General features: G+C 42.6%; 6 protein-coding genes, 1 long non-coding RNA gene, 1 other non-coding gene and 1 pseudogene across 10 annotated transcripts; 4 read left to right on the top strand and 5 right to left on the bottom strand.

Annotated features, from left to right (window-relative positions):
• Window positions 1–7,224: 7,224 nt before the first annotated feature.
• On the top strand, window positions 7,225–31,382 carry LOC134208154 (serine protease snake-like). Its single transcript, XM_062684222.1, has 6 exons — window positions 7,225–7,349; window positions 7,408–7,448; window positions 7,520–7,629; window positions 7,695–8,052; window positions 31,013–31,193; window positions 31,261–31,382. Exons 1-6 carry the CDS (start codon window positions 7,301–7,303, stop codon window positions 31,278–31,280), a joined length of 759 nt encoding a protein of 252 aa, XP_062540206.1. The 5' UTR covers window positions 7,225–7,300; the 3' UTR covers window positions 31,281–31,382.
• Window positions 31,383–38,128: 6,746 nt separating this feature from the next.
• Window positions 38,129–39,978, bottom strand: LOC134208153 (serine protease Hayan-like). Its single transcript, XM_062684221.1, has 4 exons — window positions 39,639–39,978; window positions 39,052–39,581; window positions 38,786–38,975; window positions 38,129–38,723 (listed from the first exon to the last, which is right to left on the bottom strand). The coding sequence occupies exons 1-4, from the start codon at window positions 39,691–39,693 to the stop codon at window positions 38,704–38,706; spliced, it is 795 nt and encodes a 264-aa protein (XP_062540205.1). The 5' UTR covers window positions 39,694–39,978; the 3' UTR covers window positions 38,129–38,703.
• Window positions 39,979–40,659: 681 nt separating this feature from the next.
• LOC134222442 (ovochymase-2-like) lies at window positions 40,660–110,876 on the top strand. Of its 3 annotated transcripts, XM_062701598.1 has the most exons (7): window positions 40,660–40,863; window positions 40,938–42,141; window positions 97,546–97,673; window positions 97,748–97,863; window positions 97,929–98,223; window positions 98,281–98,799; window positions 110,505–110,876. In XM_062701598.1, exons 1-7 carry the CDS (start codon window positions 40,701–40,703, stop codon window positions 110,807–110,809), a joined length of 2,730 nt encoding a protein of 909 aa, XP_062557582.1. In that variant the 5' UTR covers window positions 40,660–40,700; the 3' UTR covers window positions 110,810–110,876. The 3 variants fall into 3 exon arrangements, with proteins under 3 accessions (XP_062557582.1, XP_062557577.1, XP_062557573.1); XM_062701593.1 differs by having other exon boundaries at window positions 97,929–98,799; XM_062701589.1 differs by lacking the exons at window positions 40,660–40,863; window positions 40,938–42,141 and adding exons at window positions 79,018–79,195; window positions 79,272–80,475 and having other exon boundaries at window positions 97,929–98,799.
• On the bottom strand, window positions 43,284–51,270 carry LOC134212888 (uncharacterized). The gene is made up of 4 exons (XM_062691169.1): window positions 50,743–51,270; window positions 49,595–50,683; window positions 45,461–48,115; window positions 43,284–45,115 (listed from the first exon to the last, which is right to left on the bottom strand). Exons 2-4 carry the CDS (start codon window positions 50,535–50,537, stop codon window positions 43,284–43,286), a joined length of 5,430 nt encoding a protein of 1,809 aa, XP_062547153.1. The 5' UTR covers window positions 50,538–50,683; window positions 50,743–51,270.
• Trnat-agu (transfer RNA threonine (anticodon AGU)) lies at window positions 54,032–54,107 on the top strand. Its single transcript has one exon. It is a non-coding gene; the product is annotated as a tRNA-Thr (tRNA).
• Window positions 65,537–66,481, top strand: LOC134212801 (uncharacterized; annotated as a pseudogene).
• Window positions 110,811–112,646, bottom strand: LOC134222459 (palmitoyltransferase ZDHHC16). Its single transcript, XM_062701606.1, has 6 exons — window positions 112,436–112,646; window positions 112,235–112,382; window positions 111,974–112,165; window positions 111,801–111,918; window positions 111,526–111,737; window positions 110,811–111,370 (listed from the first exon to the last, which is right to left on the bottom strand). Exons 1-6 carry the CDS (start codon window positions 112,480–112,482, stop codon window positions 110,936–110,938), a joined length of 1,152 nt encoding a protein of 383 aa, XP_062557590.1. The 5' UTR covers window positions 112,483–112,646; the 3' UTR covers window positions 110,811–110,935.
• A 3,871-nt stretch (window positions 112,647–116,517) lies between these two features.
• On the bottom strand, window positions 116,518–117,764 carry LOC134205995 (uncharacterized). The gene has a single exon (XM_062681687.1). The coding sequence runs from the start codon at window positions 117,682–117,684 to the stop codon at window positions 116,518–116,520; it is 1,167 nt and encodes a 388-aa protein (XP_062537671.1). The 5' UTR covers window positions 117,685–117,764.
• A 5,693-nt stretch (window positions 117,765–123,457) lies between these two features.
• On the bottom strand, window positions 123,458–143,125 carry LOC134222434 (uncharacterized). The gene is made up of 5 exons (XR_009982426.1): window positions 142,953–143,125; window positions 142,665–142,894; window positions 142,293–142,414; window positions 124,203–124,609; window positions 123,458–123,789 (listed from the first exon to the last, which is right to left on the bottom strand). It is a non-coding gene; the product is annotated as an uncharacterized LOC134222434 (long non-coding RNA).
• Between the last annotated feature and the right edge of the window lie 1,054 nt (window positions 143,126–144,179).

Genomic DNA, 144,179 nt, shown 5'->3' with positions numbered 1-144,179 from the left:
GACAGTTTTTGGCACGACGCCGCCGCCGACATTTTTGCATCGGCGCGCCGCCGTTTCAAATTTGGCACGCCGCTGATCTATAATTTTCCACGCCGATTCAAATTTTCAGTGGAAACTCCAAAGATTCAGTGCAATTTCCATATAATTTCCTGATAGATCTCTACAACATCACATTGAAACTCCAGAGAATTTTTCGTGAAGATACCAATTATATCCATGAGAATTCCATACTTGTTGAAATTTTCGTAAAAACTAAGCGTTAAAATTGCGAAGGAGTTCCCGTTGAAATTTTAAAAAATCTAACTGAAATTGAATTTTTTAATAGAAAAGAGTCATTCGGCAGAAAGCAACAAGGCTGAAAGTTGTTAGATCGTTTTGTTTTGTCGTCGTTTAACCGAAAAGACTATTTGGTAGAAGCCTTCCCGAGCAAACCGATAACTTTTTTTTAAATGTTGTGAAATCTTCGATTATGTTTACTTAATTTGATATCTTTTTGGTCGTTTTACGGGTAAAATAACAAAACGTAATAGCAGAAATATCTTACTGTGACATTCAATCATTAAATATTCCTACTGTCGATGAGAGAAAATCGAAAACTAATTTTGATATTGGTTTCCGATAAAGTACAAAATAAGTACACAGTTTGATGTCATATCATTCAATTTAGTAATCTAAAGCCTGTCCACGTTAAATTTCGGACACTTAGGTAATGTCCAATTGATTTGTAGTCATTTTATCAATTTCAGCGTGTTTAAAACATGCTGAAAGCAACACATAAAGCAGAAAGATTCATCTGTCATGTAAATTCTTCGTCTCAGTGGTTTGTGGAAATTTTCAAAAATCGCTTTAAAAGATGGGTGTCCAAAAATTAACTTGCACAGGCTTTACAGCAAAATGAGATCAAAATATGTAATCAATCATAATGATTTATACATATTTGAAAATGAATTATGACTCAATTTGATGTTAAAATCAAAATATGTTTTCTATATGACCTCATTATGTTTTCAGACATCGCTAGGATCTAGCCTAAAGTTATTTGGCCGAGAATGTCATTTGGTCGAACAGTTCCTTTGGCTAAAAAAATCGTGAATATGTCCTTCAGCCGAAATAGTCGTTTGGTGTGTGGTTCGGCTGAATTGGTCATTTTGAATATTTTCAAGACAATAACGGGATTTTTTTTTGATTTTCTCCTCAAAATTTTAACGATAGATTTCTAGTTTTTCCAGAATAGTTATTCGAAAATTATTTTAAGATTTTCCACGGAAACTACTTTCAAGTATCGAGAAATCTTTGGAATTACCAAGAGGAGCTCTTTAGATTTACAATGGAAAGTTGTTTGGGATTCACGTGATAATCTCTTCAGATTTTTCAAGAGAAGTTGTTCCAAATTTCTATAGGAAAATGTTTGGAATATCCATCAATGTTCCTATTGAGTTTCTGTTGAGTATTCTTTAAAATTCACACAGAAAATTGTGACTGGTAAAAGAGATGCTTTACGTTGACTTCCCCAATCTAGATTATATAAGACGGTTAGTTTTTTATCCTTTATTGGAGTGATTTTTTCGCAGGGAGAAGTTCATCACTAAACGGCTAGTTTGGCATAGCCAACTTTAAAACATCGAAAAAATGCTCGGAATTTTTGAGGATTTTTTTGGATTTCTTCAGAAACTTCTTTCTATTTTCGATTAGAAATTCTTGGTAAGTTCCATTGACCGAAAGCGACAGACGACCGAACTGGAAATTTGGCCAATAAGCCGTTTGTCCTACCAGGTGTCCGGCCGAAACGATCGTTGGCCAAAAATGCCATTTTGCAGAAATAGTCTTATGACAGAATGGGCTATTTGGCCAAAAAAGTCATCTGGTCCAACGGGTAATACAGCCAAATTTCAATTACTGATCCTCGTACTGAACGGGTAATATGGTCAGAAATGGCCATTTGTTTGGTGAAATGGTCTTTTTGTCTATTGACCATTGAACAAAATTCCGTGGCCTCTTTATTTTTAAGTCGACACCTTTAGGCCAAAAGACATCTAACCAGGTACCATTTAGAAAAACTAAACGTTTCACGGAAACTGTTATCAGGTCAAAACTGGTTCGACCGAAAATGTAGTCTGGCCGAAAGCATTGGCTGTGGCAATGGCAAAAGGAAAATTTTGGCAGACTTGTTGTTGTTTACCCTAACTATTTGGCTGAATTTGCCGTTTGGATGAAAAAGTCGTTCGACCGAATATAGATCATTTGACCCAAAATGTCGTTTGGTAAAAAATGTCATTCTGTAGAAAGAGCCATTTGTGTGTGTGTGTGTATCTTCAATCTAACCCCCACTGTCCGGCAGTGGTATTATGGAAGAAAGCTGTCTTTAATAAAGTCAGTTTTAGCCCGGGAGTTAGAAGGTGTTAGCTCTACTGCAGCTCCAGTAACCCATTTCAGACTGCCTTTTAACTCACGTCCAGTCCGAGGTCACTTTCACTTGCAATAAGCCCCGCCTGTTTATGCTACCATTATCAATTAGGTAATGGATCCATAAACAAACTTCCGGATTTTTAAATCCAGCGCGTATTTAGTTCTGGAATCATATAAAAACAAATTGAAACAATCTCACCAAATTGATCAAATTCCGTATAAATGAACTGAGGAAGAAAAGACCACAACTCCACGAAAAAATCACTACTCTTCCAGCGCTAATCCGAGCAATTCGTTAATGATCCATATTTTCCTGGTATTATTACACATTCAAACATATTTTCACCAAACACATCCGCGTATACAAACTACACAAATGATTTCGCGCGCTCTAATAAGAATACACTTGAGTAAATGTCACCAAACTCGTAAATCTCAATCTTCAGATAACTTAAACTTTTTTCTTCTAGTACCTACATATGCAAAAAATATACATCAGCCGAATCTATTTCTTGCGGAAACGAACAAAAACGTGACAGCAAATTTAAAAGCAACCATCCGCACGCATGGCTTGCTGCGATCGCGATGCCCCAATCTCACCTCCATTCTGTAGAAAGAGCCATTTGGCCCAAAAATGTACTCTCTGCAACCTTCTTTGAAAAGTGTTGTTCGGCTGAATTGATCATTTTGCCAAAAAGACGTTTATCCGAATATCAATTCGGCTTAATGGGATTTGTTTAGATGGCTTTTGGCTTAAAGGCCAGTATCAACTTAAAAAGTAGAGAGGTTTCGAAATTTCGTTCAAGGGTCGTTTGACAATTAGCCTTTTCAACGTAAATGTTATTAGGCCAAATGGATGGATATTTTGGATTAAATTACCCATTCAGTTATTGACATTTGGCCGTATAACCTGTTGGCCTAAACTTTATTTTCGGACAAATATTCCATTCTGCTAAACGATCATTTCGGCCAAATAGCATTTTTGGGTTGACCTGTTACGGCAAACGACTATTTGACATCGTTTTGAAGCTCACCCGCATAAATCCAAACGATAGCCGAACCATTATTGGAACGGTATACGTTCCAGGTGGAACCATAATGATAACGGTACTTAACCATAACCGTACTGTAGTCTGATAACGTTTTGATCATAGTGACTATGGTTTTCGTAGACGTAGACGTAGACGTAGACGTAGTATGAGCAACGGGTTGTTAAGAATGTTAACCGTAAGAGAAAACGATTTTCTTCATACATTTTTGGATGAAAGATTGTATCAGTACTATATTGATTATGGTTCGTAAACCGTAAACTTCATTTATTAAGGTTGAGATAATTGTTTTACCATAAATATGTATTGTTCGAAGAACTTAATGGTAATGGGTAACGATATCAACTATGTCTATGATATATTTGTAACTGTACGAAGAACGGTAAATTTGTATGCGGGCAACTGCAAAACTGATGTAACTATCGAAATGCTCTTAAAAGCATTGCAGTTAAATTACTTTCAGTTATCGAACGTCTAATGTACAAAGAATTTCCCATAGAAACCCAATAATTTTAGCACAATTTTTCGTGGAGACATTTTGAACAATCCTCCGCGGAAATTCTAGAAAAGTTTCCGTTAAACTTACGGACAATTTCTCGTGAACATTCCAGATATTTTTTCTTGAAAGTCTCCCGCGGAAATTTTCAGGAATTTACTGTTTTATTGTTGGCCATGCCAAGCCAGCCGTCTTTATTATTCTAGACTGAGAAAGCCAACGGTTAAACACCCATTCTACCAACCGCACTCTCCTACAATTATCGAGAATTTTCAGTGAAAATTTCGAAGAATACTTAACAGAAATTCAACAGGAACTTTTCGTAAATTTCTGAAGTTTTCCCTGTAGAAGTAAAGATTTTTTTTGCGTGAGAATTCTGAAGTTTCTCATGCAAATTGCGACGATTTTTCTGCTGAAATTTCAATCAATTTTATTTGGGAATTACAAAGACCTTCTTATGGTAATTCCAAAGATTGCTCGAAAATATTTTCCAAATTATAAAAAAACTTATAGATTTTTCTGGAAAAGTTCATTAGATTTCTCATGCGGAATTCAAAAGATTTTCCCTTTAATGTCTTGAAAATATCCCGGAAAAAAAATCTTAGAAAAACGTAATGGAAAAATCGCCACGCCGATTCACGCCGCCGCCGCCGCCGGCTAAAATGGCTTTCGGCGTGACGCCGAAAACGCCGCCGCCGCCGACCAAAATTTTGACAAACGCCGCCGCCGACGAATATCGGACCGGCGCACACCTCTAGTTGGGAATGAGAAGTGCAAAGTGAGGAAAAAGTAAGGCGGACGAAAAAAGAAGGAGGAAGAAGAAATAAGGAAAAAGATAGAAGAAGGAAGAAGAATGAAGGAATAAGGAAGAAGAAAGAAGAAGAGAAAAAAAGAAGATAACTAAAAAATACATATAACTGCAACATGTTTTCGTTTCAGTTAGCGAATACCACTCGATAACTGCAACGCATTGACGTCTATCCAAACGGTTGTCCGTCGACGTCAGATGCAATAGAAGTGTAATCGAGTTGCAGTTAAATTACTTTTTTTCGAGAAGTTCATCAGATTTTCAACCGAAATTCTAAAGATTCTTCCGTAAATGTCTTGAAAACATCCCGAAAAAAAGCAAAATAAAAACTTAAATAAACGTAGTTAAAAAAAATCGCCACGCCGATTCACGCCGCCGCCGCCGGTTAAAATGGCTTTCGGCGTGACGCCGGAAACGCCGCCGCCGCCGAGCAAAATTTTGACAAACGCCGCCGCCACCAAATTTCGGACCGGCGCACACCTCTAATCCTAAACCGACATTTCAAGACAAAATTTTCAAAACGACTTATATACTTTTGTAAACAAAGCTCGCTTAACTTTTCAAAAGGACCTAAGTAACATTTTTTTCATGAATTAATTTGAATAGCGCAATCAACAGAACAACATGAAAGCTATTGATTGCAACATTCAAATTAAATCATGAAAAAAATGTTACTTAGGTCCTTTTGAAAAGTTAAGCGAGAAAGATTCAAACGACGATTTGACGAATCTGATAGCTCTCCCACGCAAACCAACACCATCAATAGGTAGATGAAAGATTCCGCTACCTGTTGATGGTGTTGGTTTGCGTGGGAGAGCTATCAGATTCATAAAATCGTCGTTTGAATCTTTGTTTACAAAAGCAGATATGTCGTTTTGAAAATTTTGTCTTGATTTACACTAACCAAAGCGTCTATGTAATATTTTCAATCCGGCCAGCAGTGTTGTCCTACACTCAGTGCGAAAAAATCTGCTCTTTGATTTTACTCCATCTAAACGATTTTATAGTCTTAACTAAGTAAGTGTAACTAATAGAAGGATATTTGAATTTTCTAAATGTCATGTCAAACTGTCAAAAAAATGCACACCAGAGCAACAGGAGCGCGCGCGCTGAAAATATACTTCAGTGAAAACACTCCAGTGTATTTTCAGTGCACGCGCTTCTGAAGCTCTGGTGTGCATTTTTTCAATAGTTTGACATGACATTTAGAAAATTCAAATATCCCTCTATTAGTTACACTTACTTAGCTAAGATTATAAAATCGTTTAGATGGAGTAAAATCAAAGAGCAGATTTTTTTGCACTGAGTGTAGGACAACACTGCCGGCCAGATGGTGGACCTCAGCAGTTCGTGTCCTAAAAGGAGAGTTGAAGATCACCTTGAGGTACTTGTTTTGAACTCTTTGGAGTTTCAGATGATAAGTTTTTACGCAGCTTTCCCAAATCGGCATGCCGCATTCGAGCACGGGGAGGAGTAGACAGTAAGCTTATTTTTAGAGACAAGGAAGTCGACCTCATTGGCCTCATTGACTGTTGTCAAGCGGGACACGGGTCTTTTTATGCACAGAGAAAATGAAGCGGTGAGCCAAAAGGACCGTAACTTACATCATACTGATGTCCGTGTTGGGGATGCATGAATGGGATTGGTTGGTGTTGACATTTTACTGGGCTTGGAAAGCATTGAAATTTTCAATAGTTTAACGTTGATAATCAAATGCATCAATAAAATTGGCAAATTGGTGGAAATTTTACGAGTGGATTTATAAATAAATCTCAAAAATGCATCGAAAGATAAAAGCGCTATTAACGTTCGAGATGTTACATGATTTCGTGACGGTCCCCAAATTTAATTTTTTTTTTATTATAATACACTCTGTATTAGAGCCTTCGCCTTGGACGTAATTTACGTTAGAAGAAGAATATAATAGTAAAAGAATCAGCAAATAAAATATAGCAGATATTAGGTTTTGTTAGATCATACAAAAGCATTTAATGAGCTTCGAAGAGATTAACCAGTTAGGTGAACATTATGTAAAGAAATGTAGCAAATGGCACACATGATATTTATTTGCGGTTTATAACAAACGTTTTGTGACGCACTTTCATACAGGTAAAAATTTAGAATAGTGTGCTATGTAACCTTTATTTAAATGGAATCCCTAATTCCAAATGACGACCATTTGCTTTCCAAATAAATCCAGTCATAAAATAAAACCTGTTCACACTATCGTGCAAAATCTATTAACTTAGTCCAAACCCACCAAGCAAGGAATGAATCTGTGCAGCCATCGATAGCGAATAGCTTCAAAGCACGCCCATGCCAGTGCATCCCACCATGATGGGATATGTCCCACAGTCATCATCTTCGTTGAAGAGTGAGTAGAAAAAGATTCCAGACCGTGAACGATTCAAAACATCGAAAACAAGTTTTCCCAGAGAACTGATTCCAGACGCGATCACAGCTCCGATCCACAGTTCATTAGTCGCTGCAGACGCTAATAGTTCAGCATCCGCACTGTCCAGTCCAATCGTTAATTCAAAAATGAAGCTTTGGTTTTCGGTGATACTGTTGTTGCTTGTTGCAAAAATGGGTAATTCAAATAAAATATTTGGTATGGTGTTCAATTAGCTTTTTTTTCACTTAATCAGGAGCATGTCAGTCTATTCGAAGTGTCGAAAGTTCTCACGTGGTAAGAATATAAATCATTACATTTCAAGCGATGCTATCCCGAATACATTAATCAACTCACGCTGACCGTAGGTTCAAATCGGCCAACGGCAGCCCAGCGGAGACATGGCAATTATCTGCGGTGGTTCCTACTTGGGTGGGAATATGGTGGTGTTAGGAGCACACTGCGCCAACAAAAACGGGTAATCAATCACACCAATTTGATTCTTATTATTCAATAAGCAATAATCGTCAATTATCTCGCCAGACGACAACCCGATGTTGCACGATTCGGTACCACCGACATAGCTATCGCAAACATCACCATCCACTATCGCTACAAACCACAATTTGACTACCACAACATGGCCATTGCGGTGCTGGAACGGAACCCGCAACTCTATTCCAGGGCCATTAAACCGGCCTGTGTTCTGAAGGAACATCCCAGGATGAACACTCCGGTGCAGTTGATAGGGCCCATCGGGAAAAACCGGTTGGAACGGTTTGACCTGGTAGCTGTGGGTTCCGATAAGTGCCACGAATATTACAATCCCATCCGGAAGCTGCGCTTCGGAGTGTTGTTGTGCTGTTTCTGTGCACGTAATGCAAAGCTTGACCGATGTACGGTAAGTACATATGTATACACAAAAAAAAATTACACCTATGTAATAAAGGTTCCCCCAAACACACGCGACGCGATTCTATCGTTTGGCGATAGCGATTCTGTCGCCGTTGGTATGGAAGCGTAAATCAAACATTGCCTGCAGCGACCCAACGATAGAATCGCGGCGACTAGTTGTCGCCGTCGTGGCGATGAAATCGCTTAGGTCTGGGGGAGCCTTAATTAATTTGAACGAACGTATAAAGACCAAGGAATGTAATTGTCGCTGAAAAATGCAAAAAACATGCGACAAAAGAGAATAGCGATAACTCTTTGTTCTCATCTGCAGAGGATAAAGACAATGTTGCGTTCCGTTTTATTTGCAACAAACATGGAGAGGAAATTGTTGTGAACTTTTCAAACTGCGATAACCTGTATATTGCAGAAGTAAAACATAAATCTTGTGAACAGATGGTTAAATTTATGTCTAAACATTGATAACTGATACTTATTTAACCAAAAACAGCATCGAAAACCGACTAGTTCTCAAAATTCGCGGCAGGCGATCATTGTCCTATTCTGTTGCAGTTTGGGATAAACGCTTGTTGCGAGTTGAGTTTGTCCCAACATTTACAAGAGAGTACAATGTCGTTGACATTGGCAATGTTGTTATTTTACATTCCTTGATAAAGACGTTATAAATATGTTCGATACATGTACGCTGCAAGAGTTTCTAACAGACGCCTTTCTTGATTCAACCTGTTTGTGGCATCGTCGCGTCGTCCAACTCTCTCCTCCTGTCGACGCAATGCGCAGGCGTATTTCGCCGATGAAGAGGCGGTGATCACACGCGATATCGACACTATGATTTTTTCCGTACAGGGGTCGTTCAATAATGATGTCACAGGTTTAAGGGGGGAGGGGGTCTGAGACTTTGTGACAGTACATATACTAGGCATGAGCATGAGCATGAGCATGATTGACCGCCCACGGTTGCTACTCCGTTATTGCCAGGCCAGCTGTAATTACACAGAGAACCAACAGATGAAGTTTGGGACTAACATCATCTTCAATGTGTAAGAACTGGTGACCCAAAAATAAGCAATACCAGCGCCGGCCGTGTCCGAATGCAGGTCAATTAGGGAATAGGTAGGAAATTGTTGACGTGATACTCGCTTTGATAGAAGCCGACGAGTCATCTGCACTTCCACGAGAGATCACTGGGATGTTGGATATATGGGGTAGGGAGTGTGGCAGGGTTCGTTTTGGTAAACGGTATGCCGTGTATAGCGTGTAGTTTGATCGATGAAAACAATACGACAATACTAATTTTGATTTTTTTAGTTTTTTTAAGACCGCACAAAGCAGAACAAAATCTCGGTGATCGGCTGATCGTTCTGCTTACCGCACAAAGCAGAATAAAACTTTGATGACCGGCCGATCATTCTGCTTATTGAAGAAAACATGTCTGAACGCGATTTAAACTTTTACTTTCAAATTAATTTACACACACGCACGAAGCAGAACAAATTTTTTTTTCGGTTGTCGGCCGATCGTTCTGCTTACCGCACAAAGCAGAACCAAATTTCGATGACCGGCCGATCGTTCTGCTTACCGAAGCAAACACGTCTGGACGCGATCTCCGATCGTTCTACGTCCAATACAAAACACGAACAAATCTGCACTGTACTGATTGTTTCTGATCATGTTTAGGATCGAACTGTAGAATAACCAGAGGTGTTAATTTCACTCAAAATGAATTACTTATAGAAACTTGTAATAAAGTTACTAATATCTTTGGTATCTATTCGGTCATTGTTTTATAAAATGAGCTAAATAAATTTCATTACACAATAACAAGGAAAGAGGAAAATGTAGAAAAATATATAAAGCTCTTTTAGTGGAATGTATTCAACCGTCTAAGACGAATCAAGCACCCCCCATCCAACTCCACCAGCCAATCCCCGCCATCCCCGCAGACACGTATCTCGACCACAACTGTGCGGCCGTCCCCAGTGCCTCGCACAAGTCGAGTCAAGTACGAGACACCGAAGACGACCACACAGCTGCGGTCGAAACACGTATCTGCTAAGTCAACGAAAATTAACTGGTGGAATGAAACGGAGAGTACCCAACCCGTCCCAGACGGCTGAGGAAAATGTAGTTAAACAATACTTCGTACACTCCACTAAAGTACTCTATTGAGATAAACTCTACTAAAGTATTTATTACTTGATCTTAAGGCTGTTACAAATATTAAATATAAATTATGTCCTACTGGTCTTCAAAAGGTCAAGGAGGGTTTAAAAAAAAGTATTAAAATGAAAAAAAAAAAAGAAAATAAAATAAAACAACTCCTCGGATTTGTTAAAAATTGATTTGAATTTTTTCTTTTTTTTTGTTGTTTTCTCAAAATATTATTGTTGGGCAAAAGAATCCGCATTATTGTTTTTAAATATTTATATCGGCCTAATGTATAAATTTGATGCTTTTTCAAAGCTTAACATTCCAGTTTACAAATATTATTGTTTTAGGAAGAATATGAAATGAAGAAATAGGTAAAGATAGATGACATAGTTATGATTTCTGTTAAGATAGTTTCATTTGAACCAAAGATTTAAAGATAGAGTGTGATAGGAAATTAACGCGAAATCTAATGTTTCCAATCAGGAACATATTATTGGAAGAGATGATGTGATTGTAGAATCAAAATCTAGTTAGATCTAACTATACATTTATATTAGGAATAAGAAAAAAAATATACTTATCAAACTGCAATTTGATATTCCAAGGGCCATCGTCTGGCAGCTAGCAAGCAATCGTACAAAAGAATCGTCCAAATGTGCAAACAATAAATCGTCCAGACCATCGTACAAGGCTTGACATTACGAACTCGCCTGATTGTTCCGGGTCTACGGGAACTGCAGAGGCAGTACATACGACCATCTTCCACCATCCTATGTGTCCAACACCAAAAACGACTTTATAAAATCTCGAAATTCACATCCCTGTATGGCTCATAAACTATAGTACCACCAGCCGAAATCTTGCTTTTCCGCTGATGCCGAATGAGGGAATTTTTGACGCGTGAAAAAAATGCTACTGCATTGAACCGCAGCACACTACGATCCTCACTTTGTGACAGTACATATACTAGGTATACAAAAAAGCGTGACAGAGGGGGGCAGGGGGTTTAGAAATCCCAAAAAGTAGTGGACGTCATACTTGAATCGCCCCACATCAAGAAGGGTCCGTTTCCACTTTTGATGTTCCTCCAGTTTCCCCGAACGTTTAATGTCCCCAGGTCCTATTCCACCGTGTCCAGCGTGTTCGTGGCCTTCCACGAAGTCGCCGACCCCTATCTGGTTATCTGTTGAATATTGTTTTCGCTATTCTTTCTTCCGACATTCGCACTAAGTGACCAGCCTACTGAAGTCTGCCGAATTTTATACGATTCACAATATTTTCTTCTTTGTATACTTGATACAGCTCATGATTCATGGGTCTGCGCCACTCCACCATTTTCTAGTTTCCCTCAGAGTATTGTACGCAGCATTTTTCGCTCAAAAACCCCGAAAGCTCTCTGGTCCGCCTCTTTTAACGTCCATGATTCATGTCCATAAAGGGCCACTGGCAGAATCGGAGTTTTATATAGAGCAAATTACGTTTCCATCTGCATGTTGCGGGACCTAAGGTGGTTACGTAATCGGTAAAAGGCCCTATTCGCACCAGCAAAACGTCTTTTCACTTCATGGTAAACGTCATTGTCGCATATCACCAGCGTTCCAAGATAAACAAATTATTCAACATCTTCAAACACATCCCCATCAAGCACTGCCTTTGCACCAACACCACTAGGTCTTCCTTTATCTCCTGCAACCACGTACTTTGTCTTGGTAGAATTAATTGTTAAGTCTTTCCTCGCCGTCTCCCTCTTCAGTGGGACAAAAGCATCCACTACTGTTCTACAATCGATTCCAATGAGATCGATGTCGTCCGCAAAGCCATATGTGAGCATATGTGACCGTGTTATGATAGTGCCGTTCTTCTGCATGCCAGATATTCTAATAGCACCCTCGAGTGCAATGTTGAACAATAAATTGGAAAGTACATCACTCTGCTTCAATCCGTCTAAGGTCACACACGAGGTTGACACTTCGTCTGCAATCCGAATACACGTTGAGACAGTTGGTCTCAGTCCGTTAAACAGGATACGAGACAGTATTTTGTACGCCGAGTTCAGAAGGGTGATCCCTCTGTAATTGGCACACTCTTATCAGTGCCTTTTCTTATAGATTGGGCATATGAGGCCATCCAACCAGCTGTCAGGCAGTTCTTCATCCTCCCATATATTCTGGATAATGTGGTGGATCGATTGTTCCAGCTGCTCACTTCCGTGTTTGAGAAGCTCGACCGAGATCTCGTTCTTCCCAGCAGCTTTTCTGTTTTTCAGCTCGTTTAAAGCCTTCTTTACCTCGTCCAGCATTGGTGGTTCCACAGATTGACCGTCGCCGACTATGTCCATCCTGCTCCTCAATACAGCTTCATTTTCACCGTCCAACAAATCTTCGAAGTGCTCCTTACACCTGGCTGCCACCATAGTCTTGTCTGTGAGCAAATTCCGGTCACTGCACTAGGCGGGCACTGGCGCAGTCTTATGCCACGCGCCCTTTACAGTTGCGTAAAACCTCCACATATCGTGTCTTTCCATGTTCTCCTGCGCTTCACATCTCTTCGTGTTTCATGTTTTTTCTGCGATGAATTCGTTGTCCTTCTGCCCTTGCTACACTGTACCGCTCCCTTTTGGAACGGGTACGAGCCACTAGCATTCGACTCTTAGCAGCATTTTTCCCGTCCGTCACTCGCTGGCACTCCTCATCAAACCAACCATTTCGTTGGCGTCGCTATGCAATGCCTAACACTTCCTGCGCTGTTGTATTATCAGCTTCGTTGATATTTTTCCACGATCTGTTGACGTCGCCAGATCCGGTGGCATCTTCTATTCGCTCGTCCAGCTGGAACTGTTCAGCAACTCCTTCAACTGACAAGCGTTAGATATTGAAACGCGTCGTTCTGTTGTTTCCGAATCAAGCTCGGGCCTGAAAGATCTTGCATCTATAACATCCACGGAATCCCACTTCATAAGCGCAGAGTGTGTCTGTGCGCTTAGTAAGAAGCCAACTTCACGATGCTGGGGAGTGTGTTCGCCTCGTAAACCAGAGTATAGCAGAATTTGTCCCGACGGCATTCTGTGTTCTCCGGACTTCACTCAGTCCCAGGATCTCAAGCTTCATGCGGGGTGCCCCATCCCTAGCAGCACAATTTTGTTGTATTTGGTTGCAGTAACTCATCCCGAGTAACACACATGTTGTAAAGTAGTTATTGTAACTTATATGGAAACAAATTTGGTAACATTTGAGTTGCCGCAACCAAATCACTGTGAGTTGTGCTACCAGGGATCATGACTTAATGACATGAGTAACAAAAACTAATCTACAACATTTGTGTTTGTGGGTTAAATGTTATTATTACTATTAATATTTATTAAACTACGGCCGCAGTGGCCTGTGCAGTAAATGCAAGTCTTCTCCATTCAACTCGGTCCATGGCTGTATGTCGCCAACCACGTAGTCTTCGGAGGGTCCGCAAATATTCCACCTCGCCTTTTGTGTCCGTCGGATCTTTATGGAGAACCATTTCCACTGAGTTATTGTCCGACATTTTGGCCACGGCCTACCACAGTCTTCCTATTTTCGCGGTGTGAGCAATGGATGGCTCTCCCGACAGCTTGCACAAAACGTGATTCATTGGCCTCCTCCATGTACCGTCAGGGCAGCAGGGACTATGTCCAAGGGCTTGACGATCCCTCCCCAGGCCATCTGCGAGTTGTGGGGCTTGCCTAGGATGTGGTGGGGTTTGACAGTGGGCCCTGTTAAACCTCTATAAAAAGCTGCATGTATCCGCAAGTAGGCCCCACCAAAGCGACCGTGTGCCACTCAAAGCGCACAAGCCCAAGTCCTGGTGTTAGGTGGGACACTAAACAGCCCTGACACGACGGCCCTCCGACGAGACAGGAGGTTTGCGCAGGCCCAATAAGCCGCCTAGAAAACCAATCATTACGAACAATATAAGAGATAATGCGACTCGATATAATCGGCAAAGACCTAGGCGACGAATACAGGATCACGATTGGAAGCTTGGAACATAGAAATGCAAGTCGCTAGGTTTCGCAGGTTGCGACAGGATGATCTACGATGAATTACATCCCCGCAACTTCGACGTCGTGGCGCTGCAGGAGATTTGTTGGACAGGACAGAAAGTGTGGAAAAGCGGGCATCGAGCGGCTACCTTCTACCAAAGCTGTGGCACCACCAACGAGCTGGGAACCGGCTTCATAGTGCTGGGTAAGATGCGCCAACGCGTGATGGGGTGGCAGCCAATCAACGCAAGGATGTGCAAGCTGAGGATTAAAGGCCGTTTCTTCAACTATAGCATCATCAACGTGCACTGCCCACACGAAGGGAGACCCGACGACGAGAAAGAAGCGTTCTACGCACAGCTGGAGCAGACATACGATGGATGCCCACTGCGGGACGATAAAATCGTCATCGGTGACATGAACGCACAGGTAGGAAGGGGGGAAATGTATAGACCGGTCATCGGACCGGATAGTCTGCACACCGTATCGAATGACAACGGCCAACGATGCATAAACTTCGCAGCCTCCCGCGGAATGGTAGTCCGAAGCACCTTCTTTCCCTGAAAATTATCTACAAGGCCACATGGAGATCACCTAACCAAGAAACGGAAAACCAAATCGACCACGTTCTAATCGACGGTAAATTCTTCTCCGACATCACGAACGTCCGCACTTACCGCAGTGCGAATATTGAATCTGACCACTACCTCGTTGCAGTATGCCTGCGCTCAAAACTCTCGACGGTGTACAACACGCGTCGAAGTCGGACGCCGCGGCTTAACATTGGGCGGCTACAAGACGGTAGACTAGCCCAAGAATACGCGCAGCAGCTGGAAGTGGCACTTCCAACGGAAGAGCAGCTAGGCGCAGCGTCTCTTGAAGATGGCTGGAGAGATATTCGATCCGCCATTGGTAGCACCGCAACCGCTGCACTTGGCACGGTGCCCTCGGATCAGAGAAACGACTGGTATGACGGCGAATGTGAGCAGTTAGTGGAAGAGAAGAATGCAGCATGGGCGAGATTGCTGCAACACCGCACGAGGGCGAACGAAGCACGATATAAACAGGCGCGGAACAGACAAAACTCGATTTTCCGGAGGAAAAAGCGCCAGCAGGAAGATCGAGACCGTGAAGAAACGGAGCAACTGTACCGCGCTAATAACACACGAAAGTTCTATGAGAAGTTAAACCGTTCACGTAAGGGCCACGTGCCACAGCCTGATATGTGTAAGGACATAAACGGGAACCTTCTTACGAACGAGCGTGAGGTGATCCAAAGGTGGCGGCAGCACTACGAAGAACACCTGAATGGCGATGTAGCAGACGAAGATGGCGGTATGGTGATGGACCTGAGAGAACGCGCGCAGGACAGAATTCTACCGGCTCCGGATCTCCAGGAAATCCAGGAGGAGATTGGCCGGCTGAAAAACAACAAAGCCCCTGGGGTTGACCAACTACCAGGAGAGCTATTTAAACACGGTGGTGAGGCACTGGCTAGAGCGCTGCACTGGGTCATTACCAAGATTTGGGAGGAGGAAGTTTTGCCGCAGGAGTGGATGGAAGGTGTCGTGTGTCCCATCTACAAAAGGGCGATAAGCTGGATTGTAGCAACTACCGCGCAATCACATTGCTGAACGCCGTCTACAAGGTACTCTCCCAAATTTTATGCCGTCGACTAGCACCAACTGCAAGGGAGTTCGTGGGGCAGTACCAGGCGGGTTTTATGGGCGAACGCTCCACCACGGACCAGGTGTTCGCCATTCGCCAAGTACTGCAGAAATGCCGCGAATACAACGTGCCCACACATCATCTATTCATCGACTTCAAAGCCGCATATGATACAATCGATCGGGACCAGCTATGGCAGCTAATGCACGAACACGGTTTTCCGGATAAACTGACACGGTTGATCAAAGCGACGATGGATCGGGTGATGTGCGTAGTTCGAGTTTCAGGGGCATTCTCGAGTCCCTTCGAAACCCGCAGAGGGTTACGGCAAGGTGATGGTCTTTCGTGTTTGCTATTCAACATCGCTTTGGAAGGGTAATACGAAGAGCAGGGATTAACACGAGTGGTACAATTTTCAATAAGTCCGTCCAGCTATTTGGTTTCGCCGACGACATAGATATTATGGCACGTAACTTTGAGAAGATGGAGGAAGCCTACATCAGACTGAAGAGGGAAGCTAAGCGGATCGGACTAGTCATCAACACGTCGAAGACGAAGTACATGATAGGAAGAGGTTCAAGAGAAGACAATGTGAGCCACTTACCGCGAGTTTGCATCGGTGGTGACGAAATCGAGGTGGTAGAAGAATTTGTGTACTTGGGCTCACTGGTGACTGCCGAAAATGACACCAGCAGAGAAATTCGGAGACGCATAGTGGCTGGAAATCGTACGTACTTTGGACTCCGCAAGACGCTCCGATCGAATAGAGTTCGCCGCCGTACCAAACTGACAATCTACAAAACGCTAATTAGACCGGTAGTCCTCTACGGACACGAGACCTGGACGATGCTCGTGGAGGACCTACGCGCACTTGGAGTTTTCGAAAGGAAAGTGCTGCGTACCATCTATGGTGGGGTGCAGATGGCGGACGGTACGTGGAGGAGGCGAATGAACCACGAATTGCATCAGCTGTTGGGAGAACCATCCATCGTTCACACCGCGAAAATCGGACGACTGCGATGGGCCGGGCACGTAGCCAGAATGTCGGACAGTAACCCGGTGAAAATGGTTCTCGACAACGATCCGACGGGCACAAGAAGGCGAGGTGCGCAGCGGGCAAGGTGGATCGATCAGGTGGAAGATGACTTGCGGACCCTCCGTAGACTGCGTGGTTGGCGACGTGTAGCCATGGACCGAGCCGAATGGAGAAGACTCTTATATACCGCACAGGCCACTTCGGCCTTAGTCTGAATAAATAATAAAAATAATGTACCGTCTGAAATGGAAGCACCCCGCCTTAAATAGTACGCAACACTTTCCTCACGAAAATTCGTTGATACGTTGCATTGCTTCTCCACGAGCATTGTTAAGGTCTCGTATCCGTAGAGGACCACCCGATCTAACGAGCGTTTTGTAAATAGTCATTTTGGTATGGTAGCGAACTCTATTTATTCGGAGTGTTTTGCGCAGTCCAAAGTACGTACGATTTCCTGCAATGATGCACCTCTACTGGCATCGTTATCGGAGGTCACAAGTACATGCTCTAGTTTCCTGCAACATCGCCATTCAGGTGCTTTTCTTAGTGCTGCCACCACCTTTGAATCATCTCACGTTCGCCCATAAGAAGAATTTCGTTTATGTCCTTACACATTTGAGGCTGAACATGAACGCTTCAACTTCTTATAGAACTTCCGTGTGTCATTAGCGCGGTACAGTTCCTCCTTCACGGTCCCGATCTTCCTGCAGGCGCTTTTTCCTGCGGAAAATCAAGTTTTGTCTGTTCCGCGCCCGTTTGTATCGTGCCTCATTCGCTCTTGTGCGGTGTTGCAGCAATCTCGCCCTGCTGCATTTTTCTCCTCCACTAACTGCTCACATTCGACGTCATACCGGTCGCTTCTTTGATCCGGGGGCACCGCGCCAAGTGCAGCGGCTGCAGCGCTACCAATGGCGGATCGAATATCTCTCCAGTCATCTTTAAGAGAAACTGCGCCTAGCTGTAGTCTATCGTCTTGTAGCCGTCCAATGTTAAGCCACACGTCAACGTTTGACTTCGACGCGTGTTGTACACCGTCCAGAGTACTGAGCGCAGGCATACTGCAACGAGGTAGTGGTCGGATTCAATATTCGCACTGCGGTAGGTGGGAACGTTCTTGATGTCGGAGAAAAATTTACCGACGATTAGAGCGTGCTTGATTTGATTTTCTGATTCTTGGTTAGGTGATCTCCACTTGGCCTTGTGAATATTTTTGCGGAGGAAGAAAGTGCTTCGGACTACTATTCCGCGGGAGGCTGCAAAATGTGTGCATCGTAAGCCGTTGCCATTCGATACGATATGCAGACTGTCCCGATCACCGATCTGTCAATTTCCTCCCTTCCCAACTGAGCATTCATGTCGCCGATGATGATTTTGACGTCCTGCAGTGGGCTTCCATCGTATGCCTGCTCCAGCTGTGCATAAAACGCTTTTTTCTCATCTTTGTTGGGTCGCCCTTCGTGTGGGCAGTGCAAGTTGATGATGCTATAGTTGAAGAAACGACATTTTATCCTCAGATTTCAGCTCCTTGCGCTGATTGGCTGCCACCCAATCACGTGTTGGCGCATCTTTTCCAGCACTATTAAGCCGGTTATCAGCTCTTTTGTGGTGCCACTGATTTGGTTAAAGGTAGCCGCACGATGCCCGTTTTCCACACTATCTGTCATGACCAGCCTTTTTTTCTGTAGCGCCACGACGTAGAAGTAGCGAGGATGTAGCTCAAGCTTCCAATCGTGATCCTTTATTCGTCGCCTGTTGTTGCGAGTAAATCGGATTATGCTAAGAACCAATCGAATGATGCTAAATTGGCAGGCATGATAAAACTTCGACCAGCTATCAAAATATAGCAACTACTGCAAAACCTCTTTTTGCGCTCAAAACGGGGAAGCGTAAATGGAATCAGAGCGTAAAAAGAGGGAGCGTTATTTAGAATTTTGAGCGTAAAAAGAGGGAGCGCTATTTGGAGCTTGGAGCGTAGAAAAAGTTTGCAATCTTTTAGGTAAACAAAATTTGATAAGAAAATTATTTTGAAGTTTTTAGTGGAATGTTTTCACCTGTCATAAGACGAGTTGAGTCGAGTCAAGTACGAGACACTGAAGACGACCTTACTGTTGAGGTCGAAATACGTATCTGTCAAGATACAATTAAGTGGTGGAATTCAATGGGATTGTATAAACTCTTATGACAGGCAAAATTTGATATTTAACTCACTTTTAGTCTTAGGATGTGTCTTTTACCAATTTTGGTATTAGGGTCGTCCAAATTGTTTCCGTTATCATGGTCGTCCAATTGTTTGAATGCTGAGGCCTTAAGATGTTCTTGGTACGCCAAGAAATCAACAAGTCATGAGTGGTGCAGATCCTTGATAACGCACAGTAAGACGTTCATCATCGTTTTCAAGTATTTAAAGTTTTACAAGAACCTCCTGGAGCTTGGACCTGTGTTTTGTGATACATTGGATAGAACGCAACCATTGCATAGGTTCACGGCCATCCAAGAAAACCCTGGAATAGGCCTTAAGATCTACACGCGTAACCAGAAATCTTTCGCCTTGTTTCAAAAGTGGTACAACCCCTTTGTGGTACATAGAATAGATTGCGTCCATTGCATAGGTTCCTGGTCATCCAGGGAAACCCTGGAAAGGGCCTTAGAATCTACACGCGTAATCAAAAACCTTTCGGCTTATTTTGAAAGTAGTACAACCCCTTTGTGGTACATAGAATAGAACGCGTCCATTGCATAGGTTCATAGTCGTCCAAGAAACCCCTGGAAAAGGCCTTGAAATCTACACGCGTAACCAGAAATATTTCGCCTTGTTTCAAAAATGGTACAACCCCTTTGTAGTACATAGAATAGAATGCGTTCATTGCATAGGTTCAAGGTCATCCGAGAAAACCCTGGAATAGGCCTTAAGATTTACACACGCGTAACCAGAAATCTTTCGCCTTGTTTCAAAAGTGGTACAACCCCTTTGTGGTACATATAATAGAATGCGCCCATTGCATAGGGTCCTCGTCAAGGCTGGGGCAGGCGTAGGCACCGCGTCGGCAAGTCCCTCTGTGTGCTGGCGAATAGGCCCTATCGCAGAAAGGTCAATTTGGGGTGCACGCGGCATCATCATTCTTGATACCAGTCGTGCAGAGGGAAGCAGGCGCGAAGTCGACCCTGCCCACCTTCCGAGGACATAGGGCGTGGTAAGGCCACCTGGAAAGCCGGCAATGCGCTGGCACGACACCATGGTGTTCTTCTAAAAAGCGAGTCACGATGTTCGATGCTGCAAGGACACGCAGCTAACCTCGAGGGTGCGTTATGCACTGGCCCCCCTTTGAAGCATTACTTTCTGGTTGTACCGAAGGGACGATGGGCTTGGCGGCAATGGAAACGGTTTAGCTGGTCGGGGATGCAGTCCTGTCTGCCTCATTGGAGGTGGCCCCTAACCCAGCACTTCCTGGTCAACCCAGGATGTCTGTTGAGCAGATTCCCCCTCCATTGTTTAGGAAGAAAAAAAAAGAAAAAAAAATTGCATAGGTTCACGGTCATCCAAGAAAACCCTGGAATAAACCTTAAAACCTACACGCGTAACCAGAAATCTTTCGCCTTGTTTCAAAAATGGTACAACCCCTTTGTGGTACATGGAATAAAATGTGTTTATTACATAGGTTCACGGTCATCCGAAAAAACCCCGGAATACGCCTTAAGATCTACACGCGTAACCAGAAATCTTTCACATTGTTTCAAAAGTAGTACAACCCCTTTGTGGTACATAAAATAGAATGCGTCCATTGCATAGGTTCCTGGTCATCCAAGAAAATCCTGGAATAGGCCTTAAGATATACACGCGTAACCAGAAATCTTTCGCATTGTTTCAAAAGTGGTACAACCCCTTTGTGGTTCATAGAATATAATGCGTTCATTGCATAGGTTCATGGTCATTCAAAAAACCCTGGAATAGGCCTTAACATCCACACGCGTAACCAGTGCTCTTTCGGCTTGTTTCAAAAGTGCTACAACCCCCTTGTGGTACATAGAATTGAATGCGTTCATTGCATAGGTTCCTGGTCATCCAGGGAGACCCTGGAAAGGGCCTTAGGATCTACACGCGTAATCAAAAATCTTTCGGCTTATTTTGAAAGTAGTACAACCCCTTTGTGGTACATAGAATAGAATGCATTCATTGCATAGCTGCATGGTCATCCAAAAAAAAATTTGGAATAGGCCTTAAGATCTACATGCGTAACTAGTGCTCGTTCGGCTTGTTCCAAAAGCGGTACAACCCTCTTGTGGTACATAGAACTGAATGCGTCCATTGCATAGGGTCATGGTCATCCAAGGAAACCCTGGAAAGGGCCTTAAGATCTACAAGCGTAATCAAAAATCTTTCAGCTTGTTTTGAAAGCGGTAGAACCCCTTTATGGAACATAGAATAGAATGCGTCCATTGCATAGGTTCATAGTTATCCAAGAAAACCCTGGAAAAAGGCCTTAAAATCTACACGCTTAACAAAAAATCTTTCGCCTTGTTTCAAAAGTGGTTCAAGCCCCTTTGTGGTACATAAAATAGATTGCGTCCATTGCATAGGTTCATGGTCATGCAAAAAAAACTCTGGAAAAGGCCTTAAGATCTACACGCGTAACCAGAAATCTTTCGGCTTGTTTCAAAAGTGGTACAACCCCTTTGTGGTCCATAGAATAAAATGTGTCCATGGCATATGCTAATGGCCATCCTAGAAATTTATTAAGTAATACTTCTAGGCTTCAGTGGTGGAAATACTCGCTTCACGAGTAAGAAAAGAGTGTAATTGGGCCTACCAAAAATGCCATACTCGCGCGAACCTACTGCCTGCTTTTTTCTGGCGCTTGCTTTGTTCGGGAGTACGGGCAGAGCAAAAACAAAAAGCCGGGCTGTATTTTGTTCGCGAGTAAAAACACGGTCGCGAGTTTCTGTGATTACTTCGAATACAATGGATAGATTTGACTTGACATAAACACAATAACAATAAACAATTGTGTTATAGCTCGAACATCAGTGAGAAATAAGTTCCGAGATAGTTTTGTGACTTTTAGCAAATAAACCCGAATGACTCGCGAAGCTTCACGAAGATTTTTCGGGGTTCGTTTTTTTGTTTTCTCTGCGAGTAGTAGGTAGGCAAGAAAAAGGCAAAACAAATGTTCGCGAGTCTTTTGCATTGCCTACTTCTTGTTTTGTGAGTCAGGTTCGCATATTTCCACCACTGCTAGGCTTACACCAATAACAAATTCACCCACGAGGAGGAAAAGGAAGGCAAATTACCTTTCTTGGATCTACTGGTTATCAAAGGAACAAATGCAACTTTAGACTTCGAAATCTACAGGAAGCCCACCAACACCATGAGAGTCATCCCATGACCCATACACATCAAATGATTCGTATCAGCAGAATCTGGCAACTTCTCATCACATGATCCACAGGATGCAGACGATCTCCATGAGCGAAGAAGCTACAACACATCATGGAAACAGCGAAGATCAACGGATACAAGGAAAGAACAATACAAACAATCATTAACAAAAGGCAGAGGAGCCAACGGAAAAACAAACTGACAACACTGACACCGATCGATGAACCGCTGAAGACGGTATCGGTCCCCTATGATCAACACATTACCCACCAGCTACGCCATCGACTGAGAAAATTCGGCATTGATTTAGTATTCTCCAGCAGAAGCAATCAACTGAAGACACTGTTGCGCTCCACAAAGGATAGGCAGGGGCTTATCAAATTAATTGTTTACAGTGTGATAAAGTATATGTAGGTCAAACAAAAAGATCGTTGGATGTAAGGTTTAAAGAACATATTGCCGAAGTAAGTAAGGCTAAGAGGGAAACTGATAAGGGATTAAATTATGAGTTTAGGTCTAAGGTAGCTGAACATGTAATAAGGTAAATTATTCAATTACGACATCAAACATTGAAATTTTAAGAAATGTCTCTTCTCCGTGGAAACTTGATGTTGCTGAGAGCTTGGAAATCTACCGACAGGTACAAACGCGGTTGTTGAATAAAGATCAAGGAAATGGTAGCTCCTTGCTCGTCAAGTTTATACCTAAGCATTAAGCGCAACAAGCGAGTAGAAGTAAGCACCGTAGTAAATGTAACTAACGTAACCTACGCAAAGTATAAATAGTGTAAGCTGCGATCATTTTCTTCAAGTCGAGTCAAGTACGAGACACTGAAGACGACCTTACTGTTGAGGTCGAAATACGTATCTGTCTACCTGTAACTCACGACAACAACAAGAACTGCATGAAATACGAGCATATACCTGGAAGGGGTCTCCCAACTTTTTTATTCTTCAATAACTGCCTCCATTACGGAGGTTAATCCACAGACCTTGACTCTATGAAATTCGTAGAAAACCTGGAGCCCACAACAACAAGAACTACTTGAAATATAAATATATACCAAGAAGGGGCTACACAACTCGTTTATTCCCAAAATAACTGTCTTCATTACGATGGTTGATCAACAGACCTTGATTATATGGAGTTCGTAGACTACCTGGCATCAATAACAACATCAAGAACTACAAGGAATACAAACATATACCTAGAAGGGGTCACACAACTTATTTATTTTCAAATAACTGCCTCCATTACGGAGGTTGATCAACAAACCGTGACTCTATGGAGTTCGTGAACTACCTGGTATCAATGACAACATCAAGATCTACTTGGAATACAAATATATACCTAGAAGGGGTCACGCAACTTGTTTATTCTTCAATAACTGCCTCCATTACGGAGATTGATCCCCAGACCTTGAGTCTGTGGAGTTCGTAGATGACCTTACTGTTGAGGTCGAAATACGTATCTGTCAAGGTACAATCAAGTGGTGGAATTAAATGGGATTGTCCAAACTCGTTTAATGACAAGTGAATACATTCCACTAAAAAGCTCAAAATAATTTTCTTAACCAATAACTAGTTGGTCTTTAACCTGATATAAATACGGTACATGGTCTTTGCAATATTAGCCCGTTTTTTTCCTTACGTTTCCGGCGTGAAGTTGTCTCGTTCCAATTTATTCACATTTTGCATTTCCAAGGAATAAACAGTTTCGTACGTGATATGAATGAAGTTTGTATACTACCTGGAATCCATGACAACAAGAACTACTTGGAATGCAAATATTTCAAAATGAGGTTACACACCTTGTTTATTCTTCAATAACTGCCTAAAGCTAATGACAACAACTTTAACTACTTGAAATGCACACATTCCAACAGACGGAGTTGCGCAACTTGTTATTTTTTTTTTTTTCAATTTGTGGTTTCATCATGGAGGGTAACCAGTAGATCTTGACTCTACGGAGATCGTAGATTACTTCGAACCCATGACAATAACAAGCAGTACATGGAATGCGAAAATATACAGTATTGACCCGATTTTGTCTACTCTGATTTTGTCGACCCCGCATTTTTGTCGTTTTTATTATTTTCCAATAATACCGCAAACTACAATGATTTTCGTGAAATAACGTTCACCGCCTGTGATTTATTATGGATTATTTCAGAGAACCTGTCAAGAATTTTGTAAGAAATTACGGGTTCCGTTCACGTATTTTGCCTTTCCAAGGCATAAACTGATTCGTATTAGCGAAACAAACAAAAAAAATTGTTCCAATTTTGTCACATTTTCTATTTCATCACCCCAGAATTCACTAGGAATGATAAAATCGGGATATTATTGTACCAAGAATGGGCCACAAAAAGTGTTCAATGCTCAATAACTGCGTCCATTACGGAGCAGAACACAACAAAAAGAATTACTTTAAAGACAAACATAGACCAAGAAGGGGACACACAACTTGTTTATTTTCAAATAACTGCCTCCATTAAGGAGGTTGATTCACCGATCTTGACTCTATGTTCGTAGACTACCTGGAACTCACGACAACAACAAGAACTACTTGAAATACAAACATATATAAGGAAGGGGTCACACAACTTGTTTATTCTTCAATAACTGCCTCCATTACTGAGGATGATCAACATACCATGACTCTATGGAGTACGTAGACTCCGTGAAACCAATGACAGCAACAAGAGCAACTTGGAATGCAAACATATAACAAGAAGGGGTCACACAACTTGTGCACTCTTTGGTAACTGTCTCTATTACGGAAGTTGATCCGTAGTATTTGACTCTATGGAGTTCGTAGACTACCTGTAACTCACGACAACAACAAGAACTGCATGAAATACGAGCATATACCTAGAAGGGGTCTCCCAACTTTTTTATTCTTCAATAACTGCCTCCATTACGGAGGTTAATCTACAGACCTTGACTCTATGAAACTCGTAGAAAACCTGGAGCCCACAACAACAAGAACTACTTGAAATATAAATATATACCAAGAAGGGGCTACACAACTCGTTTATTCCCAAAATAACTGTCTTCATTACGATGGTTGATCAACACACCTTGATTATATGGAGTTCGTAGACTACCTGGCATCAATAACAACATCAAGAACTACAAGGAATACAAACATATACCTAGAAGGGGTCACACAACTTATTTATTTATTTTGGAGGCAGTTACCATTACGGAGGTTGATCAACAAACCGTGACTCTATGGAGTTCGTGAACTACCTGGTATCAATGACAACATCAAGATCTACTTGGAATACAAATATATACCTAGAAGGGGTCACGCAACTTGTTTATTCTTCAATAACTGCCTCCATTACGAAGGTTGATCAACAGATCTTGACTGTGTGGAGTTCGTAGATCATGACAACAGCTAATACCACTTCGCATGCAAGCATAAATTCTGTTTCTAGAACATCCGCAGTACTTAGATCATCTAAAAACAACCTCCGAAACTAATCCAAATTTGTCTCATATAAATGCTTGAAACTTTTTTTACGCTCCTGTAGGGCGTAAAAAAAAGGAGCGTTATTTCGAATTTCGAGTATTTCGAGTCCCTCCAAGATAGGGCTTCCATTTTTCCCGGGAATCAACTTCCCGGGAAACGGGAAATGAAACAATAAATTCCCGGGATTTCCCGGGATCCCGGGAAATAAAAAAAACTCTCGAAGCTAATTCAAAATCGAAGTTTCAATTTTGTAGTAAAATAGGATTTTGAAAATATACATTAGACATGTAAGGTTCTGGATCGAGATCTAAGATCTACAGTGTCCTGATAAGCTCCGCTATATGCTACTTTTCTATATTTTTTTAATAACTTTATCAGGTTGTATCCGCATTTTTTTTTCCAGTTTTTGGACAACGACGGCTTCGAGAGATTCTCTTCTATTATCGCCAAACTATTCCTAACTTGAACTATTCTTATACTCGACGATTTTTTTTTGTGTATAGAATCTTCAGGTCAACTTTGAAGGGTAAACCATTTTTATTCATGCACGTCCACTTGAACACATTTTGTATTTAAAGCAGATGAATGAAATATTTGAAATGAGAATTCTTCCATTCGAAATAAAAAAAGAGCCTACAGGCGAGTGCTTGATTGTCGTACTTTAATGATCCTGACTATAACATTTTTTCAGTCAAACTATCCTTGTAATGCCGAACAGCACCTAAAAATGAAATGAAATGTTTCAGAAATATCTCAAAATACAAACGAGTCTTCGGAATATGAATTTGTTCAGGAATTGAATCAAAAGGATAAAAGGTCTTAAAGATTTTTGACAATAATAGGACAAACTTGCCAAAGCGGTCACTGCTATTGCCTGAATATCTGCGAACATTGGTAGCTCTGCTGTTTCACCGCAGACACTCAATTTTAATTCGACTTCACAACAGTTACCGACGTTTGAACCCACTAAATAAACGAACGATAGATACAAACTGGTTCTTTGCCTCGCCTCTCTTCAACACGTGTTGGAATACACCGTATGATTCTGTGGCATTTTCAGTTATAACTTAAATTCTTTAACTTCAAAAGTGAAATAAATAGTAAGATGATGCTTGTAAAAAAATGTAATTGATACCCCAAAATCCGATATCATCAAATTTAAAAAATAAGACAATTATTACAAAATATTTTAGTATGTTCATTTCCCGGGAAATTCGGGAAACTGATATATAAATCCCGGGAATCGGGAATCCCGGGAAATCGTTTCCGGGAATGGAAGCCCTACTCCAAGACACGTGGATTCTTTTTCGCAAATTTCATATCAATTTGTCCATTTCGAAACATATGCTGTGCATATGCACACCCAAGATATTTAACAAAAAAAAAATGGTTTTCGTACGGCCGAGTTGCCGAATAATATGCAATTAATTGTATTCGAATTTTGTTTAGTTGCCTCCTCAAAATATTGTTTTTTGGCGAAAAAATCCGAGGAGGAGAGACAAAATAGTTTTTAAATATCTGTAACGGCCTTATTTTCATTCATTTAAATGCATTGCAGCAGTTCATGGATACAAAAAAATGTTCGAGATTGAAAAAAAAGCTGGGGTCGATTGGTATATAACACCATGAGTCTCCGAGCCGTCTATCAAAAGTTCGGTTTTGGAGTGATCCTATAGCCCTTACGAATACTTAGTATACGAGAAAGGCAAAAAGTTGTCCTCGAATTTCAAAAACGACAAATATCCCCGGCAGGCACTATACGTTGCTTCTGGAGTCGAACAGCGTAAACTACTGGCAACACGGGGTTGGTCTAGCTATTCGAGAAGGCATACCGTTTGAGCGTGTACAAATCCAAACCACCCTGCAACTTATTGTCGTTGTTATTGTTATTGTTATTAAAGCCGCAATCCGATACCGGCGAAAATGTCTCCGATCCCTCCAACGTCTACAGCAAGGTGATCCGGGCCACCCCAAGGCGTTGGCTAAATTTCAGGAAGCGCGAGCAGCGGCACGAAAAGCGATCAGTAAGGCAAAGGAGCAGTCATGGGAAAATTTCGTGGCGAAAATATCACCCAGTAGTACAACAACCGAGCTGTGGCAGACGATGAATACTCTGCGTGGTAACCGGCAACAGCGCCCTGTAGTTCTCAAGCGAGCGGACGGATTCACGGACGACCCCAAAGAAGCAGCAGAAGAACTGGCGAAAGTATATTGCGAGAGATCGGCGACTTCTAGCTACCCTCCATCGTTCCAGATGGCGAAAGCTTCAACGGCCCATTGATCTTTCGCCCCACAATGATGATGTTTACAACACAGATATTCCCTTGAACGAATTTCTGTGGGCCCTCGACAAAGAGCGAAGTGCCTCAACAGGTCCAGATACGATCGGATACCCCCTGCTGCAACATCTTTCGCTATCCGTAAAACTGACGCTCCTCGAGGTGTTGAACAATATCTGGCGCAGTGTCGAGTTTCCCACTAGCTGGCGAAATTCCATCGTCGTCCCTATCCCGAAACCGAACTGTCACGATTCAGGATCAAATGCCTTCCGGCCAATCTCGCTCACCAGTTGTATGGCGAAGCTACTCGAGCGTATTATTAATCGGCGACTGATTACTGAACTCGAATCAAGTGGAAGGCCTGACAAGCGACATCACGCTTTTCGTGCAGAACGTGGCACCGATACGTACTTTGCCGAACTTGAAAGAGCGCTGCCTACTACCGACGAGCATTGCCTGATAGCATCTCTGGATATATCGAAAGCGTACGACACCACCTGGCGACACGGTATCTTGCTAACTCTAAAGTATTGGCGAATACGTGGTCGGATGCTGAATCTACTGCAAAGTTTCCTGTCGGAACGTACCTTCCAGGTGTCCATAGGAGCACATATGTCTCAAGAGTACCTTCTGGAGAACGGAGTACCTCAGGGTTCTGTCCTATCCGTGACGCTGTTTCTTATCGCGATGCAGCCCATTTTCCGCGTGCTGCCCGCTGGAGTCGAAATCCTTCTGTACGCAGATGACATCCTCTTGGTGGTGCGTAGAGCAAAAGGGGAAGGTTTACACCGCAGATTGCAGACCGCCGTCAAAGCTGTGGATAAATGGGCGAAGAGCGTGGGGTTCTCCATATCTGCGACCAATTCGCAGACGTTCTACTATAGTCCCAACGCACGCCGAGAGCCGTCGAAAGAGATCATCATCGATCGAACCCCTGTTCCGAAAACCAACCGTCCAAGGATCTTAGGTATCACTCTGGACCGAACGCTTACGTTTAAGCCGCACTGTAGAGTGGTGAAAACATCGTGCGACTCACGATTGCGAATCCTTCAAATGATCGGAGTAAAGCTTCCACGTGGCAACCGAGCAACCCTGCTGCAAGTAGGCTCGGCGAGGATTAGTTTGTATGGCACACGTGGTAAAATGAACACGTTAAGGACTTGCGTTGAATTCAATCATAAAACGAGGATAATTTGCTAGTTTTACAACTTAGTCCAACAATTTAACTCATTCTATTTGCACTGAACAAATTTAATAAATTAATAAAAACCAATTAAGATTACGAGAGCCTTTTGTAAAATTAGGTATATTTTTTGAAAAGCTCTTTATTATCAAAATAATGAAAAGGAAAAAAAAAGTTTTGGAATATCAGTTATTTTTAAATTAAATTTAGATATTCAAAGTTTTATCTTGGTTATTTGATATGGAGTAATTCTCGCTGAAACCGGGCCACTATTTGCACGAGGTTCTTAAAAATGCCTAAATTTATATTCTTTCGGAAGCTTTCGACGAGTATATAAAGGATCCGAGTTAAATTCTTCAGAAAGATGAACCCCTCGTTAGTTATACACGAAATCATTTTAATGGAGCCCTCGATTTTTGTCAATTCTTGACTCACCAAAACTGTCATAACTCCAAAATTTCTAAACCGATCATAGAGATCAGCACATCGTTGGAAAGAGGAAGAGTGTATCCTCAATTTGCAATAATAAAAATATAAGCAGCCATATTGAATTTGGCCGCCATCTTGAATTTCTTTTTAAAAACTATTTTTCCGCCAGGTTCGCAACCACCGATTTTGAATATTAATACATCGATGGGAAGCTTAGCTTATATTGTGTCTTGTGTCCGAAAATCTCAGGTGTATGTTTTTTCTATCAAAAGTTATGTACGATTTACCAAATTATATTTTGAAGGCCCATCTGACCAACGAACATTATTTTTATGGTTAATATGGTACTACGACGACAGTTCCTTGACATACACTATTCTAAGCCAAATATGTTTCAAAAATGAAAAGCATATCTACAACAGCATTTTATTTGAAGGGCTCAAAAGTTTTGAGCATAACTGAGCCGTATTCAAGTTATTGTATTAAATCATTCAAGAATTTTGGTATTGGTAATTCGTACATAACTTTTGATAGGAAAAACATACATCTGAGATTTTCGGACACAACACACAATATAAGCTAAGCTTTTCATCGATGTATTAATATTCTAAATCGGTGGTTGCAAACTGGCGGAAAAATAGTTTTCAAAAAGAAATCCAAGATGGGGGCCAAATTCAATATGGCTGCTTATATTTTATTATTATTGCAAATTGAGGATACATTCTTCCTCTTTCCAACGATATGCTGATCTCAATGATCGGTTTAGAAATGTTGGAGCTATGACAGTTTTGGTGAGTCAAGAATTGACAAAAATCGAGGGCTCCATTAAAATGATTTCGTGTATAACTAACGAGGGGTTCATCTTTCTGAAGAATTTAACTCGGATCCTTTATATACTTGCCGAAAGCTTTCAAAAGAATATAAATTTAGGCATTTTAAGAACCTCGTGCAAATAGTGGCCCGGTTTCAGCGAGAATTACTCTATGGTTTGTTTAACATGCCATGCGATAAATAACTCTTCCTATATGCAAACCAAAAATGTAACTATTTACCCCTGCAACATCTTCATAAACGTTGTCCTATTTGCCGCTGTAGTTTGAACCAATGTTATGATGAATTTATTAAGAATTGAAGCTTACGGAAAAATGGTCGGAAATTACATTTTTTGCATCTTATCACACACGCGTTAGTCGACCTCGAATGTAGAATTGTAGAAACTTGACCTCTTATATGAAATTACCATAGTTTTAATGTGATTATTTTGCCTCCAGGCTGTGGCTATTACTATTGAAATTGTTTTTAATTACGCCTACTGCATTCATTCATCTCCCATATAGGATCTACACAGCTCTCCACTGCAAATCATCTACCGTGGATCCGGCAAAGAGGTGCCCTACCTAGTGGGTCACAAGTCGATCGGAAAATCATGCGGGACCAACGCGCCAGCAATTTACACCCGCTACGGATCGTACTTCGAGTGGCTGGAAACCGTCACCGGAATGAATCTCGACGAAGCAGGTCGCTAAACGGGGATTTATTTGTTTTGCAAACTAATTTAATTGATTCTATCGCTTCTTTCTTGCAGAGTGTTTCGCACGCTACTGAGTGATGGCCTACAGCTGCCGTGACAGCGCCGCGTGTTGTTAGTCATTAGCACCATTTGGATGAAGTAATACGAATTGATATAATGAAATTGGGGAACACATCGCCTTGCACAGATTTAATCGAATATCACCACATCCGTTGGCATAAATTATAGGAAAAATGATTAAGACTATAAGTTCTGCACCGTGCACTGCTGACTAATCCGCACAGTCGTTTAAGTAGAACTTTAGCCAGAAATACCGCATGTCCCATCGTCAGTAAAAAACATCACTATAATACTTCTACATTACAGTCAATTAAACTATAATTGCTACATCAACAGATAGCTATTCTTGCGAGTCATAGAAAAATTACTTAACTGTATCTGAACAACGTTGATAGCCGAGTGCATCGCATCGAAATTTCCGATTTCATTAAACCTGTTCCAAATACCTTTCATGTGCATGCATATTTTTTTGTTTTTCCCCATTCTATGTTGTCCAATATCCGAACAAGTTTATCACTGATTCGTGAGAGAGAAAGCATTTCAACCTTTCGGTGACATTATTTGACCACACGTGTGACTTTTCCAAGCATGGAATAAAAGCGAAATAGGAATGAGTCGTAGTAAAAATTGGTAGTGCGTTCGTCCGTGGATCCCGCCTAGTACTGCCATACGAGCTCTCTCGCAATTGGTGCAAGTCGACGGCATAAAATTCGAAAAAGCACCTTGTAGGTGGCGTACGGCAATGTGATTTGACTATAGTTGCTTCATTTCAGCATATCCCCTTTTGGAACAAATGCCACCATCCAACCATTTCAGCTAGCCAGTGCAGACCTCCCCCTCCCCCCGCAAGTCAGTGTCTCATCACCATATTTAAGTAGCTTCCCTGGTAGTTGGTCAACTCCAGGACATTAATATTTTAGGACGACCAATCTTCTTCCTGGATTTGAGGATAACCGGAGCTGGACAACTTGGCGTGCACTCGTTGCCAGAACCGCCATACCGCCATTGATGTTCGTTTTTGAAGTAAAAAATGTAAGGTCGCACAGACTGAACACTTAACATCTAGTATTAGACAACGGACAGGACATTTACACAACACCCAGTGGACCAGTGGTTTCCGCTTCACGTAAAGTTTTCTGCTCACCGGGGCGGGAATGGAAACCATACTCCACAGCATATGCGTCTAGGTAAGTGACGCCGCTAATCGCACGGTCACGAAGCCGTGTTATAGTACAATAAAAGCAAAAAGTATACGCCGAGTGACAACGACCTGTCAGCAGATGTTTAAGTAGATACTAATCGGACCTTTTTGAGACAACACATTTATTTTTCTAAGTTACGTGAATTGATCAGTTCTTCATACCGGAGACAGCGTAGATAAAAGCAACATCGTTTCTGTGCAAGCGGTCCATCTTTGGCCCAGTGCTTACAAAGCGATATACGATGTTGAGGCTGATTCTTCCCAAGCTTCTTGTTTACGGAAGAACGATACTTTCAAACAAATCCGATTCGATCGAGTTTCTACTTGCTGCATAGTTTGTCTGAGGCGTATTGGCCTTGATAACCCTCGGAATCCGAGCTGACCTTGGACGATATGTTTCCGCCGACAAAAAACCCATTCCACGGTCCATAGAGACACTTCCAGGGCGATAGAAATATCTTTTTGCAACAATTGCTCGTGAGACAAATCACGAATAATAATAAGCTGCCACTTTGTCATGATGCAACCACAGAGATTCAGACGTCTCACTTAGAACAAGATGCAATCAAAATCATCGTAATGGAAACATTATCGCCCATTGCTAAATGCGCTGTGTGTGGACAAGTGGCAACTAGATGGCGGTAGTATGCAAACGTCAAACACATGCAAATTCAATGGAAGTGGAAACCTACAAAAAAATGAATTTACCGTTAAAAAGATGAACGATGGAAAAAGTGTTAAGTAAGACGTCTGATTCACTGTGGTGAAACTGTCAAGCTAATGCAATTGGCTTCTTTCACTCTCAGCCCATTATGATGTGAATTCTAGCTCAGGGAACATTCATAAATTACGTAACGCTTAGAGGGGAAGGGGGTTGCCTGAAGTGTGACGATATACAAAATTTTCAGACACTTCATACAAAAAGTGTGACATAGGGGGAGGGAGGGTTGAAAATTATCAATTTTTGCGTAACGTTATTAATGGATCTTCCCTTTCATGCATGCAAAGAAAACCAACCCGAGCAGCACACATGTTGGACAGAAGTTTCTGTGACTCATGTATGTATAATCAAACTCGGTCACATATAAGTTGCTGGGGGAAGAGTCGTTTGGCCGAAACCGATTCGACCGAATGCCACTAGGCTAAACAAACCATTAGGCCGAAACCCATATGGGCGCAAGGGTCATTTGGCCAAAAGGGTCTTATGGCCGAAAGGGTCGTTTGACCGAAAGGGTCATTAGGCCGAAAGGGTCGTTTGGCCGAAGGGGTCATTTGGCCGTAAGGGTCATTAGGCCGGAATGGCAATTTGGCCAAAAAGGTCATTTGGCCGAAAATATGGTTTGGCCGAAGGGGTCAATAGGCCGAAAAGGTTATTTGGCCGAAAGGGTCGTTTGGCCGAAAGGTTCATTTGGCCAAAAGGGTAATTAGACCGAAAGGGTCATTTGGCCGCATAGGTCATTTGGCCGAAAAGGTCATTTAGAGAATTGAGAAATTGGCCGGATGACCCTTTCGGCCAAATAACCCTTTTGGCCAAACGACCCTTTCGGTCTAATCATTTTTTCGGCAAAACGACCCTTTCGGCCTAACAACCCTTTCGGCCGAATGACCCTTTCGGCCAAACGACCTTTTCGGCCTAATGACCCTTTCGGCCAAATGACCCTTTCGGCCAAACGATCCTTTTGGCCAAATGACCCTTTCGGCCTAATGACCCCTTCGGCCAAACTAGAAATACTACAATAAGAGATCGGCGAAGACGCCATCTTGTTTCCAATCGAACTGTCAAAAGCGGTTCCAATTCGACTTGTTTACTTTTTGCATCCATAAGAAGCAAGCAAGAAGTGCAAGTGTTGCCAGTATTATTTTCACGATATCATGCATTTTCATACATTGCCATTTCGACAGTTTTTCACTCCGCCGGTCTCTGGTTATAGGGTGGCTAGGCCAAAGGACCTTTTCGGCCAAACGACCCTTCCGGCTAAAGGACCCTTTCGGCCAAATAACCCTTTCAGCCAAATGACATTTATGTGTATAAAGGCAGAATAGGCCTTCCCCAATTCGATCAAATACAGTTTAAGTGTTTGATCTTTTAGCCATTTAGCTTTTGTTATGATTTTGTTTTAATTATTCATAAGCAAAAAAAAAAGTTTGTCGTATGTCTAATTTAGCAAATTTGCCTTTAGGAGACATTATTTAGTTTGAAAATTTGATAACCTAACTGCTATATCTGGCGCTGAGAATCAAAGGGGCGTTACTGCATTGATCGATTTCATTTCGTCAATGTTTTCTTTTTATTATTGTAGCAAATTGCAGTAATGTTCCGAAGATTTAATGGTTAGGTGTGACAAAGGATGATTGCATCCTTCACCAGAAGCAACAATCAGGATTGTAGCTTTTAAAACAATCGAATTATTGATAGGCTGATTATACGCACTGTGTTTAACGGGACAGTCCCGTTGTTGGCCCTTATTTTGCTGTCCCGTCGTAATCTAAAATATCCTCCATTCAACCCGTTTTTTTTATTGATTTTTCCAAAGAGCTCCAAAATATTGTTCAAATATATTCAAACATAATGCAGGAATCTAAAACTCATGAAAAAAAGTGTTTGATGTTATGTTATTAGTGTTGCTAAAAGAATGCTATTTATACCGTTTTGTATTTTCCATTGATTGATGACATGGATCTTCATCGCGTTGATACAGATCTTCCAGCTGATGAGGTACTCTGTCAGGGCATCCAGGCCTCGTTGGAGTTTTGCCACAAACGCTCTTATCACTCTGCTTTTGAAGACGATGATGGAGGTGTCATCTGCAAACAGAGACAGAATGCCGCCTTCTGGAGGTTCTGGCATGTCAGAGGTGAACAGGTTGAACAGCAGGGGCCCGAGGATGCTTCCTTGGGGGACGCCTGTGATGATGTCATGCGCATCGGAACAAGCTCCGCTGATTACATGGAATGTCATCGCCGACAGGTAATTGTTGATGATTTTCAACAAGTAGCTGGGAAGATTGTAGCGTTTTAGTTTGTACATCATGCCATAGACTTCCGGATAGGGATGACTTTCGTTGACTTCCAGGACGATAGAAGTAGCTGAGCCGGAGACTTTGATTAAAGATCAGCGAAAGATGCTTGAAGAACGGAGCATTCATGTGTTTGAGCTTGAGATTCAGAATGCTGTCGAAGCCTGGGGCCTTAATGTTTTTCGATGATTCGATATAGGCAATCAATTCGTCAGCTGAGATCTCCAACTCCTCCGAGAAGTCGTTAGGAGTAAAATGGATGTTGTTAATATGCTCCCAGCGTGCCGTTGGGACGTGTATTCCACGGGCCTGTGCCAGCGAATCTTGGATAGCATACAGTTGCTCGTCGATTTCCTCCGGTGTGGGCGGCTGACGCTGGTAGTCCATGTTGTCATCGACCCCATCGACTCAATGGTAGATTCTGCGGGACTGCTGATGTCGATTAACCGAGGAGCCCACTGCCGTCACCACCGGAAAGTGATGTGAACTTCTGGTATACGACCACACCATTATATCGGCATCAGTTGCTCCGGGGTGTAGAGTGGAGCAGATTCTTTCGATGGGACATTTTCGTTCTCTAGCTGCCAACGGAATCCATGAGGAGGGAGCGGGGGCTATTCACTGGAGGATGAAGCCACCATGGCTGAATAGTTCGCCTCGTTGAGTGCAGGAGCACGGTTTTTCTTCGGCAGGGTCCTGGTGGAACCCTTCTTCCGGATTTCCAGGAACTTCGCTCGCTTTGGGCGGCCCTTTTTGGTGACCCGAAGTTTGTCGCGTTGCGCACTTAGGATCGGCCATTTCCATCTTGTCGCACTCGTCGGTCGGGTGGAGTTCGCCACACTTGTTGCAGCGCGGCTTCATGCGGCAGCTCCTGGTGTCGTGCCTGAAGTTGAAGCGTAACTGCGTATCATCGCGATGCACAGGCTTCCCAGTCAACGACGGTGTAATTCTTAATGCCGACCAGCTTCAGGTCCTTCCAGGTGGTGGAACCGTGCTCCAGATAAACCAGGTAAAGCTGGTCACGATATCTCCTCGCCTTGTCGTGACGAGCGATCTTGTGCACGGCCACTGGCAGTCCACGAAAACGTAAACACAACCAACGAACGAGAAAAAACACTTGGAAAAATGCGCAATCAAAAATCACGTCCGTACGCGCTGCTGTTTCAAAAGTGTTGGACAAATAGTGTTCGACGAAACATGGCACTTTTGAACAGCTAGTACCGTCGTTCGGGGTGACATTGGGCCTAGGGGGTAAGATTGGGCCAACAACGAAAAATGTTTCCACACCTAATATCTCAGAAACTGTTACAATTTTGATGAAAACTTCAAACGGTTAGAAATTATATTAAAATTCACGTCTAGGAAATCACTAAGAACTAATTGTGCTCGTACCATAATGCTTGGAATTTGAATGTAAAACTATTGATCGAATGAACCCGTATTAAAATAGTGTCAGTAATGCCCCACAAATCTATTACATAACTAGTTTTTAGATCGATGGATACTTGGTTATCATGTTACGATAATCTGTTGTTGTTTTATCGAATTTTATGGATATTTTATGTAGCGGTTCTGGTTTTTCGTAGCAACGAGCAATGCACGCTAAAAAGGGGTGAGATTGGGCCAAGCCTTTGGTCGGTTTTCCATACATAGTTGGTAAAAGCCGTAATGTAGGCAATTATTTACAATGAACGATTGAATCTAGGCATCGTCACCGTTGAACTTTATTTCATTTGGCCCAATGTCACCCCCTGTGAGGGGTGAGAATGGGCCAATTTTGAACAACATATAACATTGAAGAATTTCCCTTATTTATTATTTTTTCACCACACAGTGGTAAATTTATTATTCAAGCTTGTTCCAAACTAATAAACACTTGATTCCAATGTTATCTACTAGAGTTTTGTAACATTTACTTAGAACATACCACATTTTGGCCCAATGACACCCCTGTTGGCGGTACTGTAATTTCTCAATATTAAGGAGAGATGTCACGCGATGTTTACATATTTGCCCCTCTCATTCTCTAAGGAAACGCGAAGAATGAATGGCATGCTACAAAAATCTCAAAAAATATTTGTTCCGTGACACTGCATGGAAGTGTGCAATATCTGCTTTATTATTGTGTATATTACCACCTACTACTGGGTGAATAAAGGAAATATGATTAATTTATCGATCATTCATTGTTCTTTCCATATATCCATTAAAATAATTAAAAAAAAACAAAAATTTAAAACCAAGAACAAATAATTCCTTTCATGGGTGCCTTTCATGCAACATTAATCAAAGAGCCCACAATTTTTTTTATTTGGTTGTCTGAGAAGGCGCTTTTCTCGCTGTCTTATTACGTTATATACATGGCTTGAATATGGAAGTTGTTCAGTCCCCATGTCGAAGGAGATCAATGAATGCTTTAATCGTAGGAAAATGAGAGGAGTGGTGAGATCAACTTCCATCTGACCCAATTCCTTGAGCATCTCACGGATGCTTTCGAAAGTACCTGCACATTACTGCAGACCCGTACTTCCCCTCTGCGTGAAAGAAACACCGAAGCCCGACACGGTCGGTGAGATAAGGATAGTACACGAAGGGAATTGTGATCTATGAAAACTGCCTCAAGAATAAAAAAAAGACCAAAATATGTAGTTATAAAACCGTACTCAAATAGTGGTAATATTGCCTCTCTTGTATTGTACAGACACGGATTGTTGGGGATAAACCCTAGTACAAAGGTAAAACAAGATTATAACACAATTGCAACAGTGTCAGTTATTTAAAACAACAATAAAAACAATTAACCTATAATTATTTGGTTCGACTTTTTTTTCTAATAAAAGTATAAAAAAATTACCTCAGTCCATACGTTGCATAATAAGTTACAATGATTTTATATGATTAAATCTGGACGTAAATAAAATTTAACCCAACATAACTGAAGCAACATTTCAAAACCAATATGATTTGATTGGAGATTATAATTAGAGGCAACAATGGAACGTTTTCCTTCATTATATGGCTACTACCTACTAAATAATTGTCTAGAAAAGTTATGAAATTATACAAAATGTCTGATCTAGAGTCGCGCAACAATTATAATCACAAACCTCCACCAGGTTAATCATTTAATAGTACGATGAAAATTACAATAAATTAATTTTAATAGATCATTGATGTAAAATAGAAAAATAGGTGTCTTGACGATGATTAATCGATCATTTAATATTTTTCGAAGCAGGCTGAAATGATAAATAGCGAATAAATGTAAATTACATTCAAACTATGCAAAAGTAACACCCACCGTCATGATCGTAGAAGTCCATTCGAGCTAACGTGACAATCCAGGGAAGATGCCCATCCGAGCTCAGTCGGGTATAAATGCCTGGCACTTTCGAACCGCACGACTGACCGATCGTTTTCTGCCCGACCAAGAATGGAACCCGTTTTCCATTCCGCTCCAGGATGATCTGCATCGGGGAACCGAGCTCAGTCTAAAAAAAAAGTCAAATTGCATCATCATCAACAACCACTTGAATTTTACACTCGTTTAATCAAGTATGTACTCACTGCGCACTTGGCGACTTCAGCGTTCCGAGCGCACATACAGCATACTAATAATGCGCCGTACTTCAGTTTTTTTGTGGGACTGTAGTATTCGTGACACTTGTCCGAATCGACCAAATCCAGCTCCGTCTTGAGGTATGACCCTGTCGAATCTCTACCCATCAAGTGAACCCTGCCTTCCGGAATCGGAGGGGGTCTTGAGTATATGCAAGCGGGTTTGAATTTGGCAGACACGTTCTGAGGATCTTCTTTCAAGATAATGATCGCCATATTATGATAGTAGTATTCAGCCTGGTACCGGTAATGGATGGTCACGTTTTCCACGTGAAAATCCATTGGCGATCCCATCGCCGTTCCCAGCCGAACAACATCAGCAAGAGCACCATCGCGTTTCAGACAGCGTGCTCCGGTCAAGATGATGTTTTTCCCCAGGTACGATCCCGCGCAATCAAACTTGATGGTGCCACTGGGCTGAGTCCAACCAATCAAAGCCACGTGTGAGGTTTCATACGATTCGAAACTCTGGCCCTGCCCTGCATTAGATTACAACACTAGTAAAAACAACTCTCTCCGAAATGGAAGTAACTTACCGGACTGGATCATTAGGAAAATCCAAACAAAACCGAAACTCCGAATTAGAGCCATGCCGAGGTAAGTGTGTTGATCGCGCGACGGTTATCGATAAACTACCACGCGCAGGCAATTATCAACGATCTTTAAGGCGAAGCCACGCAGCTTCTTTGACGGTTCAATAACATAAACAAAACGCTCAGTGGAAGAGTGTCATCAAAGAATGTGCCGTACAGAAAGACGTAAGAACGGATCTTGGTCTACCTGTCTTACGGAGCGGGGCCGGTTTTCTGCCTCACGATAAACAAAGCGAGCGACTAACGCCGGAATAACGAGTCGGAGGGGTTTTTGCTTTATAGACAGAGAGGCTCGCATCCCGACCAGGCCTATCAATGAGCCGAGATAATTGTATCTTAATTGAAGCGACTCACGGAAATGGGCGAATTACTACCCGTTGGTTAGGGTGCACCAGAGAAGTGAATCAAAGCTGTCATGAAATGACTCGATCGGTTTTAAGCAAGCTGTGACGATAATGAAGTGATTTGGGGGAATATACTCCACGATGAATTCCTTTAAAAAGCTTCAATTGCAAGGGGCACCTTTGCTGAGGATGCCTTTTAACTTGTTCAATACAGCTGCGCGAAAAAATCATGGTCTCCCATGAGAATTGAGCAGAAACAAAGCATTTTATTATAGCTCATCGGTAAGGGCACTTTTATCAGGTTGCGATAAACTTGTTTTCGTGGCTTGTTATAATTGAAACAGTTCATTAAAAATTGAGAGCGAGTTGACCATCTGCATTACTTGGTTTACTATTGGTGTTGATATGGCTCTGATCACTGGATTATTATTGACAGCATTTCCAAATTTCAATTTTTCGCATCACCCTACCCTTGGCTCTGTGACAAGGGACAGAGGCGGGGCGTTACCAAACGCAGTGATTGGTTGAAGATGAGTCAGATTCCAGCAAAACTGGTTCTCTCTGTGTGTTCTTTTGCGCTCTCACATGTGCGACTTTTATAGTAACAGTCGGTAGGTAGAATCTAAAGAAATTTGTCTGACAACAAGCAGTTCTACTTACGATGCCCTCCTGTAAAGTGCACTGCGGTGGAAGTCCCATTATCGCGCTGATCATTTGCGTCCTGGTAATCGATCGCGCGCTCTGTCGATTGCAGCCAGCAGAGAATGTGTTTCCCACCGACGTTAATAAGGCGTTGCTGCCCAACGTGCGCCAGAGTTTGAATGGTACGCATTATTATTTGATTGTCGTCTTTAATTACCCCTATGGCATGTAAGTAAGTGTTCTAATCCGTTCTCAGATTGCCATCTCCGGTACCACAAATATGGTGACTACAATCTCATCTACCCGATCTTTGGGGTTCCCGTGCGGTTGGGTGAGTTTGCTCACATGGCTGCCATCGGTTGGACAGGGTCGGATGGCGCCATTGACTTCAGCTGTGGAGGATCGCTGATCACCGCTCGACACGTGCTCACCGGTGCCCACTGTGCCAGCCGCGATGGAGTTGCACCGGACGTTGTCCGTTTGGGTGTGATCCACATTAACCTCACTCTCGATGATCCCAAAAATGAGTTTGCGCAACAGTACAGAATCGAAACCTTCCAGCGACACCCACAACATAAATTTTCATCCTATTACTTCGACATTGCTATTATCACTTTGGTAGGGTCGGTTACGATCAATGATGTTGTGACGCCGGCTTGTCTCTGGAATCAACCGGAAGTTGATTTTCCACGCCTCGAAGCCGTTGGATTCGGTCAAACATCCTATGCGGGCGACAAAACTCCGGTCCTACTGAAAGTAAAACTGTCTCCAATCTCGAACGCGGAGTGTCGAAACTTTCACAACTCCAACATTCGGAAGCTTCGATTAGGAATAGTGGATGAACAGGTGTGCGCTCGTGACAATAAAATGGATACTTGTCTGGGCGATTCCGGCGGGCCACTTCAGATCAAGCTCATGTCCAACCATCGGACGACGCCATACGTGGTGGGAATCACCTCGTTTGGAGTATTCTGCGGTACAGCAGCCCCTTCCGTGTACACCAGGGTCTCTTCCTACATATCGTGGATCGAAACGGAAACTGGTGAATCTTTCGCAGCGGAAACATGTGCTGCTCGGTACATTCGAGATAGAGAAGCTGATGAGTCGATGGTGACGAATCGCGTAGGTGATCACGTGTTTATTGAACCTGAGAAGAGCTACATGGATATTGAAATAATGGTAAAGCATCGTGTCTATCTGGGGTACCCGCGTGGAAGCAAGATTCAGTGGAACTGTGGTGGTGTGTTGATAAACGAGGATTACGTGCTTACGGTGGCACACTGTGACAAATTTGTGTTCAATTCATCACCGACTCATGTTAAGGTTGGGGACTTGGATTTTCACAAAGATCATCCGGAGGCGCAAATCATTCGGATAGAGAAGTTCATCAAGCATCCTAACTATCAACAGGGATACCTGGAGAACGATATAGCACTGGTTAAACTGGCCACGGATGTCAAGTGAGTACATATTTATTTTATATTAATATTCGCAAAATGTATGGGAGTCAAAATAGAGCCAGAGCCAGTAAAGCCTTAGGAATTAAATACGTAACTCTTAAGTTTTATTTTTGTTTTTTTTTTTAATTTTATTCTATCCCATTTAAATCTAATTTGATTGTTTATTCGTATCTTGACGTATATTCTTACCTCATATGCATATTTTCAGTGATAGCCAGTAAAGCCTCAGATATTAAATACGTAACTCTTAAGTTTGCCAAGACATAAATAGGAGAATATGACTGAACTGGAATAACCCGTGTATCTCAGTGTGCGCTCTGAATTGACTTGGGGTTTTTTGTTTTAAAATATGTTTTGCTTCAAATGGGTTTGCCCCATCTTATGGCAGCTTATAACGTGGGCGTATATGTACACCGGTAAAAAAAAGTTACGACAATTAACAAACCCATTTTTTTTCGATAAAACCTTTATAAAAATCACTTTAAAAAACCCAAAACCCCAAAGATAAAGATAATAAGGATAAAAGGAATCTCAACCGATTCATTGGATGTGTTGAGAATCGGATGGTTTCGGGGCGGTTGAAAACACTTCTGTTTAGCAGTTCAACAGAAGCAGCTTAAAGCTGTAATTTATTATTAATAATTACTTCAGTGATAATATGCATATACATCTAGTACTTACATTCAATGTTTCACTACCCAATTGACGAAACCTCGACTCAAAACGCTTCTTATTTGTCTTGTTATTAACCTAACAAATGGGTGTGTTTTATTATTAATTTTAGGAACAAATTTAGGAATTCAATTTTAGAAATAAGTTTTAGCTAGCATCTATTTAGGTTTTATAGTAGAATAAGTTTTAAATAGTTTTAATAGGGATTTTCAATTTAGATTAACAAATTAGCTAACTCACGTGTCGGAATTTAACCCAGAATGGAGCCTAAGCGTATTCCTGCCTCAAAGCTTACGGAACTTCAGTGGACAGATTTCGGGTTTAAGGGATAATTATAGGATCTGGAGAACTTGACACTGAAGGGTGTCGACTGGATTCAACAGAATTAACTGCCCTGAGGTACATAAACGGAGTACTACCAATTTGGCCGACACAGACACTGCTCGTTAACGAATTCGGATTGTTTTCCTTCATTCTTCCCTTTCTTCTCGTTGACGTTCCTTCGCGATGACAGGTGCAGGGGAGCGTCCGGAATCTGCACTACCATTAGCAGTGTTGGAAGAATGGTGGTTTTCAACATCCCCCCTCCCGTGTAGATCCGGGGTTCCTTGATTCTGGTCATCGCGGACATCCAGTACAGCTAACTTCACCACTGGTCGTTTTAGTATCCCTCCTGCGGTTTTTACCACTGCACTTCGGACTTGGCCGTCCTTTCCTTTTGAGATTTCTATGACACGAGCTCGCTGCCATCCGTTCCGCTTGTTTTCGTCGACAACAACAACCACATCTCCGGGCTCCATGGGTTTCACGGGCTCGAACCACTTCGTCCGTCTTGATATTGTTGGGAGATACTCGCGGACCCAACGTCTCCAAAACACGTCCGCTAGATACTGCGACAACCTCCAACTGTCACGCAATATAGCTCCATCACACACCAGTGGACTCTTCGGTTGTAGTATACCACTCGTGCCGTATAGCAGAAAATGGTTCGGGGTTAACGCTTCTTGTTCGGCATCGTCCAGTGGAACGTACGTCAGTGGTCGTGAGTTGACGATCGCCTCCGCTTCCAGCACCACAGTTTCCAGGACCTCGTCGTTTGGATGATGAGCATGTTGTGCAATGTCTCCCATCGCGGCCTTTACCGAACGCACCATGCGCTCCCAACAACCGCCCATATGGGGGGCAGATGGGGGATTGAAATGCCAGCTCGTCCTCGCATTGGTGAACGTCACTGCACAACCTTCATGAATGGTTTTTAGCTGCTCCGTCAACAGGTTGTTAGCTCCTCGGAAACAGGTTCCATTGTCGGAGTAGAAGTCAGATGGAGATCCTCTGCGTGCACAAAATCTGCGAATTGCCATCACACAGGACTGCATGGAAAGACTGTGGACTATCTCCAGATGTACCGCCCGGGTAGTGAGACACGTAAACAGTGCTACCCACCGCTTTGCCAGACTGCGCCCCTGCTTCACAAGGATTGGACCGAAGTAGTCTATGCCGGTGTAGCTAAACGCTCGAATGTGGGGCGTCAATCGAACCTTCGGAAGCGGCGCCATCATCGGTGGTTTAGGTACAGCCTTTTGAACCTTGCAGTGCTGACAGTTTTTGGCGACACGTTGTATCAGGGAGCGCAACTTCGGAATACGAAACTGCTGACGAATCTCGTTGAACACCGTTTCACGGTTCTGATGCTTAAAGCGACGGTGATAACTATCGACGAGCAGCGCGGTTAGCTTGTTGTCTTTCGGTAATATAATAGGGTATTTTGTTGCTTCAATCCTGCTCCTCATTCTCACAACGCCATCATCGTCCATATACGGAGACTGCTTATACAGCGGACTACACTTCTCAATTCGCTTTGGCTGCTCCTTTGGGTTACTTTTGTTGAACTCCAACGTACGGTACTCATCGGGGAATGTTTCACACTGTACTTGCCGCCACAACATGGTCTCCGCCTGTTGCAGCTCGTCTCGGCTAAGCGGCCCAGGGTAGCCCCTCTTTCCAAAAATCTTCGCTGCTCGTAACACGTATGCGGTCGCTCGTAACACACGATTCCAGTTCGAAAATCTGTTCCCGTCAATCAAAGGTTGCGGCATTTTTCGATGGTGCTGAAATACGACTCGTACTTCCTCTTCTTTTGTCGACTGCTTAGCTGGTTGCTCGGGCCATTCGTTTTCCGACAAGGAAAGAAAATTAGGACCTGTGTACCAGCGGCTGTTCGGGTTGAAACTGGGTCCAATTCCCCACTTTGTTGCATCGTCAGCTACGTTCTGTTTTGACGGGATGTAATACCACTCGTCTACTGTGGAAACCCAAACAACCAGAAGTTCAGATTTTACTTAAATTTACTCTTAACCGAACTAATTGGTTCACTATGGTTCACATCAAGTTCCAAGCATCCTTAACGGAACTTTAAAGTTCACTTAAAGTTCCGTTACATACAAAAAATTACTTAAAATGAGAGCTGATTAAGCCAAAATAGCCCTTCTTATCCGAATTTCTGGTTGCTTGGGAATATTCAGAATCTCGCCGACACGGAAGCTCACGAAGGGGTGATAGCGTCGGCTATCCGATCTAATCCACGACAGTGATGTTCTTGAATCCGTCCAGACAAATCGCTTCTCTATTGTCAACTGCAATGCTGTACAGACATTCTCCATCAGTCGGCAGCCTATCAGGCCGGCCTGCAGTTCTAAGCGAGGGATGGAGAGCGGCTTTAGTGGGGCCACCTTCGTCTTTGCCGCAACGAGCACACATCGCACATTTCCTTCTTGGCGGATCCTAAGATACACAACACAGGCGTACGCCAATTCGCTTGCATCGACAAACACATGGAGTTGCAATCCGCTGTGCAGCTTACTACTTGTCGCACCGAAGAAACAACGAGGAACTTCAACTTCACCCAATCGCCTCAAGAGCTGCGTCCAATCCTTCCATAGTTCATGCAAGCCTGTTACAATCTTTTCATCCCAATCCGTACCAGATCTCCAAATGTGTTGCATAAGAATCTTGCCGTGTACTGTAAAATGTGCGATGAATCCATTTGGGTCGAACAGCGACATAACAAGCCTTAAGACTTGACGTTTCGTTGGCGTGTGTCCTTCCACTAGTAGCTTTGCGAGGTCATCCTTTATAATGCTATCGAAGGTGAACACGTCCGCAGCAGGTCTCCATATCATCCCTAGGATACGCTCGGTGTCTGCAATCTTGTCCAAGTTCATCGATTTGTCCTGTACGTTCTCGGTCTGGTTCAAACGTCGCAGAACCTCGGAGGAGTTTGACAAAAAGTTTCTGATATCGAATCCTCCTTGCGCGTGTACATATTTCACTTCTTGTACCAGTTGCACCGCTTCATCAACCGTATCTACGCTGTCTAAATAATCGTCAACGTAGTGGGCGTTGACGATCGCTGAAGCAGCTCTCGGGAACTGTGATGCAAAGTCCTTTGCATTCCTGTTCTTGATGTATTGTGCAGAGCACGGTGAGCAAGTCGCGCCAAACGTCGCTACATCCATGACGAAGATCTGAGGTTCCTGATCTAGCTGTTCCCGATAAACGAACCGCTGTGACTGTCTGTCCTGTTGGATAATCCGAACTTGGTGGAACATTTCTCGGATGTCTCCACACACAGCAACTGGTCTCTGACGGAAGCGCAGTAAGACCGCGAATAGGGACGTCAACATATCTGGTCCTTTTATTAACATGTCGTTCAACGAGACACCGTTCACTCGCGCTGCTGCATCCCAAATCAGCCGAACCTTCTCCGGCTTCTTCGGGTTCCTCACTATGCCGAGCGGAAGATACCACACACGATCCGGATTTGCCGATTCAGCTTCTTCTGGGGTTATTCGGTGCGCGTACCCTTTCAACTCGTAATCGGCTATCTGCTCATTTACTCGTTCTCGAAGTCCTGGTTCTTTGGCGAGCTGCCGTTCCAACGACTGCATCCTGCGCACAGCCAGTGGATAACTGTTTGGGAAAGACGGCTTATTGTATTTCCAGAGAAGCCCGGTTTCGAAACGGCCGTTAACCCTACGGGTTGTTGTCTCCAGAATTTTACGAGCTCGCTTGTCATCCTCTGACTCTAGGGGTATAGCTATTGCAGTTTCTTCAATGTTAAAGTATTGCTTCATAAGCTCGTGCAGCTCCCGGTTTCCGATCTTCTCCGAGTGAACGTGTAGCCGCGTAACAGCACTGGTATCGTTGGCCTGTTTACCGTACACGCACCATCCCAGTCGCGTCTTCGCTGCAATTGGTTCATTTGCTCTGCCTTCTCGCATCTTCAGGGTAGCGAGCAATTGTGCGTGTTCGATGCCGATGATAATTCTCGGCACTGCGTCAGCGTAGCTTCGCAACGGAAGGCCTCTTAGATGAGGATAGAGTTTTTGTAGCTCGGAAAACTGGAATGATTGGCTCTGTAACATCAATTTCTGCACCGTACGCACGTTGCTCAGCTGATATTGACTCTTAAGTCCGGTTCCCGAGATGGCCACCGAGATCCGTTGGGAACCTTTCTCCTCTCGAGAAATATTTCCGGTCCATGACAGCCAGAGAGATTCCTCGGGGCCGGAAATGTCCAACTCCTCTGCAAGTCCAGCTTCCATCAGTGTAGACTCACATCCATCATCCAGGAAGGCAAACGTCTCTATCTTCTTACCGTTTCCTTCGAGCGTCACGGGTAGAAAGCGAAACAGAGAAGATTTCGTCACAGAATGATGATTCTGGCGAGTGACTTTTTCGGTGGACTGACTATTGCCTGATTCCATCGCTGACCGTGAATGTAGTAACATGTGGTGGCGGAAACGACAACCGTCCAATCCACACTCCTTGCCCGAACGACAAGGCCACTTTCGATGTGGAATCAAACACGTTCTACAAAGTCCCTTTGAACGAATCGCCTTCCACCTGCCATCGAGGTCTAATGCCTTGAACTGAGGGCATCGTGCTACTTCATGACTGTCATCTGAACAATAAGCGCATAATCTCTTCGTAGGTTCCAGTTCCTTCGCCGGATTAAGTTTGCTTGCCACCGCTGCAGGTGATTTACCTCCATCTCTCTCCATGTGGACGTACATTTTCTGCTTCTCTCGTACTGTGTTGGCAGGCTTTGACTGATGTATCAAAGAATCTGAAGGGATTGTCACATCTGACGCTGTCTTCACCAACTCTGACATGAAGTCCCCGAATGTCGCCAGGTTGACAACCGGAATTGAGCGCTTGTACCAGGACCACTGCATTCGCATTTGTGGCGGAAGCTTCTCTACTAGTTCGTGCACTAACATTGGATTACACAAGTGCTCCGCTAGATTTGCCACGTACATATGGTCGACAAGGTTACGCACAGCCATCCCATAGGTAATGATTGACTGCAAGTTATCAGCTTTCGGTGAAGAAACAGCTCGCAACTTCTGTAACAAGGAGTGGATCAAGATTTCCGGTCTTTTTTTTTTTTTTTTTTTTTTTTTTTTACAAGGGAGAATGCATTTACACACTAACCCAGTACACGTGCATTGTAGTTGCCAAACTACCACACGGAAGTGTACTGGAGTGTCGGACTCGACCATACCGGTAATACCGACTAAACTCCCTTGGGCTCCACCATCGTTTCCCCCAGGAACTACTTCGCAGTACTACTTCTGGGGGGACGGCAGTACTAAGCGTACTCACTCATTATCGCTCACACAGGCACTCGTCCCACGCGAGACTGACTTGGGTGCTCGCTCCTGCCTCAGCACAACCAGATCACTCACTCCCTGCCGAAGCAGCTCACGCGCTACCCTACCGAAGTAGGTACACTCCACAACTTATTCTAACACTCCACTGCCATGCCTCGAGGTGTCGATAGCGGTATGTGGGGACTAATCAACGATACTACGCTACGACACTCTTACCTTAGCATGTGCAGTCCATACTCAGACTTCTGCTGCGCTTCGAGGTGGCCATAGCGGCGGCGACTCGCTATGACACTCCTGCCTCAGCACAAACAGATCACTCACTCCCTGCCGAAGCAGCTCACGCACTACCCTACCGAAGTAGGGACACTCCACATGCCAGTTGGCACTCCCTCCCTGGGCTGGTGCGTTTGAAGCGGCACACAGTCGCTTTGATAGAGTCCGCTTACGGGCACTTGTGGTTTTTTGGGAGGGATTTTAGCAGAGCCCACTGCTAAATCCCACCACGCCCTAGGCAGTTCTCCCTGACTCGCAGACAGCTGGGGAGGGGTCGTCAAGCCCTTGGACATCATGCTGTTCCTGCTGTCCCTGCTGCCCCCAAGATTTCCGGTCTTCCGTATAGCATCCGTAGTGTCTCCATCACGTGCGACACCGACTGGGGTAACAACAAACGACTTCTCACGGATTCGAGTGCATGCCCTTTCAGACAACGTTGTAATCTGGCGAGGTTCTCCACGTCTGTGTATCCGCACGCCGCTGTTGAGTTGTAAAATGAACTGGAAAATGTGCACCGATTTGCTGCGGAGCCGAACAATTCACATATGATGCTGCATTTACTGGATTCGAACTACCATCTATACGTGGGCTAACCTGGACTTGTCCATACACTGCTGTTGATGATACTGGCACCGATACATCAGCTCCTAGTGACACAGGCTGATGACGATTCCACAGACTAGGGCAAGGCACACCCGAATTCGGTAATGAATTTGTTGACACTACACTAGGCCGACAACCCAGCGATGGGGCTAATACACACCGCGACCCGGAAGGATTGACTGATATTATTGGTCCGAAAGACATACTTCCACACCCAGATGCAGATGTACATTGAATACTGGTAGGATGAGGTGGTGTAAACTGACTAGTACGGCTCTCAATAGAAAACGGAACCGTTTGTGTAGTGTTTCGCACAGAGGGAACATTTTTAGCAATATTAATGGAACTCAAAGGAGCTTCGAAAATCGTCGGAATGGCGGACGATTGAAGGATATTTGCCCCAGGGTAATACCCGCCCCACTTCACATACGAGGAATCTTTGACCGAATACTGTGGCACGTTTGTCAGAGGGACTGATGTATGAGGGGTAACTAAAGGTGTACTTATGGTTTTGTGTGGCGTGGATGTCGATTTAGGAACTTTGGAGATGCCCGCCGCAATGCTGTTGTGAAGAACGTCGACACCAGACTGCAACTCCGACGTCGGAAGACTTGCTGTTGTTACCGTTGGATCCATGGTCGATTGAACTGTGCCTCCAGATGGCTGTGGCTGCTCAGCTAACGGTACTATACCACCATGATTCGCTCCGAGCCACGACTGCACCTTCTTTCGGCCTGCGTTACTGCCGCTTCTAGTACTCCCATTTCCATCCTCCAGAGACTGTAACAACTCATGCTTCTGCCTCAATAGCTTAGCGTCCTCCTCTGCCCTCTTCATTTGGACTTCTTCCTCTTTTCGGCGAAGTTCGTCCTCTTTTTCGCGGTTTTTTAACATCAGCGCTTGTTCTTCCTCAAGCATCTTTAGGGCTAGCTCTGCTCGTTGCGCCCGTATGCTGCTTGATGTCCTCGATGTTTTCTGGGTACCGTTGCTTGCTACTTCCGTCGCTTCATCGTGTAAGCACTGCTCGCAGCGCCAGCTTTTGTTGGGATCCGCATTCTCCGCTGCAATACCAGCACAGTCGTTGTGAAGCCAGACATCACACATGTCACATCCTACCATCTCGCGCACCAAGCCACTGGTGTGGCATTTGCCGCAAGTTCGAGCAGACTCCATGATACCGCTTACTTCACGGAACTTTTCACTGCTTACTACGCAGTATAAGATTCACTCAATTGAATCTTTAAGTTTGTTGAGAATCGGACGGTTTCGGGGCGGTGGAAAACACTTCTGTTTAGCAGTTCAACAGAAGCAGCTTAAAGCTGTAATTTATTATTAATAATTACTTCAGTGATAATATGCATATACATCTAGTACTTACATTCAATGTTTCACTACCCAATTGACGAAACCTCGACTCAAAACGCTTCTTATTTGTCTTGTTATTAACCTAACAAATGGGTGTGTTTTATTATTAATTTTAGGAACAAATTTAGGAATTCAATTTTAGAAATAAGTTTTAGCTAGCATCTATTTAGGTTTTATAATAGAATAAGTTTTAGATAGTTTTAATAGGAATTTTCAATTTAGATTAACAAATTAGCTAACTCACGTGTCGGAATTTAACCCAGAATGGAGCCTAAGCGTATTCCTGCCTCAAACGGCTTGTAACGGAACTTCAGTGGACAGATTTCGGGTTTAAGGGATAATTATAGGATCTGGAGAACTTGACACTGAAGGGTGTCGACTGGATTCAACAGAATTAACTGCCCTGAGGTACATAAACGGAGTACTACCAATTTGGCCGACACAGACACTGCTCGTTAACGAATTCGGATTGTTTTCCTTCATTCTTCCCTTTCTTCTCGTTGACGTTCCTTCGCGATGACAGGTGCAGGGGAGCGTCCGGAATCTGCACTACCATTAGCAGTGTTGGAAGAATGGTGGTTTTCAACAGGATGGTTCTTAACTGATATTGACTTTCCAAAAAATTACAATAAAGAGTTATTAAAATATTTGAGTAGTCTTCAAGGAATGTTTTTTAGGATCACCAATATATGTCGATAGTATTCAAGGTACTTTATATCGATAGTACTCAAGAAATCAGGGGCCCTCCTTACCCTAGCAGTAAGATACACGGCTATAAAGCAAGACCATGCGGAGACTGGCTGGGTTCGATTCCCGGTTCCAGTCTAGGCAATTTTCGGTTTGGAAATTGTCTCAACTTCCCTGGGCATAAAAGTATGATCGTGTTGGCCTCATGATATACGAATGCAAAAATGTTCCAGTGTGAGATACAATGCCAATAATAATAAGAAGAAGACAAATGCTTACACATTCAATAAAACGGATGTAATGAAATTTTCATAAAGTGTCACAATAAGAATCATCGCAGAAATGTACCATGCGTCTCCATATGCTTTTATGCTTATATGCTACTGAGCAGTTTTTAAAATATCTACCTATCGTTTCCCCTGGGAGGGTCATTTATGAATGAAAAATACTCATGGGGCCATTCAGATATCGTAAAAACTTAGATTATCTTAATAACTTAGTATTTTAACGTATAGCAACATGCAATCATAAAACATCAAACATCAAAGTGACTTCAACGCCGTGGAAGCGAAATCACAAGCCTAAATGCGTTCATGTTTTGAAAGAGTTGAAACCAAAAATAGTGAACCATCAAAATTACATTTATGTTACAAAATCTGAACAAAAATCATAGTATCTTCGCAAATATTAACAATGTATCCATCACTATTTTGAGAGCCTATTCCGACTACAAACTTTATCAGGATAAATCTATGATAAGGAGAATCTTGATGTCAAAGTTGTCGTTTAACATTATCTATAACACCTGGAAGCATCATTAAGGGAAGAGGCCCCAAAACGCCCCCCCGATGCAAAACGCCTTTTGTGGTATCCCTCATATTTACCGTCATTAATATGTCCGTAACAAAACTAGATCTAAAATTATGTAGGATAGGCGAAGAAAGTTTCAAAATAGTGCATGGGAAGGTCGGAAAAACCGAAAATTTCCACATTTTGAAGAAACATCTAACATTTTGGCGAGGCAAAACGCCCTAGTGGCAATAACCTACAAAGTACTCGCGTCTCCACGGACTATCCATACTAGAATGCTGATTCACCGACGCGTGGTACTTTGTTCCCTAGGAGCCGCCAGCTGGAAGGCGTTTTGCCTCATGAGTTTTCCGGCAACAAAATATCACCACTTTTTTTTACAATGTTATGAAAACTCATTTGTGAATATGTACGTTATGCGGAAGATATTGATTTGGAAAATGTATTGGAGGTAACCACTTTCCCTTCGATGGGACTCGAACCCATGACCCTACAGTACGCTAGACTGGTGCTTTAACCTTTTGTCTGTGCTCTGGGGTCAATATGACCGATTCTCCTAATTTTTGGTAGTTTGGTAAAACTCGCCGAGATCTGTCTCCTAGGTGCAAATTCACTTCAAAAATCTTGAAAATATGCGCTACAGTGTACTTTTTTCAAAAAACTTACGTTGTCTGTGCTCTGTGGTCAAATTGACCCCAAATTGAAATTGCTATAACTTTTTTAATACTTGGCCAATTTTGGATTTTTGGGGCTGTTTCGAAAGATAATTTAATCATCTTTCAGGTCGTTACCAAAGATTGACTATAGGTGGGCGGTTACATCGCGGGGAGGGGTTTTCGTAAAAAGGGTACAAAAATAGTGATTTTTCATGCTTATTTTACTTATATCTGAAAATCCTACCCATTTTGAACTGCACCTTTTCAAAAAGGTTATGCAGGAAGGCGTGTGCTTTGATATGAGGCATTGATTAGTTTAGAGCTTGGTCGCTAGGTGGCGGTATATTTGAATTCATTACTTTAGACTACTCAAGTAATTCCGATATATGGAATTTTCCTCATTGTAAATATTCTTATCGCACAAATTTGAAATTCGTCTGGTGTGAATGGACTGTCATGTGACGAAATGAATAATTAGGAAATTTACAAATAGGCGGCGCTAGCGGACTTGCAATATTCTTGCATATATGAAATATTGCTTTAGCTTGAGATCCCTCATATCTACACTCAAGTTGTATTCGGCAACATTGTTCAGGATGTCTAGCACTACAAAGCGGTGCTCAATATAATGAGTACGTCTTCCAATTTTTGAATTTGTGCGATAAGAATATTTACACTGAGGAGAATTCTATATATCGGAATATCTTAAGTAGTCCAAAATAATGAATTCAAATATACCTCCACCTGGCGGCCGAGTTCTAAACTTATCAACGCCTCATGCCAGAGCACATGCCTTCCTGCATAACCTTTTTAAAAAAGGTGCAGTTCAAAATGGGTAGGATTTTCGGATATAAGTAAAATAATCATAAAAAATCACTGGTTTAATACCCGTGTTCACTAAAACCCCTCCCCGCAATGTACCCGCCCACCAATAGTTAATCTTTTGTAACGACCTGAAAGATGATTAAATTATCTTTCGAAACAGCCCCAAAAATCCAAAATTGGCCAAGCATTAAAAAAGTTATAGCAATTTCAATTTGGGGTCAATTTGACCCCAGAGCACAGACAACGTAAGTTTTTTTGAGCACAGACAGAAGGTTAACCAACTCAGCTACGAAGGACCTCCGTCGGCCTTCGCAACCTAGGAGGTCCTTCGTAGCTTAGTTGGTTAAAGCACCAGTCTAGTGTACTGTAGGGTCATGGGTTCGAGTCCCATCGAAGGGAAAGTGGTTACCTCCAATACATTTTCCAAATCGATATCTTCCGCATAACGTACATATTCACATATGAGTTTTCATAACATTGTAAATTAACGTCCAAGTCGGGTGGTTTAATCCCCGGAAATAGGCAATTACCTTTGATTGAACATCACCACTTTTTTGAAATGTGAATATTATCAATATGATTGAGATTTTTGACAATTTTTGAATGGTATCAACTAGCTATCTTGTTTAACTGACGCATAATGTAAAAATACCCATAAATAGCGTTACAAATAAGACAATAGAGCAGTGTTTGCTTAGCTAGGGCATATTGCCCCCCCTTCCCCTATTACTTTCATCACCTTTCAGCAAACTAAAAATGTTCAAATGTATGTAGGAATCATTTTTGCAAACTACCTCCTATTTAAATTTTTGTTTGTGTCTTCTTTACCATCATCGGATAAAAGTGGAAGAAAAGAAAATAAGATTACCTGATAACTTTCCCTTAAAACCAAAAATGCTTGTTTTTGATGAAATTTATTCATTTAACGATAATTCAAACTACGGACAAATTAGTTCAAATCTAGTGCTAGTGGTAGATAGATGTGGGTTACACAGGAAACTAACCGGGCGACTGATACTTTGAACCGCTCTGATTAAAGCAGAACTCGTCATCTCCTAACTCACATTCTAATTTTTGTCTCAAAAGTCGACTTACACCGGCGTATGTCCAATTAGTCCTTTAGGAAGTATTAATGCTTCGTAGTTTTTAGGATACACCGCTAACGAATCGTTCTTTAAGTTCTCTGTCAATTTCATCTCCCATCTCGTTTCCCAATAAGGCACAACTATTGGCCACGTAAGTATTTTGCACTGCAGCGGCTTCTCCCAACGTGACCACTTCTTGGATTGCTGTTTGCGTGACATGTTTCTGTGACAACAGCTTCAAAAATAGTGTTCCAAAAATATTTATAGTCCCGCTACCCCAATCAAACTCTTCCGACTCCGATAAAACTGCTGGCTCATTGTTGACGATGTCCGAGGGAGGATCAACGCATTCTTCGGATCCGTGATTCGGATCCAACGGTCTTCCGGCATGATCTCCAGAATTCTTTTGTTCACTATATTCTGCCTGTACATTCCCATTGCGATGGAAGTATATGTTATGAATGCGCATGCTGTTAACAGTGACGAAAGGTTTTTTCGTTCGGCATCCGAATGGACAAAAAGTTAGTTGTCCAGCATTTAAGTGCTTCGCCAAGTGTTGGGCCATCGTTTTCACGGTATTTTCTACGCGATCACACGACACAACAGAACACCGGAAAACGCGTTTGACCTTCGGACGTTCGCATATTGGTGCCGCTGACGCAAATGTTTTGACGTAGGACTTACGTCTCTCTTTACTATACCGGGTGTCATTTCAAAATATTCAAATCGACCGCGTTACGCTGTGTTGAAAGATTTTAAACGTTAATAGCGTTCGTCTCAGTGGACGAATTTCTGCGGTAAGCCCCTCAATCGACAGATTTCAAGTATGCCTTTCATGTCCATGCTTGATAAGACCCGAAAAACTTGTTTCAATAGGCATGAAACTGTTTTCAATGAAAAACATTGAGATTCAGAGACGAGTTCATACTATCCCATTTAAATCCAATTTGACTGTTTATTCGTATCTTGACGTATATTCTTACCTCATCTGCATATTTTCAGTGATAGCCAGTAAAGCCTCAGATATTAAATACGTAACTCTTAAGTTTGCCAAGACATAAATAGGAGAATATGACTGAACTGGAATAACCCGTGTATCTCAGTGTGCGCTCTGAATTGACTTGGGGTTTTTTGTTTTAAAATATGTTTTGCTTCAAATGGGTTTGCCCCATCTTATGGCAGTTCATATCTTTTGGCACAAATTTAGCTCCGTTAGCTCGGTACCACTGCAATACGTTACGAGCGTAGTTGCAAGACTACAGATCAAGCCAAAACAGTGTTGATACTTTGTATTTTATTATGAATAGCAAAATACGCTTCTTGAGACACTATTCGGTGTAAATCGTACTGTTGAATGCTCGGAAAGTAATGAAGGAAGCGCTTACTTCACCACATCCGCAAATCGCCTGGCTTTTTAGCAAATTTTAATAACTTTTTTGTTCGGTCATCCTCTTAGACTTGACAACGAAACGGTCATCCACTTAGACTTGACAACGAAATATTCATGCCCAGGGAGTTGACGGAAGTCAGCCTTGACGTAGTTTTCATCATTCATCACGATGCAAAAGGATTTGGCGAACAACTTCGTGTAAAGTTTCCGGGCGCGGGTTTTTGCAGTGGTGTTATGCTTTTCATTTCGGTTTGGGGCTTTTTGCATTTTGTAAACATGTAGCCCAGCACGTTTCATGGTGTTGTGCACGAAACCAACCGACACCTTGGACTTGATAGCAACATTTCGTTTGGAAACTTATTGGGTTATTCTACCACTCCAGGTCATTTTGTTATCCATTGGACCTTGAAGATTCTTGTTACACGAGATACAGTTGAATTTACAATCCTAAGCGTTTTGCTACGATCGGTGGGACGCCTCCGGATTTTGATTGTAGGTGCACACAAATTTTTCACTGGCAATTTCTTGTTCCGACGATATGATTGGAACCACTGTATGAATAACTGCAGATGTAAACAATACACTATGAATAAGATTTGCTCAAATGTTTAGGTTTCTTCCTCATACGGTTTAAAAGTTATACACAGAAAAAATAAAGAACCTAAAAAAAATGTTTAAAGAACTCAGCTTTGAGTACGAAGTTCAAAATTTTAGCTTAAAAGTAAGTAGTTTTCTCACTCCCTCTCATGAATGTTATTATAAACAAAGAGAGCTGCATCGACCCAACGTGTGCTGTTCCGTGGAAGAAGCCAAATTTGAGTTGTTTTCACCATAGTCTCGGGTGAGTGAAAATAACATAAATTTGAGTTGGTGAAACTTCATAGTGGGTGAAAATTCAACACGGGAGTAAAGGCAAAGTACTCACCGGATTTTTTCGCATTATACTTATTTTTGGCTTCTTCCACGCAAGGGCGGATTTGAGTGAAAGGAACCATAAAGTGAGTTGTTTCGCGGTTCCGTGTAGGAGATTTTCGGTGTGCCATTTTTAACGAATATACCCTTTATACGGGAGGCCCGTTCGTCGATTGTTTACATACAAAGAGTTCAGTTTGACTTTTGCTCTTTGTTCTATGATGTTTATCTGTTTTGTGCTCGATGCCTAAAAGGGTTATAGGCAGTGTTGCCACATATACAGATTTTTCTGTAATGATGCAGATTTTTGAGTCTTTTTTTGACCAAGAATCTGTAAATACAGATTACAGATTTTTCAGAAAACAACAGATTTTACAGATTTGGAACATTACAGCACAAAATTCACTTCTGACAAAAAAAATGCTCTACATTTCAAGTGGAAAATGTCTCATAGAACATCCCATGACAAAAAAGGCAGAATTCCCTAATGTATTCAATCCTAATATCCATAGGCCTACACGTTGCGGACCTTGGATTGCACTTGGAGTATCGAACTCGCCATCCCCGGAATCGCAATCCTACATTTTCTAAGCAAATTTATGCATTGGTTTTTCATTTATACCTTATTCATCAGCAGCTACAGAGCTCATTCCATAGCATAACAATCCTAAACCCAAGATATGAATCACCGAGCCGTTTGAATTTTTTTTTCAAAAACGATATTTAAAACCAATTTGTTTGAAAATCAATTACGTCAAACGTTGAAGAGGTTGTTTCTTCGTACAACTGAATTGATAAATATGTGAAAGTATGAACTTTCTTCGAGCACCATAACATAATTGAAGAAAAGATTGTTGCGTTTGTTTGAAATTGATAGAAATATGAATAAGGTTATGAATATAGAAAATAAACACATACAAGTTCAGGGATATTTTTGTGTTTTTGTCAAATTGTATCATACAGATTTCACATACAGATTTTTTAACCATAATACAGATGAAAAAGATTTTTTACTTCGGGGCTGTCCACAAACCACATAGACCGAAATTTCACATTTTCAAACCCCGTCCCGCCTAGTCCCTGAATCCGAATCTCAAAGCCAATTTAATTTCTGTGGAACTCGATTCCTCATAGAGGTGTGCGCTACCGCCGCCAACGCTTTTGCATACGCGCCATTGCCTCAAATCTGTAACGCATGTGAACTACAATTCTCCACGCCGGTTCAAATTTGAAGAAAAACGAACAATTTCAGAACTTCCGAAAATTTCGAGTTGAAATTCCGAGCATTCCAAGCCAACATTCCAGTAAGTTTTTCGTGGAAATTTTGTAGAATTTCCTGATTGATAACCTTTAAAGTTTCCCGATAATACTCCAAAGAACTTGCCCAAAAAATGTCAATGCTTTTCTCAAAAACTCCATGCAATATCTTGTTGAATAATCATCCGTTGAAATCCATAGAATTTCCTTCTAAAATCCAAAAGTTTTCCAGTTATTAGTAATTGGGTTTTTTATTTTGAAAAACATGTTGATGTTTTTATTCATTCGATAGAATACCTTTTTCTGATATACAACATATTTTTTTAAACTCTTAGACCCGAAATGTTATGTTTAAAATCCATTTTAAAAGATTTTGAAAATTTGACTGGTTGGTAGTTAGCTCAGAGGTTGGCCGGCTAAAAGTAAAATCAAGTTGGGGGTGTTATTAGGTTTTTCGAAATTGATTTAAAATTGTTCTCGTTCACCAAACTTCATAAAATTTTGGATTTAGGCTTAGTTTTTACAAAAGATTCAAGATAGGGGAACGGTTCGGCACTTCATCCCATAACTCCTATTTCCATCCCATCAAACACAAAGCAATGAAAAGAAACTCGGTTTGTCTCTCATTTTTGTGATTTTTTTTTCAGCAGTGACCACGCGTGTCAGCAAAAAGAAGCGACAAAATTAATGCTGTATATCTTTGTTTCGCGGTGAGATGAATATATGTTCAGTTAGATGGAAAACGGAACAGCTCCCCTATGTAATAATCTCAATCTTCAGGAAAATTTAAATTTGTTTTCCGAGATAATTTTAAGTTTAAACGAACATTTCGAAATATTTCCCGTGGTATTTTAGAATGGTTTCCAATGATATTTTTAAATTTTTGTTTCTAATTCGGAGCAATTTCCACATTCCAAAGAATTTTCCGAATAATTTGCGATATGAAGAATTTTCAGTTGAGATTTTTGGTGAATTTCTCGCAAAAATTTAGAATAAATTTTCGTGAAAATTATAAAGGCTTTCTTACAAAAATTGCAAATATTTTATTTGAAGAAACTCAAAGCGTTTTTGGTTGGAAATTCAAATAATTTCGCGTGGAAATTTTCAACAATTTCTATAGCAATGTCAAAGATTTTCCATCAATAATTCCAAAGAATTTGCATTAGAACTCCCGAATAAATTGCCATAAATTTTCTAATAATTTTCCATGGACATTCCGAAGAGTTTCGCTTATATGTCTAAAGAATTACCGAAATTAAGCAAAGTTTTCCTGGGACTTCCTAGAAAATCTCCAGTTGAAATTCTAAAAGGTTTTTCGCGAAAATTTCGGAGAATTCCCCTTACAAGTTTTAAAGAATGTCTTGTGGAAATTCAAATGACTTTTTCTTTGATATTCCAAAATTCTTCCTTTGTAAATTCCAAAGAATTTTCCGTTGAAGTATGACATAATTTCCCGTGAAAATTCTCAGAAAATGGCCTGTCGTTTCTATAGAAGTTCCTGTCGAAAATCAAAAGATATTTTAGTAGAATTTGCAATAAAATCCGAGTGTAAAATAAAGAAAATCGAAGGTTTTTTATAGAGAATTTTCCTGCTCAACATACAAGAATCTGCAGTTAAAATCCATGATAGTTTTAAGCCGTAGTTCAGCAAAAAAAAACATTATAAATCAAACAAGTGAACTTCCCACAAAGCGTGGGTCTACGTGGACTTTTGGTATACCCCCCGTCCCCCTTCGTAGACTAACGTAGACTTTTTCGAAACCCCTCCCCCCCTCTCAAGAGTCTACGTGGATTATGGACAGCCCCTTCCGAAATACAGATTGAAATGTGGCAACACTGGCTATAGGCCACACACAAAAGGCGACGCGAGACTGGACACAATACTTATGGTTCTTACAAACGAAAAAGGATTTTTTAATTTACCTTTTTGTCGACCGGTTTCGTGCTCGATGTTGCCCATCTACAGGACGTGGTCCAACCTCTCAAAGATGAGTGGGCTATAGGCCCTTGATCTATTTTCCCTAGATTGAGCTTCTTTTCAAAAATTCTCGAACATTTTACCACCTCATTAAGCTATCTTAGTGATAAATACGGTCCAACCACCTAAAGCAATTGCGGATCAATCACACTCACCCATATACTTTATTCTCAAGTATATCCTTTCTGCTGTAGTCCATAGTATCGAAGTATGTTTACACCAGTGATTCCGGCAGGAATGTTCCAGGGATTCCAATGAGAATCTTATGAATATCTTCCATCCTCTAGGAATTTCGACTTCCAGGATATTTCAGGAATTTTAACGGAAATGTTCCAGTGAATCCGACAGAAATGCTTCAGGGATTCCAATGCAAATCTTTTAGAGATTCCGAATGGAATCCTCCAGGAATTCCGACGAGAATATTCCAGGAATTCCGACGGGAATGTTCCAGGAGTTCCAACGAGATTGTTCCAGATAATCTGTCATAAATCCTCCAGGAATTCCAACGTGAATGTTCAGAGATTTCGTAGGCAATGTTTCAGAGATGTAGAAGCAAATAAAGGATTACGAAGCAATCTGTCGTAGAATTCCGAAGCAAATCGTCGGAGGGATTCTGATCGTCGAGGGATTTCGACGTAAATCATTCAGAGATTCCGAAGCAAAACGTCGAGAGACTCTGAAATAAATATTCAAGGGATTCTGAAGCAAATCTTCGAAGTATTCTGAAACAAATAGTCAATGAATTCCGAAGCAAATCTCCCAAAGTTTTCGAAACAAATCTTCGAACGACTCCGGAGGAAATCCGAAGCAAATTAACGAAAGATTTTGAAGAAAATCCTTCATGTATTATGAAGAGTATCCCCCACAGATTTCCAACGGTATCCCTTAACGATACCGAAAGGATTTAATGTGAATTCTTCTGGATTCCGATTGGAATACTTCGATGATTCTGATAGGAATTCTTTAGAGATTGCAATGAGAATTTTTCTAGGATGCTAATGGGATCAGTTGAAACTATCATGCTGCGAGTCAAGCAGAAGTCTGCTGGAAAACTGTCACTCTAGTCCGTGATGGTTGACCACCATATGTCTTTGACTGCTGGCATTTATCACGTTTGCTTTGATTGAGATTTTGGTGGCTCTACGTTGCTGTTTATATTGCTTACTTTGATGCTTTCAAATAAATTAGATATTGCCTTTTCATAATTAACAACAAGTGCAATTTCACTGCCACACAGGAATCTTTCTCAGAAATAAAAAAAAGCTCATTTGTCTTCCACTCATTTCATTATGATAGGCTAAATATGGAAGATAACGTTTTTGTCGTCAAACTTGTTCAGTAATTAATTATGCTATGTGTTGAAAATTGATATCACTGCTAACTAACTTTTCAAATCCTTGCTAATTTTTTTCTAGGGAGGACTAACCCAATTTTGGCAATTTGGTCATTTGAACCAAAAATGCCGTTTGGCTGAAATGTTGGTTTTGACTCTCTGCCAAACGACCATTTCTACAAAACGGCATTTTCTGCCAAATGATCTGGTCGGTCAAACTACCATTTCGTCCAAATGACATTTCGAGCCAAATAAACTGTTAGGGCAAACAGTGTTCGCAATAATAACCTCCGAGCAGGCACGCTGCCTTTCGGAGGCAATAAATCAAGTGTAGTTCGATTAAGCAGTAGTTTTTCTTCATTGCTGTCTGGAGACCATAAAAAATCACACAACGTAGGGTCGTCCCACCTCGGACGAAACATTGGAACAGCCTTTCGGCTGTTTGTTGCTTCCCGCCGTTGCTTCGGTCAAACCATTTTCGACCTAATACTGTTTCGGTCAAACGTTTAATTCAGCTTAATGAAATTTGGCTAGATGACTTTTTTATTTATTTATCATCAGACTAAGGCCGGAGTGGCCTGTGCTGCACATAAAAGACTTCTCCATTCAGCTCGGTTCATGGCTGAACTTCGCCAACCACGCAGTCTGCGGAGGCGCTGCCCGCTGTGCACCTCGCCTTCTTGTTCCCGTCGGATCGTTGTCGAGAACCATTTTCACCGGATTACTGTCCGACATTCTGGCTACGTGCCCGGCCCACCGCAGTCTTCCGATTTTCGCAGTGTGAACGATGGATGGTTCTCCCAACAGCTGATGCAACTCGTGGTTCATTCGCCTCCTCCACGTACCGTCCGCCATCTGCAACCCACCATAGATGGTACGCAACACTTTCCTTTCAAAAACTTCCAGTGCGCGTTGGTCCTCCACGAGCATCGTCCAGGTCTCGTGTCCGTAGAGAACTACCGGTCTTATAAGCGTTTTGTAGATGACTAGATGACTTTTGGCCTAGCCTAAAGTGACCAGATTTTTCTTGGTCTAATCCGGGAAATCTTATACACAGTGCTGTGATACTTTGTACGTAAAAGGAGCAAAAACAATCATTCATATCAATTTATGCGCTTATTTGATACAGAATATCCTCAATCATATAGCACTGTTGTATTACTAATGATTATTTTGTATTTTATTATTAACGACTACTCAGCCTGTAATTAGTGAAACGAATATCTTATTTACTCGACGTTTCGACCCGGGGATTATATCTTCATTTGGGGGAAAATACTGAAAATTATATAAAAACGACAGTATGTTGCCCCTAAAGAAGAACCAATCCCCGTGTCGAAATGTTGGGTAGATGAAATATTGGTTCCACTAATTAGAGGCTAATGAAAGATTCTTGGATAAGCGAAACATTTTTCACAATACAACAATATCTGTTCATTTCGGTCAAATACAATTCGGCTTGATGATTTTCAACTTAACGTATCATTCGGCCAAATGGCCTTCGTTTTTTTAAATAATTTTCCATTGAATTTCCGAAGAATTTCTTATGGACAAAAAATTCCCTGTAGAAATCCAAAGAAATTCCTTCAAAAATCTTTTTTTTTTCGTTGAAATACCAAACGGTTTCCCATAAACAAATTAAAAAATCACGTAAAGTTCTGAATAATTTTGGTTAAAGTTTCGTAATATTCACCATGGAAATTCCGAAGAACTTTCCATAGAATCCAATGAATTTCCTATAAAAATTTCGAACAATTTGCCGTTGAAATCCAATTTTTATGTAGATGTCCACATTTTGAACAATCTCCCGCTGAAAATTTGAAGAATTTCTTTGAAACTTGAAACAATTTCTAAAGTGCTTCCTTGGAAATTCCAAAGAATTCCCAAAACTTCATAGTAGTTGCCATGGAAAATCCGAAAATATTTTTCAAATGAATATCTTCGAGAAGCTCAGAGAATTTTCGAGACAAGTTCATCAGATTTTTACTTCTAATTTCAAAAGATTCTTCCGTTGAAGTCTTCAAGAAACGAACGTAAAAAATCTCCACGCCGATTCACGCTACCGCCGCCACCGACCAAAATACTGACAAACGCTGCCACCGCCGATTTTCGAACCGGCGCACACCTCTAATTACATATGTTACAAAATCTAAAAAAAAAATTACAGTATCTTTAAAAATATTGAGAATGTATCTAACACTATTTTGAGAGCCAATTCCGACTACAAGCTTCATCAGGATAAATCTATGATAAGGAGTATCTTGATGTCGAAGTTGACGCTTAACATTATATCAAGTTATACATCTCGTAATCTATAAAGACTACGCTGCGGTTTCTATGAAGCTTATTTTTACATTAGCCAGCAATGATGTGGAATAAACCTACGAGCATGTAAGAACATATTTGCTCAAGGCAAAGTATTGTTTATCTGCCCCCCACGCTGAACGGTAGAAGCATCCGCGCTTATGTTACTGATTTAAGTCCTTCCGAATCAACGGTTTCTAATAGCCTTGTTACGCAATTGCAACAATTATCTAGTGTCGTAGCCAAGCAAATCCGTCTTCAAGCGCGAAACACCGAAGGATAATTCGCATGTTCACGCCTCAAAAACATAACACTGAATGATCGTTTATTTTCACCGTTCGAATCATCTAGAATTCCTGTCAGCCTACTGAGATTGAATTTCAAATTTCTTCTCATTAGCTTCTTAGTATGCTGGCATTTCAAATGCCAACTACGATTGAATTTCAAATTCGTTATCATTTTCTATATTAATGTCATTTTTAAATTATTTTAATCATGAAATAAGAAATACGTTCCACTTTATCCATCAATGTAACCAACAAATGCAAATACATTTTTCAGACTCACTTTATTCCCCACATCTAGCATGGTTGAAGTGCTAAGCAAAAAAGTGGACAACATCTCTTCTGTACCGGTACAAAACACTGGTCCAATGCTTTCGATAACGATCACTGTACCAAGCCAAAACAGGACACTCGTCTGGCCAAGAATAAGCATTAAACGTCGTCGCGGTGATTTTGGCCAAGCAATACGACCATTCAGCGAATAAAGACACAAAGGCGATTGATTTTGATGATCTTTCCATTCCCTCAATCATACCTGCAGAGCCGACACCAACATTCTGGCTGCGATGATCAACGAGAAAGATATAGAGAAGATTGTTTCTCGTTGCTCAAACGTAAATGATGGAATGAAATTTATTCGACTCGAATGATGTCTTCTGAATGTATTACCAAAATGTACGTGGATTGAGGACGAAAATTGACAACCTGCTGCTGGTGGCATCCTACAGTAACTTCGACGCGATCATCATGACCGAGACACAACTGCACAACAGCTGTTTGGATCACGGTTCAATGTTTTCCGTTGTGATCGTAGCCCTGATCAGTGAATGAGCTGTGTGAGAAATGTTCGTCTGGTGATGCTGTTCTAGTTTGTGGAGATTATAACCAGCCACGCATAATTCTGTTATTGATACCATACTCTGTTATGAACTAGCCCAGCATAAGAGGTAAAATACCAAAGGAATAATACCATGGTTTTTTACCTCTTATGCAAGGCTACTTCATACCAATTTCTGTTAAGACTCGAGCGAGTACAAAGGAGATTGATACGTTCAGCGCTTAAATCTTTACCGTGGGGTAATCCTGAAAACTTGCCGCCCTATCCTGAACGATGTCGTTTTCTAGGTTTAGACACACTGGAAAATCGACGAAAAATACAGCAATCTTTGTTTGTTGCTAAACTATTGGCTGCGGAGACTGATGCCTCCGATCTTATATCTATGATGGAATTCCATTTACCGAATAGATCGCTGCACAGTCGACAATTGTCTTTCGCGCGTGACAGACGTTTCCCGCACAGTTGACGTAAATAACCAACAAAATTTCGTATACCTAGTGACGAAAACAAAGTGTAATTAGCGTAATATGTCGCACAGGAAGAACACCATTGTCGTGGATTTCAGTGTCCTCCCGAGACGCCCTCCTTTGGCCCAGGTAAAGCAGTTTCTTGAGGAATCTCTCAAGCTTAACATGGCTGATGTGAAAAGCATCCAACTGCACAACCTCAATGACTGTGTGTTTGTTGAGATGAACAGCGCAGGCGTAGCCGCACGACTACAAAAAGAACATCACCTCAAACACTCATTTCACCGTCTCGGCGTATTCTATCATATTCCGGTATACGTAGATGGTCCCACCACTACATTGAGGATTCATGATCTTCCTCCGAGAATGCCGAATGAAACCATATCGGATTGCCTAAAGCAATATGGTAAAGTTATCTCCGTACAGAACGAGACGTGGAAGAACTTTTTCCGGGAGTAGCAAATGGTGTAAGAGTGGTGCGAATGATGCTAGAGAAAGCAATACCATCTCGTATCGTTATCGATGACGAGCCCACGCTTGTAACTGGACAAAAACAAAACCAATCCCAAACGCGTCCTCCAGCAGCGACGGTTTCAACATCATCATCCAACAAACAACACAATAGCGACCCTCCGCCGATGCGAGCCGATGCAAGCGAAAGCGATGAGGACGACTATGAAGACGAAGAGAAAAACAACAACGACAGTGACGGTGATGGTGACGAACAAACTGATAACTTCATAGAGTCCGGTACTGGAGCCAGCGCGAAGAGGCGATTGTCTACTGCATCTGCAACAACAAGCGATAATCAAGAAGACAATATTCCCAAAAGATCGTGCAGTGATGTTATTGCTGATGCTGGTGATAGTGGAAAAAATTGTCATTCGGACTGGAAAGTATACAACACACGATCCAAGAAAAAATAATTAATTTTATTCAGAATGCATTGTATTTAATTGTTGTGAAATATTATCTCATGAGATGAACCAGCCGCGGGCTGAAAATCTCAAAAATAAAGATAAAAAAAAAAAAAAAAAAAAAGATCGCTGCGGAATACTACTTTGCTACAACCACGCTTCCATCGAACGGTGTTCGGATACAATGAACCGATCTCGGCATGTATTCGCACATTTACGGCCGCGAAGATATATTCAAGTTCAACGAACCAACCATACGTTTTGTAAATCGGGTTAAACGATTGTTAAACTAGTAGGTAATAAGTTGTTATTTCTATTAAGACTATTTGTCAGATAGACCATCTCAAATACAAATGTACATTATGTGGAAGATATTGATTTAAAAAAAGGGATTCCATCGAAGGAAAAGTGGTTACTTCCAATACATTTTTCAAATCAGTATCTTCCACATAATGTACATATTCATATATGAGTTTTCAGAACATTGTAAATAATTGTCCAAGTCAGGTGGTTTAATATCCGGAATATAGGCAATTAACTTTTATTGAACTGATAAAATTGCCTGATAACTTTTCCTTAAAACCACAAATGCTCGTTTTTGATGAAAATTTAGCATTTAACTATAATTCAAACTACGGACAAATTAGCTCAAATCTAGTGCTAGCGGTAGATAGATGTGGGTTTGGGTTACGCCGGAAACTAACCGGGCGTCTGATACTTTGAGCCACTCTGATTAAAGCAGAACTCGTCATCTCCTAACTCACATTATAGTTTGTGTCTCGAAAGTCGTCTTACACCGGTGTATGTCCAATTAGTCCAACGGTTTTAAAATTCCACCGCCCGAGCTACCGATTTTTGTATGTTTGAAACTTGCGATGGCTGGCTGTTGGAATAATATCTCAAGGCTTTCAATATATCCACGGAGTTTAAATTGATCAAGAGTTATGAATGATATTAATCGAAACGTAATTGGAAAACGCTCACTTCTACAAACATTGATGTTGATCTGCCTAAGGGAATAGTTCTGCGCCAAAGGAGCATGGCTTGAGAAAATCTTCAATCTGTATTTGTCGATAACACTCAATATTCTAATGAGACTTTTAAAAGACAGAATCACCGTCTTCGACCAGAGGTCGCACAGGCTGAACACTTAACATCTAGCATGACAGACAGTTTGACAGGTGATCTAGCTTGAGACAACGGACAGGGACAGGGAATGGAACTCACACTCCACAGCACATGCGTCTAGAGACGGTTGACGAGGAAATATAAATCACGAACGAATGGACCGATTTGCAAGATTTCCTCTTTTTTTGTTAAATATCTTAACTGTACATGTGTGTCTTAAGGTCACTCCTCACGGAATCCAAGTTTCAAAGTGCTCGCGTTTTCGGGGGCACCCCTCTCGATACGGAAGTAACGCACAACTGTCATTTTTATTATATCACGCATGCAAGCTAAATTAACAAAAATGACAGTTGTTTTTTTTCCAGTTTCGTTTTACCAAATAGGCGTGTATAACACTTTACGGAGCCACGTTTCTTTGAGATATGTACAATCGACATAATCTTATTATTAAATTAGTAAGAGAGGGAAATAAGCCAACGTACTCGTGGTGACTCGAGGTTAGGTTTACAATGTTTAAGGATGGACGGGGATTAGGATTAGGGAATCAGGGAATCATCATAATCAATGAATTTCAGCAGCTCATCCGGTCATTTGGCGTCGGGGACGATGTGGTGTGTCGTCGTGCTCGAAGAATGGTTCGAATGGGAGCATCTTCCGGACGGCCAGAGCTACGGCGCTCTACGGGACAGACAGACAGAGACAAAACAAAAAAAAAAACTTTGAAGAAAAGAAAAAAACAAAAGTATTAGACTTTTATGTCAGAGGAACAAAGAAAACTATAAATGGCTTGCATATAGACCACATCACGATCCCCCAAAACACCTCTTATCTCCTGGAAGGGTTGTTTACCTCGGGCCACTAGGGTATCCAATAATTGCTCTCTGGAGACGTCGTTTTCCGAGCAGAACCAAACTACGTGATCGATGTCATCATAACCGGCTCCGCACCTACATAAGTTGCTATCGACAAGGTTTATTCTGTACAGATGTGCATTTAGTGAATAGTGATTGACATAAGTCTCGACATCACGCGAATGAAGCCTCGACTTAAGTCCTCACCTCTGAACCACGCTCGCCCAGAAACTTTTGGAACTATAGAAAATAGCCACCGTCCAAGTTCGTTGTGTGTCCAATTTCTTTGCCAACTTTGAAGAGTACTCTGACGGACTAATGGGAAAAACTCGTTGCTCGAGAATTGTCTATCATAAACCTCTCCTTCCTGTGCGCCCACCTTTGCTAGCGAGTCTGCCTTCTCATTGCCGTAGATTGAGCAGTGAGAAGGGACCCAAACAAAGGTAATCTTGAATGATCTTTCGACCAAAACACGCATCTGCTCTCTTATGTTTGTAAGAAAGTAAGATGCGTGCTTAACAGGTTTCATCGACCGGAGTGCCTCGATAGAACTAAGACTATCCGAGAAGATGAAATAATGGTCTACGGGCTGATTGGAAATTATCCCCAAAGCGAAGTTAATTGCTGCCAGCTCAGCAACATAAACCGAACACGGTTTCTGAAGTTTTCGGAAGGTGGTTGAAGTTACATTGAAAACACCAAAGCCAATGGATCCGTTAATGCGAGAACCATCAGTGAAGTATCTGTTGTTGCAATTGACATGTTCATATTTTTCAGAAAAAATGGAGGGAATAGAAAGATTTAGAAGGTGATCTGGTATTCCTTGAATAGCATGTTTCATGGACAGATCGTATTCAATTGAGAAACTGTCATTGGTGAAGTCAACTCGAGGGGGAGTATAACATGGAAGACAAAGATCTGACGATATGTAGTTGAGATAAACTCTTAAGAATCTTGACCGATGAACCAGTTCAAGCATATTATCGAAGTTGTGTAAGACAAGTGTGTTACTTGTTCCACATTTGATTAGTATTCTTAATGAGAGCTCCCAGTAACGGTGCTTTAAAGGAGTGACTCCAGCAAGCACCTCCAGGCTCATGTTATGCGTTGAATGCATACAGCCAAGGGCAATACGCAAACAACGATATTGAATTCGTTCCAATTTGATAAGGTGGCAATCAGCTGCTGAGAGGAAGCAGAAGGAGCCGTACTCTAAAACAGAGGGAATAGTCGTTCTATAGAGTTTGATGAGGACTTCCGGGTGAGCACCCCACCATGTTCCGGAGATAGAACGTAGAAAATGGATCCTTTTCCGGCATTTCTCTATCAAATACTCAAAATGAAGTCTCCAGGTGCATTTAGAATCAAACCCGACCCCAAGGTATTTAGAAGATAAAGATTGGTTGATGTCATCATTCAACAGCTTTAGTTTCAGTTGAGCAGGGTACCGCTTCTTAGTAAACACAACCAACTGAGTTTTTTGCGGTGAAAACTCGATCCCCAAATGTCTGACCCAAACAGTCAGATTATCTAGGGTACTTTGCAATGGTCCTTGCAAGACAGCTGCACTTGGACCTCTTAGAGAGACCACGGCATCATCTGCAAGTTGTCTGAGCGTGCATTGTCCTTCCAAACAATTGTCAATATCTTTAACATAGAAATTATAAAGCAAGGGACTTAAACATGAACCTTGGGAAGACCCATGTAGCTATTTCTGGAAGTTGTCAGAGTGCCGAGTGTAAAATTCATTTGTTTTTCTGACAACAAATTGTACAAGAAATTATTCAAAATAACGGGCAATCCATTACTGTGCAGATTGTCTGACATGGAAACTGAATCAAAAGCGCCCTTAATATCCAAGAATACTGAAGCCAATTGCTCCTTGTGCGCAAAGGCCAGCTGTATATCTGAAGAGAGCAACGCTAGACAATCATTTGTTCCTTTACCTTTACGAAATCCAAACTGAGTATTTGAGAGTAATGCATTTTGTTCAACCCAATGGTCGATTCTTGAAAGGATCATTTTTTCCAATAATTTTCTCATGCATGAAAGCATGGCAATCGGTCGGTAGGAATTGTAATCAGACGCTGGTTTCCCAGGCTTTTGAATAGCTATTACTTTGACCTGTCGCCATTCTGGTGGTACGATGTTGTACTCCATGAAACAGTTGTACAGGTCAAGTAACCGTCTTTTTGCGATATCTGGGAGATTTTTAAGAAGATTGAATTTGATGTTATCGCATCCCGGAGCAGAGTTATTCGATGAAAGAAGAGACATAGATAGTTCCAGCATTGAGAATGGCCCATCCAAAGAACCGGGATCAGTGACTGATTCTCGAAATAGCGGTTCTGCTGGTACGGAATCTGGACAGACCTTTTTTGCGAAATTGAATATCCATCGGTTGGAGTATTCTTCACTCTCGTTGGTGGAAATGCGGTTCCGCATGTTGCGGGCCGTTTTCCAAAGTGTTGTCATTGAGGTTTCTCGCGATAGTCCCTCGATAAAACGTCGCCAGTAGCTACGTTTTTTAGCCTTGAGAAGATTTTTGAGCTTTCTTTCAAGCCTCAAATACTCTTCAAAAAGCTCGGACCTTCCGTGTTTGAAGGCATCAGATTTCTCAGAATACAACTTAGTACATTCATCATCCCATCCAGGAGTGGCTGGTCTTCTTATGACAGATGTACTTGGAACGCGTCGTTTCTGAGCTTCCAGTGCGCTTTTATGAATCAATTCGGTAAGGAATCGATACTCATCCAGTGGCGGAAGAATATCAGTTGATTCAATACCAATTTTTACCGCCGATGCAAATTTTTGCCAGTCAATGTTCTTCGTGAGATCGAAAGGAACATTAACTGGTTCAGATTCTTGATAGCCACTTTTAATGGTGGTGGCTATCGGCATATGGTCACTACCGTGGGGATCTTGGATAACCTTCCACGTGCAATCTAACGATAGTGAATTAGAACATAAAGACAGATCAATACGGCTTTGTTGACCATTTGGTCCTATTCGAGTTACTTCACCAGTGTTCAAAATATTCATATTGAAATCGTCACACAAATCATAGAAAATAGGCGCTCTATAATCGTCATACGTTTCGCCCCATCCAATACCATGTGCGTTCATATCACCCAATATCAATACTGGAGATGATAGGAGGGAGACTGCGCTCCAAAAATGTCGATGATTAATAGAGGCATTTGGAGGAATGTACACTGAAGCTATGCAAAGACCTTTATTCTTCACATTTACTTGGCATGCGACGTTTTCTAAGCCGGGAACAGTCGGAATGGGAATTCTGTAGAAGGAGTAGCAGCTTTTGATCCCCAAAAGAACGCCACCATAATGATCATCCCGATCTTGGCGAATAATGTTAAAATCGTGGAAGTTGATTTCATCTTCAGAAGAAAGCCATGTTTCACAGAGAGCAAATACATCACAATCGGAATTGCGAATCAAAAACTTGAACACGTCCAATTTATTTTTTAGACTATGACAGTTCCACTGCAGCACAGTGATTGTATCTTGTATGGCCGTATTATCCATCGAAAGATACAATTTCTGCAAGAAGGGGCCATGAAACAGTCAATTGCTTCAGATAACTTTCTACTGTTGGAATGAAGAGGTCAATGATTGGCCTCAATGAATCTGGAATATTGAAAAGATTCAAAAAGCGGTCCACGAGGTCCTTAAAGGATATCAATCCTCGCTTGGACGAGATTCTCTTTTCGGAAGTGCGAGTAGCATTTTCCTTTTCATTGATAATCCTAGCCGGATGTTTCTTAGGAACATCGGTTTTAGGCAATGGCGGGAATGTCTTAGAGCAGCAGGGATCTGCAGTGAAGACTGGTTGCTTCGGAATTTAAGTAATCCCCATTACCTTCAGATTTTGCCAAGCCTTTATGGATGACTTTTGTTTTCTTTCGGCGCGATCCTGGGAAGACGGTTGCTTCCTCTTTTCGGGCGCGTGTACCTCCGAAGAATCATCCATGTCGGCTGCGTCAGAGTCCGATTCATCAATGGAGATGGAATCATAATAGTCACTTACTTGAACGGCAGCTGAAAAGCAGTCTTTGCGGTGGCAGTGGCGGATGTGTCTTGCGCTTTAGCCATTTCCGCATAAGACTGCTTGGAGCGCTGTACCAACGGGCGCTTCACTTTTTGGGTGCGTCTTTTGTACACCGGGCAATCTTGCAAACCATGGGCAGGATCCAAACCACAATAAGCACATTTTGTGGCTTGTTGCTGGCAGGTATCCTCCCGATGTCTTTGGAAACATTTACCACAAAGTGGTTTGTTGTCACAAAACTCGGCAGTGTGACCTAATTGTTTGCAATTGGTACAATTAAATACCCTTGGTACAAACAAACGCACCGGAAACAACATATTCTCGATATCTATATATTTTGGGAGCATCGAACCGGCGAACGTCACCCGAAGCGAGCCTGACTTAGCATATACCTTTTTACCATCTACTGTGGTTGCTGAATGCAATTCCTTGCAGTCCAGGATATCCACGGTAGATTGCAGGGCATTCTTTAAGCGACCTTTCCCTGCAAGCACATCCTTGCAAGTTAAGCTCGCTGCGTTGATCACACCTTCTATTTCGACCTCCCGCGAGGGGACATAAACTAAATATTGAATGTTGTACGCCCTGTCGCCAGCAATTTCATTCGCCACCTGGTATGTAGGTGCGGTGATGCGTAGCTTGTTTCTGTTGATTTGATTGAATTTAAGCTTCGTAAAACGACGCGTCAAGTCTCGTTTGATGCCGAGAAAATCTAGGCTTTTCGCTTTCTGCCGAAAGTAAACAACCAAAGGGCCAGGCGAAGATGCCTGGTAAAACCGTGTGCGAACCTCTTTTGGTGGCTCACCACCTCCCATAGTCTCTGCTTCCATTCTCACCCCGAGAGGTGGAAGGACAATTCTGTCTTATACTAACTTAAAACTATTAGCAAATCAGAAAAAAAAAATAAGAAAAAAAAACTAATTCAATTGATTTCAATCAGTCCCGCTCCAAAAGGGAGAGCAATAAAACAAAATCTGCCACTTATCTGTGCTGCTGCTGTAGATAGCAGCAGAAACAATAGCCTGCTTTACTGGCGTCGCTAGAAGCAGCTACTTCGCTCGCCGACAGTGATCGCCTTGGATCCGTAGGTAGGCACTACACAATAGACTCGCACTACCGAACAACACCCGCGATGAGACACAGCACACACGTCTGGCTCGTTCGAACTATCGGCACGGAATGAAAATGACAGTTGTGCGCCGCCTCCGTATCGAGTGCTAATCTCAGAATCGAATGAAACTTGATGGGCATATAGGGCACTGCACGGACTACTTTGTCTCTTTCTCGCTGTAAAGAAATTAGAAAACAACAAGGCCAGTAAACGTCAAAATTTATGAGAAACGAAAGAGAAAGAGATGTTTCCGTGCAGTGCCCTATAGATATGGTATAGGCCTTTTCATGTGACACTGCCGAGACTGCACTTGTTAACAACCGCTGAACAGGCCTGCAAGTCCGAAGCTGTCACTTTCATAGAAGAACTGTCAATTGACGATGAAATCAGCTGTTTTTAAACGTCTCGTGAAAAGGCCCATTCCTAAACCACTCTGCATACTTAGTTTTTTCAAAAATTGTCAAGAGTAACATTTGATGAGGGCCTAATTTTTTTCCATGTATTTTTTTTAAATCGATGTATCTCTAAAATGACGATACCTACAAAAAAGTGTTGTATGGCGGACTGTCTTGAAACTCCCTGAAGTTTTTTGCAGAAATATCCAAAAAATAAAAAACCAATTTCTACACTGAAAAAAATAGTTTTAAAAATTTAAATGCTTTGAAAACGGGCAACATTGGAACCGAAACTGAAGTGATATTTAATTGTACCCAAAATCATAAGGGTAGTCATTGTTAGGTGAGCTTATCGTCGATCATTAGTTAGATGGAGCGTTCAGAGGTGACCGCGCAGTTGCATGCCCTTATCACCGCTTGTTGCTCCGACTTTCGGTTGTTAACAACAACCACCTCAGTCCCCATTCCACGGCCCAAGCGTTGAAGTCCCCCGCTATCACCACCGGCCTACGCCCCATCAAGTTAGCCGTCAAACAATCCAGCATACGACCGAACTGCTCGGTCAAACATCGAGGCGCATAGCAGCTGCAGAAGAAGATCCCGTTGACTTTGGCAATGACGAAGCCCTCGTGTGTCGAAGACACCAACTCTTGGACTCGGTATCTTCCCTTCCTTAAAAGCCGGGCACTTCGAACCCCCCATGGGGTGCTTGCTGTTCACAGCTTTGCTGGAACAAATCAAACAATTGGGAGGGTTCGTGCAGCATTGTGCCTTATGTCCCTTCAATCCGCAGCGTCGGCAGAGCTAGCTTCTGTCAGGGCCTTTGCAGTCCCATTGCTTGTGCCCCGGTTCCAGGCACTTGAAGCAAACTTCGGGATGCTCGTATATGCCCAAAGGGCACACCGATCATCCCACCTTGATGCTCCCTAACTTGACTACCTTGGAGGCATCCGCTGCAGATAGCCGAACCAATGCTACCTGTGTCTCTGTTGGACCTTTCCGTAGCCGAACGGCTGCGGTGGGCGTCTCCACTTCACACTGTCGCCGCAGTGCCGTGACGCGCTCTTCGACTTCTGTGATCTCGTCCAGGTCTTTAACCCTTAGATTCACCTCCGTCGTGAACGCCCTCACCTTGACTGTCTCGCCTAGGTCTTCCTTCGCCAACTTCTTGAAGGCGGCGCCCTTTTGCGAGACGCCCCGCTTCAGCTCGAAGATCATCACGTCCGTCCGGGTACGTCTTATTCGACGTACGTCGGCGCCGAGTTCACCGAGCTTGACGTCACTCCTCATCGCCTTCAAGACGTCCAAGTACTTAGCCTCGTCCGTCTTGATGACTAGGGCATCGCCCCTGGAGCGATTGGCGCCTACCCTAGACTTCTTGCTACCCTCATTCGCCTGGGCCTTCTTTTCGGCCCTTGACGTTTTCGGTTTCTTCTTGTTCTTGACCAGGGTCCAGGAAGCGTCATCTCCCTCTATTTTCCTGGTCTGGGGCGGCTGAGAGCTCTCAGCCTGCCGTAACCCCATACCACCGTCTTTCCTGGGTGGACGGACCTTTCCAGGTCCTTCCTCCCCCGGTTTTGGAGGTATCTGGCCGGGGTTCAGCTTCCCAGCCCCACTACCCTTGTTCGGGGTAGTAACCCTCCGCGTTTTGGAGCGGCCCTCAGGGAGCTCATCCCCTGAAGACTGTCTCCCCTGTGTTTGTGTCTGCTCCAATGGAACAGTCACCCCCGAATACTTGAGCCTCAGTCTCGTTAGACTTCGGCACCACCGTCTTCGCTGGCACGCCCTCGGTCGATTCGACCTTGCCTGAGCCCGCGAATCCTTGGGCCTCAGTCTGGGTAGACCACGACACCACGGATTTCACGGGTTCGCACTTGGCCGTCCCGACCGCCCTCTCCGGCTTGGCGTCCAACTTCGACTTTCGAAGTTTCAGCAAACTCCCCTTAAGGTCCTTACTGATATAATGCTTCGATGACGCAAAGTCGCCATCATCGACTCCAGCTGTTCCGTCGCCTCCTCGAAGCCCGAAAGCCCTTCGCCTTTGCGGTTCATCGCCCTTACAAGCCATGGGCAGTCAATAACCTCTACCTGCGTTTTTTAGCCGATATGAAGGTTAAGTGACTCACGCTGGCGCTGCGCACTGAGCTGCCGACTATTGCCTGTGGCCTCCTAGGCGGAGACCTGAACAACCCACTTCTTGCGAAGGGGTTGTCGCCTACACTACTATCACTAATTGAAGAATTGATTTGGTTTTCCATTTTGATCCCACGAGTTGCTCGGGAAAAGAGGTCCACTACGCCAGAGCCCAGCATGACGAGGTAAGAGACAATTACTGTGGAGGGTGCCCAGGTACCCCACAGGCTCCTAGTCCTAGCTTATTATTTCACCCCCCTGGCCATGCATCCCCTCAGCACGGCTTAACGCCTTGGGATTTGGGATTAGTGACGATGATCCCCTTGGTCGCAGCCCCTCACTCTAGCTGATGTCAGAAGGACAACAGTGCCCAGGCTGCACTTCCAGCTAAGCTGGCGGTCGATTGTCATCGGAAGACCCGTGGAAGCGTGAGATTGGAACTTGTGAGGGCCAGAGCTGTGTAGGTCGCTCCTTCCCAGATGTCAACTCACCATTTCGCAGCCCGATGTCTGTGTGTGTGTATGTGTGTACTCATTTTTCAGGCACTTATCCTCAACCGCAATTTGCTCGCAACAAGTTCCATTCGACGCGGAATCTTGTCCCATTGTTCCGTATTGAAAATTAGCCCAATTGGACTATGGGCTTTGGAGTTATGGCCAAAATATATTTTTTTACAAGAAAAATTCTCACTCACTTTTTAGGCACTTACTCTTAGCTGATTTACTCGCAACAAGTTTCATTCGACGCAAAATCATGTCCCATTATTTCCTATTAAAAATTGGCCGGATCGGATGGGCTCAGAAGTTATGGCCAAAATACTTTTTTTTTCATGCCAAAAGTGCGTAGAAATTACTCACTCGAAAAAAACGAGAAAGGCACCATCACCGCTAGGTGGATTAAACTGGGTTTTTGTAATGTAAATAGTAAATAATTTTGTTTTTCAAATGATTTCTGCTGCACTATGTAGTTGGATTCCTAAGCTTCTTCTTCTTCTTTTCCTTCTTCAATCTTCATCTTCATCTATAGCATAGCATAGCATAGCATATGTGATTGTACAAATCGTGGGTGGCTATACAATGCTCAATCGAGCAATCTACTGTATATTGACGCAAATTGGTACTTGGGATTAGTACCTTTTCCTTTACAGTAGCAGTTGTATACCTGGCCACGTCCTTACAATCACGGAAGGAAGGAAAGGAATGTTAGTTCAACATCTACTATTGAAGATGCAGGGAACCCATACTACCTTGATAGATGTCTCGGAAAGGAAAATTTGTGTTAGTGCAAATAATAGGGAGCTCTATTCGACAATATAGAGTGCTTGTCAATAACAGTATATGCTGAAAAATTATTAAAATATATTCATTAATTTACTTACGAACTGTCCAAAGCAGCACAAAATTACCCGGATCTTGCAAATGTTTCGCATCATATACAAATTTAATCCCACACTTATTCACAGAACGATAAAAACAGAACCACAAACGCGGATTTCACGAATGTTCAGCGTCCTACCTAAAAAAACGTCCAATCGCGCACCAAATGTTTACTCACTCGCTTCTTCTTCATCTTCATCTATGGCTCTAAATTCAATCCGGAACTTGGCCTGCTTTTCTACATAGTTTTTCATTGGCATTTCCTCAGTTATTAATTGAAAGCTTTTCTATGCCCTTCATTGCATGAGTGAGTATGCATCTTGTGTGGCAAGTACAATGGATACACTATGCCCATGCCTACGCTTTTGCTCTGAAAGCTTTGCTTATAAGCTTAAAAAACGCCACTCGGTTCGCAGGTAGCTAGTATGAAGAATGGCGAATAAGCAAATCTGTAGGTCAGTTGGATCGTAGTTTCGTAGTTTCATAGAAGTCCTCATCGGCTATATTTGATTTCTATATTCATAAATTTCCGATCCAATGGAAACAACGAACGTTCGCTAATTGAACGTTCTGCCGTTTTAGCACTTTTTAGCTAATTGGAGTGCTACAAAATTAAAAGGCAGGCATCCATAAAAAGTATTGTGAAAATCGTACGTTTCCTTTTTATGTTTGGCGGGATCGATAGATTTTGGCAAGTACACGTAGGTCAAAATACTCCAGTTGTACACCAGCTAGTTAGCGATAATTTGATTCATTGATATTTACGATAATTATGCTCAGGGAATCAATATTCGAGCAACGCCTAACAATATACTCTTTGTCATCAACAGAGTTTGTTACTGACAAACGTACCTAGCGACAAACCTTTATCAGAACCCGAACACAATATGACAAGAATCCTTTGCCTTGCATGCTCTGATATCTCCGAAAATACGCCGCTAATTTTGTAATCATTGTTCAATTCTCGAATATTTCCATAAAAGAAGAAACTATGATAGCATAAAACCGAAATTTTCACTATAAATAATGCAAAATAACGGGATGAAAAGTTAGCAACAAGATTGTCTTCTTTTTTGTTGCTGACAAAATTTTTCGGATCTTTGTCATTATTATCTCCGACAAAAACAAAGCTTTGTCGTTGGTTCTCTTTTGTCGCTTGTTTCGCAAGCGCATTCCAAAAAAATTGATTCCCTGATTATGCTACATCTTTATATTAAATGACCATCTGCATTATTCGATATTCGTGTTGATATGGTGATCAAATGGTCATTATTAGCAACATTTTCACAATTATATTTTTTGAATCACCCTACTATCGGCTCTGCGACAAGGAACAGAGGCGGCGTATACCAAATACAGCGATTGGTTGAAGATTGGTTTGATTCCTGCAAAACTAGTTCTCTTGTCTGTTCTTTTGCGCTCTCAAATGTGCTAATATTGATAGTAGCTGGATAGAATCTGAAGGAATTTATCTGACAACAAGCAGTTCTACTTACGATGCCGTCCTGTAAAGTTTACTGCGGTGGAAGTCCTATTATTGTGCTGATCATTTGCGGCCTGGTAACCGATCGCGCGCTCTGTCGATTGCAGCCAGCAGAGAATGTGTTTGCCACCGACGTGAATGAGGCGTTGCTGCCCAACGTGCGCCAGAGTTTGAATGGTACGCATTATTATTTTTGATTGTCGTTTTTAATTACCCTTCTGGCATGTAAGTAAGTATTCTAATCCATTCTCAGATTGCCATCTCCGGTACCACAAATATGGTGACTACTATTTGATCTACCCGATCTTTGGGGTTCCCGTGCGGTTGGGAGAGTTTGCTCACATGGCTACCATCGGTTGGACAGGGCAGGATGGCGCCATTGATTTCGGCTGTGGAGGTTCGTTGATCACCGCTCGACACGTGCTCACCGGTGCCCACTGTGCCAGCCGTGATGGAGTTGCACCGGACGTTGTCCGTTTGGGCGTGATCCACATCAATCTCACTCTCGATGATCCCAAAAATAAGTTTGCACAGCAGTACGAAATCGAAAACTTCCAGCGGCATCCGGAACATAAATTCTCATCCTATTACTTCGACATTGCTATTATCACTTTGGTGGGATCGGTTACCATCAATGATGTTGTGACGCCGGCTTGTCTCTGGAATCAACCGGAAGTCGATTTTCCACGCCTTGAAGCCGTTGGATTCGGGCAAACATCCTACGCGGGCAATAAAACTCCGGTCTTACTTAAAGTACAACTGTCTCCAATCTCGAACGCGGAGTGTCGAAACTTTCACAACTCCAACATTCGGAAGCTTCGTTTAGGAATAGTGGATGAACAGATCTGCGCTCGCGACAGTAAAATGGATACTTGTCTGGGCGATTCCGGCGGGCCACTTCAGATCAAGCTCATGTCCAACCATCGAACAACACCTTACGTTGTGGGAATCACCTCGTTTGGAGTATTCTGCGGCACCATAGCGCCTTCCGTGTACACCCGGGTCTCGTCCTACATATCGTGGATTGAAACGGAAACTGGAGAATCTTTCGCAGCGGAAACATGTGCTGCTCGGTACATTCAGTACAGAGAGGCTGACTTGTCGATGGTGGCGAGTCGCGTTGGTGATCACGAGTTTATTGAACCTGAGAAGAGCTACATGGATATTGAAATAATGGTGAAGCATCGTGTCTATCTGGGGTATACGCGTGGAAACAAGATTCTGTGGAATTGTGGTGGTGTGTTGATAAATGAGGATTACGTGCTTACGGTGGCACACTGTGACAAATTTCTGTTCAATTCATCACCGACTCATGTTAAGGTTGGGGACTTGGATTTTCACAACGATCATCCGAAGGCGCAAATCATTCGGATAGAGAAGTTCATAAAACATCCCAATTATCAACAGGGATACCTGGAGAACGATATAGCACTGGTTAAACTGGCCACGGATGTCAAGTGAGTACATAATTTGATTGGTTCTTGACTGTATGACTGAATTCTTCGAGACTGTCGTACCGTTCACTGTGTCTAATTTGAAGACAAATGTTCCATGATTTAACAGTAACATTCTGAAGCGGTAAGATGCGCGGCTATAAAGACTATGCTGAGATTGGCTGGGTTCGATTCCCGGTGCCGTCTAGGTAATTTTCGTCGGCTTGGAAATTGTCTCGACTTCCTTGGGCATAAAAGTATCATCGTGTTAGTTCTGTTAGTTATAACCTCCGATAGATATTTAGGTTCTTAGGTTATTTTATCATGTGAATATCACGGCTAAAACCGACAATATTGCAAAAAAAATATCTGATTCGTATGGAAATTTTGCATGTGCTGTTCACAACGCGCATTCTGAATGAATTCTGAATTCTGAATGAATGCGGCATTCATTTTCTTTGGCACTATATTTCGTTCAACAACTTTCGCTTAATTTAAAAAAAAAACCTCACACTTTTTTTTATTGCTGAAATCTAACAAAATCTTGCTGATTTTGTTTATGCTGTTAATCTAGCAATTTTTTCAGCAAAAAAAATATTGATCAACCAACAAAGTTGAATCTAAATAAATGACTGTTTGTTTGCTGAACCTTCAGCAATAAGGAATATCAAGTAGCTGATTTATCAGTAATGTATTTCCAGCAAAAAGATTTTTTATTCGTATATATAATTGGTAAGTAAGAATTCCACGAGGAATAAACACTGGTTGTTTTGTTAATGTGCATACATTCGCACATTTTAATTTTTTAACAAAGCAAATAAATTAATCACTTGTCATGAGACGAGTTTGTATAATCCCATTTAATTCCACCACTTAATTGTACCTTGACAGATACGTATTTCGACCTCAACAGTAAGGTCGTCTTCAGTGTCTAGTACTTGACTCGACTCAATAATAATTGGTGGAATTAAATGGAGGTTACTTAACTCGTCTTAGACGGTTGAATACATTCCACTAAAAAGAGCTTAAAATATTTTTCCTTTTAAATTATGTTTTTTTTTTTGAGTAGCAGCAGCAATGTTTAAATAATAATGTCGGGTAAACAAAAAACTCGTTGTGAAACTTTTCAGATTGAGTAGCCGTTCAATAAATATAATAATAACTAACAAATCCGGCGTTGAACATGAAAAAAACCTAAACCTTTTTTTGAAATAACTCTCGATCGAAATTACCGAAATTGCCGAATAGTTTGTTATAATACATGAGAGAGACATAATCGCCACTTAGGGGATGGTTAGGGTTTTTATCGTTTAGTCCCCCTTGTAACATTGAGGGCGCTCAATGTTCAGGGCGACTGGAAGCGATTGGCTCAGGATCGAGTTCAGTGGAGAAGGATACTCCATTCGGCGTAGGTTCATCGAAGAGCTGTAGCCCATCGAGTATCGAGTATCCCCCTTGTTACACGTTTCAGATGGAATATTCTAACTATTTAAATGATCGTTTAAATCGTTTAGGCAACTTGAGACCAGACAGCTAATTGAAATTATTTTTTTGCAATATAATTACTCTTAATACTTGATTTTACAGTTCTTGCATGAGTTATAAAACGGCCTACATTTCCATATCATTGAAATGGGTGCTTTAATGAATATTATGGAACTCAAATGGGTTGCATAAAATCCATTTTACCACTCATTTGTGTGCTATAATGGAAAACCAACATTAGAACAGTAGTTGCATGACCACATTTTGTTCAATTAGCTTGGGTGAGTGCTCAAAATAGTGTATCTTTTGTGTCACGTAATAAATGAAATAGTTAGATGGACAAGACATCAAAATTCTTCAAAGGCAGGTTTATCTATCGCTTCATGGTTTGTCGAGCATGCAATGTGGTACGATAACATGGAATCTGTTTGCCTTCTGCAGTAAATTAATTTTTTGGCAAGAATGACCATGTGGTACAGATTTATCATGTTAAAATTCATTTTTCGCCATTGCAAAAAATAGCGTGTGTAACTCGTAGCAGAACTTTATTTTTTCAAGCACTCGTAGTATTCATATAGAAACGTAGGGTATCCAATCATGGTTTGAACCAAATGGCAGGCATGAGATGAGCCGTCAGAACAAAGTTCATTTATTTCATTATAAAGACAGGTTACAACTGCGAGCTCTAGTTTATATGGAAGCATAGTTCATTATCTTTCTAAAAACATCCTAGGTTCACATATTTAAGATTAGTTTTATTGAAAAAACCTAATAATTACATTACTTTGGTTCATACCATGGTTTGAACTACACCGTTCATGGTTTGACCTAAATTCGTGCCATGGTTTGAAATACTGGCAGCAGCTCCTAAATATAATACTTATTACATGCATGAAACAATTTCATGGTGAAAATGGTTCTCGACAACGATCCGACGGGCACAAGAAGACGAGGTGCGCAGCGGGCAAGGTGGATCGATCAGGTGGAAGATGACTTGCGGACCCTCCGTTGAGCTAGAGCGACTGAAGCAACCTGATGTCGCCACTGCATACGCGCAGCATCTCGAGGCAGCGTTGCCGGAAGAGGGTGAGCTCGATGGGGCCCCTCTTGAGGACTGCTGGAATACAGTCAAAGCAGCCATTAACGACGCAGCGGAGAACAACGTCGGGTATATGGGTCGAAGTCGACGGAACGATTGGTTCGACGAAGAGTGCAGACAGATTCTGGAGGAGAAGAACGCAGCGCGGGCGGTCGCGCTGCAGCAAGGTACCCGGCAGAACGTGGAACGTTATAGACGGAAGCGGAGACAGCAGACCCGCCTTTTTCAGGAGAAGAAACGCCGCCTGGAAGAAGCGGAGTGCGAGGAGATGGAACAGCTGTGCCGTTCTCAAGATACACGCAGATTCTAACAGGGAAGGATAGGAGGGAGGGAAGTTAAGGATGCCATTCAACAGCTAAAGACCAATAAAGCAGCTGGTAAGGATGGTATCGGAGCTGAGCTCATCAAGATGGGCCCGGAAAAGCTGGCCACTTGCCTGCACAAACTGATAGTCGGAATCTGGGAAACCGAACAGCTACCGGAGGAGTGGAAGGAAGGGGTTATATGCCCCATCTACAAGAAAGGCGACAAACTGGAGTGTGAGAGCTTTCGAGCGATCACCATCCTTAATGCCGCCTACAAAGTGATATCCCAGATTATCTTCCGTCGTCTGTCACCATTAGTGAACGAGTTCGTGGGAAGTTATCAAGCCGGCTTCGTTGACGGCCGCTCGACAACGGACCAGATTTTTACTGTACGGCAAATCCTTCAAAAATGCCGTGAATACCAGGTCCCAACGCACCATCTGTTCGTTGATTTCAAGGCGACATACGACAGTATAGACCGCGTAGAGCTATGGAAAATTATGGACGAGAACAGCTTCCCTGGGAAGCTTACCAGACTAATCAAAGCAACGGTGGATGGTGTGCAAAACTGTGTGAAGATTTCGGGCGAACACTCCAGTTCGTTCGAATCGCGCCAGGGACTAAGACAAGGTGATGGACTTTCGTGCCTGATGTTCAACATTGTGCTAGAAGGTGTCATGCGGAGAGCCGGGTGTAACAGCCGGGGTACGATTTTCAACAGATCCAGTCAATTTATTTGCTTCGCGGATGACATGGACATTGTCGGCCGAACATTTGCAAAGGTGGCAGAACTGTACACCCGCCTGAAACGTGAAGCAACAAAAGTTGGACTGGTGGTGAATGCGTCAAAGACAAAGTACATGCTTGTGGGCGGAACCGAGCGCGACAGGGCCCGCCTGGGAAGCAGTGTTACGATAGACGGGGATACCTTCGAGGTGGTCGAGGAATTCGTCTACCTCGGATCCTTGCTAACGGCTGACAACAACGTTAGTCGTGAAATACGAAGGCGCATCATCTGTGGAAGTCGGACCTACTACGGGCTCCAGAAGAAACTGCGGTCGAAAAAGATTCGCCACCGCACCAAATGTGTCATGTACAAGACGCTTATAAGACCGGTTGTCCTCTACGGACATGAAACATGGACAATGCTCGAGGAGGACTTGCAAGCACTCGGAGTATTCAAGAGACGGGTGCTTAGGACCATCTTTGGCGGTGTGCAAGAAGACGGTGTGTGGCAGCGAAGAATGAACCATGAGCTCGCCCAACTCTACGGCGAACCCAGTATCCAGAAGGTAGCTAAAGCCGGAAGGGTACGATGGGCAGAACATGTTGCAAGAATGCCGGACAGCAACCCTGCAAAGATGGTGTTCGCTTCCGATCCGGCAGGTACGAGACGGCGTGGAGCGCAGCGAGCGAGATGGGCAGACCAGGTGCAAAACGACTTGGCGAGCGTGGGGCGTATCCGAGGATGGAGAGATGCGGCCTCGAACCGTGCATTGTGGCGCCAAATTGTTGATTCAGTGTTATCTGTTTAGATGTTAACTAAATAAATGAAATGGAAAATGCATGTTTGTCGTTAGTTGCAGATCGATTTCCAGTATTTCGGCCAAACGAACAGGATCTTCGGATGCACGTCGAGCAACATTTCCTGGTAAAAACGTAAAATAAGAAATTAAAATCCAACTCCTTCAATCACGATAAATACCTGTTGTGCTGGTGCCTCCAGATGGACGAGGATAGTCCAGCCGCAAATGCAGCTCCTTCAGAAAACGTTGTTGTATTTCTTTCTTACGATTTGCTACAATAGTTTTGTTCTTGTCTCCTCTAGCTTGATTAGATTTGATGGGCAGTTTGCAAGAAATGTGAGTGAGGACTTCAAGGAAACGTATCTACAAGTGAAGTACACTACATCCTTGATTCAGCATTTCTGGATTCGCATGGTAATTTCGGACTGCATTCAAATCGTTCATTTTTGAAGGCGGGCATCCACATATGTAGCATACAATACTGGATGTGAAGCGATGCTTTTCCATCCAACATCGTCAAGTAAAACTCAGAGTCAACGATTAGAATTTTTTCTCCAAATTTGTAATGAATTGGTTGCATGGTTGTTAGTTCATGTTCCATTTCGCTTTTGGTTTTTCGACTCATTTCTTTCGACTCTTTTTCAAATTTTATAGATTTTGGCCTGCAAAATCTTACTGATTGCGGCGTTGGGTTAACCAAGAGAACGGTATCATTCTCCGCAGTCAATCGCAGAGGAACCGTCGAAGTTATGAACAGTGACGATTCATGATGATCATCAGTTGAAGTGTAGCCTTGCTGAAATCGAGCTTGATCAGAGCTGCCATCGAATCCCCAAATGACAATCATCTTGGCGTTCACCTCTGCTGGAGACTCAAACATGTTTACATGATTGCCAATATACTCCTGTTGACTTCGAATAACTCTAGTGACAGTGTGATTCATCAAATCCTACAAGGGCACACTAGCTTCAACCTCATTTACCTGAATGTTATCCGGTCTGCATTGTTTTTTACAATCTCGCACTGGTAGAAAAGAATGACCATGCAACAGAGCTGCATTCCTGATTCTCGTGTACTGTTCTTTCGTCAACTCACAGTCCAAAAGAAGTGCCAAGGCCGCTTCTGAACTCATCATTTTTGGACCAACTATATCAGAATGAGAATTAAGGTCCCTGGATTTCAATTCTTCAACCACCTTCTTATCACCATTTCTAGCAGCAACATACTTTTCGATATCCAAAGCCAATTTCGTGTTATTCTCGAAACATTCTGCTGCTTTGCTTATCGTTCTCCGTTTTGATCTAAATCAGCGGTTCTCAACCTTTTTTGTTGAGAGGTACCTCTTCGAGCTTTTACATTCATTGAGGTACCCCCTATTTTTTTGCTGTAAAGCAAAAAAAGCATAACGTATAAATATGAAAAAAGGACCGAAATATTAACGCGATATATGGCACTCCAAAAAGTTGTGAAATTTTTGTTGTTCCGTGAAGTTTTCCAAAACAAATAAAGTTTATAAATACATACTCAGAGGACTTTTTGGAGCTTCCGAGCCTTTTGAAAATAGCCTCCGTGTGCCTTGAAACTTTGCTTCCGAGCCTTTTGAAAAGAGGCAACAGCAGAGCATTTTGCAGTCTCTTGGAGGATTTTGCCAAGTCTGTTGAAAGCAGGTTTTCGATCCTCTTGAAAGGAGGCTTTCGAGCTTCCGGGCTTCCGAGCCTCTTGAAAGGAGGCTTCCGAGCCTCTTGAAAGGAGGCTTCCGAGCCTCTTGAAAGGAGGCTTCCGAGCCTCTTGAAAGGAGGCTTCCGAGCCTCTTGAAAGGAGGCTTCCGAGCCTCTTGAAAGGAGGCTTCTGAGCCTCTTGAAAGGAGGCTTCCGAGCCTCTTGAAAGGAGGCGTCTGAGGCCTCTTGAAGGAGGCTTCTGAGGCCTCTTGAAAGGAGGCTTCTGAGCCTCTTGAAAGGAGGCTCTGAGGCCTCTTGAAAGGAGGCTTCTGAGCCTCTTGAAAGGAGGCTTCTGAGCCTCTTGAAAGGAGGCCTGAGCCTCTTGAAGGAGGCTTCTGAGCCTCTTGAAAGGAGACTTGAGGCCTCTTGAAAGGAGGCTTCTGAGCCTCTTGAAAGGAGGCTTCTGAGCCTCTTGAAAGGAGGCTTCTGAGCCTCTTGAAAGGAGGCTTCTGAGCCTCTTGAAAGGAGGCTTCTGAGGCCTCTTGAAAGGAGGCCTGAGCCTCTTGAAAGGAGGCTTCTGAGCCTCTTGAAGGAGGCTTCTGAGCCTCTTGAAAGGAGGCTGAGCCTCTTGAAAGGAGGCTTGAGCCTCTTGAAAGGAGGCTTGAGGCCTCTTGAAAGGAGGCTTCTGAGCCTCTTGAAAGGAGGCTTGAGCCTCTTGAAGGAGGCTTCTGAGCCTCTTGAAAGGAGGCTTCTGAGCCTCTTGAAAGGAGGCTCTGAGCCTCTTGAAGGAGGCTTCTGAGCCTCTTGAAAGGAGGCTTCTGAGCCTCTTGAAAGGAGGCCTGAGCCTCTTGAAAGGAGGCTTCTGAGCCTCTTGAAAGGAGGCTTCTGAGCCTCTTGAAAGGAGGCTTCTGAGCCTCTTGAAGGAGGCTCTGAGCCTCTTGAAAGGAGGCCTGAGCCTCTTGAAAGGAGGCCTGAGCCTCTTGAAAGGAGGCTTCCTGAGCCTCTTGAAAGGAGGCTTCTGAGCCTCTTGAAAGGAGGCCTGAGCCTCTTGAAAGGAGGCTTCTGAGCCTCTTGAAAGGAGGCTTGAGCCTCTTGAAGGAGGCTTCTGAGCCTCTTGAAGGAGGCCTGAGCCTCTTGAAAGGAGGCTTCCGGAGCCTCTTGAAGGAGGCTTCTGAGCCTCTTGAAAGGAGGCTTCTGAGCCTCTTGAAAGGAGGCTTCTGAGCCTCTTGAAGGAGGCTCTGAGCCTCTTGAAAGGAGGCTTCTGAGCCTCTTGAAAGGAGGCTTCTGAGCCTCTTGAAAGGAGGCTTCCTGAGCCTCTTGAAAGGAGGCTTCTGAGCCTCTTGAAAGGAGGCTTCCTGAGCCTCTTGAAAGGAGGCCTGAGCCTCTTGAAAGGAGGCCTCCGAGCATCTTGAGAGGAGGCTTCAGAGTCTCTTGAAAGGAGGCTTCTGAGCCTCTTGAAAGGAGGCTTCCGAGCCTCTTGAAAGGAGGCTTCCGAGCCTCTTGAAAGGAGGCTTCCGAGCCTCTTGAAAGGAGGCTTCCGAGCCTATTGAAAGGAGGCTTCCGAGCCTCTTGAAAGGAGGCTTCCGAGCCTCTTGAAAGGAGACTTCCAACCCTCTTGCAACGGAGCTATTTAGCTTTTCGGAAAAAGCCGTCATGCCTCTCAAATAAAGGCCTCCGAGCAATCTAGGTTCTAGATTTTAATCACTTTACGTTTTGTCCCACAGCATTTAATACACTGTGCTGTTTGTAGTGGCAAGATTTAATAGGTGCTGATTCACTGATCACCATGCATATTATGTGCAATATAAAGTTTTGGAATAAAAATTTTTACAATTATCGATAAGTGGTTATTGATATTGTAATACATCCGCCATTACGCATTATTGTCCGAGGTACCCCCTGAGGCGAGCGAAAGTACCCCCAGGGGTACATGTATCCTAGGTTGAGAACCGCTTATCTAAATGATTGATCTTCATAGCATAGTTTTCGACGACCTACCTTGCTTCCCCATGGTTTTTCGTCATCAGGGTTTTCTTCAGGGACCTTACTCACCACCGGGATTTCCAACGAAATTTTCAAATCAACGGATAACCAGCCTTTGTGATGCAACTGAAACTTTTTGAAGTCACGGTGACAGCATGCGGCATAAAACTTATGGAATTTACTTTTCAATCTACACAATGATTTCCGCAACATTAAATTATTTTTGTTATTTAGAACAACTCCAAATCTCTCTTCTATAAATCGGACACAATTAGCGATACTGTCTCGCGTTATTGGGTTTAAGGAAATATTAATCAAAGTGTTTTATTCAACGCCATTTTTAACCAGTGCTTTGCGCTAACCACTTCTTAAGGTGACTCGGGGAGGCATTAAACACCGTGTTATTTTTCCTATCTTTCGTCTCTTTCTAGCATTATCACCTCGCAAGTTTGGAGCGGCGTATTTCGGTTTTCAGTTGTTTGATGTAACAGTAAATATGTATCAGCATGTAGATTGCGAGTAAGCACGCGTCGGTGATACTTTTTCAAAATCATATTTGTTGTAGAAAAAAAAAATTAAGCATTCAATGATGAAATGATGACGATTTGATGATGGTTTGTGCTTCCCGTGTCACCTTAAACCAATTTTAAAACTGACGCGTCCTTCAAATGTTTGTATCCCCTGGCCTATGTTTTGAAGCGCTGATGGTTGACACATACCAGAACATGAATTCACCAGCTAACAGAGTGAAAGATACACATATTCGTTTTTTGCAAGCATGTAAACATATGCGGCTACGACGGCGTTGCATGAAAAAACCTATGATAAGCGATATTGCGACCAAGATTTTTTTATGTACAGGTTATCCGACTTGTCAATATCCCCAACTCAGCCATCTTGGATTTTTGTATGGAATCATGCTCATTTATTTACGTTTTGCACTGAAAATTTATGTTTTATGTCCCATCTACTGACGAAGTCGGATAACCTGTACATAAAAAAATCTTGATTGTGACTAGAGATAATTCAATGAAACAGAAACTATGTCTACCAGTAAACTGAATGAGACAGAACATTTTCACTTGTTGTGTTCACTAGTAATAGCAAGCAATAACGCCTTGCTTCTTCTTCTTCTTATTGGCATTACATCCCCACACTGGGACAGAGCCGCCTCGCAGCTTAGTGTTCATTAAGCACTTCCACAGTTTGAAACTTTCTTGAATCTACGAGGGTCAGATGGACCCTTGGCTAATCCCCTGGACACTGGTCTAGCCACGGTGTCCACTTGGGGTGGGCACTACAACCGCCTCTTTTGTGATAGTTGGATTTGTTCGGGTCGTTTATGTATTGTCGTGTTCCTGAAAGAGATTGATTAACTTCGGTAGACTAGCTTCCCTCGTGGCTTTTGGGCAGATGAAATACAATTTTTTTACAGAAAACAAGCAAATGGAATGTAATATTTTAAATCTTAACACTAGTCAACTTAGTTCAGACGAAGAGAACAATTTCATATTTTATTGTGGAAAACATATTTAAACTTTGGGTGTTTCACGGGAGCAAATTTTGAAGAAATTTATTTTAGCGTGTAACTAGAGCGTTGAATTATAATGTATACATGTATACTTGCGTTTTAATTTCTACCAATCTCTTTCTCTGTACAATAACTCGTTGCGGCCGATCGGTGAGCACATGGTGGTCGACATTCAGCAAACAGGGTTGATCATCAGCGACGGCGGCAGTGCAAGGGGCACTCTTAACAGCATGCGGGTTTCGGATCTTGTCTCCACTATACCGTGCCTTGGGGCACGTGGGGCTTGTCTTCATCAGCAAAAATCACTTTTCTTCATTCCAACTTTTTTGGCTAGGGAACCACTGGTAACACAAGGGCCGAAATATAGCGAATGGCCAACGTTCCGTAATGTCCAGGGAGTGGTACCGTATCGCGCGCGCACTTCTCACTATAGTCCAACACGAGCAAGGGACACCAAGGCTGACCGTAACAGTTTAATTTCAAACCACAATTTTGGTATGTCCAAACAGGCACACAATTTCAACGGTCAGCTCGGACCATTCTACTTCACTTCCCGGGTCTATTGTTTGCACCACACTTGCTCGGTTTTGTCTTAATACGGGACGTTAAAATGACCTAGCCGGCTTTAACTCGATCAGAAATATTCGTACTTCTATAAAAATCACTTTTGGTGTCCGTTTTATCTGACCGTTCGTGGTGCAGCGCGGCAGAGGTCTATCCCCAATCTAGCACTTTGTGATTTTAATTAAATGTGGCTGTTAACGTTTATAATCACTTCAGCACTCGATTTTTAGCTTTTTTGTCGTAATAATTTAACTACGAACTCGGAACTACGAATCACTATGATCGGATCGATTCGCGGGTGTTACCAATTTTACCATCACTCCTCTGGACAAGATGCAAAAACTAAGAGGCCGGGTCTATTGCTCCCGGGCCTTTTATATCCTACTCTAGCTGCCATAGTCATGCCCATCGCCATCAACTTCATTCTTCCTGTATCTTTTGCTGCGTTTCTCGTTGCGATATTTTTAGTACTGTTGGAGGGGTTTTGGTTGGTGTTTTGTTTTTATTTTAAATTTGAATTTAAATAAATTTAGTGGACTAGATTGCATGCAAAACCTTTACAAAATTAGACCTTAAGTGCTTGTTTTCCTTGTTTTTTTTGTATAATTTCATAAATATAGAAGAAAATATTCAATTGTAAATAGTGTAAATAAATAATTTAATTAATCTAGTGTAAATAAATCTTTAAATAAAGTATGTAAATAAATAATTTGATAAATAATGCGAATACATATTTTTCTCAACACCAACCAGGAAGTAGACAAACAATTAACACTAATATAACAAAATTGGACACAAGCGTCATCTTTTTCTATAATAATTGTTTGCATACACCCTATAACTACTATGTACAGAATAAACATCAATCAAACATATAAATATGGACCATAGAAATTTATTTCATACATAGACATTTAATAACAAATTAGTAAACAAACACATAAACATATATTTACAATTCTTTTTCTGGGGTCTGAACTAAATTGGCCCAAGAACCAAGCGGTTTTAATTATAACCCTAAAATGGCGGGTTACAAGTTATTAACTGCGAGGTTTCTAAGCCAGGTTACCATTTTTGCATTTGTATATCATGAGGCTAGCACGATGATACTTTCATGCCCAGGGAAGTCGAGACAATTTCCAATTTGAAAATTGCCTAGACCGGCACCGGGAATCGAACCCAGCCACCCTCAGCATGGTCTTGCTTTGTAGCCGCGCGTCTTACCGCACGGCTAAGGAGGGCCCTTGCTACAATACCTTTTATTATTATGAAAGATCGTATTCATAGTCAAAATCAAGAATACGTTATTTCATAATAATAAATACTATAGCAAGGGGTAATTCAACATACTTTTCAATCAATACATTATGGTTAGATTTGTAAGGCGTATCAATTATGTACAAATGCGCCATATCCAGCAGAGCCTAAAATAGTCCTCTTCATGAAGCAGCTTCGGTCCGAATTTTGACAAACATCGCATGAATATTCAAAACATAGAATGACATAGTCAGACGACTACTCCACCAACTCATTCATTCGACTGTCACTGAGTGTGATTACTATGTGCAGAAAAAAAATTTATTAGCATAGTTTATGTTGATGTTTACCGTTGAAAGTGCCTCGAAGATAAAAATCGGATTGAGTCCTGTGTGATAATTCACTTCACTCATTTAAAACGTGTTTAGATTTCAGATAATTTATCAATTTGTAAAATGTGCATAAATATTCAATGACTAATATTCAACTGAATATTGACTGTCCAGAGCCGACTTTAAATGTGTCTGGAAGTGAATCTAATATTTTTTGAAGATATAAACCCCTTTTTAAAGTTACTCTTAATTTAAAAACAAACTATATTTAGTGACTAAGTTAGACAAAGTATCATAAAAATAGATTTGCTTGGGGTTCTATAACGATGGCTTTTATTGGTTTAGTTTCAGATGAAAATACACTGAAAATAATTCCGACAAGAAAGAAGTGAGAAGTGCCATCATTATGAAATTCAATAGCGAATAAGAAGAAAACATTCCCCATCGAATGCAACTTGTTGTAGCAAAATCGATCAAAGGCCACCTTACACCTCGGGAATTTGGTCCGCGGATTTTTTCCCCTTGCATTTTGCATATGCGATGTTTTCGGGATTTGAGCACGGAAAATCAAAATCCCGGCCCCATTTAAAATGCACGGGGACCAAAATCCGGCGGAAAATTTTCCCGAGGTGTAAAGTAGCCTTAAGGTTTAGTACTAGAAAAATTGTCTAATGTTTCAATGTGCACACACACACGGACAGACAAACATTTGCTCAGTTTGTCGAGCTGAATCGATTGGTATATAACACTATAGGTCTACAAGCGCTCTATAAAAAGTACGTTTTGGCAGTGAAATGATAGCCTTTCAGGTACAACTTTGTTGTACGAGAAAGGCAAAACACAATGATAAAGTATAAAAAAATCAAAATTTCACGCAACGCTTTCTGCACCCTATTTACTTAATTCTTTTGGGAACCGCAAATCAACTCAATTTTGGGTTCATTTCATTTGAATCTGTCTTCACAGTAAAAAAAGCCAAATTTAAGTAAAATGCACAAAATCGGAGGGTACCAACTTTGCCCACCACAATCCACCACAAGGTTTTATCAATTCAAATTTATATTATTTTACTTTCGACATGAGCTTGAACCTCTAAGGGTTTGTTCACAAATTACGTAAGGCTAAATTTGGCAATTTTTTAACACCCTTCGTAACACTTTTTGTGTAAGTGGTTTCATTATTTGTATGAATCGTAATGCTCGGTGTGATCTCTCCCCTTATCCCCTCTCCCCGTTACGTAATTTGTAACCAATTCCTAATGGTTAAAGTCTTCTAACCGTGTAGTACCAAATCCACCGTTTTGTGGCTTATTTGGCTTCCATTCATATAACATTTCATTATCGCAGTGACTTCATTAGACATCTTTCGTGTTCTGCAATGAACGAACTCTACTCTTCATCTCAAACATAGCTAAGCGCAGTGTGATCTGCGTACGCTGCTCTGCGCACTCAGCGCTGCGCGCTTAACTGTGCTCTTATTTTATTTTATCAGCTGTGCGTGAATTTTTGGCTCCTTCTCACTTTTGCTTTCGCACACATTCGATGTGTGGAATAGCCGTGATCGTGCGTATCGTTTGAGTGGAAAAATATAACAGCGCGCACTCTCTCTCTTTCACTGAAAGTAAATGTGTGCTGTGCGCGAAATCTCTTGCTGTTGATACGCACTGGGGAGTGCCATCTGCCATCTCTGCCAGTAAGCAATCTTGCCCCCGGAAAACTCCCCCGTGCAAATCAAAAACAGTAGCCCTAGCTCGCTCGGGTTTTCTCCAACTGTGAGAAACCAGCACCAGTGGCTCCGTACCTTTTTGCCGAATCGAACCAGTGAGCAATCTTGCTCCCGAAAACTCCCCCGTGCAATTCAAAAACAGTAGCCCTGGCTCGCTCGGGTTTCCTCCAACTGTGAGAAACCAGCACCAGTGGCTCCGTATCATTGCGCATCAGTTTTTGAAAACGTAAACCTACCTGTAGTTTTCCTTTGCCTAGTAACTAATTTAACTGCAACTGCACTTATGTGTGATGGGTGACAGTAACAGCAATATTAAATTAAATGGAAGGAGAAAAAAATTCCACCTAGAAAAGGTGGCTCCTGGCAGGATCGCCATTTGTGAAATCCGTATTAAGGCTGCCTCACACCTCGGGAAAATTTTCCAGCGGATTTTGAGCCCCGTGTATTTTAAATGGGGCCGGGATTTTGATTTTCCGTGTCCAAATTCCGAAAACATCGCATATGCAAAAATGCATGGGGAAAAAATCCGCGAACCAAATTCCCGAGGTGTGAGGCTACCTTTAAGGTGATTATAGAATAAAGCCAGAAATCGGCCATTTTGTAAACCACGTGCTTTTCCAATAATTCTTTCAAGCGCACGAGATGAAAGATCCATAACGCGTACGGGGCTGAATTAAGGGTAGATCGTTTGCTTAGTTATGCTGAACAATCATAATTTGAGTTTCGGCACTGTACGAAACCTATTACGCCAGATTTGGGCTTTTGGAAATGTATGTAGATAAACGTGTGGTGAATTTGAAATTCACCACGGGCTTCATTCTATAATCACCTTAAGGCAGCCTCACACCTCGGGAATTTGGTCAACGGATTTTTTCCCCATGTGTTTTTACATATGCGATGTTTTCGGGATTTGGGCACGGAAAATCAAAATCCCGGCCCCATTTAAAATGCACGGGGACCAAAATCCGGCGGAAAATTTTCCCGAGGTGTAAAGGCCACCTTACACCTCGGGAAAATTTTCCGCCGGATTTTGGTCCCCGTGCATTTTAAATGGGGCCGGGATTTTGATTTTCCGTGCCCAAATCCCGAAAACATCGCATATGTAAAAATGCATGGGGAAAAAATCCGCGGACCAAATTCCCGAGGTGTGAGGCTGCCTTAAGGTAGCCTTTAAGCACGCACTGTCGCCCGGCAGTTCGAACACCAAAGAGGACGACTCTTTATCGTTCAAAGCAACGCCTGCTTTGATGCGATGTATCGAGGAGTGCATAATTACTATGCATTACGCATGTACGATAGGGTTATCAAGCAGCCTCTCACAGGGGGGCGTATCACATTGTTGCATCGTCGAGTCTGCCTCCGGAACTTGTACACTTTCTGGACGTTTGGTCACTACCGATGGAGATAGGCAGGCTTCTTCCTAACGCCTGAGTAGGCTTAATCATCGGACGGACAGTCGCGAGCACCAACACAGCAGGGTACGGATCGATGTTGCTCACCGCACATGAGTATTTGGGCTTACTCAACCGACGTTTCCTACGAACCGACACCAACTGTCTTTTAGGCACATTCCATATCATCCACTCAGCACTTGCCACTGCCACCCGACTTCTACTCGCGCACTCATCTTTATGTGCGTTCTCGGTTTTTGACCAGTAGCCCCGACTGCTTCAGCGACCTGCACTGTTTCACCCACACCGCATTTGAATGAGCCGTAACAAGAACTAAAGCGATTTTTTACCAAGATTTTGATGGTACCGTTTAGTACGGTAACAATACCTAGACGAAATTTTCTTTTTGGACTAATTTATCTTTGCTCGACTCAGTATTAACTCCCAGGTATTAACAATAAAGTCGTTCAGAATAATTTCCTATAAGACTTGAAATGCATTCTTTTGGCGGTTACATAGCTTTGGCGATTAACGTGCTAATCACCAATAACACCAAACATGCTAATCAAGGTTTGATGAACTTGTAAATTTTGTATGTTTATATTTCCACTAGTAGCACCAGTCAGTAGTATCAACCTGACCCAGTTGTTTATAGAGACAAAGCAACCTTTCGCATGGAATTTCTTAAGAGAGGAGTCTTTATTAGGTTCAACCACAGATAATAGTTCAATCAAAGTTAATTGCCTATTTCCGGGGATTAAACCACCCGACTTAGACGTTAATTTACAATGTTATGAAACTCATATGTGAATATGTACGTTATGTGGAAGATATTGATTTGGAAAATGTATTGGAGGTAACCACTTTCCCTTCGATGGGACTCGAACCCATACAGTACGGGACTCGACTCGACCCTATAGTACGCTAGACTGGTGCTTTAACCAACTAAGTTACGAAGGACCTCCGTCGGCCGACTATGCGTCCAATATGGGAATCTCGAGCTCGTTCAGTAGCCGCTAGGTTGCGAAGGCCGACGGAGGTCCTTCGTAGCTTAGTTGGTTAAAGCACCAGTCTAGCGTACTGTAAAGTCATGGGTTCGAGTCCCATCGAAGGGAAGTGGTTACCTGCAATACATTTTCCAAATCAATATCTTCCACATAAGGTACATATTCACATATGAGTTTCATAACACATGTAATAATTCTTTCGCTACAAATATTCTTATTTCTAGGCCGACGAGAGCCTTTAATACTTCATTTCAATGCAGTAAGATCTAGACCAACATTTGAAAATGGCGTAACAACCAAAGTTTATTCTTTCTGATTCTTAGTCTACATATATACTATACTGCCGCTAACCACAAGTCGAGCACATCTGTATATGGGACTTGCGGTTAGCGGCAGTATAGCTGTATATGTGGACGCAGAATCAGAGGGAATAAATTTTGGCTGATACGCCCTTTTTAAATGTTATTCTAGAGATAATGTGAAAACGAGAAGCTATGCCTATACTGCAGCAGTTGTTTCAAAAGCATAAGATTGCTAATATCGTTCCTGATCGCGTGACTGACATTTAGGTTACTTAGACCTGGCAGCCAAAGTACCGGTACTACAAGGTGTCAAAACGATGTTGGTGATGAAACCATATACATGCACTTCAACATGATGCCTAAGGTCACTCCTCACGGAATCCAGGTTTCAAAATGCTCGCGTTTTCAGGGGCACACAACTCGATACGGAAGTCGCGCACAACTGTCATTTTTATTATTTCACGCATGCTGCGACGCAGCTGAAATAATAAAAATGACAGGTGTGCGTTGCTTCCTTGTCGAATGGTGTGCCCTTGAAAACGCGAGTACTTTGAAGTTTGGATTCCATCAGGAGCGTCCTTAAATGATGCCAATTGTTGAAACTGAGCTCATTCAGGTTTATCTACAAGCAATTTTTGTACGCCATCGTCGTCATCGTCTGTTCTATCTTTGTGTTAATAGCAGAGCACCCATAAGAGACAAGTGTTCGTCCATTAGTGCGTTTCTAATTACACATTTTATGATTTTGGTTATCCTATACTTCACAACGCCTGGGGCGACTGTAATCTACTAAAAACGAGTTTGAAATAGGTTATCTAGTGAGGGTAATATTTAATATCTTAATTTGTGCGAGGTGTTTTTTTTTAACAACCTCTAATAAAATCATAGAATTCCATTAGGTTAACTGATATTATTTTTCTCATTTCCAGAATCGGTCCGGATGCCCTTCCTGCCTGTCTGGTAGACAACGACCTCACCATGCCTTTGTATGAAATGGCGGGACTCGGACCATACAATTTGAACAATTTTCTGCGCGACAACGAACCAATCTCCAACAGTATGTGCAGAGGACCCACTCCGTGTTAAACATCTATCAATTCTATTTTGCCCTTGAAAATATTATCATTGCAGACAATACCCTGGTGCTGACTAGAATGCGTGTCGATCCTACGACTTGCAAAGGAATCAATAGTCCCAATGTGATGTGCGCCCAGAATAACAAATTTCTTGTTCCAGGAACTTGTCGGGTGAGAAATTCCATAACAAATAGCTGAATTGAGTACCCACAAATATGTCCTTTGTCATCAAACAGGTAGAACACGGCGGTCCACTGGAGCGCGAAACGTGGCACTACGACCGGTACTACACGTACGTATTCGGCTTGACGGTCGCCGGGAAGGACTGCGGCTTCGGAAATGAAGCCTACTTTGTACGAACATCCGCCCATATCAAGTGGATCGAATCGATTGTTTTGGGAAAGAAACCGACCCCCATTCAGGGCCATCGAGTGCAGCGGCAAATTGTGTTCCCCAACGATGATGATGACAATTACTCCGGGTCGTACAATATGGTGGGGGTACCCTGTACGACGGCTCAAAATACTGCAGGTGTATGTCAGTATTACAGAAGCTGTCCGAATGTTAACACTTCTTCACTTTCTCTAGTGAAATTCTGCCGCCACGGAACAGATCCGGTCGTATGTTGTGGAAAGCCCGTTGGCCAGGAAAAGTACAGCATGAAAAAGTGCGTCACTTACTGGAAGCAGTACAAACGTAAAGAGGAGGAGGAATACGAGAGCATTCCTTCCGAGGGACGACCCATACAAGAGCGAGAATATCCACACGTGGCACTTATCGGCACCCAGCAGTATGGTCGTTATTCCTGGACTTGTACCGGCGCTTTGATTAGTGAGTTATACGTTCTTACCAGTGCCGATTGTGTAAAATCCGGTACACAAAACGTTGTCCGATTGGGAGCCGTTGGTGATGAAACGGGAACGCAAGAAATCGGTATTGAGCGTTTTATACCATATCCGAGATACAACCCCACGACTTCGACTGGAAATCTGGCATTGGTGAAGTTGGCATCGAAGGCAGCGTTCAGTGATCGCGTACTGCCGGCATGTTTGTGGCCAAATCATTCGACCGTTCCTTTGAAGTTGTACACTCTTGGAGTCGATGGAGGTAAGAAAAATCATAATCTCACCCTGAGAAACATTTTGCATCTTTTCGAGAAACCGAACTTACTAAAAACAAGTAATACTATGATCATACTATGGAAATAATCGACCATCGATAGAAAAGATGCCACCTCCGACGTCGTGTCGTCGTCGTCAGCTTCCCCGTACTTTCAATACCTTGTCTCTGTCACGTAAATACATCTCTCCCAAATGGTGTTGTTTGCACTCCAGACAAAGTTTGTGGATCAGCAAGATCATTCAACGGCAAGGCGAGTGAAGTATCAGGGCAGCAGAATTTTATATTGTTTCCCGTTCAGTTTTCAGATGGCGCGAAATCACTTTTCCTCATTAAATTACAGTAAAACAGTCATATCATATTAACTTAGTCAAACTTTGTTATTATAAGACTTCCTGGATTAGGTGGACAACGTCCAGGAAATCCGATTAACTCAAAAAGAATCTAAAATTCCGCAGTACGCTTCATAACAACAAATCATTGATGAATTAGTGAGAAAAACGGTTTATTTGGAGTTTGGTTGAGCACTTTGAAATTCATTAATTGCCTTGAAAACAAGCGCATGTAATCGAAGGTAGCTGCGATATGTGTTGTGGCGCGCGTGCAGTTATTTATGTTTCAGTGCGCGCGAAATCACGCATCGCAGGCACCTTTGATTGCATGCATATGTTTTCATGGCAATTAGTGAATTTCAAAGTGCTCAACCCAACTCCAAATAAATCAGCCAAAAACTGATTTAAAGTTTATTTAGTAATAGTAGAATTTTATGTCAAATTGTTCATGGGTATGTTAACTTCAGTTCCTGCAAATCTGGGCTCAATCGGGCTCTTCCATCCAATTTCCTGTACGAAATAGTAACAGAGGTGTATTTTCCCATATATTTCGGCTGAAACCCCCATATTAACTTCAAATCAATTGCGCCAGCTTATGCAATAACCGATCAGGCTAAAATTTTCAGAGAATGATTTCCTTACCTAAAGGCAAAATCCTGGAGGGTGCCCCGTAGAATCCGACGACTTTTTTTTCTCCCCATACTAGGCTGGGCCACTCTAATGCACACGTCCCCGATTTAAGATCAAGGTCAATGATGACGCGAGTCGTCTAACTATTAAGCCTGTTTGGAGGATAATCGAAACAAAGAGCCCCGTTTTCAGGGGCTCTTTCTGCTCGATGACTTCGTTCGTTGCCCGACGCTCCGATCGCCAACCATGCGCTTTGGCGATATCGCGTTTTGACCGTTCACACTGATGGTGTGATTAACGGGCCAGTGGTGGGCTCGGGATCAGAGTTTTGCTCGCTGCTTGACCATCCGAAGCGTTATAATCGTTCCTTATTATGGTAACTGATTGGATTCCTATGTAGGAGCGTTCACTGAGTAATTCCTCCGTTGTGAGTGTGTGATTTGCAAATTAGTAGATCGTTCGACTCGGCCACGTTGATTTGCAACAACTTTCACTTCTGCTGACTGATGGCGATGGTGATTTGACTACGATTGATAGTGGCTTTGTGCTGTGCGAATTTCCGCTTTTCTGCTGCTCTCGGTGGTTCTTGTACTTGTGTACCTGTCTGTACTAAACGAGGGGTCTTGGAACAACGGGGCCCTCCTTAGCCGTGCGGTAAGATGCGCGGCTACAAAGCAAGACCATGCTGAGGGTGGCTGGGTTCGATTCCCGGTGCCGGTCTAGACAATTTTCGGATTGGAAATTGTCTCGACTTCCCTGGGCATAAAAGTATCATCGTGTTAGCCTCATGATATACGAATGCAGAAATGGTAACTTGGCTTAGAAACGTCGCAGTTAATAACTGTGGAAGAGCTTAATGAACACTAAGCTGCGAGGTGGCAATGTCCCAGTGGGGGATGTAATGCCAATGAAGAGAAGAGAGGGTCTTGGAACACAAACGATTGTGTCACCACCTTACACTACATGTTATTACTGCTAGTTTGAATTTTTGTATTTTTGTGCTTACTTGGGAAAATTTTAATCCGTATGCTATCGACATCAACATACTAATTTCTAACTGTAACAACTTTTCTATTTTGCATGCTCTCCAATATTAAACTACTTATTTGACTAATAGACTAACGTATACTTATTTTGAACTTAAACTTAACAACTAACCAACGATACAAAATCACAAATAATAAAACCACAGAGAAACAGACTTTGAACAAAATGCAATCAAAATCACCGTCACGAAAGTATTATCGCCCAATGCTAAACACACTGTAGGCGGACAAGCGGCAACTAGGTGGCGGTAGTGAGTAACACGTCAAATACAAGCAAAACCGATGGAAGCGTCATTGATGGCCGATCCACCACCTACAAAAAATTGAATCCACCGTTATACAGATGGAGCATGTGAAGAGTGAGACGTCTATTTCTCTGTGATAAAACTATTCTCCGCACGATATTGCGGGCCGGTGGTGCCCGTTGGCCGATCGATGGTGCACTGACTCGGTCCAAACAATCCGAACAGTGTTGATGGTATCTACAGTGTTGATGGTCTGTACACGATGAAGCGGCCGTAGTGACTGTATAGACGAACCCAAGTAAAAATAAGAAGAAGACACACGACGGTGTTAACTTTGACAGTTCATACAGCACAGCATACGAAGATCATTTTAAAATGCTTATAATAAATTCTAGACAAAATGTAATTAAAATCTGATTTATGTATGATACGGAAAAAGTTACGAACGATAGATGTATTTTTGGAAAATGTGCAAAAAAAAATTGAGATAAGCTTCTAAATATGTAATTCAGAAATTTTTCCGTATCGTACATTAATCAGATTTTAATTCTAATTTGTCTAGAATTTATTATAAGCATTTTAAAATGATCTTCGTATGCTGTGCTGTAGGATCTGTCAAAGTTAACACCGTCGTGTGTCTTCTTCTTATTTTTACTTGGATTCGGCTATACTCTCCCTAGTATGGTGCAATCATATTCGGTGCAGATGTGTTGAGTTGCATGCAGAAATAACGTTCATTTCGATCGTTGTATGCGAATATCATTTGTAGCTTGACCGCAGCATATACGACGATGATGTACATGCAGGCCACAGAATTGAGGACAGATGAAGAACTTGTAGCAAACAGGTATGTTTACGATGTTTTTCAATGAAGAAGTTATCAATAATTTCGTACTCCCTAACATGTAATAAGGCTCATCGGAGGTCATCAGTGAGCCCAAATATGTACGCGAATTCTTCAACCACCACGATTTCGTCACCACCAATACAAACTCGTGGTGGGTGGCTTATGTTGTCCTCTCGTGAGCCTTTTCCTCTCATGTACATCGTATTTGACGAGTTGATGACTAGTCCAATCCATTTAGCTTCGCTTTTCAGTCTGATGTAAGCTTCCTCCATCTTCTCAAAGTTACGTGCCATTATATTAATGTCGTCGGCGAAACCAAATAACTGGACGGACTTTGTGAAAATCGTACCACTCGTGTCAATCCCTGTCCTTCGTATTACTACCTCCAGAGCGATGTTGAATAGCAGGCACGAAAGGCACCTGACGTACGGCGAACACCTGATCTGTGGTAGAGCGTTCACCCATAAATCCCGCCTGGTACTGCCCCACGAACTCTCTTGCAATTGGTGTTAGTCGGCTTAGTTAGTCAAATTTGGGAGAGTACCTTGTAGGCGGCGTTTAGCAATGTGATTACGTTACAATCCAACTTATCGCCCTTTTTGTAGATGGGACACACGACACCTTCCATCCACTCTTGCGGCAGAACCTCATCGTCCCAAAACTTGGTAATCACCCAGTGTAGCGCTCTAGCCAGTGCCTCACCACCGTGTTTAATCAGCCCTCCTGGTAGTTAGTCAACTCCAGGGGCTTTGTTGTTTTTCAGCCGACCGATCTCCTCCTGGATTTCCTGGAGATTCGGAGCCGGAAGTCGCATGTCCTGCGCGCGTACTCCCAGGTTTATTAACATGCCACCACCGTTGTCTGCCACATCTTCATTCAGGTGCTTTTCGTATAAGTGCTGCCTTTGGATCACTTTACGCTCCTTTGTAAGCAGGTTCCCGTTTATGTCGTTACACATATCGGGCTGTGGCACGTGACCCTTACGAGAACGGTTTAACTTCTCATACAACTTTCGTGCTTCATTAGCGCGGTACAGTTGCTCCGTCTGTTTACGGTCTCGATCTTCCTCCTGGCGTCTTTCCTCCAAAAAATCGAGTTTTGTCTGTTCCGCGCCCATTTGTATCGTGCCTCGTTCGCTGTCTTTTCTCTGATCTTGGGGCACCATGCCAAGTGCAGCGGTGGCGGTGCTCCCAATAGTGGATCGAATATCTCTACAGCCATTTTCAAGAGACGCTGCGCCTAGCTGCTCTTCCGTTGGGAGCGCCACTTCCAGCTGCTGCGCGTAGTCTTGTTGGCTAATCTACCGTGTAGCCACGTGTTGTACACTGTCGAGAGTTTTGAGTTCAGACATAATGCTACATAGTGGTCGTATTCAATATTCGCACTGCGGACGTTCGTGATGTCGGAGCCGTTTCTTGGATAGGTGATCTCCATATGGCCTTCCCAACAAACAATTTAAGCTGAATAAGCTAGTTTTCTAGCTGAGAAAGACTATTTTTGGTTGAATAAGCGCTCTAATAACTTCCAATGTTTGCTGGGTTGTGGATATTTTTGCGGGACTGCAATGTTTATGTTGATGGCCGTTATCATTCGATACGGTATGCAGACCAAGATTTTTTTATGTACAGGTTATCTGACTAGTGCAAAACGTAAACAAACGAGCATAAATTCCATACAAAAATCCAAGATGGCTGAGTTGGGGATATTGACAAGTCGGATAACCTGTACATAAAAAAATCTTGATGCAGACTATCCGGTCCGATTGCCGGTCTATACATTTCCCCCTTCCTACCTGTGCGTTCATGTCGCTGATGACGATTTTGACGTCTGACGCAGTGGGCATCCATCGTTTGTCTGCTCCAGCTGTAGAACGCTACTTTATCGTCAACGGGTCTCCCTTCGTATGGGCAGTGCACGTTGATGATGCTATAGTCAAAGATACGGCCTTTTATCCTCAGCTTGGATATCCTTGCGTTAATTGGTTGCCACCCAATCACGCGTTAGTGCATCTTGCCTAAAACTGTGAAGCCGGTTCCCAACTCGTTGGTGGTGCCACAGCTTTGGTAGAAGATAGCCGCTCGATGCCCACTTTTCCACATAATTCTTAGATGAACAGCTGGTTGCACGTGTAGACTCCAGGGAATTCAAACAGCTACTTAGTTCTTTGGGTTTCTAAGAGTGCCTTTTTATAGTCTAACTTTTGGATGACAATAATGCTCAAAATTAGTTTTACGTCACGTGCCATAAACAGAGGGACGTTAAACGAATCGACGTAAGATCTGCCGGAAGAAGAGAGTCGAGTGTACAATGAAGTTTACAGACCCCATTCGGTTTAGGGGCAGCAGGGCCTATGCCCAAGGTCTTTACGACCTCTCCCCACGGCCTATGCGATTTTGGGGGCCTGCCTAGGACATGGTGGGGCTTGGTAGCGGACTTGGCTAAACTTTTACAAAAAGCTACATGTGTCCGCAAGCAGGCCATATCAAAGCGACCGTGTGCCGCTCAAAACGCAAAAGAGCCCAGAGAGTCCAATTGACACATCAGAATCAATGCCAGTGAGATCCTGATTATGGCATTCTGGCCGCGTGCTAACAGACCTTGTCTGACAATCAATCTCTTAGTAGAGCCGGGTGACACTGATTCGAAACGGCGAGTGGGCTAATTCTTCCATCCCCTAAAACCGTGGCGGGCCTTGTAGCACGCTGTCCAATCCTGCCACCAAGCTTTGCCAGCTGGGTGGGAGTAGGCTCAGATGCCCTTTCCTGACTTGCGCTGATCTGGCTCTGAACACGTAAGTGTGAACCCTTGCATGCAGGGAGTCCATGCAAAGATACCGTCTCTTTTTTGTGGTACCGGTACTACGGTACTGAGAAAATTCAGTACCGGTAGTACCGGGAAAATACCGGTACTAGAGTATTTTTTATTGATGTCGGATATTTTTCTAAATTTTACACCTGTTCATTAGTCCTTTCTACCTTTAATTAAGAATGACTTAGACCTTCATTCGGTCATGTATCGTATTTGTAATTTGAAGAATTTGTTTTTAAATACCTGTAGTTTGGAAATAAAACTTCTCTAAAACTTCAAAATGAATCGAAAATTGGGAAACCAAAATGCACACAAGGTATATTATGTAAGATACTTGCGAATCAAAAATTACATTTAAATATGCTTCTATGTTTTCTTTATCAAAGAAACTTTCTGTCAAGGTTCTGCATATGTTTTGCTCTAAAGGCTCTAGATCTGGAAACGATTTCAAAGACATCAGATAAGATATACTAATATTTATTTTATAAATTAAAGTCTTAAAGCAATGCAATGATACAACATCCTGTGGCGCCATGTTCTGCACCGAGGCAAAATTTAAAATATTAAGTTCTCTTCTTCATTGCTCAATTGGAACACTGGGATTTGAACATATCTATTGCTCTTGCAAACAAAACATATTGTCCCTGTTAAACATTTTTTCCTTATTCCTTCAATTTTTCAATTTCGTTAAAATACTGATTTCTCAGTACATACGAGCTCGGTGGTCTAGTGGCTACCGCTGCTGCCTTATAAGCAGGTGGTCGTGGGTTCAATTCCAGGCTCGTCCCTTTCCTACTTTGTATTTCTATCTTAGTTCTTTCTGTGTTTCACGTTCTACCAAAACGATTCCTACTGTTATTGTAGATCCAGTTGAAACCCGAACTGACCTCTCGCGACAATCGCATTTTCTCCCATTTCCGAATGTCGCAACTGCTTTGCGAGTAGTGCGCATCTATGCCATAGCCGTGCGCCATCATGCGCACCACTCGCAATGCAGTTGCGACATTCGGAAATAGGAGAAAATGCGATTGTCGCTAGAGCTCAGTACGGTTTTCAACTGGATCTACAATATAACCTTCTACACAATCTCAAAACATTCCGTGGCACCTATGAGAGGTCGTAGAGTTCTCTGCATCTTTCTTAAGTAGGTGTCCAACTAACCATCTTCCTCTTCATCAGCATTCGCAAGAACGTGGCCAGGACAGATCTCGACTATTGGAGAGTGCAATGCTTCCATCAAAGAGATAGTGGTTAGTCCCAAATCAATATCTGAGGTAACGGATGAAAGTAATGCTACTCTCATACAATAGTCTTGGCTTGTACCACCTACGAATTTGTGCGAATTGCTCAATGCTAAGGCTAATGCTAATGCTAAGGCTAATGCTAATGCTAATACTGATTTCACAGTACCGTGAATACCGGTTCTCACTATAGACACTATAGGTGCCATAGACGAGCGCAGGAACGGTTGGGTCATTTCGATTAAGTTTGTTTTTCCACTTTTTCACAGTGTACCACGTGAATTTGACGTCACACGCTCCGTTGCTTGGATTGCAATCGTGACGTCATGCTCGTTTGGCTACACTAACTGACAGTTCGTTTGGCTACACTCGCCTTCGCCTCAGCTCGTCTATGGAACCTACAGTGTCTATAGTTCTCACAGGTGTTTAGTACCGGTATCCCCGATATTTTCGGTGACTTCTCGGTCCAAAAAGACGAAAGGCACCAACCAGGCGCAAGTCGCCGGGCCGCAAAAAGGTACCAGCCGGCCTGTGCCCTTGGCACAAGGGACCGAAAATCCCTGGCAGCTGGTCAGTAGCTGGGTGCTGCGGATAGACCCGCTTTTCTGCTCTCAAGCGAGTAGAGGGATATTTTGAAATCAATCCCATATATAAGCAAAATTGTTTTGCAGTAACATTTCCCGATCTTCAAATTTCTCTTTCCTTGCTACATGAGGGCGCGAGACTTGTTAGCTGGGGTGTAACAATTCCTGACAACGCCACAAGGGCTTTGCTCAATCCCCTAACTTCTGGTCAAGCCACGGAAGTCGTCTGTGGTGGGCTATACACCCGCTTCTTTTCCCATGGCTAAGACAAACTGTGTGCTGGGGTTGATAAATGAACAAACGTATCACTCTCGGTCTTTAATAATTTTTATTGTTCACTCTACTTACACTAAGTGTGTCGTGTGTGTGTGATGTGTTGCGTTGGCCGGCCGGCGTTCGAGGTTAGAAATCTCTGGGCCGATAGGACCGATAGGGTCGATGGACGGCCGGTTGCTCAACGCTCTAAGGCGGAGACTAAAACTCAATGGGTCCTAATCGAGGAAAATAAGGTAAACTGAGCAATCTCTGGCAAGTAGATGAGCACACTGTATTTTACCTGATTCCCAAGATAAACAGTTTGTCTAATACAGTAGCCGTTCGATAACTGCAAAATGTTTACTTTTCAGTTAACGAATGCCGTTCGATAACCTACTCCTGTAGGTTCTGGTGCCAGGAGTGATGCCGCTACGATGCGTGTCAACACATTCGCCAAATATACTCAAAGTTGTATGGTCAATTTACTCATACCTATAGATATATAGCACATGTTCCGGCAGTGATGGACGGGAACGCGTATGTACGGCGTTTATACATTGTTGCCATTTTTTATGGTCATATTTTATAATCATATGTGTTACGTGTAATCAATTGCCTATTTTAGGGCGTATAGTCATATATATCGAGCTTTTCAGGGATTTACACATTTAAAGAGTGTCACTCTTTTCGAACCAACATGTTCTTTACCCAATCCATCATACGCAATAAATGTATACTATATGGTAACGCGATTGAGCCAAGAGAGCTGTTTTCTGTAAAAATGACGATAATCTTTCGAACAATTTATATGAAGAGTTACGTCTGTTTGTCTGTGGCTTCAGTTTGATAACCATATCGATTCTATTCGCACCACCCAGGACAGTAGGGCAAAGGGGAAGTCGAACGCACCTCGACCTAAAAAAAATCTAAGGACAGAGGCGAGGCCCTGTTAGTGAAAACTGGTAAGGAAAAGTACGCTGAAGTCCTTAAATAGATGCGGGCTGCCGAAAAGCTTTCGACGCTGGGTCAGAACGTGCAAAACGTCAGACGCACCAAGACCTGTGAACTGATCTTGCTTCCTGAACGCGGAGCGCAGTCTTGTGGGACTATTTACAGTAAACGGGCCCAAGAGGTGTTAGGTGGCAATGCCGAGGTGAAGTCGTTGGAGGCAGAAGTGACCCTTCAGTGCAAGCACGACGTCGTCTCTGCCGTCAGAGACCAGTGCGGTACAGAGGTCGAGAAGACCTGGTCTGGCACAAGACATGGACTGGAGGTTGGATGAGGGTTACACCCATAGTGATCATCCAGCAATTCCCTTCAAGATCAACTATGGCGTGCAACATCTGCGAAACTGGCAGTAAGAGAACGTGTTTCAACAACCTATGCGAAAGAGCCAACGTGAATCCGCGGGGTGACGCCTACAGGATAGTGATGGTCCCCGGATAGTTTGACGAGGATTATCGAGGTAGTATTTCCGTCCTGAGCCACAAGCCCCTGCCCTCCTGCACCGCAAGGCAATAAAGGTGCGGCCGAAATGGTGATTCCGGTGACGAACGAAGAGTTACTCGCTGTGGCCAAATCCCTGGTAACGAACCAAGCTCCAGGGCCTGATGGAGTTTCGAACAACGCTCTCAAGGCAGCAATAATAGCGAATAATTCTGAAGCTAAAGTTCTCTCCTAGTGTTGAAGATCGTCGGCTTCGCCAATGATGAAGCCTTGGAGTCAATTCTCCAGCACGGTGGTGGATTGGATGAGCGCTAGAGGCCTGTAGCTCAACATAAGACGGAGGTGGTTATCGTCAACAACCGCAAGTCGGTTCAACATGCAGTGATTCATGTGGGTGCAGTCGCGATCGCATCAAAGCGAAGTTTAAAGCTCCTTGGGGCTGTAGTAGACGACAAGCTGACCTTCGCCAGCCATGTCGGCTATGCGTGTAAGAGGGATTCTACTGCTGTTGCTGTATTATCGAGGATGATGTCCAACAGTTCCAAGGTGTATGTCAATAGACATAGGCTACTGGGAGGCGTTGCCGTATCCATTCTTAGGTACGGCGGCCCGTCCTGGGCCAGAGCTCTGGGGGTAACCAGTTACCTGCAGAAGCAGGAGAGCGCGGTACGTGTTTCAGAGTGATATTTGCCTACCGTACGATATCCAGAGGATGTGCCAAGCGATGGAGAAGTGGAACGCATTTTCGATTGCAACCACTCAGATTGCTTGCAGCTTGCAGAGAATCTGGCGCGCCGAGCAGCAGTCGACAAGCATGACTAACTTGTGATTAATTAGTTAGAGCGAAAACAGGCTGTGCGCGGGGTTGTGAATGAGAGGTTTGCACATGTCGAGGTAAGACTGTCGCAACCGTAGTCGGCACCACGAGGCATGGCAGAAGAGTTAGCTCATAGGTGTAGTAGAGTGAGCAACCAAATCAGCCTTGCATGGTATGTCAGAAGTGAGAACCTAAGTAAGTCCCACATGGCGTGTCAGAGCGTGTGTCAGGAGGAGTGGCAGGATGTGGTGGAGTGAGCACCCAAATAAGTCTCAAATTAGTGTGCTAGTTTGTCGAGCAGAGTCGTTTGGTATATACCACTATGCTGTCGTGAATCGCATATTTGTCCCATATGAAAAGGAAACCCAGCAAAGATGGGACAGATATGCGATTCACGGCAGTATGGGTCTCCGAACCGTTTTTGGAGTGATCATATAGCCTTTCCTCAAAAACCAATGTCATGGGATTTGAGAACCCCTGATTACCGAAACCCAAAAATCATAAACAAACCAGAGGCCACAACGAACGATCAATGCACTCGAAAAGTGCAAGTAAACGAAATTACAACCATATGCGACAAACGGCTCATCACTAGTCGTTTGCTATCCGTTTCCCCTTGCTCCGCGTGAAGACCGAGCCCAAGCGCAGTTGAAACGAAAGGTTTTAAATTGCACAAGGCCAGAAAACGCACCCAAATTAACAAACTCAGTAATTAGCATTTTTCGAAGTCACTCCAGCTGTCTCATTCTGTCACACATAGTTATTAGAAAGAATCAATTGTAAAACATCTAGGGGGAATTTTCGTGATGAACTTTATAATTTAAAAAAATCACGTTAATAAAGATATAAAAAAAAATCTAGGGGGAATGACGGCTTTGGCAGGTTTTGTTCTGTTATTGTCAGGGGTTTTTTTTATGACTGATTATGCTCAAATTTGGCGTAAACATTCTTTTCATATCAAAGAATATTGTGCCCAAATTTCATAAAATTCGGTCGACATAAACACCCTGCCAATAATAGAACAACACCTGCCAAAGCCGTCTTTTCCCCTATATAAACCCTTGAATGAAAAATACAGAATGAATCTTTGACCGAAAGCTAACTCTTACAGTCATTCGGTCCGAACCGGAGATTACTTTCCGAAGCCCTCCCTAGTTCGGATACCGACTAGATTAAAGAAAGCCTTCTCCAGTTAAAGGACACGATGCCAACATTACACCAATCTGATAGATAAACAAAATTTAACAATATAGGTACGATCAGTATCTTTCGATAGAGCACCGACTCGAAGGACATGTTTCTCGCATTGTTTGTTGGTCATAATTATAAAAAAAAATGCAATGATTAGTTGAGCAAATTATTCAGGATTCTAATTAATGTTGGCTTAAGGTAATTTAAATTTAAATTAATATTAGTTTTTTTCCTTCATCCAATCTAACTAGCTCAAATCATTGTCCGTCCTCGAGTGGCCCGCTACAACCAGGACTGTCGAAAATTCTACAAGGTGACCAATCTCGTCGACGACGAACAGTTCTGCGCGGAGAACTACTACTTCACTAGCAATTCGTGCCAGGATAGGAGCGGCGATCCTCTGGAGGGAATCATTTCGACCGGCTCGATAAAAATCTCCATCATCGCAGGCATTTCCTCGTACAATGTGGGCTGCCCTTCCGCGTCCGAAACAATAACCGTCTACGCAAGGCTTTCGGCGTATAAAAATTGGATATTTTCCATTGTGGAGGCTTAGGTTCTGGCAAATGTTACTCACCTCTATTAATAATAAGAAATGCATAGCCTTTTGGGTGGTATGACTAGTCGATTGTAAACTGGAATTATTTGAATATCACGCAATATACCTAAATCTAGTAATAAGCTACGGCCATTCGTCGTCCTCGCCAATGGCTACGAAATCGTTGACCGTAAGCCAGATGAGACCATTTCCTTCTGCTTTATGACCCGATGGAAGCAAAATATGACGCCACCAGGTTCGCTTTCGCACCAATCCCAGGAAAAGTCTCCAGTTCCTCCGGGGGCCAAAGTCGTACGGATTTTGGTAGGTTTTTCCTAGCGCAGAGAGCCGCTTCGTTTCGGACTTATTGATGTGCGCTTCAATACTGGTTTCTCCCCGCGTAATCAGGGTACTGTGCCACGAGGTGAGAGCCCCCAGGGCAAATAAGGTAGCAACGTTGATGAGGGCCATGAATATAATTGCTCGGTGCTTTGCTGCATTACTGCTGTACTCCTGGGGAACGGGAAGATCGTGTTCTGCGGGAGCAAGCCCATCGTCCACGTAATCGTTCATTTCGGTCTGAAATAGCGTTATTAAAAGCGGTGGTAAAAGGTGATAAAAGCGATAAAATAAAAAGAAACATGAAATGGAAATGCTAACACTAAACATTTAGCAGGAAAGAAAGAAAGAATGACATTGAGAAAAGAAAAACTAGCGTCTTTTTAAATACAAACCACTGGAATAATATGCCCAGATAAATTAAATCGAACCGGATGGCCATGTAATGGTTCTATTTCGTTCCATCCCTCTCCATCTCCCACGATCAGCACGTTGTACCCAAGCTCAAAACCAAACACAATTATAAACAACACCCCTACCGTCGTGTAGAGCATGTAAAGGAAAAAGTACCGATGGTTTGCATATCCAACGCAATTGTTGAGCCAAGCTGAAACAAAAGAAATCGCGATTAAACTTTGTTCAATCCGAAATCCATAACCAAAACACTCACGACAGTGGTGGTCCATCTTCAGGACACATCTGTTGCAAACCGAACAGTGATGCGTCCGAGGGGGCTTCGGGGCAATACATTTCTTGCAGATACTCACAGCCTCTATAATCAGTTCCTTCTAAATTCGAAAATATTAATTATGAAATAGTCCTTACCAAAAAATCGATACTTACCTCCGGTGGACTTCCAGGTGAGGTAGCAGCCGCTTTGTAGAAATTGTACGACACATTCACTAGCAGCCAGTTTCCCACCAGAAGCAGGAAGTATGTCGTGCTTGGACTTTTGTTCCACCAGTAGGGCAGTCCAATCCAGTAGCAAATAATGACCACCGCCGCCGTTAGGCAAACCACGGCAAACACGAAAAACTGCAAATGCAACGATGCTTCAGTTAGTTGTACTTCGGAATGCGAAACGATTGCTCGATTGTTACGAACCGGTCCAAGGAGATGGGTAAAGTTATCCACAAACCAGAAGATTGGTTCCAGACAGACGTCGGTCGCGTACGACTGACTCATGTGGTGATTGTACGATAGAGAGCGGATGCATCTGACCAAATAGTGATACCGGAAACGGACACAGTTTCTAAAATAGAACTTTGTAGTGTCAATTTTTCCATGAAAGAAAATTAAACTTACGCCAATTTCTTTGGAAACTCCCGGAGACGCCACTGGATTCGGCTCATTATTTCTGCACTACGACTGGACTTTTTCACGTCTTCACTACCTGGACCATGAGCTTAACATTAACATTTGTATTTCGATGAGCAATGTACCAAATTAAGATTCATTTTCGTACTATTTGCACTAATGTACAAAACGGCAATCGCAACTACAGAAGAAAAGACTTCTTCTTCTTCTTCTTCTTCTGGAGCTATCTTTGACAGCTCTTTTTAAAGGGCAGAGTTACTGTGACTATAATGCCCTGTTGCTTTTTTGCGAGAGGTGTACAGCAGATGACCAGATGCTTTTGGTTTTCCGCACAAGTACAAGGCTCCCCCGTTCAATTCCACAACAACCGGCCCCCGCATCGAGGCCAGCGGATTTATTCTACAGTAAATGGGCAATTTAAATATCCATATTGATTTCTTTAAAAACTTACAAACATCTATCAAGGTATCAATGTTTTGCTATTAAACAGATCAATTAGATTTCGAAACCTGCAGTCGAACGAATATTTTGAACGAACTATTCCAAATCTCACACAATGCAACACAACATGCTCTCCATTCTCAGGTTCGTCACAGATTTCACATAATTCGCTATCTACTAATTTCATTTTAGCTCTCCAATACTTAGACCAATCGTGCCCTGTTATTAATCTATTCAATAGCCTTACGTTCTGATTACTCAAGCCTTTATCAAAATACCATGCCTCTTTATTAACTGTTTTTTGAAATTGATAAAATTGTTTCCCTTTCTCAATAGCATATTCTCGGTACCACTCGTTCGTATTTTCAATTGACTTGTTTTTGAATAAGCCAAAGGCGTCTGAAAGTAATATGCAATTAGGTATTGTTAAGGTACCAGAAATAGCAGTTCTTGCTAAACTATCCGCTGTTTCATTGCCTGTGATATTAGTGTGACTAGGAATCCATTGCAATGATACATTCCATTTTACTGCCTTGGCTATTATTTGATTGACTAGTTGGGGTGTCTTACTAGAGTACTGTCCAGAGTTTATTATTAAACAGGATGATTTTGAATCTGTATATATAACTGCGAAACTGATTTTCTCCTGATCTATTATAGAGAGTGCTTGGTCTATGGCTATTAGTTCTGCTGTTGTAATGCATGTTTCTAGTTCTAACTTATATGAATACCTACTATTGTTATATGCAACAAAAATGCCTATTCCACAAGATTTATCTATTTTGGATGCGTCTGTAAATACCTTGGGTCTATTTTTATATTTTCCATTAAAGAGACATAGAACGGCCTGTTTAAGTCTTACTGGATTAGTGTTACTCTTTGACGAATCTATTGTTTCTAATTGTGTACAAACATTTATCTTTGGTAAACTGATATCAATACAAGTTAATGGTGAAATAGATTCAAATATATGTTTTTCTTTAACAAAAAGTGACTCTAGGTATGTTAGTTTATCAAAATCGACATTATTATCTAAGGTTATTAGCTGTTTAGCAATTAAATTTTGGGAATTGACAGCTCTTGCTATTTCTCTACAAGTAATTAGCTCGTGTCTATGATCTAAAGTTTGTGTAGCGGCAACTGCAACCAGAGAATTAATAGGGGTAGTTTTGGTACAACCGGTTATTCTGCGCAAACATTGATTATTTATCGTACTCAGCATTTTTCTGTTGGTTTTGCCAGCGTTGTTAAATATGGAAGCTCCATATTCGATGACACTACGGAAAATTGCATTATAAATTGCAACCATTGTTTGAGGATGAGCACCTTGTTTCATCCCACTGATAACTTTAATCATATTTAACCTGTCTATTATTTTCAATTTTGTGTTTTTAATGTGTATTCCGAAGCTCATATATCTGTCTAAAGTAATTCCAAGATAAGGGTGCGATTTAACAGTTTCTATTTCTGTATTGTTGTATTTTAAGTGAAGAATGTTGTTACTATTTTGGAAAAGTATTGCTTTAGTTTTATGTGCATTTACACTGAAATTTAATTCGCCTAACTTTTGAAAAACTGTATCTATTACTTGTTGTGCTTTATTGTTTAATATTTCTAGGTTTTTGCTTTTATTACTGCCGCGAAGTCGTCTGCGTATTGGACTAGTACAACATCATTTTCTAAAACATTATGTAAGGAAGCCGTGTATAAATTAAATAAGGTTGGTGACAGTACGTCACCTTGTGGTAGCCATTAGAAACGAATCTTTCGATTACATGGTTCTTTAAATTAAATGCAATTTTCCTATTTCTCAAAAAGCTTACAATCCATGACGTAATCTCACCGGGTATACCAAAGTTGATAAGGATGTTTTCAAGTATATCTGTTTTCACCGCATTAAATGCATTGGATAAATCTATGAATACTACCGCAGTTAAGAAATTATCTCTTTTATTTTGTTTGATTGTGTTAACAAGAAAGTTTGAGCATGTAATGGTTGACATGTTTTTCGAAAGCCAAATGATGTGTCTGGGATTATTTGTTTGTTATCTAGAACTTTTGTAATTTAGTTAAAACAGCTGAATTGATAATTTTTGTTAAAACAGGTACTAAAGAAATCGGTCTTTTGCCTTCTATGTTTGACTGATCTTTACCGGGTTTTGGAATAGCTACAATTTTAATGGTTTTTAAAGTCATTGGGAGGTAACAATCCTTCCAGATATCATTCAAATGTTTAATTATTACAATTTTTGCCTCCGGTTGTAGTTGTCGCAACAGAGAATATGTAATTTTGTCTCCTCCTGCTGATGATTTTCTCTTTTTAGAATTAATTATATTATTGAAAATATCCAAATTAATTAAATTTTCTGAGATATGAAAGGTAGAGTCAACCATAAAAAACGGTTCATTCTTACCAAAATGTTTATCGAGGAAAATGTTAGCTAATGTCTTATCTTCTTGGATAATGCTATTAGAAGTGAAGCGTTTCTGTTTTCCTGTTAATCTTCCTATTTTCAACCATAGTTCACTAGAAGTCATTGTTGGATTAATTTCTTCTACGAAAGATTTAAAACTTTCGTTTTTGCATTCTTTTGAGTCTGTTAAATTTAGCCTGTGCTTTTTTGCAGATAATTAAGTTCTCCGTCGTGGATCTTCTATTGAATTTTGAACGAGCTTCGTTTTTTCTTCCCATGCCTGAGACAACTCTTTCGACCACCAGTGTTTCGGTTTGTATCTGTTATTAATTTTATTTTTTTTAAAAAATGTTTGCTACAATTTTTTGGAAATATTCATTGCTATTGCAGTTTTCTAAGTTTAAATTTTTTATTTCTTCATTTATTTTTTTGTGATTGAATATGATTTTACTGCTTTCTACTTTATTGTGATTGTAATTTGTTTCTATTATTAAATGGTGACTTCCAATTCCATATGTAAGAGTTTTCCATTCTAAATCAGAAAATAAGTTCGGAGTGCAAAGAGTGAGGTCTATTGCTGTAGATTTCCTATTGACTTGTATTGGTATAAAAGTTTTAGAATTGTCGTTCAGAAGAATTAAATTACTATCATTAATTAAATCCATAACAACTGATCCTTTCGTGTCAGTGAAATCGTTGCCCCAGGTATGATGATGAGCGTTAAAGTCTCCTGCAATTATTGTCCTACAATTTCGTGTTACTAAACTGAAAATTTTAGATAAATCTGACTCTAACTCTGATTTCAAAATTGAAGGTGCAATGTAAAGTGCGATCAAAATTACATCTAATGAGTAAACTTTAATAGCTACAGCTTGGGTAGCATTTGATAGTGCTGGTATATCAATTATCGTGTATCCAATATCTTGCTTAAGATAGATTGCACATCCACCGTACCCATCAAGTCTAGACTTTAAGAACTTGTTGTACCGAGAAATATCGTACTTACTCGTTTGTTCTAGTGATTCATTAGACCAAGTTTCAGATAAAAAGGCTGCTGAATAGTCTCCCACCGTTAAAACTCTCTGTAACTCATCCTTATTTTTTGAGAGACTCTGTATGTTACACTGCATAAACCTGAAATTAGCCATTTTTAAAAACAAAAATTGAAATACATTAAGTCATTCGAATACAGTTGTCAAGTGGTAACTGATCTGTTTATACTATGATACTATCTAGATTTAGAAATTTCTTAGAACATTCTTTAATTTTTTCCTGTAGTTCCTCCGTGACCCCGGTGCATTGAAGCAAAGCCGTGTAGAAGTTCGCGAGTTCGCCCCGGACGTTGCGATTAGCTGTTTCCAGTGCGTCAGCATTTGCTTTCTTGATGATGTGGTCCCATTTTTCCTTTTCGCTCACGGCGATAGGATTGTTCAGACCAGCTCCTTGTGATGTTGAATCCGCATTGCGATCTCTGATGTGCTGCTGTCGTTCATTGTCGAGTTTCATTTTTTTTGCTGCTACAGTTGATTCGTTAGCCGCTTTCTTGAGACTACCTGACGTTGCTTCATCCTGTTTGTTGTTGACGTTGTAGTTCCTCTGCTGGGATTGCTGGTTATTTCGGATGGAGTATTTTCCAGCGGTCATTTTCGCGAACGTGTTTGGTAGCGTTGGAAATTCTGAAATGTTAGCCAAGACATCGTACTTATTTTGCATTTCGATCGGAGCCACCAGCTCTCTAGCTTCCACGTATGTTAAGTTCTTCTTAGACATAATTGTTTTGATGCTTATCTCCCTCTGCCGCGCCGGGCATTTCGAATCCGTTGTTCGGTGATCCGATTTTCGACAATGTAAGCACTTCACCTCATTCACACACTGCTCTTCACTATCCTCGTGTATGCGCGAACATGTTCCACACCGCTTCCTTGATCTGCAGCTTTCCTCTCGGTGTCCAAAGCGATGACAATTATCGCAGAAAACAAACTTTCGAACGTATGGTTGAACTTTTACTGACGTTCCAAACACCTTCATTTTTTCCGGCAAATTGCTAGCTCTGAAAGTTACACTCACTCGATTTGAGGCAACCTTTCTCCCTTTCTCTCTGTCCCATCTGTTTAGCCTGTACAGATTCACAATTGGAAAAGCGCACTCATAATCCTGTTGGATGTCCTCCATTTCGATATCCGTCGGTATTCCACCAATCACTCCTGTGATACAGACGAGGTGTCGGGGAACATATGCCTTGTAGCCTTTTTCCGGAAGTGTAGCTTCGCCGACCAAAAGATTTGCTTTGACCCATGAGTTAAAAAACACAATAATTTTGTTTCGTCCGAGATACTTTAACTCCGTGATCTGGTTTCGGTACTTTTCGATTTTTCGCAACATTGATCCTACAGAAAATTTGTTGATGCGTTGCGTACTGTCGATTATTTCGATGAACACTCGGTACGGTGCTGCATCCCTAGACGTGTACAGACATGATTCACGTGGTTCTTCTTCCGCCATTTTGTTTCCGCCATTTCCGTTCATGCTTCTTTTATCTCTGTCTTTGTCCGGAGGCAAACCGCCTCCTCCACCTCCTTCCGCCATTTTCCCGTACGAAAAACGCTTTCTGGTTCCTTCTTTCACAACTTTAATTTCACAAATTCACGAATTCGGAAAACTTTTTAGAATTCACTCGGTCAGAAAAAACTGTTTCACAATCCGAAAAAAAACTAATAATTTTAGCGCTCGCACAACCGATCCGTACGCGATGGCGTTCACTGCTCGAATTGAGGAAAAGACTTCATTTTTGTTTATATCTGAGTTGTGACAGTTTCCAATTTGGATCAATCAAATACTACATATTGTTACTTAGCGTTATTAACGTTACTATTTATTCACACTGCAAGTTGTCAGGATGCCAGATTTGAAGACATTTGAATCTCTGTGAAGACCGAGGTGAAGACATTTATTTCATGAAGACATTTTGAAGATTTTTCAAAATATTTGAAGACTTACCTTCTTATTTAAAGATATTTATAAGCAAGCGAATAGAAAATAAAATTTGATTACTAACTTATAAATTTTGCGACTTTTAAATGCAGATAATATAAATCAAGACAAAATTTTCAAAACGACTTATCTGCTTTTGTAAACAAAGATTCAAACGACGATTTGACGAATCTTCCACGAGCTTTCCAGAGCTCTCCCACGCAAACCAACACCACCAATAGGTAGGTGAAGGTTTCCGCTACCTGTTGAAGGTGTTGGTTTACGTGAGACAGCTATCAGATTCGTCAAATCGTCGTTTGAATCTTTGTTCACAAAAGCAGATAAGTCGTTTTGAAAATTTTGTCTTGAAATATTATAAATATTATAAATACAAAAGTTATATTGTACGTTGAATTCAAGACTGGACCCAACGGTTCGAAATCACCGGTCCATCTAATCGACGTTGAAATTGTCGGTCGACGAAAGAGTGAGAGAGCAACACAGTTGCCGTTCAAATTGACATTCTTTATGCACTGCTCATATTGGCGTAACGAGTGCGGAAGATCCATGCACTATTCCTGCGTTTTCATTGATGTTTGTTTTGATTGATTCCTTTTGACAGCCAATCCACGTGGATTTGCTTTCGACTCCGATCTCGGCTTGGCATCGCGACAAGGCGAAGGATAAAGTCCTATGCTTCTGGAATCATAAATTATTGCTAGACAGTTAGGAAAATTTATTATTGCATTCGATTGAAGAAAAAAGTGATATAATGATTTTGAAATAGGTTTTACGACTGCATCGATCAAAGAATTATAAATTTATAATAATACAGCTCCATTCCAACCAAGAATCAGAATACTAAAATAGTATCGACATCATCCAAGCACATGGACATCCTCCCTAGCAAGGAACGGTAATTTGAAACAACACCAAGCAAAAATTCGTTGGAATCCATCCTTCGACTAAATCCACAATACATAATAAACTAATGTTTCGGGCTTAAAATTTCTAACGTAAAAACACGTTTACACTAGCCGATTGATAAGGTTGTTAATTGCAACACATTTTAGACGTCAAACCTAAATTTTTTTAGTTCACAACTAAAAATCCACACATATTTATTGGCAAAAATCCATAGATTTAACTTATGATGTATATCAGCGCACACATAACCATTCTCCACACGAACTACTAATAAAAATACCGTGGACCCCCGATAATTTGAACGGTACCTCATTCAAATTAACGGGGTTCATTTTTAATTTGAACTTCTGGTTACTCTATTTGCATCAGAAAAACTGGTTTCTGGCTGCTCTCTTGGCTGGTTTGTTTTGATTCTGCATTCCGTTTCACGATGTTCCATTTTTCTTTTCTCGATTCCACGTGTTAAATGACGTTTGAACCATTTCTAATTTGAACGATGTTCAAACGAACGGGGTTCAAATTAAAAAGTGTTCAGATTAAAAGCGGTCATATTACCGGGGGTCCAAGGTATATCCAAATAAACTTTATGTGTGGTCTCGAATTAGTAATTATTTAATTTATGTGTGGTTCTTTATCGATTATATTAGGGTGGGATTCGGGATTCGTCCAGCAATTCCCTCAGGGATTTTTCAGTTTGTTTCTTCCACGACTTTCTCCAGTAGTTCTTCCAGGAATTCCTCTCGAAGCTGCTGCAGGCATTCGTTCGGAATTTCCTCCAAGAATCCCTTCGGAAGTTTCTCCAGGAATTCCTCATGATGATGCTCCAAGAATGTTGCTGAAAGATTCTCCAATAATACCTCTGGAATTATACTCTGGAATTTCTCTGCTATTTCCTCCAGGAATTCTTTCGGAAATTCCTGCAGCAATACCTCAGGAAGTTCTTCCAAAAAGTTGTCCAGAAGATCCTTCGGAAGTTTCTTTAGAAATTTCTTCACTGCAAACTCTTTCAGTAATTGCTCAGGAAAACCCTCCAGGAATTCTTCAGGAAAATCCTTCAGAAAATCCCTCAGTAATTCCTCCGGAATTTCCATTAACATTTCACCTGGAAGTTCCTCCAGAAATTTATCTGGAAGTTCCTTCAGAAAATCTTTTAGATGTTCCAACAGCAATTCCTCCGGAAATTTCCTCAGGAGTTCCATAAGGAAGTCTCCGAAAAATTCATCAGGAATTTATCCTGAAGTTTCTCCAGAAATTTCTTCAGAAAATCTTGTGGAAGCTTCTTCAGGTATATATATTCCGAATCCCTACAGGCAATTCTTTAAAAATAAATTCAGAAGAATTCCACAAAGAAATTCAGTTAGAAAAATCCATTGGAATTAGGGTTACTGCTCCTGGACTTCATCTCATAGCTCCGATATTGGTCCTACGAAAAACAAAGCAACGAAAAGGTATTTGATTTGTTTATTATTTTTGTGATTTTTTTCAGCAGTGAGCATGCATGTTAGCAAAAAGAAGGGACGAAATTGGTGCCGTATTTCTTTGTTTCGCGATGAGATGAATATATGTACAGTGAGATTGAAAACGGAACAGTTCCCCTATATTTAAAGACTCATTAAAAAATCCAAGGGAAAGTGATTGACCTGAAAGTGAAGTGAAGTGAAGATTTAAAGAATATTCTTTTGAATTCTAACAATTTGAGTGTTCAAAAATGAACGATACATAAAACAAGGAGATGATTGAAATTATAAACCTATTGGCGATTAAAGGTAGCATGAAGAAGAAAAAGTCGAAGGATGATATTAGCAAAATATTGCACGGGGAAACTATCTGGTGATGGTTAAACTGCACCCAAAACTATCCGTCATCAACAATGTTCAGTACCGACGACCGCCGCGGTACGACCTAGAGCGACTGAAGCAACTTGATGTCGCCACTGCATACGCGCAGCATCTCGAGGCAGCGTTGCCGGAAGAGGGTGAGCTCGATGGGGCCCCTCTTGAGGACTGCTGGAATACAGTCAAAGCAGCCATTAACGACGCAGCGGAGAACAACGTCGGGTATATGGGTCGAAGTCGACGGAACGATTGGTTCGACGAAGAGTGCAGACAGATTCTGGAGGAGAAGGACGCAGCGCGGGCGGTCGCGCTGCAGCAAGGTACCCGGCAGAACGTGGAACGTTGTAGACGGAAGCGGAGACAGCAGACCCGCCTTTTTCAGGAGAAGAAACGCCGCCTGGAAGAAGCGGAGTGCGAGGAGATGGAACAGCTGTGCCGTTCTCAAGATACACGCAAGTTCTATCAGAAGCTCAACGCATCCCGCAAAGGCTTCGTGCCGCATGCCGAAATGTGCCGGGATAAGGATGGGAGCATCTTGACGGACGAACGTGTGGTGATCGAAAGGTGGAAGCAGCACTACGAGGAACATCTTGGAATATGTTGAGTGTTTGAATTCTCCAGAGGAAATCAACTAGACATAATACGGTTCGTTTGAAGGTAGACGTTCGATTGATTTTATTTTTCCATTATAAGTTTACAGGAAACCTACTGGAGACCATTGAAGTTTACACCTGCGCATGCGTAATGTATTCGGTATCCAATCGGTGATCTGAGAGAGAACAGGAGAGTAATGATTGGAAAGTCGGAGAAGGCATGTATCGGCCGGGCCTTAGCAACTGGCATGAAACGGTCGATCTGAAATATGATCATGGACGGCTTTATGCCTTAGTTACTGAAGCGAGGTTTATTTCGTTTGAAAATGATTTATTGCTAAATCAGAGGGGTGTTTGACTTTTATTGAGAATGGATAATGCTTTCTGGGATTTGTTGTCAAGTCAAGTCACAATCTGAATGGCGCTGAGAGTACAGGCAGTGAAAGTCAAGGCAGCGGAGGAGATGACTACGTCAGCTCAGCGGACGATGGAAGCCAACCAGCCCCCAACTTGAGGGAAGTTAAGGATGCCATTCAACAGCTAAAGACCAATAAAGCAGCTGGTAAGGATGGTATCGGAGCTGAGCTCATCAAGATGGGCCCGGAAAAGCTGGCCACTTGCCTGCACAAACTGATAGTCAGAATCTGGGGAACCGAACAGCTACCGGAGGAGTGGAAGGAAGGGGTTATATGCCCCATCTACAAGAAAGGCGACAAACTGGAGTGTGACAACTTTCGAGCGATCACCATCCTTAATGCCGCCTACAAAGTGATATCCCAGATCATCTTCCGTCGTCTGTCACCATTAGTGAACGAGTTCGTGGGAAGTTATCAAGCCGGCTTCGTTGACGGCCGCTCGACAACGGACCAGATCTTTACTGTACGGCAAATCCTTCGAAAATGCCGTGCATACCAGGTCCCAACGCACCATCTGTTTGTTGGTTTCAAGGCGGCATACGACAGTATAGACCGCGTAGAGCTATGGAAAATTATGGACGAGAACAGTTTCCCCGGGAAGCTTACCAGACTGATCAAAGCAACGGTGGATGGTGTGCAAAACTGTGTGAAGATTTCGGGTGAACACTCCAGTTCGTTCGAATCGCGCCGGGGACTAAGACAAGGTGATGGACTTTCGTGCCTGTTGTTCAACATTGCGCTAGAAGGTGTCATGCGGAGAGCCGGGTGTAACAGCCGGGGTACAATTTTCAACAGATCCAGTCAATTCATTTGCTTCGCGGATGACATGGACATTGTCGGCCGAACATTTGCAAAGGTGGCAGAACTGTACACCCGCCTGAAACGTGAAGCAACAAAAGTTGGACTGGTGGTGAATACGTCAAAGACAAAGTACACACACTTAACTCATTTCACCCTATTCGGTAAATTTTACCGAAATCTCAACAGCAGAACTGTTCGGTAATTTATTTTACAGATTTTTTGTATTTTTTTCCATTGCTCAACTGTCAAAATCACCGAAAATCAGTTAAATTATTTACCGAACAGTTTGTACCGAATTGTGTACCGGTAAAAATTGGTAAAAATTGTATCGAATTCGGCGATTTTTTTTAAAGTGTGCATCACAGCAAAAAAAGTTGTTGAATATTACATCGAAATCGCTGCAACCCACTGAATCCATCGATTATTGAATATTACACAGCACGATGTACTCGAGAGCTTGCTGTGTAATAAGCAGAAGCGATGTAATTTCTCCAGATGTAATAAATAAACGACGTAATCAAAGCGATGTAGATGAATGTGACGTAAAGCAGCCCGATGAGCATGGTAGTAAATGTAAATTCAGTTATTTTGATAACGTAATGTTCATGAGATGCTGTTTTCAGTTTTTAAATATTGATTTTTTTTATTATTCAAATTTTAATATACATATTTCAATTTTTTTCACAGGATTCGAAAAAAAAATTTATTTTATCTCAATCTATATAGGGTTATTTTAGTTATTTCATGATACTTTTCAGCAGATTAGTACTTTTAGCAGCTTTACTTTATTGTAAGCGTCCATCATGCACATAGCTGAATAAAGTTCCACCGCAGGTTTCAGTTCACATTTCACAGACAAGTTCCTATACACCGGCAGTCTAGTCTAGACAGGGTTTCTTCTGAGTAGCCGACACATAAATCGGTGATCTAGAAAGACATCAGATGCTGAAAAGAGATAAGAAAAAACGTTCAGATGGGCTGGTAAGGAGCGATGATACTTAATAATTTTCTTTTATACGATTGGATTCCCTCCTGAATCAAAGACGCATGCCAGAGGGTCTTTAAAGGTAGCGTCACACTTCGGGAATTTGGTCCGCGGATTTTTCCCCCATGCATTTTTACATACGCGATGTTTTTGGGATTTGGGCGCGGAAAATCAAAATCCCGGCCCCATTTCAAATGCACGGGGGGACCAAAATCCGGCGGAAAATTTTCCCCAAAGTATAAGGTGCCCTTTACTGTTTCAAATGTTGGTCTAAAAATACATGGGACCAAAATCCGCCGGACGATTTTCCCGATGTGTGAGGCTACTTCTATAGACTCTGAATTTAATAATAAATGATTGCCATTATGCTTACCCACGTTGACAGCTTAACTAGTATAAACTGTTGATCCATAATGATTTTAATTATCACAAAATTAACCTACTTCTTAGGCTATCTCTTCCTCATCTTCGATCTCGCGCTCTTCTTCCTTGCCCTCGCCATCGTCACCGAAATCTTCTTCACCACCGTCCTCTTTCGCTTCCGATTCCATTTCGATGTCCGGCAGCAGATTGTACTGGAGCAGATTTGACCACGAATCGTCCTTGATAAGTTCGGCAATGTCATCCTTGATCGTATCATTATTGTTGGTGAACCAATCGAAGAATGTTCGATACTCTAGGCCGCGTTTCCACCGGTTAGCCATCGCCTTCTTTGGATACATCTTGGTCAAGACGCGATCCCGTTTCTACGTGACGGCCGTGCTGGTCGAAGCAGGTAATCTGAAAGCGAACCCAAATGTTACTAAATTCCACGTATTTTAATTGAAATTAAAAACCAAAGTTAGACTCTGTTAAAAACTAGCACTATAATAACGTCGTTATATGTACATGTTTAGATTTGCTATTATAGTTTGAATTTAAAACTACAAATCCTAGTATCGCAAAAGGGCACCGCCTACAAGAAGTTGGCGTAGGAAGCCCTAGGCGAGACGGTCAAGGTGAGGGCACTCACGACGGAGATGAATCTAAGGGTTAAAGACCTGGACGAGATCATCGAAGTCGAAGAGCTCGTCACGGCACTGCGGCGAAAGTGTGAAGTGAAGACGCCCATCGCAGCCGTTCGGCTACGGAAAGGTCCGGCAGGGACACAAAGTATTCGGCTATCTGCAGCGGACACCTCCAAGGTAGTCAAGTTGGGGAGCGTCAAGGTGGGATGGTCGGTGTGCCCTGTGGCATGTACGAGCAACCCGAAGCGAGTCACGATGTTCGATGCTGCAAGGACACGCAGCTTACCTCGAGGGTGCGTTGTGCACTGCCCCCCCTTTGAAGCGATGGGCTTGGCGGCAATGGAAACGGTTTAGCGGGTCGGGGATGTAGTCCTGCCTCCTTCGTTTGCTGTTGGAGGTGGTCCCTAATCCCGCACTTCCTGGACAACCCAGGATGTCTGTTGAGCAGATTCCCCCTCCATTGCTTAGTAAGAAAAAAAAAACACGCACGCACACAAAATCTCAATTCGTCGAACTGAGTCGATCGGTATATAACACTTTGGGTCTCCGGGCCTTTTATAAAAAGCGAACATATAGCCTTTACGTATACGAGAAAGGCAAAACGTTTAGCTGGGCTGGTGAGGAGCGATGATATTTATACTTCGCTTTTATACGGATATACTGCTGGGATTCCTAATCTAAAAAAAATACGCATCCCTGCTAAATCCAAGAAGCATTCCCTTTTGAATCAAAGAAACATTACTCTTAGGAATCTCCGATGGATTCCTTCTAGAATTCCCAGGAGGATTTTATTAGTAATACCCGGAGAATTGCCTTCAGAATTCTCGTAGGAACTTCATAGATTCATGTCGAAATTCCTCGGGGATTCCGGAGTGAATTATTCGGAGAGAATTATTCACACGAAATTCGTGGAGGATCCCGGAGGGAATCCTTCGGAAAATTTGAAGGGAATCCTTTCTGGGAATTCTAGAAGGAATCCATCGGGGATACCGAAAAGTATCCTTCGGGATATTCGGAAAGAATCCCTTGGGATTTCTGGAAGGAAAACCTCGGTGATTCCAAAATGAATCGTTCGGTGATTCCAAAAGGAATCTTCTTGAAATTCCGAAGTGTATTCTTCGGGGATTGTGTAGGGATTCGCTTTAAAATTCCCAGAAGATTCTCCCTGGAATCCTCTATAGATTTTAAAAGAACTCTTTGAGGATCCCAAAGAAAATCTTCGGGGATTCCATAAGAAATCCTTCGACGATTCCTAAAGAACTCTTTCGGAATTCCGAAGGAACTTCTCTAAAGATTCCCGGATGAAATCCTTTGAAGATTCCGAAGAAACTGCTTCTGGAATTTGGAAAGAAATGCTTCGGATATGCCGAAGAAACTTCTTCGAAGATTCCAAAGGAGCTTCTTCGAGGATTCTAAAAGGAATCGTCTGGGTTTTCAAAAATCCTCCGGGGTTCCGAAGCAACTTTTTTAGGATTCCGAATCAACTTTTATTGGATTCCAAAGGAACTCTTTCAGGGATTCCGTAAAGACTCCATCGAGGATTCCAAAGGAACGCCTTCGAGGATTTCGGAAGAACACCTTCAGAATTCCGAATCAACTTCTTAGAATTTTGAATTTTGAAGAAACTCATTTGAAAACTTCAAATAAACTCCTGCGAAGATTTCGGAAGATTCCCTTCAAAATTTTGATGGAACGCTTTAGGGGGTTCTAAAGCAACTTCTTCGGGAATTCCGAGGAAGCTCCTTCAAGAATTCCAAAAGAACCCTCTCTGATAATTCCAAAAAGAATCCTCCGGTGTTTCCTATATGGAATTTAGTAGGAATTCACTGCGAACTTCCGAGGGATCCCCATTGCAATCTTCGGAGAAGGTACTCATTGGGGCCCTCCTTAGCCGTGCGGTAAGACGCTAGCAAGACGGTAAGCAAGACCATGCTGAGGGTGGCTGGGTTCGATTCCCGGTGCCGGTCTAAGCAATTTTCGGATTGGAAATTGTCTCGACTTCCCTGGGCATAAAAGTATCATCGTGCTAGCCTCATGATATACGAACGCAAAAATGGTAACCTGGCATAGAAACCTCGAGATTAATAACTGTAGAAGTGCTTAATGAACACTAAGCTGCGAGGCGACTGTGTCCCAGTGTTGGGATGCAATGTCAATAATAATAATAATAATAAGAAGAAGAAGAAGGAGAAGAAGGAACTCCTTAGAAGATTGCGAAGGAACTCCTTTAGGGATTCCGAAGAAACTGCTTTTGGAATTCCGATAGAACTTCTTCGGGGATTCCAAAGAAGCTCCTTTGGGTATTCCAAAAAAAAATTTCATCGGGATTCTCGGAGGAGTTCCTTGAAAGAGATTCTTTGGCATCCTTGAAGGAGTTCCTTCGAAATCCTTACAGAAATTCATTCGAAACTCTTGCCGGAGTTTCTTTGAAATCGTTATACGATTTCCATAAGTATCCCCGGTAGATTCCCTCTGGAATCCCTAGAGAAATTGCTTCAGCGACTTTTTTTTCTGAATCAAAGAAGCATTTCCGTCTGAAATAAAGACACCTGCTTACTTACTTACTTATGGATCCTGTACGCCTCCGGTGGGGCAAAGGGCCGTCTTGAAAGATCTCCATCCTGAGCGTTGCCCGGCTATCGCTTTAACCTGTTGCCAGGTTAGATTTCGGTCGACTTCTTTTATTTCTTTATTGAGGCTTCGCCGCCATGAGCCTTTGGGTCTGACTCTGCTGCGATGTCCCGCTGGGTTCCAGTCTAATGCTTGTTTACAGATTTCGTTTCCGCCCCTACGTAGAGTGTGGCCGACCCAGCCCCACTTCCGATCCCGAATTTCTGTTGCTATCGGCCTCTGGTGATTTCTACTCGCAAAGGCAGCCCTTGCTTTCTTGATCCGTGCGCCTATGTCGATCTTGGTACCGCCGTCTGACGCCATTTGGCTACCAAGATATTGGAAGCTTTCAACATTCTCCACTGGTTGCCCGGCTACTGTGAAACTGGAAGGAATCACCGTGTTTACATCCAACGTTTTGGTTTTGTTGACATTGATGACTAAACCTGCCGAGGAGGAGCACTCGGCAAGGTCGTTGAGCTTACTCTGCATATCAGAGCGCCGTTGCGCGAGGAGTGCAACGTCATCCGCCAATTCGAAGTCGTTTAGGTGCTGCATGATTATAGGCTGCCATAACAGCCCGCGGTTTGGTTCACGGTCAATCGCATCTACCAGAATCTCATCGATTACGATGAGGAACAGTAACGATGATAGAATACATCCTTGCCTCACACCAGCTATGACCCGGATAGGGTCGAACAAGACCCCATTGTGCAGCACTCTACACGAGAAGGCCTCGTACTGTGCCTCGATGAGGCCGATGATTTTCTCAGGAACTCCCTTGCGTCTCAGGGCGCCCCACATATTCTCGTGATTGAGACGGTCGAAAACTTTTTCGTAGTCAATGAATACCAAGTAAAGGGACTCTTGGAATTCGTTGACCTGCTCCAGAATGATACGGAGCGTGACAATATGGTCCACAAAGGATCTTCCGGCACGGAATCCGGCTTGCTGCCGTCGGAGAGTCGCATCGATCTTCTCCTGAATCCGGGCTAGGATAATTTTGCACAGAACTTTGAGAACGGTACACAGCAACATAATGCCTCGCCAGTTATTGCATACAGTCAGGTCACCCTTTTTGGGCACCTTCACTAAGATACCTTGCATCCAGTCGACCGGGAAAGTTGCGGTGTCCCAGATATTACGAAATAAACGATGCAGTAGTTGAGCGGATGTCATGGGGTCAGCTTTGAGCATCTCAGCTGATATGCAATCGACCCTTGGGGCTTTATTCGATTTCATGCTTTGGATGGCTGTTTGAATCTCTAGCAGTGATGGAGCTTCGGTATTGACGCGTGTTATACGTCGGATCCTAGGCAGATCATGCCGAGGTGGTGATGGCCTGGCTGGCACTTGAAAAAGTTGTTCGAAGTGCTCGAACCAGCGTTTCAGCTGGTCAGTTGGGTCGGTCAATAACTAATCATTCGCGTCTTTCACAGGCATCGTTGCTTTCATTTTCGCCCCGCTTAAGCGTCGTGAGATGTAGTAGAGGAGGCGAATGTCCCCGGTTGCGGCGGCTCTCTCTCCTTCGTCGGCCAGAGACTCTGCCCACGCTCGCTTGTCTCGTCGACATGAGCGTTTTATTTCCTTCTAAAGAGCCGCGTATAGTTGACGGGCTAAAACTTTGGCTCCTCTGGGTTTCGATCGCTCTATCGCGGCTTTGGCTTCTCTTCGCTCCTCTATCTTCCTCCAGGTCTCATCAGTGATCCATTGTTTTCTCTGGGTGCGTAGTTCGCCCAGATTGTTCTCGCTGGTGGCGATGAAGGCATTCTTGATAGCGGTCCATTGGTCTTCCACGCTGCCACCTTCCGGAATATCTGCAGCACGCGTCTCCAGTTCTTCAACGAAGGACCGTTTCACCGTGGCATCTTCCAGTCGGCGTTTGTTGAATCGTCGTTCAACTCTTTCCTCCTGCCGACGAATCCGCGCAATGCGCAGGCGTATTTCGCCGATGAGGAGGTGATGATCAGACGCAATATCGGCACTACGCTTATTCCGTACATCAAGAAGGCTCCGTTTCCATTTTCGGCTGATGCAGATGTGGTCGATTTGATTTTCTGTAAAGCCGTCACGGCTTGTTACCACAAAATTCACCATGTCGTTATTACCACAAAATTCTGCGAACAGCTCTCCGTTTTCGTTCATTTCTCCAAGACCATGGCGTCCCATAATGCGCTCATGGTTCGAGTTGTCGGATCCGATCTTCGCGTTGAAGTCGCCCAAACAGATCTTGATATCACCCTTCGGAATTCTATCTACGACGGCATTGAGTTGACTGTAGAAGTTCTCTTTGTCTTGCAGATCCGCAGGATCGGTTGGCGCATAACATTGGATTATAGTAAGGTTTCGGACCCGTGTTCTAAATCTGGCAACGATTATCCTTTCACTTATAGGTTCCCATTTCATAAGCGCAGAGTGTGCCTGAGCGCTTAGCAGGAAGCCAACTCCGCGATGCCGGGGAGCGTGTTCACCTCGTAAACCAGAGTATAGCAGAACTTGTCCCGACGGCATTCTGTATTCTCCAAAGTTTGGCCAACGGATTTCACTCAGTCCCAGGATCTCAAGCTTCATGCGGCGTGCATAATTGGCAAGTTGTGCCAATTTACCCTGCTGGGCTAGGGTTAAAACGTTCCATGTTCCTATTCGTGTCCGTTGTTTCGCGCTAAGAGTCGTCGCCGTAAAATCAGTCCGTATTCTTTCATTATCGGATTCTCGAACAAATTGATGTTTCGGGAACAGTAGGTTGTTGGCCTAAGGTTCCCTATCCACCGGGATGGGGCTGCCATCTTAGGTATAGCTTCCAGGGAATAGCATTTCATACTCAGCCGCTGGATACCAGAACAGACGCTGTTGGAGCCGCACCTCCTTGGTGGACAGACGCTCGATCAGTCGGGTCAAATTTGTTTAAAGTCCCACCCAACACCAGGACTAGGCTAGTGCGCTTCGAGCGGCACACGGTCGCTTTGATAGGGCCTGCTTGGGGACACATGCAGCTTTTTATAGAAGTTCAACAGAGCCCTGTCGAACCCCACCACATCCTAGGCAAACCCCACAGGACGCACCCTCTCACTCTAGCTGATGTCAGAAGGACAACAGTGCCCAGGCTGCACTACCAGCTAAGTACGCAACCCTTAGCTGGCGGTCAATTGTCATGGGAAGACCCGTGGAAGAGTGAGTATTGGAACTTGTGAGGACCAGAGCTATGTTAGGCGCCCCTTCCCGGATGTCAAATCACCATTTCGCAGCCCAAGACACCCGCCTCCCTTCTAAATCAAAGAAGCATTTCCCTCTGAATCAAAGAAACATTCCATCTGGAAAATTCCTCTTGGAGTCCACGGAAAGTTGCCTTCGGAAAAAAATATCCTTTTGGAATCCCGAAAGGAGTTCCGAAAGGATTTCCTTTGGAATCCCGATAGGATTCCCTTTGGAATCCCGAAAGGATTCCCTTTGGAATCCCGAAAGGATTCCCTTGGAATCCTGAAAGGATTCACTTTGGAATCCCGGCAAGGATTCCCTTCGAAATCGAAAGGATTCCTTGGGAATCCTGAAAGGATTCCCTTGGGAATCCTGAAAGGATTCCTTGGGAATCCTGAAAGGATTCCTTGGGAATCCTGAAAGGATTCCCTTGGGAATCCTGAAAGAATTCCTTTGGAATCCTGAAAGATTCCCTTTGGAATCGAAAGGATTCCTTTGGAATCGAAAGGATTCCTTTGGAATCGAAAGGATTCCCGAAAGGATTCCCTTTGAAATCCCGAAAGGATTCCCTTAGGAATCCCGAAAGGATTCTTTAGGAATCCCGAAAGGATTCTTTAGGAATCCCGAAAGAATTATCTTTGGAATCCCGAAAGGATTCCTTTTGAAATTCCGAAAGGATTCCCTTTGAATCCTGAAAGGATTCCTTTGGAATCGAAAGGATTCCCTTTGGAATCCTGTAAGGATTCCCTTTGAATCCTGGAAAGGATTCCCTTTGAATCCCGGAAAGGATTCCTTTGAATCGAAAGGATTCCTTGGAATCGAAAGGATTCCCTTGGAATCCTGGAAAGGATTCCCTTGAATCCTGAAAGGATTCCTTGGAATCCTGAAAGGATTCCTTGGAATCGAAAGGATTCCCTTGAATCCTGGAAAGGATTCCTTGGAATTGAAAGGATTCCTTGGAATCCTGAAAGGATTCCCCTTGAATCGAAAGGATTCCCTTGGAATCCTGGAAAGGATTCCCTTGGAATCGAAAGGATTCCCTTGGAATCGAAAGGATTCCCTTGAATCTGGAAAGGATTCCTTGGAATCGAAAGGATTCCTTGGAATCGAAAGGATTCCTTGGAATCGAAAGGATTCCTTGGAATCGAAAGGATTCCCTTGGAATCCTGAAAGGATTCCCTTGAATCGAAAGGATTCCCTTGAATCGAAAGGATTCCTTGAATCCTGAAAGGATTCCCTTGGAATCCTGAAAGGATTCCCTTGGAATCGAAAGGATTCCCTTGGAATCTGGAAAGGATTCCTTGGAATCCTGAAAGGATTCCCTTGGAATCGAAAGGATTCCCTTGAATCCTGGAAAGGATTCCCCTTTGAATCCTGGAAAGGATTCCTTGGAATCGAAAGGATTCCCTTGGAATCGAAAGGATTCCTTGGAATCCTGAAAGGATTCCCTTGAATCCCGAAAGGATTCCCTTGAATCCCGAAAGGATTCCCTTGAATCGAAAGGATTCCCTTGAATCCTGGAAAGGATTCCCTTGAATCGAAAGGATTCCTTGGAATCGAAAGGATTCCTTGGAATCCTGAAAGGATTCCCTTGGAATCGAAAGGATTCCTTGGAATCGAAAGGATTCCCTTGGAATCCTGGAAAGGATTCCTTGGAATCGAAAGGATTCCCTTGAATCGAAAGGATTCCCTTGAATCGAAAGGATTCCTTGGAATCGAAAGGATTCCCTTGGAATCCCGAAAGGATTCCCCTTGGAATCGAAAGGATTCCCTTGGAATCGAAAGGATTCCCTTGAATCGAAAGGATTCCCTTGAATCCTGAAAGGATTCCCTTGAATCGAAAGGATTCCCTTGGAATCGAAAGGATTCCTTGGAATCGGAAAGGATTCCTTGAATTCCCGGAAAGTTCCCTTGGAATCGAAAGGATTCCTTGGAATCGAAAGGATTCCTTGGAATCCCGAAAGGATTCCTTGGAATCGAAGGATTCCCTTGGAATCGAAAGTTTCCCTTGGAATCGAAAGGATTCCCTTGAATCGAAAGGATTCCTTGGAATCCCGAAAGGATTCCCCTTGGAATCCCGAAAGGATTCCCCTTGGAATCCCGAAAGGATTCCCCTTGGAATCCCGAAAGGATTCCCCTTGGAATCCCGAAAGGATTCCCCTTGGAATCCCGAAAGGATTCCCCTTGGAATCCCGAAAGGATTCCCCTTGGAATCCCGAAAGGATTCCCCTTGGAATCCCGAAAGGATTCCCCTTGGAATCCCGAAAGGATTCCCCTTGGAATCCCGAAAGGATTCCCCTTGGAATCCCGAAAGGATTCCCCTTGGAATCCCGAAAGGATTCCCCTTGGAATCCCGAAAGGATTCCCCTTGGAATCCCGAAAGGATTCCCCTTGGAATCGAAAGGATTCCCTTGGAATCGAAAGGATTCCCTTGGAATCGGAAAGGATTCCCCTTGAATCGAACAGGATAACCCTACCAATAAGACAACGGAGAATTTTTCTATCTCACGAAAATGTTCCTCCTTACCGAAGGAATCGAACCTACACTCTTGCGTTTGAGACAGTTGACATCGCTAACCTCACGGCCAAAGATCCACATATTCCAATTTCTATCTCAATCCAAACCGAATCCTTGGAATTCAAAAAACGAATTGTTTTGGTTTTTCTTAAACGTGAATCTTGGTAGGGAACCCAAATCAAATCTTTGACAGATACCGAACCCTGAGAAGCGTGCTTTTGGGATTCCAAACGAGATCCTTTTAAGTAGAATCCTTCTTGGATTCCGAACTAATCTTCAGGAGATACCGGATCGTCTTCGTTGAACCTTCTAGACCCAGGAATCCTTTTGGGATTCCATGAGCCTTTTGATTCCTTCGGATTCCAGCAATCCTTTCGATTCCAAGGGAATCCTTTCAGGATTCGATCCTTTCGGATTCCAAGGGAATCCTTTCGATTCGGAATCCTTCAGGATTCCAAGGAATCCTTTCGGATCCAAAGGGAATACTTTCGGATTCAAGGGAATCCTGTCCTTGAACCTTCGATTCCTTCCGGGATTCAAGGGAATCCTTTCGATTCAAGGGAATCCTTTCGGGATTCAAAGGGAATCCTTCAGGATCCCAAGGGAATCTTTCGATTCCAGGGAATCCTTTCCGGGATTCCCAAGGAATCGCTTCGATTCAAGGGAATCCTTTCCAGATTCAAGGGAATCCTTTCAGGATTCCAAGGAATCCTTTCGGGATTCAAAGGGGAATCCTTTCAGGATTCAAGGGAATCCTTCAAGGATCCCGGGAATCCTTCGATTCAAGGACTTCGGGATTCCAAGGAATCCTCGGGACCCAAGGAATCCTTCCAGAGTCCTGGAATCTCCAGGATTCAAGGAATCCTTTCGATTCGCGATCCTTTCCATGAAGATCAGGGATCCCAAGGAATCCTTTCAGGGACTCAAGGACCTGATTCCAAGGGTTCAGGATCGGGATCGATTCAGGAACTCGGGATTCAAGGACCTCGGGATTCAGGATCCGCGAATCTCGGGATTCCAAGGAACTTTCAGGGCGGGATCAGGGACTTCGATTCAGAGATCCTTTCGATTCAAGGAGTTCAATCCTGATTCCAAGGGATTCCTGGGATTCACTTGGAATCGATTTTCAGGATCGGGTTCAAGGATCTGGATTCAAGGAATCCTTTCGATTCTCCCTGAATCGAAAGGTTCCTTGGAATCCCGAAAAAGTTCCTTGAATCGAAAGGATCTCTTGAATCGAAAGGATTCGGGATGAAAGGATCCTTGAATCCCGAAAGTTCCTTGAATCGAAAGGATTCCTTGAATCTCTGGAAAGGATTCCTTGAATCCTGAAAGATTCCCTTGGAATCGAAAGGTTCCCTTGGAATCCTGAAGGATTCCCAGAAAGTTCCTTGGAATCCTGAAAGGATTCCTTGAATCGAAAGGATTCCCCTTGGAATCGAAAGGATTCCTTGGAATCGAAAGTTCACTCTTGGAATCCTGAAAGGATTCCTTGGAATCCCGGGAAAGTTCCCTTGGAATCGAAAGGATTCCCTTGAATCCACGAAAGGATTCCTTGGAATCGGAAAGGATTCCTTGGAATCGAAAGGATTCCCCTTGAATCGAAAGGATTCCTTGGAATCCTGAAAGGATTCCCTTGAATCGAAAGGATTCCCTTGGAATCCCTTGGAAAAAGGATTCCTTGGAATCGAAAGTTCCGGAAAGGATTCCTTGGAATCCTGAAAGGATTCCCTTGGAATCGAAAGGATTCCTTGGAATCCTGAAAGGATTCCTTGGAATCGAAAGGATTCCCTTGGAATCGAAAGGATTCCCTTGGAATCGAAAGGATTCCCTTGGAATCGAAAGGATTCCCTTGGAATCGAAAGGATTCCTTGGAATCGAAAGGATTCCCTTGAATCGAAAGGATTCCCTTGGAATCGAAAAGTTCCTTGGAATCGAAAGGATTCCCTTGGAATCCTGGAAAGGATTCCCTTGAATCCCGAAAGGATTCCCTTGAATCCTGAAAGGATTCTTGAATTGAAAGGATTCCTTGGAATCGAAAGGATTCCCTTGAATCGAAAGTTCCTTGAATCGAAAGGATTCCCTTGAATCGGAAAGGATTCCCTTGAATCGAAAGGATTCCCTTGGAATGGAAAGGATTCCCTTGGAATCGAAAGGATTCCCTTGAATCGAAAGGATTCCTTGGAATCGAAAGGATTCCCCTTGGAATCGAAAGGATTCCCTTGAATCGAAAGGATTCCCTTGGAATCGAAAGGATTCCTTGGAATCGAAAGGATTCCTTGAATCCTGGAAAGGATTCCCTTGAATCGAAAGGATTCCCTTGAATCGAAAGGATTCCCTTGAATCGAAAGGATTCCTTGGAATCGAAAGGATTCCCTTGAATCGAAAGGATTCCCTTGGAATCCTGAAAGGATTCCCTTGGAATCCTGAAAGGATTCCTTGGAATCGAAAGGATTCCTTGGAATCGAAAGGATTCCCTTGGAATCCTGGAAAGGATTCCCTTGGAATCTGAAAGGATTCCTTGGAATCGGAAAGGATTCCCTTGAATCGAAAGGATTCCCTTGGAATCGAAAGGATTCCTTGGAATCGAAAGGATTCCTTGAATCCTGAAAGGATTCCTTGGAATCGAAAGGATTCCTTGGAATCCCGAAAGGATTCCTTGGAATCGAAAGGATTCCCCTTGGAATCCCGAAAGGATTCCCCTTGGAATCCCGAAAGGATTCCCCTTGGAATCCCGAAAGGATTCCCCTTGGAATCCCGAAAGGAATCCCCTTGGAATCCCGAAAGGATTCCCCTTGGAATCCCGAAAGTATTCCTTTTGGAATCCCGAAAGGATTCCCTTTGGAATCCCGAAAGGATTCCCTTCAGAATCCCGAAAGGATTCCCTTTGGAATCCCGAAAGGATTCCCTTTGGAATCCCGAAAGTATTCCCTTTGGAATTCCGAAAGGATTGCCTTTGGAATCCCGAAAGGAATACAAAAAAGGCTCCCTTAGAAAACCCAAAAGGATTTGGTTCAGAATTTCAAAAGCATTCGATCCGGTATCTCCTGAAGATTTAGTTCGGAAACCAAGAAGGACTCGGGTTTTCACTAAAAGAACTCGTTTCGGAATCCCAAAAGCACGCTTCGGTTCGGTATCTGTCAAAGATTTGATTTGGGTTCCCACCAAGACACGTTTAAGAAAACCAAAACAATTCGTTTTTGAATTCCAAGGGGATTCGGTTTGGATTGAGATAGTAATTGGAATATGTAGTGGTCTTCGTGGCCGTGAGGTTAGCGATGTCAACCGTCTAAACGCATGTGCTATGGAGTGTAGGTTCGATTCCCGCCTCGGTAAGGAGGAACATTTTCGTGATAGAAAAATTCTCCGTTGTCTTATTGGTAGGTGTTATGTGTTCAGTGTGTTACGACCTCTGGTTGAAGACGGTGTTCCTGTCTTTTTTTTAAGGGGTCGGTTTGAAATCCTTAAAAGATTCGGTTTGAATTCTCAAATAGATTTGTTTTGGAATTCTTCAAGGAAGCGATTCGGGGTTCCAAAACGATTTGGTTTGAAATCCGAAATGGATTTGGATCGGTAAAGAATCTCAAAAGGATTTGGCTTGGAATCCCTAAAAGATTCGTTTCGGAATCTCAAAAGGTTCTTCAAAGGAATATCAAAATGACTCGGTTTGGAATTCCTCAATGTTTTAATTCAGAATATCAAAAAGGGTTCAGTTTATAATACCAAACGTATTCGATTTGAAATCCCAAAAGGATTCGTTGTGGAGTCCCAAAAAGGATTTAGTTCAGAATTTAGTTAGAGAGAATTCTTTTTGGAATTCCAATAGAATTTGGTTTGAAGTTTCGAAACGATTCAGTTCGGAATCTCATAAGGGTTCGGTTCTACATCCCAAAAAGATTGGGTTTTAAATTTCAAACGGTTCGGAATCTCAAAAGTTTTTATTCGGAATTCCAAATGAACTCGTTTTAGGATCCCAAGAAGATTGGTTTTAGGATTCGGTTCTGAATCCCAAAATAATTCGGTTCGGAATCTTATTGATATTTGGTTTTTATTCAAATTTTTAATCAAAAGGATTCGGTTTGGAAGCACGGAAGTCGAATCAAGTACGAGACACTGAAGACGGCCTCACAATTGAGGTCGAAATACGTAACTGTAAAGATAACAAAACGTGGTGGAATTCGTGGTTCGTGTTGGGTATCATAATGCCGGAAGTGGAAGATTCCCAGAAGGGTTCCGTTCAGAATAAAAAAAAAAATAGTTCGGAATAGCTGAAGTATTTTCTTCGGAATTCTGGAAGGATTTCACTTGTAATCCTAGATCATTGGAAATTTAGAAAGATTCCGTTCAGCATCCCAGGATCAGGATACTGTTTGGAATCTCAGTGGATTTTTTTTCAGACTGAAAGGATTTCGTTTGGAATCCCAAAAGGATACTATGAACGGGTGACTGAGGGATTGTTCACAAATAACGTAACGCTCAAGGGGGAGGGAGGGGGTCAAGCCGAGCGTTATGGGTCATATATACATATCGACAAATCAAATAAATTGAATAAACTTATTTTTAAGTTCTTACCTGTCATTTGTTTTCCAATCCATTACTCCTTGATGCGACAAAAACGTTCAGTTCCCATGGAAGAAAAACATTAATTATTATTATTAATGGTTTTATTATTTCCTTAATTCAACGGTAGTATTACAATTTTTTACTTTTACAGTTCAGAGATTTGGATTACCTTTCAGCTGAGAGCAATTCTATTTCATTACAAGAGACATAAGGAGCATTGAACAGGATTTCACTAGCTAAAATTAGCTTTTTATAGGGAAAAGGTGCAAAAAAAAAACCCTAGAACTCAGATTTTCTTAAGGCTAATATCACAGGGGTTAAGAGATGAGTGCTTCGATGAGCGGATTTGCTGACGTCTCACATGAAGTTATGAAGGATCTCGTAGCCCGTTCGATACTTGTGTCGATAGTGTTGACACCGGCCAACTTGTGCAAATCGTCGGTCGGATACCAGGGGTTCAAGTTGAGGACCGTTTTGAGCAGTTTGTTCTGTTTCACTTGAAGTCGCTTGCGGTGAGATTTTGCGCAGTTACCCCAGACCACCGATGCATAGGTCATTATAGGCCGGATGATACTCTTGACGACCAGTAACTTGTTTTTGATGTGTAGCTTTGACCGACGATTTAGCAGAGAGTAAAGCGCTTTAGAAGAACGATCTATCTTTTCAGCGACATAGTTAACATGTTTGTCGAACTTGAGCTTCTTGTCAAACACCACTCCCAGATACTTGACTTCTTCGTCCCACATAGTTGGTTGGCCATTGATCGTTATCGATCTGCGGGGGAGGTATCGAGCTACGCGTCTCCTGGTGAAAAATATGGACTGGGTTTTCCCAGCATTAAGCTTGATGCGCCATTTCCGTTGGAATTCCTCAAGGTTGTCCATTGCCGCTTGGAGGTGGGTGACAACAATTTGTGGATCTCTATCCGACGCCAGGAAAGCAGTATCATCCGCAAAGAATGCGTAGGACACACCGTCAACCATTACTATGTCGGATGTGAGAACGTTGTAGAGAATAGGACTCAGCACTGATCCTTGTGGTACTCCAAAGGGTATGTTGTGCTCATTAGAGTTCTCGCCATTTACAGCCACCGTGAAGGTCCGATTTGACAGGAATGATTGGATAATCTTAACCAGGTAGAGCTGCAGATTCGATCGGAAGAGTTTGTACACCACAGCATCTTGCCATACGGAATCGTACGCCTTCTCAACGTCGAGGAGAATCATACCAGTCGATTTACCCGTTAGGAATCCGCGCTTCACTTTCTGCTTTATGCGTTCGAGCTGGTGCACCGTTGAGTGTCCCGTTTTGAAGCCGAACTGTTGTGGTGGAATGACTTCCTCTGTCTCCAGGTGTCGGTTTAACCGGGCAAGGATTACCCTTTCGAGGACTTTGCTTAGGCTGCTCAGGAGACTTATCGGTCGGTAGTTACCAGGGTCAGTGATATCCTTATTAGCCTTTGGAATAGCTATTACATTGGCGTGCTTCCAGCCGGTCGGAAAGTAACCCAAGACTAGGCACGCGTTGAAGATCTTGGTCAAAACGATCAATCCTTTTCTTGGCAGGTGTTTGAGGCAGGTGTTCCGGATGCCGTCCTGCCCGGGAGATTTCCTATTTTTCAACGTGCGGATGACTGACTTCACCTCCTTCGGTTTTACCAGAGCAGCATTAGGAACGAGAGGATTTGCAGTACGAATTTGGTCAACTGCATTTTCCACGGCGGCCAAGGTTCCAGGATCTCCTGGCTCTTCATTATTGTGGGCAGCAGCAAACGCTGCTGCGAAAGCTTCGGCTTTCTGTGATGAGCTCGCTACGAGATTACCGTTGACGTTTAGCGGGGGGCTGTGTTTCACCGTGTTCCGGAGGTTGCGAGTCAACTTCCAAAATTTGTTACTGCCGTTATCTAGGTTCTTCAGCATCGACCCAAAGTTCTGGAATCGATGTTCTGCGCTTAACGAACTGATGGCATTGTTTAGGTGGTTGACCACCGCACCAATCAGCGGGTCCCGACTCCGAATAAACTGCCTACGACGCACATTCCTTAGCCGAATTAGCAGCTTCAGCTCGTCGGGAATGTCTTTCTTCTTTGGGAGAATTCTACGCGTAGGAACAGCAGCCTCCTCAGCTACCTTGATGACCTCAGTGATTTTGCCTATGGCGGCGTCGATTTTCTGTGGACGATCCAGATCGTTGATCCAGGATGCGGTGACGTCAATTTCCTGATCAATTTTCCGAGCGAAGGTGCTCCAGTTCGCCTTATCGAAGCAGCTGATGAGCTTACCAGCCGGGGCTATTGGAACGTCGGCATCGATGGTGAAGGTTACTGGCAGATGATCTGATGATAGTTCGACGTGCGATTTCGGCTTTGACATCTGTACTAGGTTGTTTGAAATAACCAGGTCCAAGGTTGAAGGCCTCCCTCGCCCGGACGGGTAGCGAGTGGGAGTGTCAGGAGCGTGAATGTAAAAGTCCGCGGACTCGTACTCTTGATGCAGAATTCGTCCTGCTTTGTTGGCTCTGGTGCAGTTCCACATCATGTGTCGCGCGTTCATATCTCCTACCAGAAAGTAGGGTCCATCGATTTTGCTAAGCTGGCGTATATCGCGTCTTAACTGGGAGAGTGCTGCCCTATTAGTCGACCTGGGATAGTACACAGCGACCATGTTCACTGGTGTTGGATCTGCCTTGACCGTGATCCCGATCGTTTCGATTGCTCGCGTAGAAGTTTCCAGTTTAGAGAAAGAAATTCCGTTTCTCACCAGAATCGCCACTCCTCCCCCTCGGATGGCGTTCGGCGAGTTTCGATCCGCTCTCACAATGGCGTAGTTTTCATGGTACACTGAATTGTTGAGCTGCAGCCAGGTTTCAGTTATTACAGCGATGTCGATTTCGTGGGTCTCGAGGAAGTGGAAAAATTCCACAGCCTTGTTACGAATGGAACGGCAGTTCCAATTCACCACCTTAAATGAACTAAGATTGGCCATTGTAGATGTACTTGATGATAAGTTCGCTAAGAGCGAGAAATTGCATTGCCTTCGATTGGCAATTCGAGAGTCTGGCGAAGAGCTCACTAGCAAGGCACATGAATTCCTGCACGGTAAACAGGTTCGACGAACCGGAATGAGGGTTTTCCTGGACAACTTGGGAGTATGTAGGATTCGAGCTTGTTATGCTGCCTAGCAAATGGCTCAGGTCGCCACTCGGTGCCCTGGAGGTAGGTAAAGGTACTGTTGAAATCTTTGCAGAGTTATTCCTGGGGGACGGTCTGGCCCTCTTCCTAGTAGTCAAATCCTGTAAGTGCTTGAGCCGAGTCGGACAGCCCTTGTAGTTCGCTGTATGGTTTTGGCTGCAGTTGGCGCAACGGATTTGCGAACGGTCCTCGTTGGCAGTAGCGACGGCCCTCGCAGGTAGAGAACATTCCGATGTCTGATGACGTTCACCGCATTTAACGCACTTTGCTTCCAGGTTGCAGTTCCTCATTCCGTGGCCGAACTGCTGGCAGCGGAAGCACTGGACAATGTCGGATTTTTTCTTCGAATAATACCTCCACCTGACAATGACGTTGAACAGGGCATTGATTTTTTGGAGATCTTGCAGTTTGGCTGCTCCATTTGAGAACTGCAGCAGGTATAGCGCGTAATCACCGTGCTTAGACGTAGACAGCTGGCGAACACTAATCGGATGAACATTCACTGTCGCCATCTCTTGTATCACTTCTTCCACCGGAAACACCGGCAGCCCGGAAAGAACTATTTTCATCGGAATTTCATCACTGGTTCCGTGCGTATAGAACTGGAGTCTTGATGCCTTCAGTGTGCTCACGATGTCAGAAAAGTGAGGTTTTGTTTTCACACTAATCTGAATGTGGCTTTTTCCCACCCGCAAACCGTAATCATTTTTCGTCACCGACGTCATGGAAATCATTTGGTTGAGTGCGGAAACACTAGAACCGTACACGAAAATCGGCGGACACCTTATTTTGGTGAAAGAAGGAACGGAACAATTCACACTATTATTGACAGCATCACCACACTTTTTGGACCACTGTGCTGCAGCAGTAGCATCATTAGCACCGCCATTGATGACATCTTCCTCTTCGTCGTCGGAAAGCAGCGCAAACTGATTCGACATCATTACCGCACCGGTTTTACCCTGCTGCTGGGTCAGCGGTAGCTGGACATTGAGCTGTTCAACAGATGACGGCATACCGCCGATCGAATTCCTGCGACGGCGACCCGTCTCTTTGTCAACAAGTGGAGGTTTCACCGGGACTTCCTTCTGTTGTTTGCGGATCTTTTCGAACCGTAGTTCATCCGAACCACGATCTGCGAGGACCCGTGTCCATCGCCTGGCCGCGGTGGCGGCTTAGTCGACTTCTCCTTCCCCAGGGCGTCGGCGGACTCACCGAAAACAAATAGTTGAAGCTGCTCACTATTAAATAAGAAATTCTACGCGTCCAAAAAGTAAAACTATTTTTCGTCGCGTTGCACCGTCACCATCCACACGAAACGAAAGCGAGAAGCTGACTGAAAAAAAAAAAAAAAAAAAAACATTAACTTCATCCTCATACCATCGGAAATTGGAACCGGCAAAGCCACTTGTCGTATATGCCGTTGCAAATTACTAGGAATTTCCGGTATTCAAGTTGATCATGTTGGCTCTTTCTCGTATAGTTGAACAAGCGGGGATAGGCTGAAATATAGGAAAATAATAATCAGTAAAGAGTCATAATTTATAGGTAGATATATCACAAACTAAAACGAAGATGACCAATTTATCATTCTATAGTATACAAGTAGCGGAAATAACAACTAAATTCTGCTATTGAGAATGGACTTTTGAGCACAGAATCGTTAAGTTCGCATTATTCAGTATGATAAGAGTACACTCCCTATCAATTTGGATATTATTTCAGAAAGATTGACTGTCTTTAGGTACTTACTTTCTTACCGATGCCAGTGGATTCTATCAGTTGTTCCGCAATTCGGAACTGCACAAGCCTGTCTGTGATTTGACAGATGCAATAATCGAGGTACGCAACAAGGTGGATCGATCGGATGGGAAGATGATTTTCAGACTGCGTAGTTGACGACGTGCAGCTATGGAAGGTCTCGATGAAATGGGGACTTTTGTGTTGACTGGCCACTCCGGCTGTAGTTGAAATAAATAAGCCTGAAACAAAATACAAATTATTCATTGTTCAATCAATACAGGAGAAAAAAATACTTACATTCATTACCCCTCATGTTTTTGCCACTAAATATTAAGCTGCGCTCGAACGGGATTGATTATTTCGGTTATTTATTTAAATGAAAAGCTAAAAACTTTCTCCGCGAACCCACAGCAAATTAAACATATTTTCAAGATGGCACCTCGTATGATTTCAGGTTTGTCGAAGTTTCGAACTGAGGTTGGGAAGTGCAGCCAGATTTAATATTGTATTATCATCGAGTGCAATATTACATCAAATTTGTGTAATGATACATACGCAAATCAGAACCAGCTGGTTGCCCATGTTTCTGTGTAATATTGTCGCTTTCTTTATGTCTATATTACACGAATGTAACGCAATGCCAAATTTTGGATTTTGTTCATGTGTAATTTATAGGCGATGTAATATCACATAAAAATAATGTAAGTTTGTATCTGTTTTTCGCATTTACATAGCTTTTTAACTACATCGTCCAAATTACGTCGAAGTGTTTTACATTATTTTTTGCTGTGCATGCTTGTGGGCGGAACCGAGCGCGACAGGCCCCGCCTGGGAAGCAGTGTTACGATAGACGGGGATACCTTCGAGGTGGTCGAGGAATTCGTCTACCTCGGATCCTTGCTAACGGCTGACAACAACGTTAGTCGTGAAATACGAATACGCCACCGCACCAAATGTGTCATGTTCAAGACGCTAATAAGACCGGTTGCCCTCTACGGACATGAAACATGGACAATGCTCGAGGAGGACTTGCAAGCACTCGGAGTATTCGAGAGACGGGTGCTTAGGACCATCTTTGGCGGTGTGTGGCGGCGAAGAATGAACCATGAGCTCGCCCAACTCTATGGCGAACCCAGTATCCAGAAGGTAGCTAAAGCCGGAAGGGTACGATGGGCAGGACATGTTGCAAGAATGCCGGACAGCAACCCTGCAAAGATGGTGTTCGCTTCCGATCCGGCAGGTACGAGACGGCGTGGAGCGCAGCGAGCGAGATGGGCTGACCAGGTGCAAAACGACTTGGCGAGCGAGGGGCGTATCCGAGGATGGAGAGATGCGGCCTCGAACCGTGCATTATGGCGTCAAATTGTTGATTCAGTGTTATCTGTTTAGATGTTAACTAAATAAATGAATGCACGGGGAAACATACGGAAATTTTTTTATTACTCTTCTCAAAAATTCTAGAAGCGATTTAATTAAAAACGGAAAGCAGTACGGGGTTGGACTTTTCTTATACTGTGTATCAAG

The sequence above is a fragment of the Armigeres subalbatus genome, chromosome 1 (assembly GCF_024139115.2).
Source record: "Armigeres subalbatus isolate Guangzhou_Male chromosome 1, GZ_Asu_2, whole genome shotgun sequence".
NCBI lineage: Eukaryota > Metazoa > Arthropoda > Insecta > Diptera > Culicidae > Armigeres > Armigeres subalbatus.
Note: the sequence above shows the minus strand (reverse complement) of the source record. Positions and strands in the feature narration are given on the sequence as shown.

Excerpts from the sequence above, each read along its gene's own strand:
- LOC134205995 (XM_062681687.1), bottom strand. The coding sequence starts at position 117,684 with ATGTTGCGAAAAATCGAAAAGTACCGAAACCAGATCACGGAGTTAAAG.
- LOC134222442 (XM_062701593.1), top strand. The coding sequence starts at position 40,701 with ATGCCCTCCTGTAAAGTGCACTGCGGTGGAAGTCCCATTATCGCGCTG. Across the intron at positions 97,864-97,928 it reads TTGTTCCAGGAACTTGTCGG|GTAGAACACGGCGGTCCACT; the intron begins GTGAGAAATTCC and ends GTCATCAAACAG. Across the intron at positions 98,800-110,504 it reads CACTCTTGGAGTCGATGGAG|CTCAAATCATTGTCCGTCCT; the intron begins GTAAGAAAAATC and ends CAATCTAACTAG.
- LOC134212888 (XM_062691169.1), bottom strand. The coding sequence starts at position 50,537 with ATGGAGTCTGCTCGAACTTGCGGCAAATGCCACACCAGTGGCTTGGTG. Across the intron at positions 48,116-49,594 it reads TCATCCTACCAGTATTCAAT|CGGAGCACTTGTGTAATCCA; the intron begins GTACATCTGCAT and ends TGGCAAATCTAG. Across the intron at positions 45,116-45,460 it reads CCGACTGATGGAGAATGTCT|TAGACGAGTGGTATTACATC; the intron begins GTACAGCATTGC and ends GGGTTTCCACAG.
- LOC134222459 (XM_062701606.1), bottom strand. The coding sequence starts at position 112,482 with ATGAGCCGAATCCAGTGGCGTCTCCGGGAGTTTCCAAAGAAATTGGC. Across the intron at positions 111,919-111,973 it reads CACCTGGAAGTCCACCGGAG|AAGGAACTGATTATAGAGGC; the intron begins GTAAGTATCGAT and ends TTTCGAATTTAG. Across the intron at positions 111,371-111,525 it reads CTGGGCATATTATTCCAGTG|ACCGAAATGAACGATTACGT; the intron begins GTTTGTATTTAA and ends ACGCTATTTCAG.
- LOC134208154 (XM_062684222.1), top strand. The coding sequence starts at position 7,301 with ATGAAGCTTTGGTTTTCGGTGATACTGTTGTTGCTTGTTGCAAAAATG. Across the intron at positions 7,350-7,407 it reads GTTGCTTGTTGCAAAAATGG|GAGCATGTCAGTCTATTCGA; the intron begins GTAATTCAAATA and ends TCACTTAATCAG. Across the intron at positions 8,053-31,012 it reads CAAAGCTTGACCGATGTACG|GATCTACACAGCTCTCCACT; the intron begins GTAAGTACATAT and ends TCTCCCATATAG.
- LOC134208153 (XM_062684221.1), bottom strand. The coding sequence starts at position 39,693 with ATGGCTCTAATTCGGAGTTTCGGTTTTGTTTGGATTTTCCTAATGATC. Across the intron at positions 38,976-39,051 it reads CTGAAGTCGCCAAGTGCGCA|ACTGAGCTCGGTTCCCCGAT; the intron begins GTGAGTACATAC and ends CTTTTTTTTTAG. Across the intron at positions 38,724-38,785 it reads GGACTTCTACGATCATGACG|CCTGCTTCGAAAAATATTAA; the intron begins GTGGGTGTTACT and ends TTATCATTTCAG.